General features: G+C 35.9%; 2 protein-coding genes, 2 long non-coding RNA genes and 1 pseudogene across 8 annotated transcripts in view; 1 reads left to right on the top strand and 4 right to left on the bottom strand.

The window, feature by feature from the left end:
• Positions 1–3162: 3162 nt before the first annotated feature.
• NTS (neurotensin) lies at positions 3163–14386 on the bottom strand. Its single transcript, NM_001313874.1, has 4 exons — positions 14177–14386; positions 11864–11925; positions 5737–5961; positions 3163–3503 (listed from the first exon to the last, which is right to left on the bottom strand). Exons 1-4 carry the CDS (start codon positions 14247–14249, stop codon positions 3351–3353), a joined length of 513 nt encoding a protein of 170 aa, NP_001300803.1. The 5' UTR covers positions 14250–14386; the 3' UTR covers positions 3163–3350.
• A 19138-nt stretch (positions 14387–33524) lies between these two features.
• Positions 33525–35318, bottom strand: LOC100685439 (annotated as a pseudogene).
• Positions 35319–45889: 10571 nt separating this feature from the next.
• On the top strand, positions 45890–73507 carry RASSF9 (Ras association domain family member 9). 5 transcript variants are annotated; one of them, XM_038558587.1, is made up of 3 exons: positions 46235–46332; positions 47215–47349; positions 68742–73507. In XM_038558587.1, exon 3 carries the CDS (start codon positions 68758–68760, stop codon positions 70000–70002), a length of 1245 nt encoding a protein of 414 aa, XP_038414515.1. In that variant the 5' UTR covers positions 46235–46332; positions 47215–47349; positions 68742–68757; the 3' UTR covers positions 70003–73507. The 5 variants fall into 5 exon arrangements, with proteins under 5 accessions (XP_038414513.1, XP_038414514.1, XP_038414515.1 ...); XM_038558585.1 differs by lacking the exons at positions 46235–46332; positions 47215–47349 and adding an exon at positions 45890–45990; XM_038558586.1 differs by lacking the exon at positions 47215–47349 and having other exon boundaries at positions 46196–46332.
• Positions 73508–127072: 53565 nt separating this feature from the next.
• Positions 127073–131029, bottom strand: LOC111090020. Its single transcript, XR_005369938.1, has 2 exons — positions 130084–131029; positions 127073–128432 (listed from the first exon to the last, which is right to left on the bottom strand). It is a non-coding gene; the product is annotated as an uncharacterized LOC111090020 (long non-coding RNA).
• A 6360-nt stretch (positions 131030–137389) lies between these two features.
• Positions 137390–144179, bottom strand: part of LOC119877033 — a 15911-nt gene continuing 9121 nt past the window's right edge. The window contains exons 4-5 of the long non-coding RNA XR_005370439.1: positions 143495–143612; positions 137390–138814 (exon numbers count right to left, since the gene is read on the bottom strand). This is a non-coding gene — a long non-coding RNA (uncharacterized LOC119877033). The remainder of the gene's footprint in view (positions 138815–143494; positions 143613–144179) is intronic.

The raw sequence follows: 144179 nt of genomic DNA, 5'->3' as shown, positions 1-144179 counted from the left end.
AGACTATAAACTAGTAAATAAATAAATGACTGTAGGATTCCAAGTTATGCTATGTGCTGTGCCAATGTCCTCCAGCCAGAGACCACTGGAAATACACTCATGAAGTTGGGTTTACTGATACGGGGGATCTCATTCTTTGGGAAATCATGTGGCCTCTCAATAGGGGATTTAAGTCGGGGCCTTTTACAGGACTTGGGCTTGTGTTAGGTGCTTTGGGTAATATTCCAGAAGTGTGGTTTTTGGTTTTGCTCTGTTTTAGGTGTTTTCAGAACATGAGGAAAATTCAGGAAAAAAAAAAAAAAAAAAAAGAGGGCAGTTCTGTTTGAGTATTATAATAGTTTGTATCCAGGAAGTGGATGAACAGAGAAGAATTAAAGAAATAGTTGGTTAAGAAGCAGTGGTCACCCAAATTATGTGGGAAAGGAAGATGGACGTTGATCACTTTTATGGTTTACAGTGTTCTTGTTTTTGTTTTACTCAGATGTGATTTGCTCAGAATGAGCTTGTTGTTTGTCTTTTGCCATCACAGTTCGAGTGCTCCCATCTAAAGGCTTAGTTCAAAGAAATTATTTATGTGTAACAGGAGAAACCCGTGGCCTAGGTGCACCAGGCCGACTCCCAGCTAGTGACTGTCAGTCACTGTTTTGTTTTGTTTTTCTTTTTCAAATATTAAAAAAAAAATAGAGCAAATTAAATGGAGACATTGACTCACAACTGAAGGTTATTTAAGACAGTATGCTAAGAAAAGGTCTCATTGTACATATCACAGGTGCAGAGATCTGGATGATTTGAAGAAATAAACCAGGAGAAGGCCTGCAGAAGACCATAACAATGAAAATAATGGTTGAGGTGTTGTATCAACCAGGTTAAAAAATACAGTGCTTTAAGCACTGTAGAATGCATTTCTCTTTCAAGTAATAGTCTGGTTGGCCCAGGATGGTGAGGCAGGTTTTTTCCATGAAGTTGTTTAAGAATTAAACTCTATCAATCTATGCCATTCTCAAGAAAATGATATTCTTTGTGTGGTCAAAAGAAATTCATATTTAAGACACACAAAAAAATGAGGAAAAAGTCAAAGTTTAGGAAATGAGGTTTCTGTTTAAGTTATAAAAGACCCAAATGTTGCACACATCTTTTTTCCCATTTGAAATCTCATTGGCTCCAACTTAACCATTCCTACCTACATGTAGTCACTAAATGGGTGTTTTAATATAAGGCTCATATAAGGTAGAGGGTCAGGATGTTGAGGGTAACAAGGGAGTGATTCTAGTTTTGGCCCATAGAGTCTTAGCCAAGTAAAAAGCAAAGTGGGGGTCTTAGTAGAAGGTGATGAATGAAGGAGGTTGAGACAATGGATTAGTTGGTATGACAGTGTTGTTATATGAATTGGAAAGAAAAGATGGTATGTAGAGAGTAGAGTGCTTATAGTTGAGATTTTGGAGACTTATAGTTGAATTTAATTGGTGGTAAAAAGTTCTGTGGTATGGCCATGAAGTGATTGCTGATTAAATAGATTAAATGTTTATTACTGGAAGTAAAGATGTCAGGAGCTGAAATGGGAGATTATTGGATGGCTCTTGCACATGGCATAGAAGTCCTCAAGGATATTGAATGAAGCAATTAGGAGATCAGTAGTTGCTCAAAACAGATGTAATTATGAAAGTGTGCTATGCTCTGTAGTTTTTGAAAGAGGAAGAAGAAAATGGTATGAAAGTGGCTAGAGAACAGTTAAATATAGTGTGTTATGAATATGTTCAGACTCCATTCTAAGCATTTTACGTGTATGAGACCATTTTATCCCCCTTCAAATCCTGTTATTATCCACATTTTGTAGTTGAGGGAAGAGAAGTTAAATAAGTTGTCCGGGGTTACTAGTGAATAGTGGAACTGAATCTCTTAATCGCTAGGAAAATAGTTTTTGTCTTAGGATCAGGGCCTTGGGCACTTTCTTTTTTTTTTTTAAAGATTTATTTATTTATTTCAGAGAGAGCAAGTGGGAGGGGAAGAGGGAGAGAGAGAATCTTAAGCAGACTCCTGGCTTAGCATAGAGCCCAATGTGGGGCTCACATTGTGGGGCTCAACCTCAGCACCCTAAGATCATGACCTGAGCTGAAATCAAGAGTCAGCCACCTAAGTGACTGTACCATGCAGCGCCCCCCCCCCCACTCCACCCCTTGGGCACTTTTTTTTTTTCCCTTGGGCACTTCTTAATATTGAAGCTGATACGAGGGTGAAGGACAACTAACTGGGTGGTGGTCTTGAGAAGTCATGGTATTACCAGAAAAATTCAGAGACTATTATGCTGCTGCTCTATCCTACTGATTGGAGTTTCAAAAACACTTGGAGTTTTGAAGACTCCTTTAATTCCACATCTTCAATCCTCATATTTTCTTTCATAAATTACTATGAACTAGGTTGCAGCCCTGTGAGGAGAGGTCTTCCTGGACCCCTCTAAGGGTGAGAATCTAAAAAGCCACTGCTAATGGTGGATTGTATAGAGTGTCAGGGCTTATGGGACCCTAACTAAGTATGGTCTTAAAGGAAATTTATGAGGAATTATTTCAAGAATTCCTTCTGCCTCAGAAATGTTCTTCTACTTGGAAAAATATGAGGCACACAAATTCCTCAGTGAAATTAAAAATAAAGCTATCATTTACTGGATCAAAGCATGAGGGAAAAAGTCAGTAAATGGTAACTCTTCTAATGAAAGTAAATTTGGGGAGAAACATGATTCCAGCAGCTTGCTACTTTTTATTAGTCATTAAGTTTATTTAACAGAAAGACTAATTTAGCTGAAGATCATTCACTAAGATAGGCATAATTAACAGTAGTTTATTAATCATTCTTTTAAGATGATCCTATCTTACCACTATTACCTTCCCCATATCTCAGAGGTTTATGTGAGTCTTGGAAAAGAACATGTTGTTCTCTCAACTTAAAAAAAAATCAAATGATAAGAGAAGTACTATAACTTTGTTTCGGGTCAATGACATATATGCTAGACTTTGCTGTAGGACTCGTTGTAATCCCTTATAATTTGGTTTAAAATGTCAAACATTTTGAGTGTTTAAACAACCCATTAAGTGCTCTGCAAAATTACAAGACATTCTATATGTGACTTAATTAATACCTACTCCAATGACACGCAACACATTGTCATGCTCAAGATCTAGGTTTATTTTAAAACATTTAGTCCAATTAATACTAATGCAGAAAAATCACATCCAATAAACCACAACTGTAGAAGAGACATAATAATTGTTTTCTGTCACATTACCACACAAATATAATTTGATATTTAATTAAAGGATGATAAATCACAATCACATGTAAATGAAATCGTTATCCTCTCAGTAGTAGTAAGAACCTCTCTTGAGTATGTAGGGTCTTCTGGGTTTATTCTCATATAGCTGCCGTTTCAGAATATAAGGGATTTTTCTCTTTATAACCTCTTCCTTTTCATTTTTGTCATTTCCAGCATCAAGAACATCTTCCTGGATTAACTGCAAGATAGGCACAATAGGAATCAAACGTACATGCATGACGTCTTTCAGAGTATTTTTCTACATTTTACATTTTACCTCTTTTGCTATTCAGACTGTAAGACACAGGTGGATAAGATACATGAGGTTTAAAGCAATTAAATGTTTTGTGCAAGGACAGATGACTATCAGCTGACTGAGATAGGATATGGTTTTTCCCAATTCTCTGTTCAAGGCCATGTACTAACACCTCCAACTGAAGTAACACACCTAGTTGTGTTACGAAGATTTTTCAGGCTTTAATTTATGACAGAGGAACTAAATTGCATTAAAATATATTATAAATCAACAACAAATAAAGAGTTTTTAATTTAGTAAGCCAAGTTTAGCCTCAAAAGGCAACAGGATTTTATATTTTATATTCTCTTAATTACCAACTTGACTTGAAAGCCATTCTGAAGATCCATTTCTTAATCAAAGGGAGAGAAATGCCTGCTCTGCCTAACTTAGTTGTGACAGAAATTCACGCATGTGAAAGCTCTGCTTAAATAGTAAAGATCTCTTCAGGTTGTGGCGCCTAATAATTAGAAACAAGTTCAGATTCCATAACTTAAGGGAGTTCATCTCCATGTAGAATCTTCCCTACTATCTCATTGAATATGCCACATTCTAAAATTAATTCTGAACCCTTTTTTCTGGTACAGGTGTGATTCAAAAATTTCAGCTAACGGAAAATGTTTAAGAACTTGTCCCAGAATGTTGCACATAATTTATGTGAAATTTTAAAACAAATGTTCAAAATAAGAATTGTCTTTGTGTTTGTGATTGTCCTCTAATCTTTGGGGTCATAAGAAATACTAAGAGGAGACTAAAATTTTAATTATAATGCTTATGGACTGAGTTGTATCACCAAGTACTTTATCTCAACCCATAACATCCAATTTCAGAGAAGAAAAAACAGGTACTGGCAGACAATCTAGTTTCTAAATCTTATGTTTCTCTGTGAACATAGTCTATAATTATTCATATTATGTTCTGAATGATATTATCACTTTATTTTAAATTACTCAGTAAAACATTTAAAATAGTGAAAGTTCTAATTGTATGTGCACCTGATTTGTATGTATAATAATTTATTGAGGTTTTTTCTTTTCAATTCCTGGATAAATAGCACACAATTGACATTTCCCTATGTTAAAATTAGGATTTTTTAAGTTTTATTGACTTAAACAATGTTTTAGAGACTAAACTATTTAGCTGGAACTGGAATTAGGGATTAGTAGTCCATCAAGTAAAATTTAAACTAGTTTTGTTTTTTGGTTTTTTTTTTTTTTTTTTTTTTTTTTTTGGTTTTTCATCTAGAAAACATCTTCTTGTTTACAAGTTAAAATAAACACTAGAAGTTCTAGTTTGCATTTCTTCTTTTCCTCAGGGTGTCTCTGTGATAGTCCTCTACAGCGATTGCTATATTAGCAGGAAAGGCACCCTCAAATTTGCCATGTTGGTGTAAACCCAAAATACAAATCATTAAGCAGATTTCTCTTAGAGGTTAATATGAGAGAAATGGTTCCCTTGTTGGAAAAAATTTTAATTTTTTTTTCTTTAAAGCATTTTCATTTCTCTTTTCCTCCTTCAAGCAAACAATTGTTCCAAAATCAAAGGCAGTAAATCACTAGTATAGTATTTAATACAACTGTTTCATCCTATTTTAGTGTAGTTCTTTCTGTATAATGGATTTTGGCTGCGTTGGCTGTGGTGGACCTAGTTTAGATGCTAAGGATGCCTGAAATCTATGTATTCAATTGAAATAGGAATACATATATATGGATTTTTCCAGTTTTATTTGCCTGATATATTCAAATACAAGTAGAACCTTTCATTTTGTGTTTGTTTATAGACACACATGACTTGGTGTTTCTAAGAAAATATTTTGAGCTCTTAAATTTTATAGGCATGTGACCACTAAAAATTGCCTAAGTATGCCATCCATTTAAGCACAATAAAAGCATGTGGATCAAATCTGCCTTAAGATATATCCCCCTTTTAAGATTGAAGAAAAAATATTTTGCTAAACTCCAAATATTTGAAGGACACTTTGAAGATCTGAAGGAATGTTAACCTAAACACATGGTTTATTCTTCTTTAATATCTGTAACTCTTCCTGTTATGATAATGATCAGGGCAGAAAAAATCAGGACAAATGAAAGCTAACTAGTATAACGAGAATTACATTCATATTTTGTTTTTGCTTTACCTCCCATTGTTGAAAGGCCCTGCTGTGACAGATTTTTTGGAGCTGGTATATTGTCAACATTGCTTCCAAGCTAAAGCCATCCAAGGCAGTGGGAAATTTCCTTCTTGTAATAAGCTCCTCTTCACGAAACTCTCCTGTTTCCTCGGCTTGGCTGTTCAGGTTATTGACAAAACTGCAAACATTTAGCAGGGTCATTTTCCAAGAAGAAACACTTGCTTTACTGATCTGAAATATAGAAAAAAATTAGGTACTTAAAATAAAAAAATAGCTAATTAAAACTTGTATTCTATGAAATAAGAAATTAATTTCCATTATGCTAAGCCATTAAAGCCATTATATTTTAGAATCTTTTACTCTAGCTTCATATTTACACTGCTATTAATTTAGTAACCTTACATCACAAAATTTATTAGTACCAATTCCTCTTATATTCAATTTTTTAATGTAATACAATTATAAACATGCACACAAGCACACATACATGAGCAAAGCAAAAAATATAGAAATAATTGTGAGTATAAATATGTAAACATATATGCATATATCACAGATGAAAATATTAAAAATACTATTCTCTTTACTACACTTCAGTTTGGTGTCTAATGGAGCATGGACTGCGATGATACTAACAGATTTGGACAATTACAGTAGTGTGAGATCACTAATCTATTCCACACATCAATAGTTCTCATAGGCAGCATCACAGCTGATCAATTTATTTATTTGTAAATTATAATATTTTCTAGAGTTACCATTTTTTCTAATTATATCTTGTCTGAAACCAGTATTACCATCAATAACTTTCCTATGTGCCAATAATAATCAGTGAGGAAACATAAAGACTTAGGAGAACCTAAATGCAAAATAATAAAAATTTCAAATGGCATATAGGAAAGCATGCATTTTTCCTAAACACACACACACACACACACACACACACACACACAAATGTGAATGACCACACAACCACGATGAGAGGATTCAATAATGGCAATATCACATGTCCATTGTCTCTGAATTACCTCCCCCCCATAATGCAATTGAAAATCAAAATTCCAATTGGAAAAAAAAAAAATCCAATTTGGAAAACCTGGGGATACCGGACTTTGGAGTTGGGGATTTGGCAAAATAATTAATTTGTAAGCATGAAAGTGTGAGAATAACAAGATTTAGAAAAATAAAAAGGCAATGAGGAGGAACTTATTCTACCAGATACTGAAGTGTACTTTAAAGGCTCAGCAAAAGGCAACAACAGAATAGAAAATAATATCCCCAAATTGGTCCAAGTACAAATGAATGAGCAGCGTATAACAGAGTTCACATTTGAAATCCTTGAGACAATTGGCTATCAGGAAATCTGGACTTACATCTAGTTATAACTTTCTTGATCTACTGTAGTTTACTGTAGTTACAAATGAGTAAAAGTAGAATAGTGTCTAAATATATAAAGTTTGTTTTATAAACCTAGAAAGGTATTATTAAGCAAATATCTAAACCACAATCCATAAAGAAAAGGATGATTTTAAATTAAATGTGTAGAACATCTCTGGAAAATGACCAGCCTTAATGTAAAAGCTGCCACAAAATGTTAATATCCTTAATACAGGTAAAGATCTTCAAAAAGAAACTGCTGAATGCACCAATTAAAAAAAAAACTAAAAATTTTAAACTGTGTTTAAGTAAAATGAGTAAACAAGTCACAGAATCCCTTATCAAAGAAGAAATATATGGAAAGATGTTCAACTTGACCACCAACACCTCCTCGGAAGACTTTCAAAAGGACAGGGACACTCATTTGGTGTAGTTCTAGGGACATGGGGATGGGGCTACTTCCTCTTCTAAATATTTGTCAGTCTGGGTGTAGAATGTTGTAACTTTTTGAAGGATATCTTGTGTTAAAATGGAAAGTGTACACACCCTTTGATTAAGATTTTACCCTAAGAACATGCAAATATATGAGTACAAAGATATTGACTTGAATATGATATATAATAACATAACATAGGATGGTTTTAGCCAGTTTAGAAATCCTTTCAGCCATACCCTGTGAATTCAATTATCCAGCCATTGCTTAAGCTCTTCTGTTATGGAAAACTTAGAGACATGCTCCACTGTTTGGCAGCAACACCTTATATCATACCAGTTAATGGCATACTATAATTTTACATTTAGAAAGTTCTTTGTAGATCATCTAATTGAATGTTTTCTAAAGTGTACTCCTTGGAACACTAGTTCTGCACTCATTGTTTCTCAAAGAGTTCTCCTGTCAAGTACAATGGAAAACTTAAATTTAAAGAAATTGTAAAGATTTCTTGAACTTAGGTATCCTCAGAACTTTTTTACTTGCACATATTTATTGTAACTTTTAATTTTTTTAAATTTATTATTCTTGAGTAATCTCTACACCCAAAGTGGGGCTTGAACTCACAACCTCGAGATCAAGAGTTACATGCTCTACCAACTGAGCTAGCCAGGTGCCCCCATTGTAACTTTTTAATGGTGCCAATATAGTGTCAAATATTCCCCAAACTAATATGACCACAGAATGCTTTATTTGTAAAGTATCTGTCAGGATTTGTGTTATCTGGTTACTTTTTTGGATGAGGAAACTGAATTAATCATCCTGTTTCTTTCTGCCAGTTAAAGTAGTCACTACATGACTCAATAGTACAATTATTTAAGGTCACATTGGTCCCTGTCATACCTAGGAAGCCCAGCAGAGAAAACTGTACTGACTACAGGATGTCTAAGTTAGATATCTTGTATTTGAGAATATTTTGTATAAGGTTTCAACTATTTCATTCAGAAAAAATGGCAAAGGCTCTCTTTCTTTAAATCAGGCTCCTTTGAGCCCCCTTCTTAACTAGGTCCCAACCTCAGGCTCTGTCCTTGGTCTCCTTAGTTGAGTTTTAGCAAGAATTGTGCTGGGTGCATTTACTGCAGATGCCTCATGCTTGGTATCTGATCACCCCAGATAACTGATCAAATACCAGATACTTTATCAAATTTCTGTCTTTAATATCAGAATCCTGTTGTGTCTTCTAGCAAGAATCCTTCTAGCCTTGATGTTTCCTCTTCTTCCAGCCACTGAGCCGTACTCGGCCTCTTGGCTATAAATGCACTTGCCCTGATTGTGTTTGGAGTTGAGCTAATCTCTGCAAAATCTCCATTTCAGTAGTTCCTCTTGAATAAATCTTCCTTTAGCTAGGGACATGAATAATTTTTCTTTAACAATAAACATTCTTACTTATCAAATTATTTTATTAAAAATGTTTATAATAGACCTAAGCCTATAGATAAGAAATTCAGACTATTATCTCTTCTTGTTTTCAAGATAAGGAAAATAAGGGTATTTATGGTTCTTACTTACCGTTACTTGATTTAGCTTTTTAATAAGATTCTGGTCGAATTTTGTTACCTTAATTAACCCATGTGGGCAACACTCACTCCCTGTAATACCCTGAACTCAGATGAGTCCTGCAAATTGTGAATTCAAATATTTCACTGAACTGAAAATAATTAAAGTCATTTGTGGGGGAGTTCTGAAGTTTTATAATTGAATACAAAATGTGAGGATTAGTAATGATCCTAGATTAGTAATGATCCTAGATTAGTTAGTTCCAAAATATTAAACTCTTACTGCATACAAGGCATTAAGTTTGATCATAGAAAATTACAACATTGTAACAGCTTTCTGAGATCCTGAAAAAAGGCCTTCTATGCCAAGTTCTCTTTCTTAATAGAACAATATGAAAACTAGCACTGGTAATAAAGAGAATTACATTGTAAGAAAAATTTATCTTCTACTTTTCAAGCTTTGGACTCTCTCTTGACTGTTAAGTAAATTTTCACACTAGTATTTCAATGTCTAAAGAGCTTTATTCTAAAACTGAAATTGCTCAAATATTTTACCTTTAAAGTGGAAAGAAGAAACCTGAAGTTTTCTGAAGCTTTTAATAATGGTGTTCTACCAATATCAAATACTATTCTCTTACATTTTTAAATGTAGTAGTTTAGCTAAAATGATCATAAGTTTGGAGTTTTCATTTGCATAGAACTCTACACCCACCAGAAATCAATTAAGCCAAAGAAAAATAAACAATAGTAGTTTTGAAAAAAATAAGGAGTGAGCTGAGTTTTTTGTTCCCATCCAAGCAGCAAAATTGAAAGAATTATGCTTCTGGGTGCCTTCTCCTTATAGACTGTATTTTACTTTCCTCAGTTAAAAGGAGGCAATGGGATTCAATTTTTTCCCATGATCTGTTTTAGAGTTTTTTCCAAGACTAAATAAAAGAGAAAAATGTTATTGTACGTGTATTTTTATGTATTTAAGAGAAAAACCAAACCACTCCATAAACTGGAATTGTTTTTCCCTTGCAACTCTAGGGAAGAAATCATAGCTCTACTTCCACATTTTCACAAAGTAGCTAGCACTCCCCCAACTGTACTACATTTGAGGGATTATTTAGGATTTTTACGTGTCAATGTAAACTTAGAATTACAGAGGTAAAATCTCTACTGAGAAGCTAAGTCATTCCAATCTGCCCCATTTTTAAACACAAACTATTGGCTTTACTTGTTTTCCTATTTTTGAGTTGAAGTAATTGTAAGTGTTGCTATTCAGACAGAATATGAAACAAAAGATCAATTATCTTAAGGTCATTATTTGTTATTGAGTTTTAATGACTACACTAAATTTGATCTCTCCTGGTGGAAAGCCTACCAAACAATGAAAGAATTTGGTTTTAATCTATTCAACTTCAGTAGATCTGGGCAATGGTGAAAATATAAGCACTTAAATTTTCCCCAAATGTCTTTTTTTTTTTTTAATTTTTATTTATTTATGATAGTCACAGAGAGAGAGAGAGAGAGAGAGAGGCAGGCAGAGGGAGAAGCAGGCTCCATGCACCGGGAGCCCGACGTGGGATTCGATCCCGGGTCTCCAGGATCGCGCCCTGGGCCAAAGGCAGGCGCCAAACCGCTGCACCACCCAGGGATCCCTCCCCAAATGTCTTTTAAGGATCATTGTAGACAACATATCTTTGTTAGCTTTCAAATAATAATGCCCCACACTCTCAAGTACATCCAAAAATGGGTATTTCTCCTTCAAAACCACTATTATATATAATTCTACAAGTATAATAGGGATCATTGTACCTGGGATATGCTCATCCAATTAAGGAAGAGAAACCTGAGGTAGCAGGAATGAGTTGGAGTATTGCTTCAAAAATTAGGATTTTTGAGCACTTACCTTCTTATCATAACATCTGTTGAATCCTCTGCCTTGGTACCCCAGTGCTATAGTAGTGATTATACCAGGAGTCTGCCTCAACTCAAATTTGATTTTTCTTTTTTTTTTTATTTTTTTTTTTATTTATTTTTTTTTTTATTTTTTTCAAATTTGATTTTTCCTTGAGAAACGTCTTTTGGTTGGAAATTCTGTTCTCTGTTTCTGCATTTAGATACACACTGATTGACTTGCTCTGGGTAAATCAATACTGTGTAGTAGCATGGTAATCAAGTATCTTCTAATTGTTTTATTTCTAGGTACAGGTTGGGATCTAGGAACCTTGTTTTCAAGACCGCAAGAGAGGAATAACAGAGTCGGATATGCAAAGTTTCACTTGATTCAGTAAAAACCATATGCAGTGTAGATGACACTCCTGTTATAGGGAGAATGTAAATCTAGTCATAGATTTAATGTAAATGACTAGGAGATTTTTAATTTAGAACTCCATTTTACTCTTCCCAATATAAGAAAAAAGGCTAAAATGTCACTTCGTTTTCCTGCATGTATTTAACAGAAGGCATACCTTCTGCTGCACACATTGTGATAGGAGTGGAAACAGGATTCCTTTAAATACATTGTCATCTCCACATAAATAATATGCGACTACCTAATTAAAGTTGCAATATACTGATGGATAGTCACTATAATTTCTTTTCCTTTCGCATCAACACCCTTAACTCCTTTGAACTCAAGGAAAAGTTTCCTGAAAAAAGGAAATGCTTGTTGATGAACTTTTTAGTCTTAATGGGAAGTTATTAACTGTAGGAAAAGGACATCATGTTCATAATGAGAACTTATATGCTTTTCAATTCTTGGTTAAAGAAAAGAAAAAGTTACCTTTGATGTATGCATATTGGTCAATAAATCTGCTTCTAATGCTTTCATTTCCTCTTCTGAATCTGAGTAAAATCAAAACCACATGTTTACTATATAATCATATATCAAATAATTATATTGTAACCTACAGATTTTAGATTAATCTCAAAAAAATTAGTCTTAGAGGCTTATTGTTTTTCTATGCATTTATTATCCTTAAAATAATATTCAGAAAAAATAATTATGGTTTTATTTCGGGCTAACAGGCAGCTAGAATAATAAAAGCACTTCTAAGAAAATAAACACATGATTATATGTCAAAAGAGTTATTGATGTATTGGAGTTGTTTAATCTCTGAATCTCAGTATTTTTCTTTAAAAAACTGATTGTATCATATACTAAAGATTTCATCAAAAATGCTGGTTAATTTTTACCAGCAATAGTTTACATATATAGAATATATGCATATTGATATTTTAAAAACAACATAATGAAAGATGTGTACATGATGCTTTTTCAAGACAAAACCAAAGGGATTGTTTACTGATAATTTTAGAATAAGAAAGATACTGAGATTTAGTCAACTTGAGATGTTATTTTACAAAACACACTTTGAAAGATTTGTTTTTTTACTTTAAATGAATAACTTAAAGTTATGTGTACTTAGCTATTTTATCACAGGCTATTAAGCAGATTGGGTAAGCCAAAGTGGAATTGTCCATCAATACATGTGTACTTGTGTTGAAAATGGACCTCCGACTTTTATTAGGACATCCTTTCCAATTTCCCCTAGTCAATATATTGCAGAGAAGAAAACTTTAGAAAAATACTACTAGTAATAGGAATAAAGTTATAGAAGACCATAATTACATGACTTAATTCATACTCACTGGTCTGTCATAAAACAAAGCAGATGTTAAAATGACCATCTTCCTTGAAGTACAGACTCTTTTTTTTTTTTTTGAAGTACAGACTCTTAATAAAAAGAAGTGTCACACTTAGAGAAACCATTTGTTAAATTGTGTCCAGACCTAAATTACACCAGAGGTCTTTTTCTCCTATTTGCTCAAAGCCCAGTCTGTTTCTCAAGAGAATGACAAATTCCTTTAGCCATTTAGGAACACTGTATACCAAAATCCCTACAGATTTTGACTTATCAGAGCAAGAAGCTTCAAGAGTTAGTAAACACAGTGTTTAATCAATAACCCAATTTTTTTCATATGCTCTAAATATACCCTTAACCTCATGTAATAGATAAAATCATAACTGTAGAAAATTTGGTATTTATACCATTAAAAGTTTTGTGAACCTAGAAGCTCAAGATCTTTTTTCTCATGATCAAAAGAAAAAAAAAATTTGCTAACATTCATATCTTCTGCCAGATTTAGTTTCGAAATTTAAATAAGATCATAGCAGGAGTTTGGATTAAACATTTCAATGTCATATATATAAAATAAAAAGTATAAAACAGGTGAAATGATTTTTGCTGCATTTATCCCCTATTTTTTTTCCACTTTGATCTGATATTGCAATATTATAACATTTCGTGTTACTCTTTTAAATTCAAGTCTTATTTTCAAGGTGAGCTATTGATAGATCTTTAGCAATACATGGCTTCTTGGGTATCACATGCAAAACATTGATATAAACATGCCAATTTTCCAATTACATTTTGTATCAACTTAACATGAAAAAAACTAAATTAATAGTATGCTTATCTGTCATATAGAAGGACTATACAAAATGTATTGTCTAACAGTACTTGGAATATTTTTATATTTTTAGGAATAATTTTCTATAAATAACGGTTCATTCATTCACTCATTAAACATCAGTTTTCACTTCATTTGTATCTTAACATACACACACAGTTAAGAAAAAAATAATCTGGGAGAGGGAGAAGCCTCTGCTTCCTAAGAGAATGAGTGAGGATGAGAAAAAGCATTTTGAAAGGAATGGGTTTTAACTGTGAGCTTGCACTTTGACAGGCACTGCATCTGTACTTCTCATCAGATTTTGACCAGCCTAATTTAAGTTCTACACATTTTTGTTTCTACTCTGGTGGTTACCTTCCAAGAGGAGGGCATGAAGTGTGTCATTGAAATCTCTTTGATTACTTTGCAGATTTAAAAGGGAAATTGAAATCTCTCAGTTCTTGTAATCATAATGACAGAGAAAGAATATACTCAGTTTGTATCATTGAGAAAGCAAATCCTGAATAAAGGAGAAACTCTTTTCCCTGGATGCATTAACATAAGTAGCAATACAGTGAAAAAAAAAAAAAAAACCAAAAAGAAATCACTCCAGGGAATTGTGAAATGCAGCTAAGCTTACCTGAGCACAGACTCCAGGAGCTGAAAGCCAGAAGTATCATGCACACCAGCTGGATTTTCATTCCTGCCATCATCTCCTTGAGCCTTCTAGCAAGCCAAGTCCATAAACGTCACAGACAGGCTGAAGGGGGCTTTCTCTAGCGTTTCCTCTTGCCTTCAGCTGACTTGGAAAGTGAACTCTGAGAGATGCTTTGGCCATTCCCTATATATACATGCAGAACGATGATGTCATGATAGCACAGGGATTATCTTTTCAGGATGTGCCCTCCTCTCCTCTCTCCACTTCCTCCTCCCCTTTTCCTTTGTCCCCCCACACTCCTCCCCCACTTCCAGTGAAAGTGACATCTACCCTAATTGCCACTGTTGCTCTGGATTTCTGACGCATGGGAGTCATTCAAAAGCAATTCCATATAGAGCATACTGGAAAAAAAAAAAACCTTACAGTACCTCTCTTTCCCCATTTCCTCTCATTTCTGACTCCAAGAAGTTGTCATTTTGATTTTGTGAAGCGTGAGAACTGTTATTTCTAATATAAGCAAAGTCTCCGAGATGAATGTATGAAATCAGTGATTCTTAAGCTTTGGGAGTCTTAAAGAGTTGGGGTTCTTTTCTGATAACCCACACTTGGGAGCAAATGTTTTCTGGTTTAGGGGCTAATATAGGTCTTATATAATGAATGCTAGAAGAAGGAAGAAAGTGAAAGATAATCAGAGAATCAGGTATGATATAGAGATTAAGTGGAAAACAAAAGAAAGAAAGAAAAAAACAATTAAAAAATGAAAGACCAGTAGTTCTAAGGAACAGGACATTATTTCCTAACAAATTGGAAAGTTTTTATTTTAAGTAACTGAGAGAATGATTGAATTATGTATGCTGACTTTGGTTAGATGTCTTAGAAAAACAATGTCATGTTTATGAAATCCAACTAACAACTATTTGTGTTAATAGGTGGAAATCCGTATCATTATATATTACCGATGTTTTCTGATACACTACTCTTTTCCCTCTGCATTGCTCTGCTCCTTTTGGATTCATTGATGCTATAACCTATTCTTTTTATAATCTCCTTCTTACTGGTTTTTACCATTACATCAATTTTTTTCCCCTGTTAGAGTCATAAAAATGAAATTGTACTTTTGGAAAGGAAACAGTCCTAAACAATCACCATCCACTAAAGTCAGATTTCTAAGACTGTGTCTCCACATCGTATTTTATAAATGACAATGATGCTCATTTCATCTCTGGGTCCTCAGAAAAAAAAAATTGCTCAAAATGTCTTTTGGAGTGAAGCTTTCTTCTTGCATGAAGTATTTCAGGATACATGGAATGATCTGAAAAGGGGATGCAGTTAGGAATGTGAATATTTGAAGGTAACATTGTCTGAGACTTATTTAAATCTGTATTATTTTCTCTAGAGAATTGATTTATATTTTATGGTATATTCAATGAGATTAACTTCTCTATTTTTACCTTAAACGTAAGAAAAGAGCTTAATTCCAGACATTGAATAATTATTTAAAATAGCAAGGAATCATTTGTATAACTTGATGTTCAGGGATCTAACAAAGGATGGCATTCTTCTTTTAGTTTGTTTTGCGAATTTAATGTACAACGCAATATTGAACATGACCCACTTGAAAGTCTTATGCCAAAGGTCATTAATTGACAAAGAAATGCGAAACTATATACTGCTAAGCAGTTGCTTTCCTACCACAAGAGGGCGCAACAGAGGCTTAAAGAGCTTTTTATTTTCACCTAATTAGATTTCTGAGGATTATATTTACTTTCTTCTCACTCTTTGTGATAGAATTCTCTTAAAGCTACTTTGATGAAAAAAAAAATAGAGGAACTTTATATGCTTTGTGTGATATTTAAATTAGTTGCTTTATCTGCTTTTGGATTGCAAATACAAAGAATAATCTTTAAAAACGTGTGATAGCAGCCTGCTAGTAAAAAGGAAATGTGATTCCTATTCTCCTCAAGCGATTAATAAATAAAGCTCAAGAAAATGTTGAGAAAATATCACTTGCATATTAGCTGTCAATCTGAGAATTGTTTAAAATATATAGTAAATCTGAAAGAGTTGGAGGAAAATATGTTAACTAATGTCAAATGATCTAAAATCAAATAGATGCTAGACACTATTTTTCTTCTAGGGAGAAAAAAATGTGAAAATTTTTGTGGTAAGATTATGAATATAGATAAACTTTTTCTGATCTTCAATTGGTATTTTAAAAATCTGTTATCCCTTGGATGCCTGGGTGGCTCAGTGGTTGAGCATCTGCCTTTGACTCAGGTAGTGATCCCAGGGTCCTGGGATCGAGTCCTGCATCAGGCTCCATGCATGGAGCCTGCTTCTCCCTCTGCCGGTGTCTCTGCCTCTCTCTCTCTCTCTCTGTGTCTCTCAGGAATAAATAAATAAAATCTTTAAAAAAAAAGAAGTATTCTAGGAAGTACCCAAATGATGCCTTTAAAGCAGGATTTGAGGTACTTTCCTATGGAGATTGGTAAACCATTTTTACTTTAAAGGCTTTGCCTAAAATCCTGCTAGCATTTAGTTAGCCCCTACAATAACGAATACAGAGTTTGACTACCATCCTTTGAAAATCTTCATGTGTTGGTCTTCTAATCTGAGGTCACCATGGCTAACTCCAAATAGGTTTATCTCTTTATCTGTCTAAATAGGTTTATTCCGGGGACCTATAGATGGCAACGTCCCTACCTACATAGATTTCAGAGCTTGTACTGTGAATTAAGTCAGACCCTTATTAGTTATTGCCTTGAGATAATCAACAGAAACGCCTGAAAGATTGGCATTTGGAGAGAGTCGTCTGTAGACCTAGTTTGGAGATGAGAAAGCTCAGCAACAACTTGAGCTCTTCCATTCCAGGTGATTTCTTCCTGTACCTTTGGAGGCTTCATCATCTCCATTAACAGCTTCCCGGTCTCTCCAGCCTTTTCATACTTTAATATGAATTTTAATTTTAATACCTAAAACTTTCCCTTTGGTGTTTCCAACCCCATGGAATCTGCCCTCCATCTTCCTGTAGACCTCCTTTTCTCTTATTTCTGACATTATCTCTCATTTTGTAAAGACTGTAGAAGTAAACCTTTCCAAGTTTGAATTCTGAACGAGTTTTAGCTACTTCTACTCATCCCAGAGTCTGCTAACTGCTCATCTATTTGTGGAGAACTGTGAAGGAGAGCAGAATTTGTCACCCCAAATTATGCCTGCCTCTTTGGCATATTGATTCTCTTGAAATGTTTTATTTATTTGTTTGTTTGTTTGTTTATTCATTCATGAGAGACACAGAGAGAAAGGCATTCATCTAAACAGACACGACATAGGCAGAGGGAGAAGCAGAGGGAGGCTGATGAGAGATTCCATCCCAAAACGCCGGGATCACGACCTGAGTCAAAGGCTGATGCTCAACCACTAAGCCACCCAGTTGTCCCCAAAATGGTTATTTTCAAGAAACAGTAGATACGGGAGCTCTGAAAACCATGTAGGAGTTACCTTTTCGTCAGAGATATTGATGTTAATAAGGAGAATCTCCATTTGTAAGGCTGTCTCCCTCTCTGTACCAGGAAGAATAACTAAATCTCTAGAAACTCTAAACCAGTGGGGAAGGTCTTAGATCTGCACAGCACCCTTCCACTTGTTTATGGTGCTTTTCTTTGGCCCCCTCAACCCACCTCAACAGCTTCTTTTGTCTTTAACTGGACATGTCATTTAAGGTGGAGGGTTGGGCCATTTGGGGAGTTATCTCCTATGGATATCTCCCATGTATACAGGCTGTAGGCATGTTATTAAGCTTCAGTTTGTTTTTCTCCTGTTAATCTGTCTTTTATTACTGGGTTTCTCAGCCAAGAATCCAGAAGTCTATGGGGAAAATTATTTGTCCTCCTCTACTACTGTGAACTTCTAGAAGGAAAGGACTCTTACTCATCATTATATTCTTGCAACGTTTACAATCTATTAGTATTCAATACCCTTCTACTAAATCGAACTAAAATACTAATTATTTTTAAATTCTCACATAGTTTTCCATGCTTCCATATGTAACACTCCTTTCAGCCACAATGTTTTCAATTGTTTTGAAATCATTTCTTTCTTTTGCAATCTTTCAATTATTTACAACTCCTTTGTTATCAATAGTCATCACTAGTCTTAATATTTGATGTGAGTCTTTACCTAAGTCAGTTTTCTCTGCCTTTTTCTCTAGTCATTCTTTTCTTCCCTGACTGGGAAAGTCAACTTTTGAAAATTATTTATGAAGAACATCCTAGGATCATGTGCATTCATCAGTTGAGTGCTTAGGATAAGTTATGGGTTTAGTCCATTCCTCTAAATGAGTCTCTGGTCTGGAACTGTAACTCTGATTCATCTGAACAAACAATGATGTCAATCTCTTTGTAAACTTGATTGATTTTTCCATTCAATTAAAGTCCATTTTCTAAACATACAGATAGTTATGTGCATGCACACACCCACACCCACATATACTATCTTACACTTGAAATGCATATAACCCAGACATTGGAGACTTTAGGTAAATGTAAACCAAATGCCCCATTTCTTGATCTATGTGTAACCATGCCTTGCCCATAATCTCTGTAAATTCCCAGCTCATTTCCCTTTGGCTCTTCCTGTATCTACTCTTGAATCTTAAAAGTAATTAACTTGGAAGAATTGATGATGGACTTTTGCGGTCAAAGCATATTTTGCAACTTAAACTCCAATTATAACACAAGCTTTGCCTGGAACCCACGTGTTAATGAGCTGCCATATTTAACTAAGGATGCCGCACATTGCAGTTACTGCTGATCTCACTTATAATCTTGTTTCTCATCTCATATAGTCTTGTTTCTCATATCTCATATCAAATCTTGTTTCTTATATCAAAATATTGAGATGCTCACAAAAATCACCTCTCACTCCTAACTCTGGGAAACGAACAAGGGGTGGTAGAAAGGGAGGTGGGCGGGGGGGGAGTGACAGGGTGATGGGCACTGTGGGGGGCACTTGATGGGATGAGCACTGGGTGTTATTCTATATGTTGGCAAATTGAACACCAATAAAAAATAAATAAATAAATAAATCACCTCTCGCTACATGTAATACTCAAGTAAGGAGTTGTCCTTACAAGTTCCCTTTTAGAGTAAGAGCAAGATGAAAGCATTACAGAAAAAAAAAGTCCTTCCTCTTTTATTTTACTTACTTTTACAAATTAGAATGTAATTCTAAAGAATAGGATGGATTTTTATTGAAAGAAAAATTTTACCTCTTTTTTTTTAAGGTTGAAAGTCTAAGTTTAATGTTTTTTAGTGTTACAAAGTCTAAGAACATTTCTGTAGCACCTGTAACACCCAAATCAGAACAGATGCACTTGAGCTACCGTTTGCTAGGAGCAGATTTAGTAAAACACTTTTTCTTTCTTTATCTTAGGAAGATATTAGATGTTGAATTAGGAACATAATGATTTATGTTATTAGTATTCCTTGGTCTTCTTTGTCTCAATTTAGATTATTTCCCTGGTGGCCTGATAAGTCTCATTGCTTTAAACTCTATTACCTAATAACTTCCCAAATTGTATCTTTGACTACCCAGATCGTATAACCAGTCACATCCTCAGCAGCTCTACCTGGAGAATCATTAGGAAAACTCAACTCTCCAAAACAAAACTTTTGATTCCTCCAAACACCTTTCTAAAGCTATCCTTCTCTTTTAGCGTTCTCCATTTCAGTTACCGGGACCATTGTTCACTAAATTGCATTGATCAAAAACTGGAAGAGATTTATAATTTTTTCTTACTCCCTACCATTTCCAAGATAGCAAAACACCCCAAGGTGTAGGTCTGCCACCAATATGTATTCCAAATCCAAGTGCTTTTCCTTACTCCATTATCATATCCAGGTAGTTTGTAGTCTAAGCCATTACTGCTCCTCCGAGCTACAGCAAGAGCCACTCAAATAGTGTCTCTACTGACAGTCTTGATCTATTTCAATGTAACCACCACACAGTAGCCAGAAAAGTTTTGTTTTTAATGCAAACGCATTCTTGTCACCCTCTGCTTAAAACTTCCTGTCTGGATCCTACTAAACTTTGAATCAATTTCTGTCTGTGGCTTATATCTTCTGGAGTGGGACACTGTCTCCGTCTCTACAGTCATACCGTACCTACCATTCTTCCCTTCTGTCTTGTATCTCAAGCACACTGGCCTTCTGGCTCTTGCTCAAAAGGCCAATCTTTTTCCTCAAAGATTTTCTTTAAAAAAAAAAAAAAAGATTTTATTTATTTATTCATGAGAGACACAGAGAGGCAGGGACACAGGCAGAGGGAGAAGTAGGCTCCCTGTGGGGAGCCTGACGCGGAACTTGATCCCAGGACCACGGAATCATGCCCTGAGCCACAGGCAGATGTTAAAGACAGTTGCTCAAGCCACCCAGGCCCCCCTCCTCAAAGATTGTCAATGAACATTGTAATTAGATTATTATTTAGCAAGTGCTCATTTCTGCTTCCTCCCAGAGTGGGTGGAACGTACTTTCCCACTCTCTGACCACGACTTCAGCCATGAGGCTTGCTCAGTTAAGGGGATGTTAGCAGACATTAGGAAAACAAAGACTTGATGTTTGCAGCCTGGGGCTTGCCTCCTTGCTCCTCTGCCACTGCCACAAGAACTTTTCCTGGATGGTCCCCAAATGAGGAGAAATATGAGTCAAAGCCAAACTAGCTGTCTTGCAAGCCTGCAGTGTGAAGCAGAGCTTCCTGACATATGAACAGGATTAAATAGTTTCTTTGAAGTAACAGAGCTGTAGGGTAGTTTGTAATGCAGCATTTTTGTGGGGTTAGTTGACTGATACAACTATTCATTTCAAAACTCATCCCACTGCTATCCCATTCAATCTTACAGTCTTTTTTTGTCCTTTAATATTTTGTCTTCTGAAAGTAAAAGCAATAATCATTTTTTTGTGTCGGTTATTTCTTTTGCTCTCAGAACACAAATTAATGCTTCCCCCTAATGGTAACTCAGTAAATATTGTTAATAGGATGAATTAATAAACTAATGAAATTCTAAGCACCCCTACCTGATGGGTTTAGGGTAGCTATCTCTCCCTTCCCTCTCACAAGGACATTCTCATTCTCCAATCTGTGAAGAGCGAAATCCAGGAAGCAAATTGCTAGCCAAATGGTATGAGAGAATTTCTTTCTTGAAGGGAGCCTTGAATACTATTTTTAATTGCAATTGACATTTTGCAAATTACCATTTTTTTAAAAAAGCAAGAGTACGGTAGTCCTAAAGGCACACATTGGTGTTTCCAACTTGGTAAGCCAATTCGCTCAGAAAAAGTAAGGAGGGCCGGTAGGTAGAGGCAGAGAACTAAAGTGAATAAGACAGCATTCTGGGTCAAGAACCAGCCAGCATAAGCAATACCACAGGCCTCAGAGTAAACTCGAGATGAAACCTGAAATTCATTCCTTGAGAACCTAGTCGATGACCCGTTGAGGCATGGTGCCAGGTTAACTTGATTTCATGTAACACAGCACACTGTGAAGGAGGGGCCGATATTATTTCCATTGCAAAGCTTAAGACACAAAGCCAGTAGAGAGTTTAAATAAGCATGAGAGGGGGATCCTTGGGTGGCTTAGCGGTTTAGCACATGCCTTCGGCCCAGGTCGTGATCCTGGAGTCCCGGGATCGAGTCCCACATCAGGGTCCCTGCATGGAGCCTGCTTCTCCCTCTGCCTCTCTCTCTCTTTCATTAATAAATAAATAAATCTTTAAAAAAATAATAATTAAAAATAAATAAGCGTGAGGGGACTTATTAAGGCTGGGTGAGACTAAATGCTTTCTATTACAATAGCTCATCGTTCTAGTATCAACACTGGATCCAAGCACAAGGTAAAGAATATCTTGTATTAACATGCTGTAGAAAATATATACCAAGAAAATACAATTTAACATTTTTTAAGTAGAAGTACATTTAGTAAAAAGTCAGATTGGATTGGATTTTTGAATTGATCGCAATTCATCAGTTTAACCTTGCCTTTCTTCCTTTCCAGGCTTAAGTGTGTATTGATTCATACCCACTAAATAAGAAACTTTTTTTATGTATCTTTCTTTTTATCAGAGAGACTACCCAGAGGCTCTGCAGGCACTGAATTGTTTTAACTAGGGTGGAGGATTAGAAAGTCTGAACAAAGAATGAGGAGGAAAGGGAGGTCACTTAGAGTCCAAGGGGGAGTCAAAGTGAGTAGAAGCCTTGAAAGAAGAACATTTCCCACTTTGTACTCTAGGTGGAGGCACTAGTACGTATAGAATGAAAATACCAGAAAAGCCCTCAGGGTACCGGACCATATTTTTAATGCTCTGCTAATTCCTTAAATCAAAGAATGTTGGAACTGAAAGGGGCTGTATGGAGCAACTAGTCTTGAACTTTAATTTTACAGGGAAGGAAACATGGACCTAGATACGCTAAGTGGGTTATAAATTTCCTCCACCTCCAATCCTTTATCACGTTGGTCATGACTGCTCAGTCTAACCTCACTTCTTAGCCTAAGAGAAAGGTTATTCTCTCAACATCAATCAAACTATTTTGAGAAATTAATTTATCCTCTAGGAGTTTCTCTAGTATCAGTACAGCATTTTCACAAGTTGGGAAGCATCGAAGGGTATTAGTCACTATAAAATGGGCTTTCTTTTTGGACAGACCTCTCCTTTTGTCCTTTCCTGTTACTTAATATCTTGCTTTTGGCATTATTCACTTCCATTGCTATCTTTCAGTACACACAAATCTGTTAGTTTCTAAATCATAGATTCTTTCTTGCTGTGATCTTTTGGCTCCTCCTCTATGTTATAATATCACCTTTTTTCTATACCCTCTCTGGCCTTGAAATCAGATAACCATGATTATCTGGTCATAAATCAGGGATCTACACTCAATTGCCTACAGGGAGCAGGAAGATGATTATGTCCTAGTTAAGCCCTTATTTAAGAGAATCATCGGCTCGCAACTGAGCTTAGATTATTTTTCTTCGTGTGGAAATAGAGACCCAAGATGGCAGATCTTTCCATTTTTTAGCATTTCCCAAAAATTCAGATTTTTATGGAAATGTTACAATTGTTAAATGTGAATATTCAGTTTAAATTTCCTTTTCACAACCGTATGGGCCAAGGTGGACCACTTAAGCATGAATATTACTCTGAGCTGAAGGCAATTGAGACTCTAAGGCCTCAAGAGAAACTTCCGCACCTCCCTTAACTATCGAAAAGAATCTAAATTGGAGGTCTTTCCCAGAACAAGAGTTTATTAGCAGAAATAAATTTTATCTGAGTGCCCCATCTGCATGGCAGGACAACCGTCTAATTACTACACATCTGGTCTCCTTCTTATTGCCCTGAGAATTGCATTCTTTTCCTCTCATGTCCCAGACCCACACCCCTTCTCCTTAGTTCAGAATAATGTATATATCTCATTTTGCCTGTTTTGGAGTTTCTATGGATTCCCTGTATGCACGCTATTAAAGTTGATTTTCTCTTGTTAATCTGCCTCATGACAATACGATTCTTACCCCAACTAGATGGACCCTTAGAAGGAAACAAGAAATTTTGTTTCAATCAAATTGAAGTATCTATGTCCTGAATTGAGCCTCAAGATGCACCATTTTGTTAGTCCCTGGTTTAAGTATTATTCCAATCATTGTTGAGTTGTGGCTTTAAATTTTAACTGTCTGAGCCAATTTCAACATCATGTGGATTATATTTTTTCCTATGTGGCACGCATAGATCACAAAGTGTGTATGCACGAAGTGGATGCCAAGCACTCAGTAGCATGAGCTTGTGCTTCCGATTGTTCTCTTTCTACTTGATGTTGACACAGCTCAATCTTTTTGGATCATTCTAGTATCTATTTACAAGATCTTAAATTAGACTCCATCTCAGAAATTCTATGCAAACTTTTTTCTTCTTCATTCTCTCCAAAGACTCCTTGCTTTCCAATTTGGAGATCTTTTAATGGTAGTGCAATATATAACTTTTGTCCCTCTGTGGCTTGTTTTTCAACTGAGGCATAATGCATATATAGTGAAAGATAGAGATCCTAAGTGTAAAGATTGATGAATTTTGACAAATGTTTGAATTTGTGCAATTCAAAACCCATTAAAGGTGAAGATCATCTTTCACACCTGAAAATTTTCTCATGCACATTCCCAGTGAATTGCTCTGACATCACAGGCAAACACTTAATTTTGCTTATTCTCAATCTTCATATAAATACAATCATTGTGTACTTTTTTGTGAGCATCTACTATTGCTCAGTATAACGTTTTTTTTTTTTTTTTCAGTATAACGTTTTTAAGACTAAAGTTATTTGCACATATGAGTAGTTTGTGCCGCTATTGCGATTGGTCTGTTGCAGGCATATTATTATAATTTGTGTATACATTCTCCTATGAAGTGCATATTGTCTTTCTCCAGTTTAGAGTTTGAATAAAGCTCTTGTAAATACTAACATTTAAGTATTTTTCTGGACATATATTTTCACTGCTCTTGTATAAAATATTTGGAATGGATGTTCTGAGTTATAGAGTAGATGTGTGCTCAACTTAAAAAGAAATGGCCAGTTTCCTATGTGGTTGTTAAAATCCCACTAATACTATTCTTGCAAATGTTTGGTGTGGCCATTCTTTTGAATTTTAGTCATTATATTGGGTATAAAGTGGCATCTGATTTTAATTTGCTTTTCCTTCATGACTAATGATGTCGAGCTCTTTCATGTGTAAACATTCTTATATTTTTCTTTGGGAAGTGTTTTTTTCAGGTCTTTATTTGTTGTTTAATTGGATTGCTTATCTTTTTATCACTACATTATACAGTTTTCTGAGTAGGTATATGTATTGCCAATACTTTTTCCCGGTTTCTAAGTTGGTTATTTTTGTAGGAATGTCTTTCGATAAGAAGTGTTTAAGTTTAATGAAATCTAATCTATCCCTTTTATTCTTTCTGGTTAGTGCTCTTAATATCCTAAGAAATCTTTGCCTATCACAATGTCATGAAATGTTTCTCTATGTTTGCTTTTAGAAGCTTTATAATTTTAGCTTTTTTTTAAATTGGAGTTCAATTTGCCAACATATAGCATAACACCCAGTGCTCATCCGTCAAGTGCCCCCTCAGTGCCCATCACCGAGTCTCCCCAACCCCCTGCCCACTTCCCCTTCCACTACCCTTTGTTCATTTCCCAGAGTTAGGAGTCTCTCATGTTCTGTCTCCCTCACTGATATTTTCACTCATTTCACCTGCACCCCGATGTTTCTAGCAGCAATGTCCACAATAGCCAAACTATGGAAGGAGCCTCGGTGTCCATCGAAAGATGAATGGATAAAGAAGCTGTGGTCTATGTATACAATGGAATATTACTCAGCCATTAGAAGCGACAATTACCCCCCATTTGCTTCAACGTGGATGGAACTGGAGGGTATTATGCTGAGTGAAATAAGTCAATCGGAGAAGGACAAACACTATATGGTCTCATTCATTTGGGGAATATAAAAAATAATTTTAGCTTTTAAATTTAGTTCTATAAAACATGTCTATTTTTGCTAAATGCTTTAGAGATCACCATTGAAATTTCCCTTTTAACATTCAATTGCTTCAGTATCATTTGTTGGATAGATGTTTGTTTTCCCATTGACATTTTTTGGCACCTCCTTTAAACAACTGTTGATCAGATGTAGATGGATCTATTATCTTTCATTGATCTCTTTGTCTTTATGTAAATGTCACACTCTATTGATTACTGTGGCTTTATAGTAGCTCTGAAATTAGCAAGCAGAAATTTCTCAACTTTATCTTCTTCCAAATCGTTTTTGCTACTTTAGGTTTTGTGTATTTCCCATCAATTTTAAAATTGGGCTCTTTGTTTATATTTTAAAATCTTGTTTTGATTCGATTTAACACGAATCTAGAGACCAAGTTAAGGATAAGAGATACATTTGAATAATTGGGTCTTTGGGTTTTTTAAAATATTTTTTTTATTTATTCATGAGAGACAGGCAGAGACACAGGCAGAGAGAGAAGCAGGCTCCATGCAGGGAGCCCAATGGGGGACTCCATCCCTGGGCTCCAAGGACCATGGCCTGGGCTGTAGGCAGGCGCTCAACCGCTGAGCCATGGGGCGTCCCTGAATAATTGGGTCTTCTTAAACTTAAGTTCCCTCAGTAATGTTTTTGTGGTTTTCAGACTAGTGCTATGTTTTGTTTAATTTTATTTTCTAATTGTTTATTGTTAGCATATAGACACCAGGTAGATATTTGCATTTTATCATTGTGTCCTTCAACCTTACTAAATTTGCTTATTAGATCTACTAGCTTTTTTTGTATATTCCTTTGGTTTTTCTACTTAAACAATCATATTATCTACCAATAAAGACATCTGTGTTTCCTCTAAACTTTAAGTCATTTGCTTGTGTTGTTTTTCCCTAATTGAATTTGCTAGAATCTCTAAAACAATATTGAATAAAAGTGGCAAGAGCAGAAATCCTTACCGTATTCCTGATATTAAGTGAGAGGAGTTCAATATTTCACAATTAGGTTTTGTGCTAACTATATGTTTCTCCTTCTTTTTTCTAGTTTGGTGAGAGTTTTTTTTTTATCATTAATGAGTGTTTAATTTTAATTCAAATACTTTTTCACATGTTAAGATGTCATATGGATTTTGTTCATTCTATTAATGTAATGTACTTGTACTGATTTTTTAAAATAATAAACCCACGTTTTGATACTGGGATAAACTTCATTATGTCTCCTCATTATACTTTTATATACTGTTGGATATAATTTCCTTGTACTTTGTTAAGGATTTTTCCAAATCTTTTCATGAGGGATAGTGGTCCATAGTTTTGTTTTGTTTTGTTTTGTTTTGTTTTCTTGGAATATATTTGACTAATTTTAGTATCAGGGTTTTTCTGGCCTTACAAAATGAGGTGGGGAGTGATCTTTCCTTTTCCATATTCTGATAAATTTGTCTAAGATTGGTATTATTGTTTTATCATTGGTTAGAATCTGTAAGCAAAAACGCCCTGACCTGGTGGGGAAAGTTCACATTTTTATTTTTAAAACAAATCTAGCCTTATTCATATGTCCTATTTATTTTATCAAATCTATCTTTTACCCAAAACTAATCATGGGGGTAACAGAAGGGTCATCTAGTGCTTATTTTAAGTCCTGTCATGTGGGTCTACAAGATGTTGAGGGGGGTACCATAAATTATTTAAGACATGGATAATCAACAGTTTTAATAAATATAAATATTAAGACTAATACATCTCAATGATGGTCTTCCATCACGATAATGCCAGGAAACAGTCTACTAATTCTGCCAATATGATCACAACATTAATTTAAGATGTTGCCTTGATACGTATCTTTCTGTTTTTAAATGCATATATAGAATCCAACTGGATTATCCTTGTTCTAATGATTAGTATTTTTCAATGGATTTTACTATATTATCTAAGTAATCAAACTTATTCATAATCATTTGTTCATAGTATTTCTTTATTATCTCTTACTGTCTGGAGGATCTATAGCAACATTCCCTTTTTCATTGCTGATATCGTTTGTGTTTTTTTTCTCCTTTTTTTTGGATCGATTTTGTTAGAGATTTTTTAGTTTTATTTATCTTTTCAAAAGACCAACTTTTGGATATATTAATTTTTTCCATCGTTCTTTATTTTACTGATTTTTGGTCTTATTATTATTTCCTTTTGGTTTGAATTATTCCTTTTCTTTTTTTTTAATGTTAGGCTTAGAATATTGATTTCAAATGTTTATAATATAAACATTTAAATCTATAAATTTCCATCAAATCATGACTTTCACTATTTTCCACTAATTCTGATAAATAGTATTCTCACATCACTCACTAAAAATATTTTCTAATTTTCTTGTGAACTTTAATTTGATCTACAGAGCCCTGAATCCCACCCACAGAGTTTCTGATTCAGTAGATAGGGTTGGAGTCAGAGAATTAGCATTTCCAACAAGTTCTCACATGATGCTGATACTGCTGCTTTGTGGACCAAAACTTGAGACACCACTGCTTTCAGGTTCTTAGTCTTAAGGTGTGGCCTTCCTGAGGTTTCTTCATTCTAGTAGTTTAAAAATCAAATTTCTCCCCAAACCTGGCTACTTCTAGCATCTCTGTTCTTTTCTCATCCTCCCAGCATTTCTTCTATGCTAGGCCTGTGGAGTCAAGCTTTGTACCCCTGCTTTGTGCTTAGCCAAAGTCGGAAATATGCAGCCCTCTGAGGCTCCTTTTCTATGCAAGTCTCTCATTCCTGCTACCTTGTGTCACAGAATATCAGCAGCCTCAGCAATTCCCAGATGGAACCCTGGTCTCTTTGTCCAGTGAGGCTTGGGGCCCCCTTCTTCCTGGTTCTCCACTTTGGGAAGTGCTGAGCCAGAAAACCAGGGTGAACAGGGTGAACGTGGGACTCAGCTTACCAGTTACCTTTCTTTCAGGAATTACAATCATATGCTTTGCTTTTCCAGAGCCTACAAAGAGTTGTTTCACATATTTGATCCTATTTGGTTGATTTTTTTATGCCAGGGCAGCAAATCTGATATCCATTCCTCTGCCATGGCCAGAACTAGTAGTATATATACATATACATCACTATTGCAACTCTTAATCCTCAACTAAGTGAAAAATATTTCGTGAAAGAGCTAGTTGCTTTTCCTCTCTCCTGTTCTCATTTTCCACTCTCCAATGCCTGCTCCAGTTATAAAACACAGCAAAATATTTAATATTTAGGACTCAATTAAATGGGACCATCAATGACTCAGAAATAACTCCCTAAATAACACATTGATTGAAACAAGATAAATGTCAGCAAACAACCTGATATAAAGAATCTATTTTTCAAGTATTCACTCATTTTTAGTTAATTAATTCAATTTATATTTATTGACCACTTACTTTTTGTCAAGCCCTGAGCTAAAGATTGGAGACTTAAACAGTGAATAAACAATTCTTTTTTACTATTTGCAAAGAGAAAAATATGAAACAAAAATCTCATGGTGAAAAAAAGAAGACTAACTGCCAAGAATTCTCTTTGGTTGGCATCTATCTTGATGAATGCCCCATGGTTTAAGATCCAGAGAACTGGATCATGTATTAGTTGTAGATATAATCAAATTCTAGGCAACTAATTTGTGATAATTGAACTCACCAGAGAATAAAGTACTTTAATCAGAATAGCAATTTCTTAAATTATACTACGATCTCTAACTACGGTGTCTGCTCTCACACCCTCAGGCCAAGACATTCTTTCATTGCACACAAGTCTATTATAATCAAGAATTGCTTTATGAGAAAGAAATCAGCACAAAGGCCATTCAGTGATAAGAATGGTTTTGGGCACCAGGTTCTGGTAATCTAATATTTCATCCTCACAGGAATAATAGCTAATATTTATTGAGTCATTACTTTTTCACAGCATTTTGAGGTGGCACATACCATTATAAATCCCTGTTTTACAAATAGAGACACTGAGGCAAAGAGAGTTTGAGTAACTAATACGTCGTAGTGGGATTTGAACATACGGAGTCTGGCTCAAGAGCTCAAATTCTCAACCCCTCAATTATAGGGGTTGAGATATAGTGCAGAGTCTATATCAAGTTCTGATACATTGATTCTTGGAAGGGGCAGTACTTGTACCGAAATTGTTTGGCAAGTCACTTCTTTCTCTCTACTTTCCTGTTTCAGTAGCTGGCTAACATCTCTTGACTAAGACATTGTGTCTTTAGGTATGATAATGAATTCAACTATGTTTCAGTGAAGTTTGTCAGATGGCCTTGAATAACTCTCCTTAATCCATTATTGTTAATTAGTAGTGAGATCTCAACCAGGAACACTCTTTTTAGTGTCTGCATTCAGAAATACCATATTTGGCTTTAGCATCTTTTAAATTGTAATCTATTGCCATGCATTTAATATGGTAAGGTGTTACATTAAAAAAAATTCATTGGATCTTCTTTCCTACTTCGTTGAGGATAAATTGACCATATAGCTGTGGATTCATTTCTGGGTTTTCAGTTCTGTTCTATTGATCTATGTGTCTGTTTGTGTGCCAGTATCATACTGTTTTGATTACTATAGCTTGTAATATAACTTGAAGTCCAGAATTGTGATGTCTCTAGCTTTGCATAGACATTTTTCCAAAGAAGATGCACAGACAGCAACAGACACACGAAAAGATGCTCAACAGTACTCATCATCAGGGAGATACAAATCAAAACTATAATGAAAAATCATCTCACGACCGTCAGAATGGCTCAAATTTACAAAACAAGAACAGGTGTTGGTGAGGATGCAGGGAAGAGGGACCCGTTGCACTGTTGGTGGGAATGCAAACGGGTGCAGCCACAGTGGGAAACAGTATGGAGGTTCTTCAAAAAGTTAAAAATAGAACTACAGAACTACCCTACAATCCAGGAACTGCACTACTAGGCATTTACTCAAAGAATACAAAAATACTAATTCAAAGGGATACATGCTCCCTGATGTTTATAGCAGCACTATCTACAATTCAGAAATTATGGGAACAGTTAAAGTGTCCATCCACTGATGAATGGATAAAGAAGAGGTGGTATATACATATAATTATATATAATATAGTATAATATATATAATATATAATATAATATAATGAAATATTAGTTATATAAAAGAATGAATTGTTGCCATTTACAATGACATTGATAGAGTTAGCATTATGCTAAGCAAAATAAGTCAGAAAAAGACAAATACTATATACTTTCACTCACATGTGGAACTTAAGAAACAAAACAAATGAGCAAAAGGGAAAAAAGGAGAGAGGGAGGCAAACCAAGAAACAGACTCTTGACAATAGAGAACAAACTGACAGCTACCAGAGGTGGGGAGGGATGGGTGAAATAGGTGATGGGAATTAAGGAGGGCACTTGCTGTGATGAGCACTGGGTGTCATGTGGGAGTGTTGAATCACTGTATTTTACACCTGAAACTAATATTACACTGTATGTTAACTAACTGGAATTTAAATAAAAGCTTTTTAAATGTTCAGATTTTCATGGGTTCTCTTGAAAAAAATCAGAAAACGTAGCAATAATGGACCCACATTCCACATAGTGGCAATCTGCTAGTGCTATCCAGGCCACTATATTCATTAGCATCGCCTACCTAACAACCTCCAGCATTTTCATTAGCAATCCTTGATAGTCAGTTTAATTGGAAGGAAAGCAAATTACTGCTATCATTTCATCAAATTGTATAGATGTCTAACTTATTATTTTTAATATTCATAAAGTTGTCTGTAATTGGAGTGTCTCATTTAAACATTTTAGTATTAAGTTACATTCACATGACAATCTGTAAGATCTAAACCACTAGATCGGGGTAGCAATAGAGTCACATTTTTGTATTTTTCCCATCAATCACTTGAGTAAATGTCCTATATTCATTAGGAAATCTAGCATCATTCTCTCTCCTTCACTTCCCTCCTCTTTATAAAAACAGAGCAGTTCTGCTAACAGAATACTGGGAAGGGAGTTTTGAAAATGTGAACAGTTTACTTGCACCTCTAGCTTTTTAGCTGTCCCCGTTTCTCTTGCTCTCACAGGATTTCAGGCTCAAAGAGTGGATCCCCAAAGTGAGATCTGCGCCCACTGCAAACAAGCTCAGATCCCTGAAAGTGCAGAAGAGTCAACTTTGAGAGTCCTACATTTCTTCCTAACCTACACTAACAAAGTTAGCAAGAATTTGAAAAGCTATGGCAGCTTTGCACTTTTCAGAATGAGCATTCCCTTTCCCTCACAAGGCTACATACGGGGGTTTCTGTGGTACCCTAGTGAGAAGGATACAACCTGCAAACTTCCTTACAGTTGGACTTGAATCACCCTCAGCAACTCTGCTATCCTTCAGTTAGAATGGCACTTTTATTCATTGAGAAGGAATGTAACACTGAACTTCAAAGAGAAAGTGTGGACTGAGACCCCTGAACTTCCTGGAAGGTTTCCAGATCCAGGTGCAAACCTACCCACCTCTTCTCCCAAAACACAAAGTGGTACACAAGAGGTAGTTGGTTTTTTGTTTGTTTGTTTGTTTTGTTTTTTCTCCCCTCAAAGGGCAAAAGGTACTGTGATGTTCTTCCTCAGAGAAAACTAGTCCAAGTTTATATGTTTTATGTTATTGTTATATTAGTCTAGTTGGACTGCATAACGAAATATCACAGGCTGGGTGGCTCAAGCAACAGAACTTCATTACTCTGAGCTCTGGAGGCCAGAAGTCCATACTCGATATTCTGGCAAATTCAGTTCTAGCCCTATTTGATTAGGGCCCCTCTCTAATGACTTCATTTAACCTCATTTAGATAATTCCCTAACCGCCCTATGTTTAAATAAAGTCAAATTAAGGAATAGAGCTTCAACATATTAATTTGGGGGGCACAATTCAATTCATAACAATTGCTGTTAGTGCTTTGATACATATGAAGCTAATTTGTTCTCCATATCATAAGGAAATATGGCTGGCAGTATGATGAATTAAACTTACATTCACACAATATTTAATAAGTTTTAAAAATAAAGCATTTCCAAATCTAATTAATAAAACATTTATTAAGTATCAGTTAAGAATGAATTTCCAAAGGCCATGTAAGTAATAATTCTAAACCGTTATTGTTGTAAGTGTGTATAAAATAGCAGTACTAGTACCTACTTCCCAGAGTTACTATTTCTCCTCAACTATCCTTAGTAGATTTAATTGCTTCCCTCTCACATCACCACTGTACTTTCTGCGTAGCCCATTTCAAGCAATGATATTTTATATTATAATTGTTTTTTCTAGTCTAATCAAACTATTTGAAAGCCAGAACTGTGCCTTCTCATCTTTAAATAGTAGGCTTTATATCAGTACCTGGCAATACTCTAGGTATCTATTGAATATTTATTGTATCAAATAACAAATTAGTTATTTGATATTTGATATTTGATATTTCAAGTCAATGTGTTTTTTTAAACATGAGCAGTATATGGTAAGAAATAATGATTAGCAAACTTAAAACTATGTTTGTATCTTTTTAACACTAATAAACTATTTTTAATCTGTTATTACATAACATTCTCTTCAAATTACCAAAAATCTATATTAATCTCTGACATGATGCATTTCAAAGGGGAAAACCAGATACAAGATCTTTATTTTGGGTATTAATAATATTCAAAGTAAACACCAGGGTCTTAGGCCAACAAATGATTATTCTTAATAAAACTTTTATTCCACTTACATGAGCTTAATACATGTATCTTTAACAATTATTCTTGGATTGTTCATGAAAATCTCATAAGGCATTAAACAAAGCTAGCCATCATCTCAAGTTATTTCCCTGTTAACTATTTTTACAGCACATGCATGTTAGGCAAGTATCAAACAAAAAAAAATCACAAAATCGAAAAAACAAACCAAAACAAACCAAACCAAAACAAAACAAAAAACCCTAAAAAAAAAAAAAAGTTAAATACACGGGATTTTTGTTTTGCTGCTCTGCTTGATATACATAAAGTAATGGATATCAAACAATTCATTTTTACTGCATCTTTACTTGTACATTTGTTCTTAGGTTGCCTAAAACATTTAAATACAAATAAAAGGTGTGTAGCAAAAATAATGAAATCAAACAGCAGGCAACTGTACAAATAATGGAATGTGAACTGTTTCTGCCCTTATCCAGGGTAAATTGGGTCACTACCAAAGGAACACTTCTGCAACTGTAGTCAAAGGTGTGCACATTGAGAATGAGTATTCCACAGATACTCATGGTTCACATGTAATATCTACGGGATACCCATTTCCACTACAGCCTTGTAAGCACTCCAGACCTTAAAGTACCCACAATAACTACACCTGTATCTGGAACCAATTATCCCTTTTATTCCCCACCAGGACAAACCAATACGTAGGCAGTTTTCTTTGCTTAGACATGGAAGCAGTTTTAACACTGGCGCTTGTGAAGCCACAATGTACCAAAAGTACCATACCAAACATTTATAACTAGTATAAAAATTCCACATCCCCATATTGGCCGCCTCAAGATGAAAATGGATAACTCCGTAAATGTTAACTGGCTCTACTCCCGTAATATTCAACATAAAAACCACATGGGGAAGTATAGAAATTCAAATAGAAGTAACATACACCTGTCATAAATCATAAACAAAAAACTATTTGTGGGACAGCATGAATGACAAATGGTCTACTGTGTAAATTTTAGAATGAAGCAGACAAAAGTTGGAAGGCCGGTTAATTTTCCCCTCCTTCTCCTGCTTCAGCTTTGTCTCCTTGAGTGTCCGATGTCCACAATGTCAAGTTGTCTCTCAGTAATTGCATTATCAGCGTGCTGTCTTCGTATGACTCTTTACTTAATGTATCAAGCTCAGCAATGGCTTCACCAAAAGCTGTCTTTGCAAGAGAGCAGGCTTTCTCCGGTGAGTTCAGAATTTTGTAATAGAGCACAGAGAAGTTAAAGGCCAGACCTCATCTGATAGGATGTGTTGGTTGCATGTCCTCTCTGCTGATTTCAAAAGCTTCTTGGTATGCTTGTTGTGACTGATCCACAATCCCTTTCCTGTCATCACCAGCAGCAACTTCGGCCAAGTAACGGTAGTAGTCTCCTTTCTTTTTTTTTTTTTTTTTTTTTCCCTTTCGTTTTCAAATAGAAGACTTTGCTCTCTGCTTGTGAAGCATTGGGGATCAAAAACTTTTCCAAAAGGGACATCATTGCAGAGATCTCTTAGATCGGTCTCAATGTTCTCTCTGGATTCTTGAGCCATCTGCTGTTTTTCCTCAGCACCTTCTGTCTTTTGCTCAATTCTTGAGACGACCCTCCAAGATGACCTAGGGGCTCCTACAACATTTTTATAAGCAACTGAGAGAAGATTCCTCTCCTCATTGGGTAATCCAGCTCCTTGCTCAGTTACAGACTTCATGCAGGCTGCTATGTCATCATATCGCTCAGCCTGCTCGGCCAGTTTGGCCTTCTGCACCAGCTCATTTTTATCCATGATTGGATGTTCTGTGTCCGGAGTGGGTGGCAGTGGACAGGGGCCACAAATGATTATTCTTTGTAACATTTTTTAAATGCTCTGAATTGAAGAATATTCAAATTATTTCCCTCTGTACAAATGCTTACTCATCTTTAATATTTACTTTTTTAAAAAAGATTTTATTTATTTATTCATGAGAGACATAGAGGGAGAAGCAGGCTGCATTCAGGGAGCCTGATACGGGACTCGATCCCGGGTCTCCAGGATCACACCCTGGGCTGAAGGCAGATGCTTAACGCTGAGCCACCCAGGCATCCCATCTTCAATATTTACTGATAATATCTATAATCTAGTCAGACCTAAAGACTGACCACCAACTTTAATTCCTTACAAGTAATAATTTTAGCAATTTCATGTGTAAGTAGTCAAAAAGGTCGGAAAAGAAAATGTGATCCTAATTCTGTGTAGGAACAATCCATTCCAGAATAATAATTTCAACCTGAATCATACATACTCAAAGTGGCAGGAGCTGCAGGGAATCGAGCTAACATTTATTGGCCACGTATTATGTGCTTGGATGGTTTATGTTACCCGTTGTCATTTTCATAACAATCCTATTAGGTGTGGATTCTATCCATTTGAGGTTAGTTAGGAAAATGAAGTTCAGAGAGCTTAAATAACTCAATGCCCCAATGTCACCCAACCAGTAAATAACAGAGGCCAACTTCGAATTCACATAGGTTTGATTCCAGAACTCATAATCTAAGTCAGTGGAAATGATATTATATGGCAGCAGTTCTTTCTCTTTGGAACATTTGGGTTTTTCTTAAGGGAAGGGAGTATTAACTAGGAGTTTTCGTTACCAAGTTCTGAGCACCTACTGTTATATTTTAAAATTTACATCAATCATGAAATAGGACATATCCAATAGCCTTTGCCTTTACTCAGCCTCTCTCCCTTGGAAGTCTGTACCACGATCCTGAAGTGTTTTATCCCCACTTAGCTCATACACAGAAAATGTCTTTTGTTTTGGTCATCTTATTGGTAGCAATATATTGTAAAACTATTTACCAAATGTCGAATTGTGCATCATTTAATTGTCCTCAACTCCATATCCTTCTGTACTTCCTTCTGTGGCAACAGGGTTGGAAGCCTGCAAAACTATATTTTAGAGACACTTTGCCAAGCTAGAGGTGTTATGTGCCAACCTTTCTGAAATTCCAACATTGAGAAATATTAGCAGAGGTTTAAAAAGCAGGAGGAGCCCAGAGACTTGCAAATCCTGGCCCAGCCCTGTTGGAGAACCCACTTCGGGGCTTTTGAAAGGAGCTGCCCTGCAGTTCTTGGGTCACCTGGGTGCCTTGTCAGTTAAGCCTCCAACGCTTGATTTCAGCTCAGGTCATGACCTCAGGGTCATGAGCTCAAGCCCCATGTTAGGCTCTGCACTGAGCATGGAGCCTGCTTAAGATTCTCTGTCTCTCCTTTGTCCCTAACCTGCACCCTCCTACCCTGGGCCCCCTCTCAAGTAGTGTGAGTGCTCTCTCTAAAAAAAAAAAAAAAAAAAAGAAGAAGAAGAAGAAGAAGAAGAAGAAGAAGAAGAAGAAGAAGAAGAAGAAGAAGAAGAAGAAGAAGAAGAAGAAGAAAGGAACAGCCCTCCTTCTAACAGGCGTGGAAGGTCACAGAAGTTTCTCCAGCAGCTAAGAAGCCATTGCTGGCTCTTGGGTTCCAGCACAAATATGGCAGCAGTTTCCTGATATTCTGCTTCCTATTCTTTCCTTTTTTTAAATTTTATTTTTGACTATCATAAATAAATAAAAATTAAAAAAAAATAAAATAAAATAAATTTTATTTTATTTTTATTGGTGTTCAATTTGCCAACATATAGCATAACACCCAGTGCTCATCCCATCATAGTGCCCCCCTTAGTGCAGTCACCCAGTCACCCCCACCCCCCGCCCACCTTGCTTTCTGCCACCCCCTGTTCGTTTCCCAGAGTTAGGAGTCTCTCATGGTCTGTCTCCCTCACTGATATTTCCCACTCATTTTCTCTCCTTTCCCCTTTATTCCCTTTCACTATTTTTTATATTCTCCAAATGAATGAGACCATATAATGTTTTTCTCCGACTGACTTATTTCACTCAGCATAATACCCTCCAGGTCCATCCACGTCGAAGCAAATGGTGGGTATTTGTCGTTTCTAATGGCTGAGGAATATTCCATTGTATACATAGACCACAGCTTCTTTATCCATTCATCTTTCGATTCTCCATTCTTTCCAACATCTTCATAACCAGTTCTCTGCATCAAACTTTGCTTGGCTTGAACTACCTAAAGTGTTACTTAATGTCCTAATTAGAAACATATGATATTACCTTTTCTTTCCCGGTCTATCCCATATTTGCTAAAGGAGAGTTATGAATTTTAAAATCATTAGTCTTTGACACATTAAATTGAAAGACTAAATTTCTAGTACACACATCATAGGTCTTCATAAGAATTACTTTTTTTTTTAATTGTACTAGTGCTTCATCAGTTCATGAAAATTCTTGTCACTGGATCAAAAATATTTTCTTTCTTTATAAAACTGTGAAACAGAGGACATTTAGGCCTGTGAAATTTGAACCCACGTTATTTAAATACTTGCAGATAAACTGAGCATATACAGCTATATTACTTTAAAAGAATCCTGCATCTGGAGAATTGTCTTTCAAGTGTACTACTGTGTGAAGTGTGACGTTTCAAAATTATTTTCTCCTGCACTCAGAATCTTCTTAGCAGAAAAATGAGTCCTGGCATGGATGAAGTCTAAGGTCTGTTTTCATCTCTTGATTTTTATTTGTTCTATTTTATTTGTTAATTGCAAAGCTGTATCTGAGTTATTAATGTGGCCCACAAGTTCTCTTCTTGGTTCTCCTCTATGCTAACACAAGTGCGTAAGCAAGTGTATTTATCTCTGAGTCTCACGTTCTTCATTTACACGACAAGAGATTTGAAATTGATGGTGTCTATGTTTCTTGCCTTCTCTAAAATCATCTTTGATGCCAGTTTAACTGTTCTTTGTTTTGAGCACTAGTTCAATTGGTTTATCACATGGCTCAAAACTTGGTTTCCTTATTCATAAAATTGAAATAATAGGTTCCTTTTTACTGACCATATTATAATCAAATGAGGTATCAAACATAAAAGTGATTTGTGCAGAGCACTAGAACATAATATTATGATTCTATTATTTAGTATAGCAGGTGAATGTGTATCTGAGGGTGTTTATACATTGACACGCACCCATCTAATTTTATTAAAGTATCTGTGTTTCACAACACTTTCTTTGAAGTTGAGCAGCTTCTAGTAGCAGCCACCCTTCTATGGGTTTGTCACTTTATCTCATTAGAGTTAATAAAAGCTGAGGCTACTAAGTGAAGAAATTTGGCCTTTTATTTAGGACACAGGTATCTGGCCAACACCCAACTAGTCAGCTATTCAAATACTGTTTGTTTAATTAAAAGCTTAGAGCCGCCTATTGAAGCTGGGTGACTAATTAGACACCCTATTATATACCAAAGTTACAAGTGCCGTTCTAAGCTTTTCTGGAGAACCCTAGAGTTGGAATGGAATCTCTGCTTCTGGGCTTTTCCTAAACTGTACAAGATAGTTATTTCTTCCATGCTCAAAACCTTTTACATAGGTTATTTCACAACCCATGACATCCGTTATTTAAAAGATTTAAAAGATTCTGTGAGGGATCCCTGGGTGGCGCAGCGGTTTGGCGCCTGCCTTTGGCCCAGGGCGCGATCCTGGAGACCCAGGATCGAATCCCACATCGGGCTCTCGGTGCATGGAGCCTGCTTCTCCCTCTGCCTGTGTCTCTGCCTCTCTCTCTCTCTCTGTGTGTGACTATCATAAATAAATAAAAATTAAAAAAAAAAAAATAAATAAAAGATTCTGTGAGAGGTCACATCCATTCCAACTTTTAGACATGGTTTCTATTACCATGAACTAACTTAGGACAGGAAAGAATTTCAGAAAACAGATATTGGAGTAATAATAATTATATTAATAATAGTGGCCTTGGAGTTTAGTTTAACTACTTATTCTCTATGACCTTTGGAGGTTTTTCTACCTTCTGCTATCAACAGCTCTGTACTACTGAGTAGTACCCTTTTGCCATGTCTTAATTGTCTGAAGATCCTCATTTCACTTCTGATTTTACTCTTCAGGCCAATTTTAATTATTTCTCTGTCTTCAGTTGTCCAAACAAAATAGGCTCTGTATCTTACTATTTTTCTATTAGTTGAGAATGGGGTTTTGAGTAAATCAGATAACTGATTACAACAAGCCATATAGTATGTTATTTCCTCACAGATGATCAAATAAGTGGTGATAAATTAGCTCAGACTCAAGTGTCTGTGCATAGTACAAGATCTAGAATCTCAGCTGTGGTGAGGTTTTAATGCAGGCCCTGGGTAAAACTGGAAAACTCTTACTAGTACAGGTGTGTGTGATAATTATACCAGCAAGGCAAAATAATCATTAAAATGTGAAGAGTAAATTTCTGATAATAAGAATACAACACATTGCCACAAAACAATATTTTCAAAAAAAAAAAACCCTTTTAAAGTTACATCTAATGGAATATGAAAGTACATTATTATCATTTTTTTTTAAATTTTGGAGATCAAAAAACTGAGGCTTAGGTTAGGTAATTTATCTGAGAGCTTTACCAGAAAATGGGAGAGCTATGATATGGATCCCTATTTATGTAGCTTCAAAACTCATTATTTTAATCCTTATATCTATCATCTTTTTAATGAAGTCATATGGGCTAAAGCTAAAAGAGAAGTTCATAGAATAACAAAAAGCCTCGAATGTAGTTATGAGAAGTAAAGTGAGGGCAGTGGAGACAGACAGGGGGTATTAGAAAAAGGGAGTCAAGAGGTACAAACTTCCAGTTACAAGATGAGTAAGTTCTGGGGACAGGAAGTACAGCATGATGACTCTAGTCAACATGGTTCTAAGAAATACATATGAGTTTTTAAGGGAGTAGCTCCTAAGGGCTCTCATCACAAGGAAAAATATTCATTTTCCTTTTTTTGTTTTCTCTTTTCATTGTGTCTATATGAGATGATGAATGGCAAGTAAAGTTATTAAGGTAATTATTTCACAATATCTGTGGTAAGTGAAATCCTTATGCTGTCCACCTTAAACTTGCACAATGATGCATGGCAATTATATCTCGATACAACTGGGGGAAAATTCAATTAAAAAAACACCCCCCTTTTTTTTTTAAGTGAGTACATATCTTTTATTATTTTATTTTTTATTTTTTTAAAGACTTTATTTATTCATGAGACACACACAGAGAGACAGAGAGAGAGAGAGAGAGAGAGAGAGAGAGGCAGAGACACAGGCAGAGGGAGAAGCAGGCTCCATGCAGGGAGCCCGATGTGGGACTCGATCCCAGGACTCCAGGATCAAGCCATGGGCTGAAGGCGGCGCTAAACCGCTGAGCCACCCGGGCTGCCCAGTAAATATCTTTTAATAAATTATTAAACAGTATACAAAATAAAGCTTCCCTCAGAATTATAGATACATGAAATTTGAAATAGGTAAGAATAAATAAAAACAAAATGGGAGAAGGAGGAAATTTATTTCAAATTAGGATGTGGATTACTTGGGAACATTGTAAATATTATTTTTCAACGTGTTTATTTTAAATCAAATTTAGACATTCAATAGTTTAAAAATAAGGGATTCAACCTTTTTAGTTTCTCAGGATGAGTCTCGGTGAGACCGGCTTGATTTTTAAGACCCTGTGATTTTAGATGGAAAATTTTCTACAAAGAAGGATCCAATGGCCAACATACTAATAATGGTGATTCTAGGGGCTGTCCTCAAAAATGCTCAGTCCTTTCAGCAGACATTCACTTTTTAACCATAACTCATACCTCTGAGCAAATGCATTTTATTCACTGAAATTTGGCATTTGATAAAATGTACAGATCTTCCTGAATGTGCCAATGGCTGTGGCTTAGGTAGCTCTGTCTCCAACTCTTAAGTCCATCAGTTTATAAAAAGAGATGTGAAGGGGACAAGTCTGACTCTTTTTTTTAAAGTTGGGGTTCGATTTGCCAATATGTAGCATAACACCAAGTGCTCATCCAGTCAAGTGCCCCCCATCAGTGTCCATCACTCAGTCACCCCCACCCCCCGCCCACCTCCCCTTCCACTACCTCCCCTTCCACTACCCCTTGTTCATTTCCCAAAGTTAGGAGTCTCATGGTCTGTCTCCCTCACTGATATTTCCCACTCATTTTCTCTCCTTTCCCCTTTATTCCCTTTCACTATTTTTTATATTCCCCAAATGAATGAGACCATATAATGTTTGTCCTTCTCCAATTGACTTATTTCACTAAGCATAATACCCTCCAGGTCCATCCACGTTGAAGCAGATGGTGGGTATTTGTCGTTTCTAATGGCTGAGTATATCCCATTGTATACATAAAACACATCTTCTTTATCCACTCATCTTTCGATGGACACCGAGGCTCCTTCCACAGTTTGGCTACTGTGGCCATTGCTGCTATCAACATTGGGGTGCAGGTGTCACTGCATCTGTATCTTTGGGGTAAATCCCCAGCAGTGCAATTGCTGGGTCGTAGGGCAGGTCTATTTTTCACTCTTTGAGGAACCTCCACACAGTTTTCCAGGGTGGTTGCACCAGTTCACATTCCTACCAAAAACCTTTCTTATACAAAGAGAGGCTGGAGGGATCCCTAGGTGGCGCAGCGGGTTAGCGCCTGCCTTTGGCCCAGGGCGCGATCCTGGAGACCCAGGATCGAATCCCACGTCGGGCTCCCGGTGCATGGAGCCTGCTTCTCCCTCTGCCTATGTCTCTGCCTCTCTCTCTCTCTCTCTCTGTGACTATCATAAATAAAAAAAAAATAAAAAGACAGAGGCTGGATCCATGAATAAACTAGAACAAGAATTGATACACTTATTTGTTTCTTTTCTGTTTCAAAACAGGAGTTTCCATCTGCAGATATGCTCTCACCCTGTTTAGCTATTGATATCAACTCCACCACAGATTACATAATCCCCCTTTGATTGGAGATTATTCATTCATTCTTTCATTAAGCACAATGCACCATCTTCCATGTTGATTTTTCATACCTTAATCTAAATGTGTAAGGAAATAGACATCTATTTATTTTGGCTGAGCTTCATATTCATAGATGAGTGAGAGGACATTTTAACTATTCTCTACCATCAAAAATCATTTTTACACATTATATCTTTTTTTTTTTTTTTTTTTTTATCTGAGAGAAAGAGAGCCCAGAAGCAGGGAGAGAGGCAGAGGGAGAGAAGCAGTCTCCCCACAGAGCAGGGAGCCCAACTCAGTTAATCCTAGGACCTCGGGATCATGACCTGAGCCAAAGGCAGATGCTTAACCAACCGAGCCACCCAGGCGGCTCTATACATTATATCTTTTAAGAAAGGTAGAGATTGTATAGATAAGTACCCATCTGTCTTCTATGGGTAGAAGACTTCCTACTAGTTCAGAAAAAAACTGATGCAAGCTCAGTGTTATTAAAAGTATAATTTTCAAAAAACTGAAATGTATGAATCTCATAGAAATACATGGTGGGCAAGTGTCAAAGATTTAACTTTTTAATGAGGGTTCTAGTAGAACAGCAAAGCTGGTCCAAAGGTAGATAGGAAAGACTGCTATATATAGTTAGTGAACTAAAGAAAGAATGTTGAAATAAAAATGGGTTGAGTATAAAAGTAGTTGATATCCTACAGGGCAATAAAACCCTAACCTTTTGTGTGCTCTTTCTACCAGACAAAATCATTTGTAATACTTTCTGAACAAAATTTACAATTTACCTTTTTTTAAAAAAATAATTTAACATCTGATTTCAGAGTTTGGGCCGAATCAACAGTAAATGGTGTGTTAAAATATGCATCATTCCAGAGAATTGGGTAATCTTTGGGAGGATCTACTAGACAATGCTCCAGTATATCATTGAAAAGACAATGCATTCATTAGTTTGCCTTACTTTCAAGTTGAGGTAATTTTTCATACCATTTTTTTTTGTATATCTTTTTATTGGAGTTTGACTTGCCAACATAGAGTATAACACCCAGTGCTCATCCCATCAAGTGCCCCCCTCAGTGCCCGTCACCTTTTCATACCATTCTTTACCCTGTACAAGAAATAGTACTTTGTCTAATACTATGTGTCAACACCTTGTATGCAATATTTTATTTAGTTCCCATGAATATCAATAAGCATAGGCTTTATTTGAAACTCTGATTATTTCCTTGGAAAATAATTTTACAAAAAAAAAACTTGGATAGAGCAGTTTTGCTATTTTGAAGATTACTGATATTTAGAGCCAAATTAATTTCTACAAGGGATATCTACACTACTCATGTAGAGAAGTCTACTCAGACAATCATACTGATGGAGTTGGGTATCATCATTTTAAAAATCATGCAATTTGGTAGATGCAAAATAAAACCTCATTTCAATTCACCTATATAACATCTGGTTAGTTAGAAAGTTCCTATTTTAAAACATGGTTTTATTATTTTCTTTTAAAATTGCTTTTTGCTTATTTTTCTTTTTAGATACTAGTGCCCATGTTTTCTATTCCTTTCAGCTTTTAATATCTAAGAGACATTAACTCTGTGTTTTATTCTTACACATCAAAGCGTTTGTCTTGAATAATATCAATAGAATATTTTATGTGAGGAATAATAACATCCTAAATGAGATTCATCTGTGCTAACTTGAAACTCAACGTAAGATTATGCTAATAAAGATGTAACGCTGTTTCCTCTTGTTCCATTAAAGCTCTTAATGAAAAATGTTTTATATGAAAACTATATATACACTTAATAGGGTGGAGAACCGAAACTACAGGGAACAGGGATATTTGTAAATGCAAAATTCTTTGTAAATTGACTGCAATCATTATATTAATAAGTAAAGAGTATGGCTTTAGGGATTATATTTTCAGCAATTTAGAGTAACTGGAAAATCTCTCATAATAGTTTAAATCATTGTTTTTGTGACATGCTGGTAATATAAACTGAAAACTGAAACCAAAGTATACCCAAGATTATTTATGTTGTATGTAATGTGTATGTTAAATATATACACACACACATATATATATATAACAAGAATATATCATCACTGCTTTTGGTATTTTAAAGGTTTTCTCTGGTAACACTACTATAGATCCATTTAAAAGATGGGTATATTTTCTTAAATTAAAAAAAGGTCATTGAATTAAGGGCATTGTCTAGTGTAATGTTTTCTAATTTCTAACACCTTGGGATTTGAATATATTTATGAACTCATAAACAATACATCACAAATTTAAAATAAGATAAGGTCATGTTAAGTCCATCTATGTCTGTATACATGTAGAAATGCACACATATAGAATGTGGAGAACTAGGGAGCCATTATGGTGGTAAATATTGGGAAAAATGATTTTTTAGAGCTCCATAGAACCTTGCCTACATCAATGCACATGGAGATCATCGACACCTTTAGGACCACTTTCTTGTTCGCTGTTGCTGGGGTGAGAGAAAGTCTCCTGACCTCGGTGGAGGTGCAGGGTCCGCCAGCCTGAGCGTGGGTGCGCGGGAACCCACAGGCCGCAGATTTCCTCCGCGGGGCCCGGGGCTGGGGGGGGGGGGGGGTGGGGGGGGAAGGGGGGAGGGGGCGGTGAGGGGGGTGAGGGGGGTGAGGAGGCCGGGACAAATCCTAGACAAAAAACGTGCTCCTCGGAAAATTCTGCGCCTCCCCCCACCCCGGACCCGGGCCGCTGCTCCCCCCCGCCGCTCCCCCACCCCCTTCCCCCCTCCGCCCCCCTTCCCCCTCCCCCCGCAGGGGTGCGCGGGTCGTGGGTCGGAGCCCGCGTGGGGCCGGGGGCGCCCGCTGTCGCCCCCCGACCTTCCCCGCGCGCTTCGCCTTCGCCCGGGCCCCGGGCGCGTCCTCCCCACTGGACGGGGGTGCGGGGGGGCGGGGGGCAAACGGGAGCAAACGGTCGGCGCGTCCTCCCGCAGACGGGGCGGGCGCCTCGGGGGTCGGGCCCCAGGCCCTGCCGGGACCTCCCGCCCCCGCCGCCCCCTCCACTTCCGGACACCAACTTGGGGAGGGCGGGGGCGGGGGGGGGCGGGGCGACCCCGGGGCTCCGCGTTCCACGGGACCTGGAGTGGCGGCTCCGGCTTCCCCCCGGGCCTCGGCCCCGCCCCGCCCGTCTCTCCTCGGCCGCGACCCGCTCGTTCCGCCCGAGCCGCGGGCTGGGAGGGGGGGTGGCTCCGGCCCACCCGGGTCCGGGGCTCGGTTCCCGGGACGGACGGGGGCGCTCGGCGGGGGTCGGGGCGTCCGCTGGTGGCCCCGGAACCCGGCAGGGGCCCCGCCCCCCCGCCCTTCCCGCTCCCGGACGCCGCCCGGAGGTCGAGGCTGGGCGGCCGCCCGAGGCGCCGGGGCACCGCGATCGGGACCCCGCCCCCGCCCCGCCCCCCGCCCCGCCGGCCCGGCCCGCGAGCCTCCTGCCGCTGCCGCTGCTGCTGCGCTGGGCGCCCGCCCGTCCGGGAGCCCCGGCCCCGCCGCCCGCGCAGCCCCCGCAGCCCCCGGCGCGACCTCGGCCCCGCGGCGCCGGCCCCATGGCTCCCTTCGGGCGGAGCCTGCTGCGGACCCGGCACCGGAGCAGGTGAGGCGCGGCGGGCCCGGGAGGCCGCCCCTCGGGGGAGGGCGCTGGCCCCGGGGGCGGGGGGGTCGGCGCCGGGGGAAGCGCGGTGGCGGCCGCGGGGCCCGGGGCCGGGCAGGCCGGGAACGTGCCCGGAGGAGGTCGGGGACCGGGCGCGGGAGGCTCCCGGCAGCTGCCCCCCCCCCCCCCCCCGGGCGTTTTCCTGCGATTTAACTTTGATTCCTTTTGCTGCTTCAGGCCTGCAGTGCGCGTGGTGGAAATGTGCTAAATACGGGTTTTTCGCTCTTTCTCCCTCTCTCTGTTGCTGTGTCTCCCTCACACAACACACAGAGTTTTCTTGAGCCGGTAGGTGTGTCTCAGTCCCATTAAATATTTTAGTAACACCCCAGTGTTACTTTTTTTTTTTTTTTTTTGTGCTAAAACCATGTGAGGATCATTTCGGACACGGGTTTTGGTCTTTTAATATATTTATTTGGGGAATAAGGGCTTTTCCATAACTCTCCTCTCCATCATGCTTGTTAGTACTTGTCAAAATTTACTCAGGGTAGATTTCAAAGCATCCAATTACACGGTAGGAAGTGACACAATTATTTCAGAGTGTCTGCAAGATAATTTGTGGTGATACAACCTAAAAGTCCATCTTTACATTTGGTGCGCAGACGGCTGCTTGAAAAATTCTGTTTTTAACTCATTCCAGATGCATTCATGATTCAGTTGATTGTTTGCTTAAGAAGCCAGAACAATAATGAGTACCATGAAACTCCCTAAACCAGTTCTATTTGCTAATAATTTGGTAACGGATCACAAATATGGCATTTCTTGTACCTAGTGAGACTACGCTAAAATAAAGGATTCTGGCTGGATATTCTTTAAAAACATGTTAATGATGGTGGTTGAAAATAAGTGTGTATTTTAGTCGGGTCAGGGCATTAAAACTATCCCAAAAGTCTTTCCTTGCCAACAGAAGACACTTACTACCTCTTTTTTTTAAAGAAATTTTTTTTGAGACTTACTACTTCCTAAATGATTGTTCAGTAGCATTATTTTTGAAATATGTTGGTTTAAATGCCATCAAAAAATATTAAAATTACTGGGGGCAAAGTTCGTGGTCTTACAAAACAGATGATGTTTCTGGCATGCTGATCCTCCTAAGCGTACTCTTACATCTTATAGTTCAGGGCTGCTTCATGTATGTGTGTTTTTGTTTTTGATTATTATTAATTCTAGAATTCTGTAACTGGTATGCCAAGAACTTTGTGGTGCGCCCCTGTGAGTTTCCCTCAGGGAGGTGCATGTCTACTTCGGTTATTTCAATTTTGCCATTGTGCCATCTACCCACAAAACTGGCTTTCATCCAGGGAGGTGAGTATACAGTTTTTAATATGAGAGCTTCTATGCAAAATTTTAAAATAATGGAGAGAACAATAAAAAATGAGGAGTTCAACAGTATTTCAAGTTTCTCTGAGAAAATGGAATGGTGCTCCCGGCGGTGATGCTTTATTAAGAACGTGTTTTGATAAAAGCGGTAATAGTGAGGTTATGTAGAAGTTGCTCTGATCCTTGAGTGCTTCCCTTTACAAATTTGTATTTTTCCACCCTTAAGAAAAATGTAAGCCACAGCAGCGGTCAGAGAGATAAAAATATGGGTATCTCAAACTAAGTGGTACAGAAGCCGCATGGTGTATTGAGATAGAATTAATGTGTATTTTTTTTTTCAGTGTCCAGTATTTGCTATACAGGAGGTATTTTTATTTTGTTCTATTTTTGCACCTTCTCAAAGGTGAAACTGTAGATAAAACTTAGTGACATGATTACATCTATCTATTTTGTTTGCTGGGTTCCATAATTATTTGAATAATCTTATTTGGACATATAAAAACTATCTTTCCTTAAATGACAGGTGATTCATCCTTTGATTGTAAATGCAATTGACGATAAGACATTTATCTGATAACAGCTAAGGCATTCCTCAAATATATAGTTTAAAACTCCTTGTAGAATGTAAAGGAAGAATTTGAGAAACGCATTTGTCTATCTTGCGATGTATAATTTACACAAGTAAAGGAGCTACTTGAACATCATTGCATCTTTGTCAGCAAGGGAAAAAAATGCAGATTACTAAAAGGAATAGTAGGAATTTGAGATCATAAAATTTTGACAAAGTTTATTTATTGAACTTCTCTGCATCTATTCTCTTTCCGTCTTTTCAAAGTCTGAGGCATGAAATCTAGAAAATACGGCTTTAGAGAGAGCAGTGCCCTCTCTAGTCACCATTGTGTTTCTATGCCTAGGACGGTGCCTGGCATATTATGGACCTGTGATGCAGTTATTTATATGATGTTGTAAATTAAATTATAAAACATAGTTGCTATTTTATTCTCTACTCAGTGTCTGAGCTCAGCTGGTATTGTATACAAATGAATACTTCTTAAAGGATTGGTTGACATTTGATATAATCCAAAACCCAAGGAAATAAACAATTTTATGGATTTGGACGCCGAGTTAATCCTATTCCACTAGATAATCTTTTTCTAAAATTTAAGAAGCATATAAATAAAAAACTGGGAAACAGTCTTTAGGAAATTTGAGAATAATGCATAGCCGTGAATGATTGTATTTTGGCACACAAAACTGGTATGCTTTTCATTTCTAACTTTCATGTAAATAAAAGAAATGGGGCCAATCTAGGATCCTTTATGTTTATAATCAGAATTAATCTTTTAAAATTTTCTAATTGTAATAACAGTGCCACAGAGGCTTCATCAGAAGGAAGAATTAAGTTTTGCGGTTAGGGTAAAAGTTGTGGGCAAGATGGATGTTTTCTCTGAAATTAGAAATATGGTGTTTTGTGAATTCTGCAGAATGGAGAATTGTTGTGTACTATTTTGTCTAACCTCAAATAATACTTAAAATGTCCCTGAAATTGGATTGAGAAATGTCTGATATTTGAGTACGTACATCTTTTTAGTTCCCAGGAGTTTCTGAAAGAGATTTTCCCTAATGATACTTGGTAACTTAAGTAGTTATTAGTTGGCAGCAGATAGCCCATTAGGAACAATGACTGGAATGCTCTATCTCTGGCAAAACTACACCGAGGGCAGTGAAGGCCGTGAAATTGAGCTCTAGGTTAAATCTTGAATTGTTACCCCAACTGTAAGCCAACTTAAAAATCCACTACATAAGATGTTGTATTATGTACTGTATTAATTCATGAAACATGTCAAGGCGATAAAGGTTCTTAAGTGGACTTTTTGAAAAAAGAATGTTTAAAAGTTTGTAGCTGGTTAACAGTTTTATTTATAGAACAACTTTATTACCCAGACTGCATAACTTAGAAAGTTTGGATGTTATTTGATTGGCATGTAGTTCCAGGAGATCTGATGATAGCTCTAAAAATTCCCTAAAAATGGGGCTGTCTTCTTTTAATTTTAGTTCTGAAAATAGAATCAAGTTGGGTAGTGGCATGTATTTACCTCCTCCAGAAGTATGTAGGTTCCAGTCTTTGATAGTTAATCTTTGTCTCTAGCAAATTGGCTTTCTAAAATGAGGAAATATGTTATCTGTACTATGTGTATGTGGAAAAGAAAAATTCAAAATGCTTCTGTGCTCTAATGTTCTTTAATGTATACTTGCCTCGGAATTTTTAAAGACATCTTTTTGGCAAAACACGTACAACACGTACTAGCTTTTTAAAAAGCTAGACTGTGATTCCATTTCTGTGTAACCTGTTGTAATTCTGCTCCTTCTAGAGAAAGTTTGCGTATTTGTTGATTATCATTTAAGAAAAATTACTAAGGTGAATGGTCACCCAAGGGCAAAGTAATTACTTCATGTAAATGGAATAGAATCGTGGGTATGTGTTGAGCACTGGAGGCGAAATGCAAGGTATTTCAAGAATAAGAATGACCAGTGAGTATTAAATATGCCAACAAACAAGGGAAGTTATCCTCAAAGGTTTCTATCTGCAGGTTAGAGTGGCCTCTGTTTTGATAAAGTGACATAAGATATCTATAAAACATTCTCATGAGTATACTCAGTGAGAGCAGGGACCTTACCCGTCTTGTTCCTTTTTAGATAAGCAGTGAATAGCTTCTCAAATATTTGTTGATTGAATAAATGAATTCAACATATACTCTTCAAATATAGCTGGTCCCCATACAGTACATGGGTCAGGGTACATCGGTACATTTATGTTGACTGGATGCATAGGTAACTGGAATGAATCCATAAGTTCAAAGTGGACCTCCCATTATTCCTGCTCTTAGGCGCAGCTCCTCCTTCCTATCAAGGGCCATATCTGATAAATAGACTTTACTGGGCTTTTGATAGAAAACAAACCAAAAGAGCAGGATAGCTCATCTTCTCAAGAGATGCTCTTCCTTCCTTTCCTGTTCCAAGCATGTATATCAGTGAGGTTTGGCAGGTGGTGGTGAATGGCTACTATAGATGCCACCACTAAGTGTGGAACATCTTCTTTTGAGATAAGAGGGAAATATGATTAGCAAATATTTGTTTTCTTACATGATACGAGGATCTGTTCTCTTTGTATAAGATAATTATACTTCATGAGACAAAGGGATATTCTAGAAATAGGCAGAAAAATATCTTGGCTAAGAATTCCAGCAGACATTAGGTTATATCTCAGATATACCATTACTAATCATGTGCCCTTGGGCAAATATTTAATCTTTTTAATACAACCACAACAATAATAATAGCATACAAGGGAAAATCCAAGTTTGGCAGTTAGAGGAGGGTTGCTTTTTAATACACAATTATGAATAAAAGTATTACTAAGGTGATTTTGGAAAAGACAACTGTACAAATGAGGCAGTCCTTCTGTTTAAGCTTCATTAGCTTCAGGGTAAGTCCACCTCTGCTAATACTTCTTAGAGCACTATGTGCTCTGAGTGATTTACACAATACATAAAATAATGTTGTGAAGAAGGTACTATTATTATTTTGCCTGTTTTACATTTGAAGCCATTAAGACTGAGCAGTGCAATAATTAGTAAGTGGCAGAGGTAGGATTCAAATCTGTGCCTTTAACCATTATTGCATATGGCCTATTTAGGACTTAGTTTTCTCATCTCTAAAACAGAGTTAATCCTAAACCATTAGTATGAGATTAAAGCTAGTTATATTTAAAGGACAGCACAATATTAGAATAGTAATACAAGCTCAATAAATATTCACTCTTTGTTTAGGCCTATAGGATTGAAATGCTATGAAGTATATTTAAGTTTTTAATATTTAGACATGGTATATTTTGGTCTTTGAAATGTCAGCAGAACTTCTCTATCCCCACTGATCATTTTTCCTCCTTAGATTTAAAGAGGTATATTATAAATTACTGAATATGGTTAGAATGAGTCTATCAGTGTTACATAAAACTATCTTTTGATCTTGACATAATATTTGAATTCTAAATTTTTTTTTTTAATTTTTATTTATTTATGATAGTCACACACACACACACAGAGAGAGAGAGGCAGAGACACAGGCAGAGGGAGAAGCAGGCTCCATGCACCGGGAGCCCGACGTGGGATTCGATCCCGGATCTCCAGGATCGCGCCCTGGGCCAAAGGCAGGCGCCGAACCGCTGCGCCACCCAGGGATCCCAATATTTGAATTCTGATAGCTTTTAGGCTTAATCCTCACACCTCTTTTGAGCCAAATTTTTAGACCATTAACGATTTGGCAATGTGTAGCACGCCATAGTTTAAGGGATGTTTCCTTATGTGTCCTTGAGGAGTTTTTATAAAAAGAAAGGATACATAATTTAATTTTTTTAGTCTTAGATTTATCTAATAAAATGAGAGATTGAATTCGATTTTTATTTTTTTAATTGTTTTAAAGATTTTATTTATTTATTTATTTGAGAGAGAGAATGAGCGAAGAATGCACATGCGAGAGAGAGCACTAGTTGGGGAGGGAGAGGAGAAGCAGACTCTAAATGGGGGGGGGGGGGGGGGGGCTGGAACCCGAACCATGACCTGAGCCAAAGGTAGATGCTTAACAGACTAAGCCACCCAGACACCCCTGAATTAGATTTTTAAAGTCCCTTTAATTTCTAAGGTTCTATAATTCTAAAATACCCACTGCAGAATAGAGTTTAATTCTCTTGTCTTGCTTGTTTACCTTTTCAAGATAACTTATGAAAGAGAATTAAAAGATGTGGACGCCTGGTGGCTCAGTGGTTGAGCCTCGGCCTTCAGCTCAGGCTGTGATCCCAGGGAGCCTGCTTCTCTCACTGCCTGTGTCTCTGCCTCCCTCTCTCTATGTCTCTCATAAATAAATAAATCTTTTTTGTTTTTTTTAAAGAAAGAAAATAGAATTAAAAGATAGATTTTTTTTTATGTGTAATTTTATTTTACCCAAAACATGATGCCTTGCCACATAACTCCTACCATGAAAGGTAGTATTATGGCAAAAATCAAATGTTTATTTCCAACTTGATTAGTTTATAAATTATAATATCTAGGAATTATTGAGAGTTTGCTGTTTGCTATGCAGAATTTTAAGCTTAATAACACAAGTATAAGAATATTAGGAGTAGCTGTCTTTTTATTTCAGTTCTTCAGGCCTCGTGGACTCTCTATTTGGTATTGTACCAGACATGCAAAGACACAACCTCATTCCTAAGAGATTAAACTAATTGAGAGAACAGCAGTGTAGTTAAATATCTCAAGCATGAACTTTCTTCCAAATCACTCTTCCATGGGAAACTATCTTTGACAGGATAGGTAAAATCACAATCTTTATGAAGCAATTAAGAAGACGAGAGTATACTCTCTTGCAGTTGTAGAAGGCTGTTCCTTTGTACAGTAGGTGCTCAATAAATGTTTTTGATTGCCTCTAAGAAGAAGTCTATGAAAGAGGAGTACATGGAGGTAAAGGAAAATAAAAGGAGCATCATCGTAATTAGATAGCATTTATTAAACTCCCACAGTGAGGGGACAGGCTTGGACAAGAGTAGGGAACACAATACGATGCATAAAAATATGTAGGAGGGGGCTGAATCACACGGTGGTAAGTCTGACTAAGATACAGGATAATCAAGAGATAAGGATCAAGAAGCAGGTGGAAATGGGGTCAGTTTGGCAAGATTCCATAATCTCAGCTGGGTTGGTTTAAAAAAAAAAGAATTTACAATTGAGGAAGTATACAGAAAAATTTTAAAGATCTGTGTATATAGCAGTATTAGACTTACAGTCAAATAGTGGCTGATGTTCCTTCTAATAATCATATTAATATTTTAAAGATTTTATTTATTTATTCACAAGACAGAGAGAGAGGCAGAGGGAGAAGCAGGCTCCCCTCGGAGAGCCTGATGGGGGACTTGATTCCAGGACCCCAGGATCATGCCCTGAGCCAAAGGCAGACACTGAACCACTGAGCCACCCAGGCGTCCCCTAATAATAATATTAAATTGGTCAGTTTACATCAGTTTGTAAAATGGGGTTATTCTATTTTGTGGACATTTTTAACTTTATTAATGCAGATAGTGGTCCAACTTTAGCTAAAGTTTTTATGCTCACTGATTATGGTACACGATGGCTGAGGCTTCATGACGGACTGCACAGTGTAGGCTTGTTCTCAACCAATGACTAGGATGTTTTTTAGCCACCTCGGATACCTTCGGCTACTCTAATGCTCCTCATTCACTCTGATGGTTTTCAATCCCTTTGGAATTCCCTAAAGTGATGGTCCAACTGAGGGTACTTATGATCCAGGGACAAAGCATTAGTCTGGGGAGACCATAGTCTTTCATAGGAGATAGAGCTCGAGGATACCTATTTTTCGATCTGCAGCTAAGGAGCTTACATTTGCCTGGAAGCCATGAGGGATGCTCTTGAAAAACCGTGGGTGTTTCCATGGGGTAGACATATAATAACTGCAATCTCCTATGAAGAAAAGAGTTGTACACAATTAGGAAAAGTACTTGTGAGGCTATTGTGGACCTGAGATGCCATCTTTTTTTAATAGTGCCAAGAATTAGGCATTTTTTAGCAGAAGATTTTAAACTATTAGCCTTGGTTTCTTGACCATCTGTTCTCCTACTCTGATAATGAAAGCCAAGGAATTTCTTCCTAGAACTATTAATGATAGGCATGAAACTTAGGCTATGTTACTTTTTAAAAAACTGTTGATCATCTTTAGTGGTTCTACCTTTAATTAGGAGAACTTGATGTGATCACAGTCTCCAGGATTAAGTGAAATGACAACTTGTGCTATATAATACTTTCCACAGTCCGAGCATACTGCTGTTTTATCTGCCTTAGCTTCTAAAAACAAACCATTCATCAACTATCCCGCTTTGTCAGATTTGGCATCTACTTATATTTATTTGCCTGTGCTGACTCAAGATGATGGTTATTTGATGATTTTTTAAAAAATTCAGAAATATTAGATGAACCACATATTTGGAGGAGGATGAAAGATTAAAAATGAATCAGATATAGGCTATATCTGAGATATACAGACATACATAAATAATTAAAATATAAGGCAGGCATTTTAAGGTATCAATAGAATTCATGCATTCAACAATAAAATTTATTTACCTTGTAATATGTGCTAGATGTTTTAGGTGCTGGGGATAAAATAGCGGGAGAGATAGTTGAGATCTCTGCTCTCACTGAACTGATGGTGATGGGGTGGATAGGCAAACAACAGACAATAAATGAACAAGACATGTCAGATGGTGATTGTTGTTAAAAGTCATTATGGAAGCAGAATTTATAGGAATTCAAAACTGAGTGGATGGGGCAACAGAAAATATCGGGATGAGAAAAAAAGAATCAATAATAACTATAATTTTGAGTCTCAACTGGGAACATGATTGTATCATCACAAAGAACAGAAAAAATGGCACAGGTGATTTTGGGGAGGGAACATCAGGGTGAAGAGTGAAAAATGCAAGGTGTAATTTGTATGTTCCCAAATATTCCACCTCCAAACACCTGGTGTTTGGACACATTGCACCTGAGATAGGACTGTGAAAGCAGCCTTTCATCCAGCCTACTCTCATACCTCTGACGTCCATATGGGACTGATTAATATGGATTGTACTGCACCTGGAACAGGGCTTTAAAGGCAAAAGACTGGTTTCCTAGTCAGGGCCTTCGAGCTGACTAATCCTGTGCTAAATCCACTCAATCTCCGTGAAGCATTTAGCATCCATCCTTTTAGTGATCCTTTAATCATTACCTGTGGTCTAAGTTACTTCCAAGATGGCCATCACTTCCAAGATGGTCCAAGAGATTGTAAATTTCTTCTGTTTAGAGACTACAGGATCCCTATAATCCCTTGGAGAGTCATACATAGAATGATGTGGATATGGGAGTTTAAATAATGTCATAGTATTTAGATAATGTATTCTCGATTTTTGGTGCAGGTAAATCATCTAGGTCAGCGGTCAGCAAACATTTTGTGAAAAGGCCAAATAATTAATATTTTAGGTTTCTTGGACCATGATATCACTACCTCAACTACTAAACTCTGTCAATGTAGTATTGGAACAGTTGCAGACAATCCATAATTAAAAGAGCATGACTGTATTCCAATAAAACTTTACTTACAAAAATAGGTGGTGGGACAGTTGTAACTACCAGGCCCTAGTTGACTGGCAAATTCTCATTGCTTACTTCCCCCAAACGTACTTCCACCTCCATGCTGCAAAACATCAAACAAACATTTAGCATCTACTATGTTAGGCACTTAGGCTTTGTAGATGAAAGATTCAGTCCAGGACCCAACTGACAAACTAGAGAAAGAGAAAAGTAGAAAATGCTGTTACTGAATGCATCAAGAAAGGGCACCCATTTCCATCTGGGGTGGAGGCAAGGGGGTTATTCAGAGAAGGAAAGGGAATTTCCCTAACAGAAGGGACATTTGAAGAAGAGCGTGAGCCAAATGGAGAAGAGAGAGAAAGGGTAATTCAGGCAAGGAAATAGGTTACAAGAAAAGCCCGGAGTGAAAACAAAACATGAAATCTAAAGTGATAGATGACAATCCTCAGAGGGTTATCAGTAAATTAGGGATAGCTAGTTATCTACATATTAATGTGCATATTGACAAGTGCTTGCCTATGATTTGGGGGCATCCGGTCATGGAAGCAATCCTAGGAGTAGGCAGGAGAGAGAGGGAGAGGCAAAGACAGGAGAGGGGGGAGACAGATTTAAAAAGGACTTAGAGACCATTTAAAGACTTTAATAGGGACGCCTGGGTGGCTCAGCGTTTGAGCATCTGCCTTCAGCTCAGGTCATGATCCCAGGGTCCTGGGATCAAGTCCCACGTTGGGCTTCCCACAGGGAGCCTGCTTCTCCCTCTCCCTGTGTCTCTGCCTCTTTCTCTAGGTCTCTCATGAATAAAAAAATAAAATCTTAAAAAAAAAAAGACTTTGATCAAGGAAGATATAGAGGGAGATTTGTAGTTTTAAAGGAGCAGACTGGCAATATTCTGGAGCACAGATGTGAAGTGAGCAGAAGTTTATAATGAGACCGTATGTAATAGCTTACTGCAGTAATCTGTTGTGAAACAGAGTTGTCTGAATCATAATAATCGTGGTAGACATAAAGGCGCATATTTAAGACATTTGGGGGAATGAATAAAGCAGACTTACTGACTGGTTGTTAGAGGGGAATGAGACAAAAAGGAACCTGGGAAGACCATGGTTTTCAAGGTTGAGAGAAAGGATGGGTGGACCGCAATCACATTCTAGAAGGCAGATGGAAGAGTTTGGAATCTGAGAGAAGAGGATGATGAATTAGTTTTGATCCATCAAATTTGAGGTTCCTGTGGATTATACCATGTAAAGATGAAGTAAACAGGCAAAAAAGGAAGTTGGGAATGCAGGTCCGGAGCTCAAGGACAAAATATTTAGATTTGAGAATATCAGCATACAATTGACTGATAAAGTTGTTGACAACATTAGAGTCACCCACTAAAATGAGTTTAGTGAGACAAGAAATGAGTCACAGGAACCAAGGGGATGCCATTTGTATAGTTATTATTACTTATTGCATAATAAAACTTCCTAAAGTTAGTGGCTGAAAACAACACCTTGTTATTTGTCTTGATTCTTTTTAGATTTTTGTTATTTTAAAATATTTTATTTATTTACTTACATATTACTTGTTTATTTTGATTCTGTGGGTAAACTGGGGGAGGTTTTTCTTCTGGTTTCACCTGGGCTCTCTCAATGAAGGCCTCGGGTTGGCCGAGGTCTAGGTTCAGATGGGACAACTGAGAAGGCTGGGTCTCTCTCTCCATATGGTCTTTCATCTCAGGCTTTTTCATCAAGCAGCTGTACCAGGACGGCATTCCAGGAGGAAGAAAGCAGAAGCTGCAAGACTTCTTGAGGCCTGGACTCCAGAAATTGCATACATGGTTCTTACCACATGCTACTGGCCATGGCAAGTCCCAAGGTCTATTCAGGGAGGAGGAAATAGATTCCACCTCTTGATGGAAGACTCTGTGGCCACCCTGCATGACACCTACATTTATTGAATGTGCAGAGGAAGCAGAGCCTGGGCGGGATCTGTGAAGGAGAAGCTAGAAAGGTAAAGCAAGAAGCTTCGAGGGTGAAATCCAGGAGTCAAGACGTGGATTGCTTCAAGAATGGGAAGGAAAGATCACAATACATAATGTTGCAAAGAGGTCAAGTTGAATCAGTTCCAGGGTGCTGGGTTTGGCAGTTAGGAGATCTCTGACAAGCCTAAGAAGAAACGTGTCTGTTGAGGGTGGGTGCGGTGGAAATCACTTTATGGTCACTTTATGGTCACTTTGTGGTGGGCTCTTGTAACTGAAAAGTGGAGAATTAATGAAAGTGACTGTGGATTGCTATTTGAGTTTGTGAAGGAAAGAGTTGGTGCAAATGTGTGGCCAAAATGATAGTAGTTACAATGTGACAGGAAAGTGGGAAGGACCAGGGGAAAAGGTAGAGGATGAAAGGAGTTTAAAAGGGGATACATTTTAGGGCAAAGTTCTAGAGAAGGTGGAGGCAGTGAGATTCAGAGCATATGAAAAAGTTTAAAGTTTGGGGAAAGCAAATGGATATATGATGCTTTTGACCTGGATGACCACTGTGTTTCTCTTATCAGTGATACTTTTAAGTATCTGCTTTTTTAAACAAAATGACATGACAAGCCCCAGTATATTCCTGCTTCTACAAGGTAGACATCTTTTTGTTGCTCTGCAGGTAATTTATTTGTGACTAATGCAAAGAGCTGATTATTTCAGATGAAGCTTCCATTTGGAAGTCACATATTATTATAGAGTATGTTCAGAAAGTGAAAATCAGGGATAAAGGAGCTCATCTTGTGTTTTTAGCTATCCTACTGGATAATGTAAATTCTTACATATTTTTAGTGCCATTCAAATGCCAACAGATTTCAGAATCCATTTAGGGAGGGAAGAGTAGGTGGCTGCAGGCAGGTACAAGCTAAAAAGTCACCATCATTAGGAAATATCTTCCACTAAGTAGGCAAAACCTATTATGGATTTAGCTGCCCACAGGAAAACCCATGCTAATAGTTGGCATAACTACAACTGTCATTAAACTAAATATTCAGGCTAGGGAACTTTCCTTTAATAAGTATATGTATGGTTTGTTATAAAATATTTCTCTCAAAAGTACAAATAAACAAGGAAACTTGAGGTATTTGCCAGGCACAGGTGACACTGGGAATTGAGCCTAAGAATCTCCAATGAGATTAGATATTTGCTCAGCATTTCATCTGGTAAATACTACGTGTTAAATATTTACATTTTTTATTAAATCAATTTCCGGAATCTGAACTAGGAGCTTAATTTACTTAACCCCCAGTTGTCTCCAATACACATTCTTTACACATTCCTTTCCCTTTTCTCTGTTTATGGGATTTATATATTACAGCTTACCCTGCAATTATGTTACGTGGAGGGTTTTTCTTACCCTGCATGTCTGGCTTACTTCCTAGGAGATTAAATTGGCATTAGTAGAACATAAAATTTGTGATTTCCGTGTGTGTGTGTGTGTGTGTGTAAATCCTTAACCTCTTTGCCTCAGTTTCCTAATCTGTAAAATGGGTTTAACAGTAGGACCCATCTGGCAGGGTTGTGATAAAAATGAACTGAGTTAATGTATATAAAACATTTAGAACAATGCCTGGCACATACTAAGCATTCAAGAAAGTGAGCTACTATCCAATGTACCCTTCATGCACACCCCTTTTCTCCTTAGTCACGTCACTATTTTTTGAGTACCTGTCCTTCTACTATCAGGTCCACACATAATCATGTGAAATCACAATTTGAAGGGGTCTTCTTTACAGTCAAGATCTAAAGTATTTTTATTTGTTTATTTATTTATTTTTACATAAACTCTACTCCCAATTTGGGGCTCAAACTCATGACATCATCAGGATCAAGAGTCGCGTGCTATACCTACTGAGCCAGCCAAGTACCCTTCTAGACAAGATCTCAATTGGCATATTGCCCCAAGTTAAATCTCTTGAACCTCTTTTATTTAATCAGACTTTCTTCAAAGAGTTACAGGACTGGATAATGAACTGAAGACATTGAGGCCAATTACTATGCCTTTATTATTATTTATTAAATATGACTTAAGTTTTATGATTGTTTTTTAGTTTTTGGAATTTTATACTATATCGGTTCAGAGTCTGTCTCATGATTTTCAATAATGTTGAAAAAATGTTGGTCTTGAATTTTTAGAATCTAAGTGCAGCTTTTCTCCTTCTGAGCTACATGACAAATTCCTGAACATAAGGATCATCGTATCTTCTCTATCATTTTATCCTCAGCATTTATTCACATTGGCTAAAACTACAGTTTCATTAACAACTATTGAAACAAGTTATAAAACTCATAAGACCGTGATTCAGAATGGACAAGTTGTTTGGAAGATAACTAACTTGGGATGGATTCAATTACTTTTGCATAGAACTTAAAAAAAAAATACATTTAAGCTTTTATCCTTACCCAATTTTGTCTTTAGATTTCTGTTTGTGTTTGGGTCATTCCTTTTATTACAAAGTTGCCCATTCATATACAAAATATAAATTTTTCTTTTTTTTTTTTTAATTTATGATAGTCACACAGAGAGAGAGAGAGAGAGGCAGAGACATAGGCAGAGGAAGAAGCAGGCTCCATGCACCAGGAGCCCGACGTGGGATTCAATCCTGGGTCTCCAGGATTGCACCCTGGGCCAAAGGCAGGCGCCAAACCGCTGCGCCACCCAGGGATCCCAAATTTTTCTCTTATATAATATTGATGAAGCTAAGTAATTTATTAACTAATTATAGTTGTACTGTGATAATTTTGATTATTGGGAAAAGATGCTATTAAATTTGGAAGTATGTGGTATTTTTGTTTGAAAATAGCATGTGATTTAAATGTTCAGCATCCAGACTAATTATTTATGGCATCCTCAACATTTTAAATTTTATGATTGGCATGAATTTGGGCTTGTAAACTCAAAATTAGTTCATAACCTTTGGTATGGAACTTAATTTGGCAGACTTGCTTTTTATCATCATCCATCTTTATTCTTCAATGAATTATGTGCTTTTATTCAAAGAAATGTGAATTTTTACAGGGTATTGTCAGGTTTGAGCCTGAGATAAATGTGCTGAGTTCAAATTTCTCTTCTTAATATTGTCTTGTAGCTCCCATTTCCATTCATCATTTCTGAAGCTTGCATTGTTGGGTTATTCTATCTCCCAGTATTATTTACTGATATGTTTTTAATATGAGTGCCACATCTAGTGAGCTATACATTGAAGGGTCTATTTGATTGGATGTCATACAGTGTGAGAGTCATACCTCTCTCTAGGGTAAGATGTTTTGAGAAAGAACTGCCTAAGAATGGTTTTCATAATTTCATAGCCATCCATCTTTTCTATAAAAAATACATTATGAGGCACTAAACCTGCTTTCTGCTGGATCAGAATCTGTGCAAGAACTAAGTTTTTTTCTCTGTTTTGCTATCTTGGATTTCATTAATCAGGATACAGGACACAAAAATGAATTGCATATGTATTCATGTTCATATGTTCCTCACTATAGCATTGAATTGCACAGTGATATCAGGATAAAATTAACTTCTATCTTTTGAGGAGTATAAATGTTTTGGGGTTTAATAAATAACTTGAAGGGAATAGGTTGTATTATGAATGAAGAAAATACACAGGAGACAGTTCTCATTTCCTTATGGAATGAGAAGTTTGAAAAGCATTTATTTACTTTCACCCTCATAGAAAAAAACATATTATGACAATATCTTTGCTTGACCAAAGGTTGGTAAAATGTAGAACATTCACAACCCTTGCTTTGTATTCGGCAATCAGCACAAAGCCCCAGATTTGTAAATATAATGTCATCTGCCATTTCATTTGAGCAATAGTGACTTCTGGACAGTATTAAAATTCAGGGTGTCTTCTAAATAACCCAAGCGAGACAGTGTTTTGTTCAGTGTAGTTTTATCCCTAGGGTAGTTTTAAAGGCTATTTCTGACTTATCTAGACATTTTACGTGCCTACAAGGCCCCCTGCCTTGCCTGGGCACTAGAGATATTTTCTCTCATTTCCCACGGTTGTTTCTGGGAATTTCCCTTTCTTTTCTTTTTTTTTTTTTTTTTTTTATTTTGAGAGAGAGCAGGAGCAGGGGGAGAGGCAGAGGCAGAAGGAGAGGGAGAAGCAGACTCCCAGTGAGCAGGGAGCAAGGCTTGATCCCGGGACCCTGAGATCATGACCCCAGTGGAAGGCAGTTGGGTTAACCAACTGAGCCACCTGGGGGAGCCTGGGCTCAGTGGGTTGGGAGCTTCCCTTTTATCCTGTAAAGACTAAGGTATTGTTGGGCCAGCTCCTGGGGGGCTTGGTCAGTTAAGTGGCTACTTTTCGGCTCAGGTCATGACCTCCAGGTCCTGGGATTGAGCCCTACATCATCTCATCAGGCTCCCTGCGCAACAGGGAGTCTTCCTCTCCCTTTCCCCCTCCCCCCACCTGCTCATGTTCTCTCTCTCTCTCTCAAATAAATAAAATCTTAAAAAAAAGAAAAAGCTAAGATATTGTCTTGACCTCCTCTTCTCTCAAACTCTGGGTCCGTTCCTATTTCTGGTCTTTGTCCCTTCTGTCAGGGCAGAAGAGATTGCAAAGTAGTAAGAGAGCAACACAAAAGCCCCTTCTACAGACTCCCATCTCCCAGCACACCGCTGACACTGTGCTGGCCTCTTGACCATTTCCTTCATGTCATAGGTATTCAACTACTATTTCTTAATGAAGAACAAAGATTTACTAGTCCTGAATGGAAATTAAAGATTTACTAGTCCTAAACTAAAATTAACCCTATTCTGAATGTTTGTGTTTCTATTGGATCTAAATGCAGATATCAATATTCCTTAGGACCGGTTCTGAGATTAACAGAGGGAAATCCAGTTGGGCAGGATTAATAATAACAAACATAAAACAGGCTGTGGGGTGAAAGGAGAAAAGAATGTTGCGTTTGTATTCCATTAAGGAGAATGCCAACTTTCATCATTTATTTTAGAGTACTTAAGATGGGAAATGTCTCCTTTGTTTATTATTTCTGTTTTCATAAATTTTAGTATTAGATTTTCCAAGAAGATGCAAAAAAAAAAAGGGGGGGTGGTAAAAGGTGAAGCTTTGTAGTAGTAAATCTGGAACACAATTTTTCCATTGCACCACTATTAACATTTGTGGCTGGATAAGCTTTTACTGCTAGACAACTATTCTGTGCATTGTGGGATGATTATGTTCCCAGACTCAACACACTAGATGGTAGTAGCACCCCTGGGCTCTAACATAAAAATCAAAAATGTCTCCATGTATTGTTAATATCTCCTGGGGTGGGGGGGCCAAAATCACCCCTGATAGAGAACCATTGGTTTAGAAGGAAGGAATCTCCAGTTTAAAAAATAGGTAATAGGAATAAGAAGGAAACAGAATAGTGTTTGAGCATTGGACCAAGACTGAGATACGCCCCCAAAGCTCCACAGTTCTTCATCTTTCATACGGATGGATCCTTCCGTCAGAATGTTCAGGCACAGGTACCAGCAATAGCTGGGAACTGAAAAAGTTCTAACTATTGATTTCTAAGCATGGAATATGGTTCCCAAGAGATATAAGCAATTAAAACATTTCACTGAGTCACTCCTATACATAGCAGCTAGCTTGTGCCAGTATCAGACTTTCTGGGCTGACCTCCGAAATAGTTGTAATAGAGGTTCTATGGAAAATTTATTTGCATGTTCAAATATTTTCCATAAATATCTATAGACTGCATTCTAGTGATCATATACTGGGTTTTAAAAGCATATCTTGTAATGTAATTCTTAATTAGTGAATTATCATTTTAATGATTCTTATTGGTTTGAAAAGTAGGCCTCCATATGAAACATTTGTCCTAATAAGTTTTATATGTCAACTTTCAATTAAACTTTAATGTTAATATACACTAGGGATAAATGTTGCTCTTTGATTTTTTCCCTGTACCCCAACTTCAGCGTCCTTTTCCTCTGGACAACTGAATAAAGATGGCCACAGTTTATCCATTTATCTTCATTTTTCTCTGCTTTCACACAGAGTCTTTTCTCAGGAAATATGTATTTCCCGAGATCTTCAAATTGTCACTGTAATATCGTAGTAAGTATTTTATCTTAACTCCAGATTTAGATAGTTAATTTATCCTCTGATGCTTTGTGCATAATTACTCAGTGGAAGTGTGTTGAAGAAATATTTGGGTGTATTAACATTGCATTTGTAATTACAAGCCAACTCAGTTCTGTGTCATTGTTTTTGTGGTATTAAAATTAATTATCAATGGAGAAATATTTTCAATTTCATAATTGACAATAGAGTGAAGGCAAGAAATCCAATATTTAATTTTTATTATTTCAGAGTGAATATGGAAAAGTACCCGTAAGTGAAGTTAATACATGTTGTTTAAGAGTTTTATTTAGCATATAAATCTTATTTTTCTGATGATATTCCAAAAAAGGTAAACAGTGAATTATGAAATAGTTGAAATATATATATATATACACACACACATATATGTATATATGTATTAGTGTATTGAACCTCATTAGTACAATTTTAATCAAAATCAGAGGGTTATAAATCAGAGAAAGAATAAAATCATTCTTGGCTTATCTGTGATCCAAAGATTCTATTAATGATGCTTTAAAATGTCTCTTATTGACCAAACAGTTATGTTACACTGGAAGTACACATGCAAAAAAACTGATGAGTTGAAACAGGTGAAAAAATATAGTGAGGCAGGTTGGAAAATATTTGTAAAATAATATTGTTAACTACCATAGCAAGGTCAATAAGATTGCTGAATGGGCATACTAAAAACACTCCTCCCCTCTCTGCTTTAATAACAGTAATTTTGTTATTAGTGTTAATAACCTATATTTACCCAGTAAATTTTTCACAGTTCTCAAAGGTCTCTTACTCATTCTGTTATTTAATATTTGCAGCAACCTTATGAAAAATGCGAGTCAGATATTGCAGTATTACAGTGAAGGGTACAGAGGATTGGAAAATGAATGGATAGAAACTTCATCAGAGGCCATATTGTAAAATAAATACAGTTTTCAAAGTTAGAGGTCTGTTTAAAAAGTAGATTTTAAACATGATGAATCTTTTACTAGGTATGGAAGATTTATTATGGAAATTCATTGGTCATTACTTTTAAACATATTCAATCTAAGGGCAGAACTTTTGAAAATTATCTGGTTTGAATGATGGTTGTAAAAATCCCTCAAAATATTTAGAGATAAATGACTCAAGAAAATATAAAGATGTTTAAGGTAGACTTAAAAAAATGGAACAAGTGAGACTGTGAGGTTGCTATTAAGGCACTAATTTGCCTATACATAATGTGGAAATAATAGTATCTTTAGGTGTGCTTAATGACTATTAGGGTTACATTATCCACATGGGCTGAAAAGTAGCAGATATCTATGGGAGGCCACAATACACAAGCACTTAATCTTCCAAAACAAAAAAGGTCCCAACTGGGATAGGGGTATGGAAGTATTGGGGAATTGTCACCTACATCATCATTATTATTCGACGAAGGGTACCAAAGGATTCCCTGATCTCTGCCTCTCAGTCTGCTTCGCCACTATAGTGTAGGGCTGAAGAAGTTACAGGTCATGTGTCATCCTTTCTTACAGACCCAGAGCTCATGTTTCCAGAAAATGGAACAGGGCATAGGGATGACTCTTAAGAAAACAACAGTAAGGTCTGAATATATATTATGTGATCTGTCAGCTAATGCCGGTGCCCAGGCCTGTCAGTAGTTTTTTAGTATTGCATCAGAGTAAGAACAAGATTAACAAGGAAAAGGCACAGAAGAAGATAACACATTCTTGCACACTTTTCTCCATGACTGGCCATTGGGAAAAGTCTTCCCTTGACCAATGGAGTATTCTAATGGGACATTAGAGTTCCATTCCTGTCAAAGGCAAATTTATAAAATAATGTTCCTAGTAAAAAAGTAGTGTATTTTATGATTTTTTTCTCCAACTTAATCCACATATCTAAATGATCAAACTAGGGATGCCTGGCTGGCTCAGTCAATAGAGCACGTGACTCTTGATCTTGGGGATGTAAGTTCCAGCCTCATATTGGGTTTAAACATTTTTTTATTTTTTATTTATTTATGATAGTCACACACAGTGAGAGAGAGAGGCAGAGACACAGGCAGAGGGAGAAGCAGGCTCCATGCACCGGGAGCCCGACGTGGGATTCGATCCTGGGTCTCCAGGATTGCGCCCTGGGCCAAAGGCAGGTGCCCAACCACTGCGCCACCCAGGGATCCCCTCGTATTGGGTTTAGAGATTACTTAAAAAATTTTTTAAAAAGAGAATCATCAAACTAATAAACTTGTTTTTACATTGCACTCTGGAGCCTACTTTCTTGCTTGGGTTTGAATCCTCAATGCACCTCGAACTGTGCAAGTCATTAAAAACCCCTGTGCTTTAGTTTCTTTATCTGTAAAATGGTGATAATATTATTACCTACCTTATTATCCTACCTTGTGAGGATTAAATGACTTGAGACTTGATATACGCAAGAGCTTAGAACAGTTTATTAAATGTTTTATGGCCGATGGTTATAATCTTTAGTGTTATTTATTTTTAGTAGGATATTTTTTTAGTTTAACCATGAATACTAAAAAAATAGTATAAAATAAAGATGTCCTATGTTCTTAGTTTTAATGTAATAGCTATTGGCATTATCTTATAAGCTTGACAATTACAACAGTTACTCCATTTTGTTATTTTTACCATTATTTATGCAAATTACATATTGAAATACTTGTAATTTTTAAAAATATTTTATTTTTATTTATTCATGAGAGACACAGAGAGAGGCAGAGACACAGGCAGAGGGAGAAGCAGGCTCCATGCAGGGATCCCGATGTGGGACTCGATCTCGGGACTCCAGGATCACACCCTGGGCTGAAGGCAGGCGCTAAACTGCCGAGCCACCCAGGGATCCCCAAAATAGTTGTAATTTAATATAAAGTAAGTGCATGGCGCATGGTTTACTTCTTTTCAAATTATGCAATTTGAAAGGTAAACTTCCAACACCTGCATAAAGTAAAAAAAAAAAAAAAAAAGTTAATTTTGAGTATCTCGTATGCATGATCCAAACAGATGAAAGTAATGATTAATTTAGAAGTAATTTGTGCTGTAGAGCCATAACACAAACAGTAGTTACTTTAAGTGCTTATTTATTTTTGCTTAGAATGTATTTGTGTGCTATTCCTCTACTAATTAAAATATGAAATAATTCTATTGTTCTAAATTCTATTCTACCCACTTGTTGCTGCTTAGAATTATTGAATGATGAGTTGTAAATATTATCAAATATCACATTATTCAATGCTGGCTCATTAAATATTAAATATTTTATAAGAGAATAATTACAGCCCCGTATGACTTTTTGAATAATTATTTATAAAATTTTGGTAGAGTTGGATATTTAAATTTGGAGGGTATCCTTTTTTATTTGGTGTCATTGATTTGTTCTTTCACTGTTAGTAGTCACTCTATGACCTCAGGAAAGTCAATAACCAAGGTGTAATAATTGGGCATTTAAAATAAAGATAATCCTGCAGGATTAGTCACTATTGGTACTAAAACATAAACACTATAAATTCTAAGTGTTAAAACATTCTAGAAGCCAGGGAAAATTTCTTTCATATAATACTTCAAGAATCATATGCTTTGAGGGTGCTACATAAATAAAGTAACTTTCACAGCAAGCCAATTACTATTTGAAAATCTTGTCTCCACAAATCATATTGGATTATAATTCAGTATATGTCATTTCTTACCATTCTTTTAAGGAGATATTATGAAAGACAGGGTCAATTTGATTTACGCTCATGATGGAAATACAATCATAAAAATTCTCTACAGGGAATAGCCTAGAAACCACTGAACTTTCTTCTTTTACTACCTCTGTGGTTTTTTCTTTTCTTCAGAAAGCTGATTTTTCCCTGCCCCTCTGTGCTACAAAGGAGATTACAATCAAGTCTTTACTTGTATATACGTCCCACCTCTGACCACTTCCTAATACCTCTGCTGCTAAAACCCTAGTCCAGGCAATTCTCTCTTTTTTAGATCTCTGCACAAGGCTTTCAACTAAGCTTTCCTGCCTCTGCTTTTGCCCTCCCCCCCCCCCTTTTTACACCCATGCCATTAAACAAGCCAGATATACCTAAAGCATAAATTTGATCATAAATCTCCTTTGCATAAACCTTTCTCATGGCTTCTCCGTAAAACTGGAACAAAATCCAAATGCCTTATCCTGGGATATGCATTTCTGCTAGATCTCATCACCTTTCATTCGACCGTTCCTCCAGCAACAATCCCCACCTCCACTACCCTCAAGTCTCCCAACTACATTCTCATTCTTTCTGTCTTTAGAACACATGCCTCATGACCCTTGCACTTCTGTTCACTTTTAGAATTCTTCCCTCAGATCTTTGATTGCCTCCTCAAAATTTATGCCCCTATTCAAAGGTCATCTTCTTAGAGAAGTCTCTCCTAAATACTCCGAATAAAATAGACTTCTCTTTCTTCCAAGTCTTTCTCTGTCTCTTTACCCTGTTTAATTTTGTTTAGTATTTACCACTACCTGCTATTACAATAATCATCTGTGTTGTCTTCTCCTTTGTGTACTGCTGTGTCTTTAGTATTGTCAGACATGTCTGGCATATGGTTGGCATATAATAAACATCTGTTGAACGAAAGTATGGCTGTTTTCAATAATGGGCTGTTTTTTAGCTCTATGACTCTACTATCATCCCAGCATTCCTACCTATGCTTCCATCGTCTTTCTCTGGTCCTAAGGCTCCAGGCAAAATGGTCGTATTTTATCTCTTTTTATTCATCTCCACTTTGATTATTGTCTTAACTCTAGCCATTCTGATCGTAGTTATATTGTGGCTGACTTCTGTAGATAAAATAGCCTCAGTTGTCTTTGATGACAGTTTGCTCTTTCCAGAGCCCACCAGGGAATAAAAGGAATTAAGATATTTTCCAATTTTTTTCTTGCAGTAAAACTTCTGATTCATATGTAGTCTCAAGCTCAAGATACAGCTCTCATTAAGGATAAAATCTGGAAAGAGTATTAAAGTTAAATCATGTTTCTGAGCTTACACAGGTGATGACAGAAATATAATGTACTTTGTTTTTCTTTTAGATCTCCCACTAAAGGCATGGATTCAGAGGAGAAGGAAATTGTGGTTTGGGTTTGCCAAGAAGAGAAGATCGTCTGTGGGTTAACTAAACGCACCACCTCTGCTGATGTCATCCAGGCTTTGCTTGAGGAACATGAGACTACATTTGGAGAGAAACGATTTCTGCTGGGGAAGCCCAGTGATTACTGCATCATAGAAAAGTGGAGAGGCTCAGAACGGGTTCTTCCTCCACTCACTAGGATCCTGAAGCTTTGGAAAGCTTGGGGAGATGAGCAGCCCAATATGCAATTTGTTTTGGTTAAAGCAGATGCTTTTCTTCCGGTTCCATTGTGGCGGACAGCTGAAGCCAAATTAGTGCAAAACACAGAAAAAGTGTGGGAACTCAGTCCAGCAAATTACATGAAGACATTACCACCAGATAAACAAAAAAGAATAGTCAGAAAAACGTTCCGGAAACTGGCTAAAATTAAGCAGGACACCGTTTCCCATGATCGAGATAGTATGGAGACATTAGTTCATCTGATCATTTCCCAGGACCATACTATTCATCAGCAAGTCAAGAGAATGAAAGAGCTGGATCTGGAAATTGAAAAGTGTGAAGCTAAGTTCCACCTTGATAGGGTAGAAAATGATGGAGAAAATTATGTCCAGGATGCATATTTAATGCCCAGTTTCAGTGAAGTTGCGCAAAAGCTGGACTTGCATTCTGATGAAAACCAGATTTTGGAGGACCTGACTGAAAATGACGGAATCGTACACCTGGAGGAAAGATTAGCATATTACCGAATGCTCATTGAGAAGCTCTCTGCTGAAATAGAAAAAGAGGTAAAAAGTGTTTGCACAGAGATAAATGAGGACGCAGAAGGGGCAGCTGCAGGTGAGCTTGAAAGCTCCAATTTAGAGAATGTCAAGTGTGATTTGGAGAAAAGCATGAAAGCTGGTTTGAAAATCCACTCTCACTTGAGTGGCATCCAGAAGGAGATTAAATACACTGACTCATTGCTTCAGATGAAAGCAAAAGAGTATGAATTCCTGGCCAAGGAGTTTAATTCACTTCATATTAGCAACAAAGATGGATACCAGCTAAAGGAAAACAGAGGGAAGGAATCTGAGGTCCCCAACAGCAGTGGGGAGGTTCCCTCCTTGACTCAAAGAGTATTTAACTTGTATACAAATGACACGGACTCAGACACTGGTATCAGCTCTAACCATAGTCAGGACTCAGAAACAACTGGAGGAGACATGGTGCTATTGTCAACATAATTTGACTGGCTTGTCTCTGATCTACCTTAATGTTCATGTTTGTTTAATAGGAAACTTTATTTTAGATGTCACATTCTGAGAACGATGTAAATCATGTTAAGTATTCAGTAGCTAATACAAACGAGAAAATTTATTTTTGATTTAAGAGTTCTAAAGTGACCTAATTATTACAAGTTCAGGCGGTGAGCTGTTTATTAGGAATGCAGCACAAATAGCTTGCAGGTGTAGAACAGAAATAATTTGATGGGAATTATAATCTCTTACAGTTTCTTTGAGAAATGATTTATGCAAACAGAACCAGTTCTTAATATTGCAGTCAATATATTGGAACTATTCACGTGAACAAGTAAAATCAAAAATGCGCTGTAACATATTTTTTCAAAGCTGTATTATTGGAATTTTTAAGTCTGTAAAGTACATGACAGCTATTCTGTTGTAACTGTATGAATTCAAGTCTTGGTTCTTCCTGTTGATACTTAGAATGCACTTCATCTCTGTCACTTTCTGAACCCCTCTACCTGTTTTAAGATGACGAGAAGTGGGAAGGGCTGCCCATGGGACATGTATATAGATCTAGCAGTGGATTGGATGGGGGTTACAGAGGAGAAAGAACCATGTTGTTAAGAACTAAGTCTGGGCTTTCTCTGACAAAGCAAAAATCTTCTGATCGAACAAATAGTGGGAGCAGGTTCGTTTTTTGAGTGAGGTGTGATGTGGGTTACAGAGAAAATCACAGGGTCGCAGTCCTGTTTATTTACACCCTGTCTACAAAAGTCCAAGAGAGGCAACTTGTGGTCCTTTGTGTGGGTAAAACAGAGTTCTGTATACTCTTAAGTATTAGCATTTTGTCTCTGAACCTACAGAGGGGAACTCACATGGACAGAAACCTTTTATTCTGTTACACTGGAATTCAGATTGTCTCTGTAGATCTTCAGCTAAGGTGCAAAAAAAAAAAAAAAAAAAAAAAAAGATTAGCTTTAGCTCTAACCCCACTCCTCCCCCAAGGATGCTAGTAAATATCCAACAAACTGAACGGATAATATAGGATAATTTAGATCCTACCTTGAGTGACACTCATTAGAGTGCCAAACTAGGCTTGGTTTTACCTGGTGTTTAGTTAGGAAGTTTTCCTCCCTCTCTCCCTTCTCTGCTTCTTGCCAGTAAACACATGATGTCATCATATTGTAAACAGTTAGTTTTATTGTACTGTTAAATAAATATCACTGTGGTTTATTTTTTCTTTAAGACACTTTTCCTGTATGTCAGTGTCCATGCAAGTAAGAATATTATTTTACTTAAGTTTTCATATGTGGATATGGTGAAGATTTGTTTTTCTCATTCCTTTTTATTCCCATTCTTACTGTAGTGCATGTTTTAACTGAGTTTCCTATTTTTTCATTTCTCCATCCCCCAGACTTTTCACCAGTCTTTGGGAAGATATTTAGAATGTTTAGGATTTCACTTTTGGAGAGCATCTATCTGTGTTATTATTTCTCACACCTAAGATAATGCTAAGGCTTCGGTTGAAATTGGCTAGTAGAGAATGTAGGAATTTCAGGGAAAACATATTGATTAAAAAGTAATAATGTTAACATTACTAATTTAAAAAAAGAAGGGAATTGAATAGTCATCTGAGAAAGGGAAGTTTATTTGCCAAATATCTCATTAAATCATTCAACAATAGGGCAAGTTATTGATAAAGTCATTGTTCACTTCTGGGGATTAAATTCCTAAGATTGTCATTAGTGATAAACCAATTGCAATGTTGAAAGCAATCTCTTTGGATTACTCTGGTGAGAAAATAATGAAAAGAACATTACTTATATGCTATAAAATTTGATTACTTATCTGAATTCAGAAGAGGTTCTGATAAGAGATCAGACTGGACAGATAATTTCATTTTAGAATCTTTGAATTAACTTCTGCTTTTATATAGTTAAGTACAGTGATACATTCTAAGGACCACTCCTATATTTTTACAATATGTTATATTATAAGCTCTTGTCAGAAAGCAGAACCATTGATTTTTAAATTCACTTTAGAATTTCTATTTGTTTTTTAGTTACACAAATGTATTTGTGCTTTTGATTCATGAGAATATTAAATCTTCAGTTACCATGCTGAATCTTTAATTTAGAGTAATATATTAGTACAGATATAAGGCAACTACAATTGCCCTCATCTCTGGATACTGAGCTATTCTTTATTAAATTGAGAATTTGAATTATAAATATAGAACTTGACCTAAGCTTTAATGTTTAGTTTTAATTATGTATAGAATCTTTAAAGTGTTTATAAATTTTTGAGTAACCTAACAGGTTAACTATGAAATTGCTATATGCAGCTAGAAGTAGCAAACCAAAGCTGACTATTCTTCCTTCTTGTAACATCTTATATTTTCATGGACTGTACTGTGTTCATTCTCCCCCTCGTAATGCCTTTTTTCCCCTCCATCCACCATACATGGAAACCTACCCATTTTGCTTTTTTAACATGTTATGTCTTCTACGAAACACTTATTCCATTTAATCAGTTGTAATATCTTATCTCTGAGCCTACAACTATTTTAGGTGTACTTTTCATAGAGGAGCACTTATATTACTGCTTAGTTTATATTTATTTATGCACTTACCTAATTTCCCTTGCCCAATGTATTTTTTACTGTTTTATTACTTTGTTTTCTGTCTTATTAACTGTAATCCCTCCAATCAACCTCTTTACCTCTTTGCCCTTCAATTTTTGAATTGAAATGGTAAATTTTAGAAGGCCGCAGCCATTTAAAAAAATCATTTCTATGTGTGATAAATGATGCTCATGAGTTTTATATGTAAATATGCATTTTAGCAGACTTAAAAGAGTAACAGTAATTCTACTTATGAATTCTTTAGGGGAGGCACTAAATCTTTGTGGTATGAAAAAAATTTTAAATTGGTAAATTTTTTATTTTAAAGTCAAGGTTACTGATTTAAGGCAATGCAAATATTACCTTTTAAAGGGCTCTCAATGGTTAAATTATGGTATTTTCCTTTGCATTGTATGCATGTAGGAAAAAATATATTATCCTGCATAATATATTGAATTGAATGGAGTTGAATTTTAAGTAGTAGACACAAACTTTCAAACAATGTCCTAAATGAAATAATCTATTTTATTTTCTCTAACTCAAAAAAATAAATGTCCTCTCAGTGTATTGAACCTATTCTAATCTATTAAATTTTTATTTTTATATTATTTAAACATTGTACGTGACAAAATATACTTCTGTGGCTGCATTTTATAGTTTTTCAAAATAGGATTGTTGTTTTATTTAGAATGTATTTTTCTAGTTGACAAAAGCAATATCTTTTAATCCAGAAATAGATTTTTAAAAAATATTTAGGCTATTTCTTCTCATACTACCTGACTGGTTTAATAAACCTGATGTAACAAATATAAAATATATATCATTTCTTCAAGTGTAACTAATCCAGAATAATAAAAGAAATAGTTGTATCCTTTCATGTGATATTGCTTGTCTTTCTGGGTGTGTTATTTGACTATATTAAAAATAAATTTTATATTAGAATTATATAATTGTTGAGCTAACTTAAACAAATTAAGATCAGGTATTATTTCATGAGAATATATAGCAAATAAGACCTAATAAAACTTTTTATTAGGTTTCATACATATCTGTTTCAATTTGTCATGAAAACATGTCCTTACTTCTATACTAAATGACTGTTTTTATGAGCTGGTATCTTCCTTTCCAGAATGAAATCCATTTCAGTGTAATAATATTCAAATGTACATCTTCAAGTGTAATAATATTCAAGTGTAAATTTTCCCTGCTATTATTTAGTTGGTCACTACCCTTATTTCTCAAAATAGTCCTGTAATTTTGACTGTCTTTAATAATTGAATCACTTGAAAATTAAGAAAACTCATTTGGTCTTTCTATAAATAACCAGGAAATGACTCTACTAAAAGATTGTATATAATGTCCAGTGGCAACACATAGGAATAAGTTAACCCTATTTTCTTAGCCATAGATTATCTCTAGAACAACTCATAAATAACACTTAACAATGGACATTTCGGAGGATACCTGGGAACTTAGGCCATGGAGTAGAAGGAAGACTTATTTTTCATGCTGTACATTTTTTAGTAATTTGAATTATAGTAATAATGATTTGAATATGAGTTTGTTTTACTTGTGACAATTTTTACATTAACCTGTAAATGTAATGTATACAGGATCCTATATTATTCATATAGAGAGTCCTTTTTCTGTTTGACAGCAGCAGGGAATCCTATTATATCAATTATCATAATTTATTTCACCATTTCCCAATGCGCATTTAGGTGCTTTCCAATCATATACTGTTATAAAAAGTGTTATCCAATCAATAACATTACTGTGAGGGTGTATTTCTAGATTAGAAATGCTGTGTCAAAGGATGAGAAATGGATTTTTAAATTTTAATAAGCTTTACTAATTATACTTTATGGAAATTGATCATTTATGACCTGAGTTGAAAATATAGCCCCCCCACCCCCAGTGAGTGCTGTTTGTCTCTTTATTGGTTATTTTATTTTATTTTTAAAATATTTTATTTATTTATTCATGAGAGACACAGAGCAGGAGAGAGAGGCAGAGACACAGGCAGAGGGAGAAGCAGGCTCCATTCAGGGAGCCTGATCTGGGACTCAATCCCCGGCCCCCAGGATCAGGCCCTGGGCTGAAGGCGGCACTAAACCACTGAGCCACCCGGGCTGCCCTTTATTGGTTATTTTAATGCAAAAATTGTTAAGGATATTTTTGAATTTAAAGTTAAGGATTTTTCTCATTAACAACTCATGAGGGCAGCCCGGGTGGCTCAGTGGTTTAGCTCCTGCCTTTGGCCCAGGGCCTGATCCTGGAGTCCTAGGATCGAGTCCCACGTCAGGCTCCCTGCATGGAGCCTGCTTCTCCCTCTGCCTGTGTCTCTGCCTCTCTCTCTCTCTCTGTGTCTCTCATGAATAAATAAAATCTTAAAAAAAAAACAAAAAAAAAAAACCTCTCATGAGCTGTTTTTTTCTTTGTTGTTCTTGAAAAGGCCTTCCCACTGCATGATAACTCATTTTAAAAGTACATTTCTTCCATGCATTCTTTGTACTACATATTTTTTAGTTTTACTTTTAAACATTTGAACTGTCTGGAATTTATTTTGTTACAATATGCAAAAGTGTACAATATTTTTTCTTTTTTGCAAAAGTAAACAATATTTTTTCTTTTTTGATACATACCAGTTATCCCACATCACTTACTGAAGAATGTTGTTCCACTTTTTAAAAGTCACCTTTTTTTGGGAAGCAAATTCTGGTATATAGTTGAGATCTATTTCTGGACTTTCCGTACCATACCATTAATTTGGCAGTGTATTTTACCCCTGAAGAACACGTTCTCCGACCAAAAATAATATCAAAGAAAATCTGAATATGAAAGAAGTCTAATATTTCTCCTGATTTGTGTAGGACAAAGACTATGAAGTATATATACTTAGTAATATTTGTAATGACCATGACCATAAGATAGCACTAATCAAATTATCAGTTTTCGAAACCACTGTCTCGTTACAAGTATTCTGTAGTTTTTGCTGCAATGAAATCAAAGTTCAAAAGAAATCTTGGTGGCGGGAAGCATATTTCCCTTCAGTATTGTTTGATCCTTATCTATAGAGATGGTTAATAATAGGTTAAAAAACTATTCTGAGATAAGAAAATGTTGCTTACAAAAGTTACTACTTCAGACTCCAGACAATGGGCAGAAAGAAAAGCAAAAAGATAGACTGATTAAAGAACAGTTACTAAATTTATCCATAACGACTGATTTCTTTTTTTTTTTTTTTCATAACGACTGATTTCTATGGGGGTTCCTGGTATTTAGTTCTTATGCTTTTTGGCATTATTAGGACTCATGCTGGTACCAGGCTCCAGCCCCACCATTCAAATTACTGAAGAATTTCCCACTTTGAAGATAAAATAAATAAGATGGCTTTACGTGATAGCCACCGAGATTTACTCCTGGTGATTGCTGTAACACACTGGAAAGTAATTTGGAAAAATTGGTATCTATTGACAGTCTTCAATTATTAACAGCTTTGAATCAGTATTCCTATCATTCATAATAAATGGAAGAAATGTGAAAACGGCATTTAGGTATTCATCTAGCTTTATTTATAAAAGCAAAGTAAAAGCACGATACTGAATTTAGTTAAGTTCTGAGGTATTATTTGGGTGAGAAAGTTGTAAATATTGATGGTCATGAGGCCATACCAAGTGAAATCCAGTTTAAAAGAGAGGAATTAAAAATATATACAGAACAATGATGTTTAAAAAAAACACGCACCCCAAAAAGCAAATACAAATGAAAATGGACATGCATAGTTTTTGCTGATAGTTTTGAATTCAAGTGATAATTTGGGGCTTGGTATATTTCTTTTCATTATATTTTAAAATATAGATTATTTAGACTTTTAACTCTAGAGAACAAACTGATGATTGCCAGAGAGAAGGGGTGATGGGTGGAGAATGGGTGAAATAGGTGAAGGGGATTAAAAATACACTTCTCATGATGAGCACTGAGTAATGTATAGAATTGTTGAATCACTAAATTGCACAACTGAAACTAATATAACTCTGTATATTAAGTATACTGGAGTTAAAAATTTTTAAATGCACAACTTTTATAATTTGAATACATTAAAAACATTTCTTGTATATAATATCCCTGACTTTTTTCTTTTTCTATCTCTTTAGAGCCTTTTACAAACATCAGAGAGTGATAAGACAAGATCAACTAATTGGAGACTAGAAGCCTGAATCCTGTAAACAAACCATCTGAATCCCAGAATGTCTGATTCTTAACTATAAAAAAACATTGTCTTTAAAGAAAAGTTAAAAAATCAAATTAGATAACTCTTATAGTTCTCAGCTTAGTTAAATTATGTGAGGTAACACATTCAATGTATTTGGTAAATGCGTAACAAATACTGGATATTTGCTTATTGTTCCTGGCTCTATTCTCTTTATTTTTAAAGCCAACACAACGTTAAATTGAAATAGCCTTTGGACGCCTGGGTGGCTCAGCAATTGAGCCTCTGCCTTTGGCTCAGGGCGTGACCCCGGAGTACCTGGGACTGAGTCCCACATCAGGCTTCCTGCATGGAGCCTGCTTCTCCCTCTGCCTGTGTCTCTGCCTCTCATGAATAAATAAATAAATAAAATCTTTAGAAAAATAATAAATTAAAATAGCCCACTGACAAAAGAGGGGGTTAAAACTCAGAACTCTTGTCTCTCTGGACACTTTCACTTTTATATCATTTATTTCCAAATTAGTTAGGGTGGGACTGCATGGCCGTTAGTATGGGCCTGAATAGACAAAAAAGTCACATTTATGTTAGCTAACCAGTATATGGCCAGGAAAAAGAGAACACCATTTGTGTTTCCAGAACAGAAAAACTATGTTGGAAATAGAGGTGGAGAGGAAAGTAACTTGTTTTATTTTTATAGTGCCCCAGTGTCTAACAGAGATTAGCACCTAGTATTTGCCAAAAAAAAAAAGAAAAAAAAAGCTAATAAAATCAGATGTGTAACTAAAGGGCTAGCACAGTTTTTGGAACATGAGTTGTTCTATTTTTATTTTAAGTAGTGAAAGGACAGTGAAACTTCTATCCTTGAGAAAAAAATGCGTACATATGTAATAGATTTGAATCTACATTATGTAGATTCTATTATAGAATTATGTAGAATCTATTATAGATTCTAAATGAACATACCTCTTTCCCTTCCTGCAAATTAATTCTTTCCTTATTATAATTTAAGTATCTTGGAAGGTACATATCATAAGTGTCTATCATTCAGCCCAAATACACTGGCACTCATTCAAATACATACTCAAAGTTAGGTTTTTTCATTACAATTCCTATTTTTTAAAGGTTGTGTTTGGCTTTTTCCCCCCTCTAAGTAGCATTGATCATACCTCAGACAAGAGAGTAGGAAAAGTCTTACATCTTTTTAGAACTCAAACTAAGATTTTAAAATGCTTCTCAGCATTACCTTCTATATATGTGAAATTCTCATGAGTCACTCTCCTCTAATTACATGCAGGTATTTGATACAGAGACTTTAAAGATTTTTCTGCTTTTCAAGTATAGATCATTGACCGAAAAACTAAATTATCTGAAGGGCAAAGAGCCCCCAAATGGAAAATGATCTGGTAGGTTGTATCAGAACCCAGCCACACTATCTGCTCCCAAGTTCATCTTCCAATAAAATGGACAAATGTCAGCTAAAAGTAGGACAGACTAGAGAGGAAAATGCCCTTGGGTTGGATATTTAAGTTTGAGGTCATCCTGAGCCATGAGTTGTTCTGTGGCAATTCCCAAACCTGTCTCCACAACACAATCACAAAGAGTGTTTATTTAAAATATAGATTCCTGAACTTCACCCTGGAGAATTTGATTGAGGAAGTCTGGAATACGGCCCCACCTTTTGTGTTTTTAAAAAACTATTCAAAGGGTTCTAAAGCAATGCCATTCGAGTGTGGTTTATTAATTCTAGGATTGCTGGTGAGTAACTAAAGACTTTTCACTGCTAAAATGAAAGGATGTGAAGAGCAAGCATTCTCAAGATGACCAAGGGAAGTCATGGGCTTTGAAAAGACGTAAAAGGTTGTAGGGTCCCAAGCCAAAGGCAGTCTGAGAATAGAAACTTATTAAAAGCTCCAGAGACTGTGGGTGCCCAAGGACAGAGGGTTATTGTTTCATTCTAGATAAGGTACTTAGAAATGCTAAATGAAATTAGGCTATTGTGGGGATTGCTGTCATACGAGTACTACAGCTATTTTTGCTGTGTCTTATATTCTTTTCCTCAAATTTGCCCAGAAGAGGGCTTGAATATTAAGAATAATAAACTGTCCAAAAGTGACGTTTTCTTAGCTCAAATGTGATTTCTCCTCCAAGATAACTAAGATAGTTCTCATTCAAGAAGCCATGTAGATTCAGTTCAAATTTGGGTTCCAGCCTTTGCTACCTGTATGATTTTAGTCAAACTATTCAACCATTCTGTGCCTGAATTTCCTCAACTAGAAAAGTGAGATAATTGGAATGTTTTAAGGAGGAGATGTAGCATGAAAAACACCTACCATTGCACCAAGCACAGAGTAAGCTTTTATTATGATGACAACTATTACTACTACAATATTTTCTTGATTTTATACCTTTTAAATATGTTAGTGATAATAAAAGGAGCATGCAGTTTTCTATATACATCAAAATGACTAAAATGCTCATCAGTTTGAAGAGCAGGTTATACCGTAGTTTTTGCTATCAGTTTTGGGGGATTATTTACAGAGTATCTATTTGTTCACCTTATTGTCACTTCAGTTGGTCTTTTTTTTTTTTTTTTTAAAGATTTATTTATTCATGATAGACAGAGAGAGAGAGAGAGGCAGAGACACAGGCAGAGGGAGAAGCAGGCTCTATGCTGGGAGCCCGACGCGGGACTCGATCCTGGGACTCCAGGATTGTGTCCTGGGCCAAAGGCAGGTGCCAAACCACTGAGCCACCCAGGGATCCCCTTCAGTTGGGTCTTTATGCAATTTGCACCACATTGTAAAACTTCACTTAATATATTTTGCGACAATCCAGCAGCATTGAAATGAAAAAAAAAAGTGCATGGAAAAAAATAGAAAATATAATACAGGTTTTACAAGCAATGCATGCAGTTTTTCTTGGAGGGCGACCACTTAACTTGAGGCAACAATCAAAAGTTTTATATGCTTCAAGTCATCAAGATAAAGTTACACTATATTTGGTCATTGAAACATATTAGGAATGGATTGCCTATTTACAAAACAGACAATTGCAATTAAAGGTGACAAAAATTGCCAAGTATCTCAAAAGAGAGCACAGAATTTTGAAAGTTAAGAGATGCTAATATGAGTAACTTATGTGTCTCAGGCACCAAATGATAATTTGTCAAAAACATCTGATTGATTTTCAGGAAAAATTAATTACCAGCAATATTTAATTTAATTATGTTAAGAAATCAAGTTAAAGCAGAAGGTACAGATTGTTAAGAGATCACATTCATAAATATTCATTATGAAAATTAGAAGTTTATATATATATGAACAGGTTATAATCGCCAAGGCTCAAAAGTGATCTAGAGCAACCTAGGGACGTTTCATGGGAAGATTTAGACCTCAACTCCTGTTATAACAGAAGAAGACAGTGACAGAACTGTTGGCTAAAAATGCTATAGCATGGAGAATTTCTCTTATTTCTCAAAAAATTATTGAGCAAATATGCATTATTGTAAGTATAGTACATTTTATTTTATAATGAACGTTTTATAGCAGATAACATCAAGAATGACATAATCAAGATCCCAGTTTCCAAAAGGTGCATCTTCCTCTAATTTTATTTCACTTTAGTGGAGCTAGAGAGAGCATTTGTGACAGAACTTGGGCTTCTAAGGAATTACACAATAGCTGTGATACAATCAGAGATCTGACCTTTATCTGATGTCACAATTTTAAAGATTGTTTTAGCAGTCAATATGTTGGAGATACAAGGGATAAAAAACATGGGGAAAAGTTACATGACTGTTATATTATAAACTCAATATCAATCACAATGAGAATAAAGAATTACCAAATTACTATAAAAGACAAAGTTATCTACTTATTTTGAACTTGAAATATTATAAACTTGTCATATAGATATAGATAAATAGGCAACTATTCTGTAGATAATGGAATTGGAGTATGTGGTAAGAGTTAAAGCCTTGACGCAGTCATGGGTCATTCCAAGTAGACTTTTACAGCATTTTATGTGGGTCTTTGTCACCATGGAAACTCACTTGAAACTGGCTCTGGAAGCCTCTGAAAGCCTCTGTCTCCACCTTATAGTACTTATTATCACCATTACCTGAGATCATGGGTGGTCACAACTTCATGCTTTACCACACTATCTCAAAATCATAGTTCAGGCCCATGCTTAGTGTTCATCATTCCTTGTAAATACAGATTAAATGAGCCTTGAAGAGTGTATGCTTTCTGCACGCTAACTGAGTAATGAGTTTTTATGCATTATGCCAGGGGAATTTTCTAGAATGATAGAACAAGAACACACACGTCGGAGACAGGAAAAAAAAAAAAAAAAACGGTTATAGTTTTCCCAGGCAATCAGTGCTTAATTGTCAAACATGTGAATCACCCTGGCTGCTGCTTTCTCCTCCGTTTGCCTGCATTTTGAAGGAGGTACCAGGGAACTAACTTCTCTAAAACTGTTACCAGATATCTGTTATCCAAATTGAAATCCTTAAGTTCTCCTTGGACTCCCCAATCTATGCAATCCTCAGATGCAATGTTTCCAAATCCTATTGCTTTTTGACGCTCACATAATTCTCAAAAATCCCATCTTTCTTTATCATGGTTTTAAGGTAGATGGTGACTGAAACAAACTGAAGAGTTCATGTACTCCAAATGTTTCCTCTCATAAAAGAGTAAACAGAGTCCCAGACAACCAAAGTTTTATAGTTAATGGTGGAATTATGACTGAGATTCAGGCCTTTGAATTCACAAGTGCCCTTTTCTGCCACAAATGCCTCTAGGAAAGTGAATTCCTCACGGTCTTTGCATTGATATAGCACTTGGTGTTTCAATTCTAATTTTCTAAGAATATTTACCTTACTGTCATTTTCTTTGGAGAAAACAAAACAAAACAAAAAACAAACCGAGAATGGAGAGAAAAGTATCATGGAGACCTGGAAGAGCTAGAGCCTAGGACCAACTCCTGCAGTTCACACCACATATCCATAGGAGCAACAATGGTCCGGGACACCATCTTCCTTACTTTTTCCATCCTTAGTCACTAAAAAAATGCCTAGAGTTGATAAGCATTTAATGAACATTGGTTGAGTTCAATTCACCTCAGTCACTGGCAACTAGCTGCACAACTAGAAGGTGTGTGTGTGTCTACCCAAATATCTCAAAAAAGCAGTTTATATTTTTCTGTGTATCTACTACAGGAAAATCAACAGCACTTTCCAAAGAAGCTGAAGAGGGACTGTTTCTGAATTGGGCAATCTTTATAGAAACATTTTTAAAAATGTATTTTATTTACTTATTCATGAGAGACATACAAGAGAGAGGCAGAGACACAGGCAGAGGGAGAAGCAGGCTGATCCCAGGACCCCAGGATCATGACCAGAGCCAAAGACAGACACTCAACCATTGAGCCACCAGGTGACCCCAGAAGCATTAATCTATATTTAGCATTTTTTAAAAAATTTTTTTTCATTTATTTATGATAGTCACACACAGAGAGAGAGAGAGAGGCGCAGAGACATAGGCAGAGGGAGAAGCAGGCTCCATGCACCGGGAGCCTGACGTGGGATTCGATCCCAGGTCTCCAGGATCGCGCCCTGGGCCAAAGGCAGGGTCTAAACCGCTGCGCCACCCAGGGATCCCTATATTTAGCATTATTTTAAAATGCTTCATTGTTGTTTGTTGCCTTATTGCAGTTGATACATTTTATAGAACACCCACCAAAAATGTCTCACATTCAACTATAGCTGCCTTAGTTAAGAGTTTGCATCACCAGTCTCTGCAGTGAAGTGTATTTATTTATTTCACACTTGTGAAGCTCCACCAAGTACATCCTCTCATTTATTCATTTACCAAACAAATGTTTGCTGCTAGGGGCTCTGCATTTTGTCAGGCCTTTTGCCCACAAGAAGTGAATGACACAGGGACACTGCAGAAGTTAACTGTGAAGCTTCCCTCCACAGCTAGAGTCTCTGTGAGGAGCAAGCCTGCCTGCTTCTCCCACCCTGCTCTTTCTGCCCCTCCCAAGGGAGGGGAGAGTTTACTCAAGGTGACGAATTTCCAAAGCGATTTGTTGATACAGACTCTCCCAGTAACCCATTATCATAGATAATTGAGAGTTTACTGCACTCTGATTATAATAAAGACATCTCCAGGCTTAGTCTGAAACTAAATGCCGACAGTCCTAGGGATGGGTGAAGAAGCCAAACCTGGATGGGCCTCCACTTCAAGGGAGCATGTTCAGCAAGAGATGCAGGAGAGGAAGAGTAGTCATATCATGTGTAATGTGTGATATGTAAACAAAAACTAGGACTAATCAGAAGAAATTTTAAGAAAAAATCAAATATTAGAAATCTTTGGGAAGAAACACATCTATACAATATTTGTACTATATACAATGATCTCATTTTATGTTTAGTAGTTCTTTGACATTTTTCAAAGCCTTCAGATCTCTGTATATGATATCATCCTACCATCATAACTCACATGGAAGACAGTGAAAAGAGAATTTACCTACATTTTAAAGATATGAAAACTAGGGTACATTGGAGTATTTCCCTCCCAGCATTACCATGTGGTCAATGTTGTAGGAAGAAAAATCAAACCAGTTTTCTGACTCTCATATCAGTATCTTGTCTTAGACTGTATACATATTTTGCTTTTCAAAAAAAGATTTTAATCCATCCTTCCTTCTGCCTTTCCATCTTATTTTCCTTTCTTTGCTTTCTTTTCTTTCTTTTCCCTTTCTTTCTATCATCCTTCCTTTTTTGTGTTTTTTAAAAATATGAAAAGTTAGGTTTTTATTTTTAATCTATCATATTAGGAGCTCCCATGAGATCCTTCACCATTCAAACTTGCAAGATTTTGATTTGTACTTCAACAGAAGATTTCATAATTTCTTTAGAAAAATCTACTCAACAAATATTTGATGATCCTAACAATAAATATAATACATGTTAAGTACTATGAGGGATACAAAAGAAGTATGATTCAAGACAGGGGTGCAGTTTCCTAAGCACTTACTGAAGAAGCAAGATGCATAACCATAAAAGAGTTGAATGATTATTATAATAGAAAGAAACATGTCAGAAATTTAAAGAAGGTTTATATAGGAGGGAAAATCAGTTAGGAAAGAAAGCTAACATTTTGAAGATCTATATTTAGCTAGGGACTTTGCAATCATTATCTCATATTTCAATTTCACAACTCTGAGAGATATCATCTCAACCATATAGATAAAAACAATCAAACAAAAGACTGAGGCCAAAAAAGAATAAACAAATTTCCCATGATAATATGTCAGATTTGAAACTAAATCCATGAGTCAAAAATCTTATTTTGGATCCTGAAGGACTTGGAAAGTTACAACTGGAGATAAAACATAAGCAAAGTACTATAGATTAACGAGTGAGCAAGAGATCTGAAGAATCTAGTCTGGCTAAAGGAAATGTACTTGGAAAAAGAGATAAAAAATAATGCATTTGTTTATAATTGGTTTTTTGAAAAAAATATTTGATTTATGGGGCACCTGGGTGGCTCAGTGGTTGAGTGTCTACCTTCAGCTCAGGGCATGATCCCAGGGTCCTGGGATCAAGTCCCTTATCAGGCTCCCCACAGGGAGCCTGCTTCTCCCTCTTCCTATGTCTCTGCTTCTCTGTGTCTCTCATGAATAAATAAATAAAATCTTAAAAAAAAAGCTTTTATTTATTTGAGAGAGAGAGTGCAACGTGTACACGCATGCACACAAAGGTGGGGCAGGGGCAGAGAGAGAGAGGGAGAAGCTGACTCTTCACTGGGCCGGGAGCCTGAAATGGGGTTCATTCCTAGCACTTCAAGATCATGATCTGAGATAAAGGCAGATGCTTCGCTACTGAGCTACCCAGGAGCCCCTATATTTGATTTGAATAGGCAATAAACTGGGAATAACATGATCAAAAAATTGAGACTATTATTGAGACTATTGTGCATAAATGTTATTGCAAAAATCTAGGCCAGAGTCAACGAGGCACTTAAGAGTGGCTGCTGTTGGGAATATAGAAGAAAAGATATTAGAGATGCTCAGCAATATTATCTATAGTAAAGGATATGAAAATTTGCGTTATGGTGGAGAAAGGAGACAGAAAATATATAAAATTATAAATCAATCTGGACTTAGTGCAACCAAAAAGAGATAAAAGATTTAAGATTCTGATTTGCTGATTTTAAGTCTGAAAAATTCATTGCTCTACTAAGAGAAAATAGAGCAATGGCCTTAAGCCTAGGCTGTTCATTATAATGACTTTAAGAGTTCCAATTGGTTATATTGATAAATTCAAGGTGGAGGAAAGAGGGAAAGGTACATTGAATTCTGGACTGTGAGGTTTAGTGACAGGGAATTTGTTCAATTAAGAAAAGAAATAAGAGAAGTAAGGACAGAAGAGGTAATAAAAGAAATATTTCAGAGTTGAGATTAAGCAGTAGAAATTGATATTGAAATACTTTGAGGGCAGCCTGGTGGCTCAGCGGTTTAGCGCTGCCTTAAGCCCAGGGCATGAATCTGGGGACCCAGGATACAGTCCCACATCAGGCTCCCTGCATGGAGCCTGCTTCTCCCTCTGCCTGTGTCTCTGTCTCTCTCTCCCTGTGTCTCTCATGAATAAACAAATAAAATCTTAAAAAAAAAAAAAAAAAAAAACAAACTTTAAGAAATACTTTGAGAACTAAAGAGTAAATGTGCCTGAACTTAAAGAGTTCAGTGTCATATGAGGCTATCATGTTAGAAAATTTGCATAAGGCTAACAATGTAACATAGACCGCTGAACAGGAGCTACAAAGGGAAACGTGCCATGTATTCAAAAAGAATAGTTTTTGGTATTTTTATACAAGCATATTTGTCAGGAAATGTTCACTGAAATATTAGCTAGATCTTTTAAATCTAAGAAGTGAAGGAGTTCCTTTGCTAAAAGTTTTGGGAACTATTGCATTCTACTTCACTTTACTAGATACTTGCAATGTCCATCAGCATATTAAAAGATCTAGAATGTCTGTGTTAAGAACAAAAGGAATACACAATAAGAAACAATGACAACAAATAACCTCCTTTACTTAAGATACCTATGTCCAAACTCATTTGGTTACTAAACTCTTTTTTTCTGTTACACCTAGAAAGATCCACCAAAAAAGTATTTTATGAAGCATTTTAGAAAACATGGCTTATTGGGTTCACTGGGTGGCGCAGCGGTTTAGCACCTGCCTTTGGCCCAGGGTGCGATCCTGGAGACCCGGGATCGAATCCCATGTCGGGCTCCCGGTGCATGGAGCCTGCTTCTCCCTCTGCCTATGTCTCTGCCTCTCTCTCTCTCTCTCTCTCTCTCTCTCTCTCTCTGTGTGACTATCATAAATAAATAAAAATTTAAAGAAAAAAAAAATAAAACATGGCTTATCTAATCCAAATTAAATTGTAGTTATTTTCTCCTATTCATTGAAAGGTAATTAAATTCTCCTAGAATCTTTTATTTTTTTCAATTTTACTGTATTTTTTAAGTAGTCAGTGGATTTCTATTTTGCCTTGACCTCATAGACAAAGCTTTGTTTCCATTACATTTAATTTTACCTGAGTTGAAGCACACATTTGTATACTAGCATCAAAGGAATATACAAATACTCATATTTCTAAGATAATGAGTTATTAATAGGTTAGTGTTTGCCTCAAAATGTTCACAGATGCAGAGAAAAAGAGAATAGATACTACAGTAACAAGAATATACTAGCAGGTCCATCAAGCTATGTTTTTTTTCTATTTAACTATACACAGAAGCACACAAAATAAGTCATGCATGTGCCTATATTGATTTGTGTAAATACAGGGGGGAAAAATAGAAGGACATACATCAGAGTAGTTCAGGGTGTTCAGTAGTAACAGGGTGTTCTATATAGAAATTGGTTTTAAGTTTTTTATTTGACTCAATTATATATTCTAGGTTTTCTACAGTGAGAATATGCTATATCTGCAATAAAAAAATAAAATAAATCAAGTTGGTCAATCTCTTCCACTGATCATAAGAGAAGTTTAGCCCTGGCTTTAAAAGGCTAATTCATGTTCTCATAGAAAATAGACAGATAATTGAGCACAAATATGAGCCTGTGTCAGCTGCAGGTCCACACCTGGGTCAAGAGGCAATCTAATTGGTATTATATATACTATTATGTTGTCTGAAGTCTAGACATATGCTGAAAAGTATGATTATAATTAGGTTTGGAAAAGATGAAATCTTCTCATGCAAACATGTTCATTGTGTTGTGGGTTTCTTTTAAGATTTTTTTTTTTTTTAATTCATGAGCGACACAGAGACAGAGGCAGAGGAAGAAGCAGGCTCCATGCGGGGAACCTGATGTGGGACTTGATTCCTTGTCTCCAGAAATACGCCCTTGGCTGAAGGCACGCGCTAAACCGCTGAGCCACCCAGGGATCCCCTTAAATGTGTTTTTAAAACAATGTAGGAGGGGTGCCTGGTGGCCCAGGTGCTTAAGTGTCTGACTTGATTTTGGCTCAGGTCATGGTATCAGGGTCGTGAGATTGGGATCCACTGGGTGTGCAGCATGCTTAGGATTCTCTCGCTCTCCCTCTCCCCCTGCCCACCTCCACCTCTCTCCCTCTGTAAACAACAATGTGGAAAGTGGTAAGCAAATATTCTTTTCAAGTGAACAATAACCCAGATGTAGGTTAACATTTCTTAAAAGAATAATTGGAAATCAAGTATCCTGCTAGGTTCAGCTATAAAAAAAATTACTGCTATTAAGCCATTTTTCACTTAAGAGATTTGCAATTTCACTGCTCAAACCAACACTTGAACATGCATGAAATCAGAAAGTTAATCATTTACCATTAGAATATATCTGCTGAGTGGAGGGCTAGTTCCTGCGAAGAAAATAACATGAAGAAGGAAAATAAGTGTTTTTGCTCTTCAGGACTGAAAAGTCATTCTGTTGCTTTCTCTCTCCTATTTTCTTGTATTTTATGGTAAGGACTTCCAAGGACAAATAATTAATAGTTTGACTTGCATTATATTGAAGACACATAATTAAGCTCCAGGGTATAGTTATACATGGAGACATATCACTAAGTCATGGAGGAAAGAAATATAGTAGTTTTCTTTCAGGAATCCAGTGAGATGAAGGGTATTCCTTCAGGTTACAGCAAACCTTTAATTACATAGATGCAACTCACCGGTAGGAGAAAGGGGCAAGTAATTGCTTTCTTTCTAGCATGAGCCGATCCTAAAATCATGACTGTCTGTTTTCATTCCTCACCTGTTGAAAACTGAGTATATCTTACTTGATCCCATAAGCTCTTTTTCGTCAAGATATTGACCACCCACTGCTTTCATGGAGCTTTAGAGACAGAAATTTTAGGGTAATGATGCTAATTTGGTGACCTCTAAATTCCATTAGTTTTAGTTCCAGCCAATTCTTTTTCTCTAAGAAAAAACTCCTTTTGAGTTTCTTATTTTTACAAGTGACCTACTATTGTGTGGTAATCCAAAGGTGCTACCGTGGCTTTGTTGAAGTAGGACAGTAACCCCTAAAGCCTTGGAGGTCTTTGGTATTGTTTTTGTTGTTGTTCTTTGGGATATAAGGTCTTAATTACATAAAGTAAAAGAAAAAAAAGTTAATATATCACTCTGAGGGGAAAAAAATCCAGTAAATTAAAGGAAAACAAGGGTGAGTCAGAAAGAAAAGAAAAAAAAAAACAGTAGTCATAAAATTGAGAGATTGTGTAGGCAAAGACTAATCTCAATGATGTGCCAAAACCAAAAACAGAATAAACAATCAAAAAGGCTCTAGAAGAGATAAGAAATGGAAAGTCCCACAGATAAGCAATTTCTTTTAGAAGCAATAAAATAGACTGTGTGGGAAACCAATTGAACACAATAAATAATTCAAAGCAATATTTAACCTTTACATGTAATAGGTGATGGAATAATTTATCTAACATTTCCTATTTTTCTAAAAAAAGAAAAAAACTTTTCAAGAAGTTTTGATTAGTCTTAGCTCTGGGTGATGATGCCTTTGAGGGTTAAGAAAAATTTATTTTGGAAGAAACTATACTTCACTAATGATAAATTGCTGAATGAATAAATGAATGAATGTGTTCAGGAAAACACCAGAAAAAATTTATTTTTCAAGTTCTATGCACAAATAAATTCATGCAAAATTACTTCATTTGATTAGTTATTGATTGCAGCATAACAAAGTATCTCAAAGCTTAGCAGCCTAAAAACAATACCGATTTATTATTTCACAGCCTCGGTGAGCAGCAGCCTGGGGAGCTAGGTCCTCCTCTCTTTCAGAAGCTCTCACAAAGCTGTAATCAACGTGATCTCTGCTGAAGGCTCAAATTGGAAAGGAAGCACTTTGAATCACTTGGTAACTTGGAAGAAATACAAATATATGTCATATTTACTTTAAAGTTACACATCTAACTCCAAGGTAGTCTTTGTCAAAATCATTTAAAATAAAAACAACAAACTTTGAAATGGAAATGATTGAAGTAATGACAATAATTAGGAAGTTATATTCTTAAATGCTCCATTAAAAATTACAGATGCTGCTCTTCTTTTCATTCATTCTTTCATCCAGTATATATTTTTGAGTCCTCATTTGTTTCTGAGGATATGGCAGTGAACAAAACAATGTCCCTGCCCTCATGAAGCTTATATTGTAGTAAATGGAGATGGAAAATAAACATTCAAAATATTAGCTGGCGATACTTGCCACGAGACAGTAAAGCATGTTACAGGAATGTGGCTAATATAAATGATGGTTAATCAGGGTCTCTATGAACAGGTGACATTTGTGCAGAAGGAAGCAAATAAGCAAGGTGTATAAATAATTGGGTGTAGAGCACTTCGGAGAGAAGAGACAGTACATACCCTGAATTGTAGGCATATGTGATGTGTTCCCAGAAGAGCCAAGAAGAGAAGAGTGGGTGGGGTGGAAGCATGGTGAAGGGTATTCAGTAACTGGGAATCTGAGAGGTAACTGTTAGGTTGTGCAGCCATGAAAGGTCACCATACAGGCTACAGTTTCTCTAAGTAAGTTGAGAAGACATAGGAAGGACAAAATCTAAGCTATGTTTTAATAGGATCCCAATGATACCATATGTTGAACAGAAAGCTGGAAGTGGGGTATACAGGGCAGTAAAACACAGTGACTAGGTAAGAATCCACGGAAATAATTCAAGTGAGAAATGGTGATTGACATAGGGATAGCCGTCAAGGTAATGAGGACTAGTCAAATGGGATATTCTTAGATGTTATGGTGAACTTTTTATTGAAAAACTAGAGGAGAGGGTACCTGGGTGGCTCGGTGGTTGAGTGTTTGCCTTCAGCTCAGGCAGACAGGGCGTGATCTTGGGGTCCTGGGATTGGATCCTGCATTGGACCCCCTGCGGGGAGCCTGCTTCTCCCTCTGCCTAAATCTCTGCTTCTCTGTGTCTCTCATGAATAAATAAATAAAATATTAAAAAAAAATTAGACGTGGTTCAGAGGTTAAACAAGGAGGGATTTTTTTGTTGTTGTCACTACAGTTTTTTGCAGATATTAAATTCAATAGATGAAATTAATGCCCAATTGTACTGAGGGAATTTTCATAAAAATAGGTTAAATTAGATGCTTTTTACTCAAAAATATTTTTTATTCAAAAAAACCCCCTGAATGTTGCCTTTTTTATTTCACACTCTTTATATGATTTAGAATTTGTTATAACTTTAAAATATTTACACATATTTTTGGAATATTTCCTTTCTCACGAAGTACTCTGAGAAGTATTCAGAGAAAGTGGTGTAAATCTGATTCACATTTATGTTCACTATTTCTAATAAAGGAAAAAAAATCTTTAAAAAGTCTCAGTGGATGATGCTCACAGTATACAATTATGGTAAATGTCAAAAGCTTAAGAATCAATTCTGTATCCTGGAATGTCATATTGACAGACTCACTCTCTTTTTTACTATTGATTTATTCTCTGTTGGACAAACACAAATATATAAAAGAGAAAGATATCTATTTTTTACAGTGTTAAATTTATAGAATTTTAATTCCAGGGATTTATTGTTAAAAGCAGAAACAATAAATATGAATAATGGGCAATCCCTGGTGGCCCAGCAGTTTAGAGCCTGCCATTGGCTCAGGGCATGATCCTGGAGACCCCAGATCGAGTCCCACGTCAGGCTCCCTGCATGGAGCCTGCTTCTCCCTCTGCCTGTGTCTCTGCCTCTCTCTCTCTCTCTCTGTGTCTCTCATGAATAAATAAATAAACAAAATCTTAAAAAAATATATGAACAATGGAACTTATACATAAATGGAAGCAATGACACTAATAAGATAATGAAGTAATTCTATGTAATTTAATTTATCTAATTTAATTTATTATTACTTTTGCTTGGATATTCCTTTTTTACTATTTTTGTTGTTGTTGCTAAGAAGGATGCCACAAACCAACTGTGTGATCTTGGTAAAATTTCATCATTTGGATACCTATACCATTCATCTGCAAAATGACAATATTGGGTTTTATGCACTGCGGTCAAACATAATTTATAATTTTATTATGAGAAAAAAGCTAAAAATATATTATTTTAAAGTTTATAATTGCATATTTGTTTAAATTTGCTTTATTTTAAAAGCTTGCTAGGACATCTATTAATGCATTTATTCAATTATTATATATTACTGTGTTAATATTTTGCAGAATCAGACATGAGGCACCATCGTCTCTCCTTCCCACCCCCCAACAAAACCCAATTTTCAGTCTTATTTGGGTAATAAAATAAATACAAGAGAAAATGAAAGTACTCTGATGGATGTGATCCAAAGGAGTCACTGTTATTCATTAGGGCTCTGTGGTTGTGAGTGACAGAAATGCAAGTAATTTACTTGTATGAAAAAAAAGTAGATATGTTGGAAAGACAAAAGAGAAGCTCTCACAACGGAAGGGAGATCTAGAGTAACACTGGTATCTCTGGGAACCTCAGTGTTTAGAGAGGAATTCAACTCTGACAATACTATCTTTCTACTTGCCTTTCCTCTCTACTTGGTATCATTCTTTACCCTACAGACAAACTTTTTGTGATGGAGACTATGGGTACTGTCTGACTTAAATTCACATGTTTCCTGTCCTATGTGTCAGGAAAAATAGAGTTTTCTTGTTAGTACAGTAAGAAAAATATCGGAAAGGGACTCTGATTGGACAGGCTAAATCCATCCTAGACCAATAACCATTGTCAGTGCAGTGGGGATATTGTGACTGGCCAACTCGGGGCCATCTGGCTTTCTAGCTCTTGTGAGAGGTAAAGAAAGGGATCTGAGCAGGAAACAACAACAATAAAACAATAACTTTTCCAGTGGCTAATGCGGAATATGCAAATTCAGAGGAAGAAATATTTGACTCTTAGGGAATGAAGAGGAAGAAGAAAAGGAGATGGAAACATGAGGGCATGTTAGCACTTCCAGAGTTCAGGAAGCTGGACGCGGCACAGTGAAGAAGGCAGAGTGCTAGTGGAGGAGAGTAAGAAATAGGGTTGGAAATGTGGATTGGGGTACATTATATAATGCTTTTATATTTCAATGTAAAGTTTTAGAATTCATTGCTTTTGACAGAAGATAATTGAGAAAGGAGGCCAGGGGACAATTCACACAAAGCTGGTGAGAGCTTGAGGTGATGTAGAGATTGTGGAAAGAAAGGTGTAAGGAAGAGATGAAGTCTGAAGTATAATAATCGGGCTTTTTGCAAAGAGGTAGGGGCAAGAGAAAAAGTAAAGTCTAGAATAAATCCCTGGCTTGCCATTCATGCTGAGAGGATAATACCATTGATGTTGAGAGATAGAACATCAAAGGAGCTAACGTAATTGACTTAGGAAAACATGTTTTTGATGACTTCAGAATATGAAATTTTCTTAGGCATTTACATTATAAATCTTGTCCTGTGGTTTCAGCTTGGAAAGCATGGTAGTTTCCAGTACTAATTTCTTCGGTTTTTCTATAGTTCACATATTTCACTATTTTTTAAGTGTATCCTTGATTGGTTTGATATAATAGGATTTCAAATGGAAATATTTCAATCTTTGAATTTTACTAATCAAAACCTAAGGATGGGGAAAGGGTATACAATGGTATCAGAAGACTTACTAGTTGATTTTAACATGGGGTTAACTTGTGTGATTTAAGACCAATTAATCATTTTTAAATTGAGTAATTTTATCTGTAGAATGATAATTGAAATTACCTTGAAAATTTAAATATATTTGGAGTACAGCTGATCCTTAAATAGCATGGGTTTGGACTGCACAGGTCCATTTACACATGATTCTTTTTTTAATATAAATATAGCACAGTATTGTAAATGTATTTTCTCTTACAATTTTCTTGATAACATTTTCCTTTTTTTAAAGCTTTTTTTGTAAGGATACAGTCTATAGTACACAGAACAAATACAATATGTGTTTATTGACTGTTTATGTTATCACTAGGACTTCTGAGCAACAGTAGGCTACTAGTAGTTTAGTTTTAGGTGGAGTCAAAGGTCAGTATGTGGATTTTCAAAGGCATGGGGCAGTGGTGGTGGACGGAGGGGTCAGAACTCCTAATCCCTGCATTGGTCAAGAGTCAAGTGTATTTGCTTGGAGCAGAGAATTGATAATATAAAACAAAACTACATTGAAAGTGGCCTCATACAATACTCTAAAAATAGGTGGGGAGGAGGAAAAAGAACAAGAAAATAAGAGTCTGGTCCTCAATCACTGTCTCCTTGCATGCTCCTAGAAGGTTGGATTTAGATGAGAATCACTACACTTACTAAGTCTATTTCCTTGAGATTCTCAAAGTAACCATTAGTCACCCACATTTGTTTTCTCTCTGCTTCCGGCTTATGCCTTAAGCTTTATGTAAAAGCTTTCTTCCATTGAAAGATGCTCTGGACACCTGGACTAGGGATAAAAAATAGTATGACCACACAGTTCATAATATGAACCAGGTACTGTTTTAGAGTGGTTTTTGTTGTTGTTGTTGTTTTTTAAAGATTTTATTTATTTGAGAGAGCACAAGCAGGAGGAGGGATGGAGGGAGAGTGAGAAGCAGACTCCCCGCTGAGCAGCAGGGAGTTAGATGGCTTGATCCCAGGACCCTAAGATCATGGCCTGAGTGCAAGTCAGATGCCTAAGGGACTGAGCCACACTTGTGCCCCTGCTTTAGAGTGTTTTGCATATACACAACTATTGGCCATTTCAGTAATGCTATGACGTAGGTTTTTATTTCATTTGTCTCAAGTCCTAAAGGCAGGGAGTGATAGAGTCAGTGTTTGAATCCAGGTAGCTGTCCCTAGAATCTGTGTGGCTAACTGATGTGGAATTCTGCTTCTGGACAGGCAAGAGTTCAATGCCACTGGGTTTCTGCAGGACACGAAAGGCTGGGGTATCCAGTGGCTTTGATACATTTAAATCTTTTATTTTTGGATGAAGCAATTAAGGTTACTCACCTACTACATTTATTTCTAGGAGGCTCTCAGCCAGAAGAGAAGAATATTTAAATTTACTCTTACAGGGAACTGACTCTTTGGTTCCAAGCTTACTAATTAAGATAATTTTTACTGTACATTTGAGATTTTTTTTTAAGATTTTATTTATTTATTCATAGAGACAGAGAGAGAGAGAGAGAGAGAGAGGCAGAGACACAGGCAGAGGGAGAAGCAGGCCCCCATGTAGGGAGCCTGATGTGAGACTCAATCCTGGGTCTCCAGGATCACACCCTGGACCCGAGGCAGTGCTAAACCGCTGCACCACCACCGGGGCTGCCCTTACTGTACATTTAAAAATTTGATCCAATGACTGACAGTTGTGTCTGAGTATACCTTAATTATTAGAATTAGAGAAATAGCTTCCTGTGCATTATAGGCATGATGGCACTGTGTATTACCTTAAGATTTGTCTAAAATACAGTTTTAAAGCACATATTGACAATGAATTATTAACAAGGTGAAACATGTAGGCTTCTCAGATTAGTCCAATGTTGTGGGAAAACTGAGGTAACTGATATATTTTAATTTTTTTGTTATTCTCATAACAGAGAGATTCTCAGTTGTGGTGACTGCACTTATTATTTATACAAACACTGTTTTCAAAACCAGTCTGACCCAAAGATAGGTGGGTCTAATGAACACACTGGGCATAGATAGGTATCTCTTGGTTTCTTTGCTTTTCCTTCCATGTTGTTTTGTGGTGATGACTGAGAACCTTCAAATGTCAGTTAAACCTGTTTTGTCACCATGTTAATACACTGAAATATCTAACAAACTGCTTTTTTTTTTAAAGGTTTTATTTATTTATTCATGAGGGACACAGAGAGGCAGAGACACGGGCAGAGAAAGAAGCAGGCTCCATGCAGGAAGTCTGACAAGGGCTCGATCCCAGGTTTCCAGGATCATGCCATGGGCATGCCACGGAAGGCAGATGCCCAACCACTGAGCCACCCAGGCATCCCTAACAAACTGCTTTAGATAACAATTTAATTAAAATGTATCCCAACAGTAATTTCAAATTAAGTTGATATGCTGAATTATTATCTGTTTATTATCTTGATACTAATACACAAGAAAGCCCACTATAAACCTGTTCAGCTTATTGTATGATGGACAGTACGATAGTGATGTATTATGAGAAAATGAATTTCCAAAATGAAGGTTATTCAGCTCCCACACATTTTCAGGGTCCCTCTTATATTGTTTCCACTAAACAGAATTATTGATATTATTTTCCAACTAATATATTTTAAAGGAAATGGAGATTTCAGATGATTAGCATTACATTAGGATACTACTTCACCCTTTTAACTATCATACTGCATTATGTATTATGACATTCATATATTAAGCAAGTTCTACACACCTATTATAATACAATTGGAGGTTATATTAGAACACACATCAAAGTTAAAGGGATATATTTAATTTTTTTAAGTGACAAAGAATAAAAGGATTTTTATTTTTTTTAGTTTGGTTTGGGTAGATTTGGTTTACGTTTCGGATTTTCATTAGGTAAATTACAAATAACTTATTTTTAAAAAGGAATTCTAAAAGCTAGATCTTCTTGCTAATACATAAGGTGACGTATTAATAGAGTTCTACTCAGATGCCATCTAGACAATGTCACCTAAACACAAGTGAGCCGGGAGGAGTCCATTCCCCCCTAAGCTAGAATAGAATTGTAAGGGACCTTGAAAGGCTAGTGACTTTCCATTGTGGCATTTGCATGTCCTTGTTGTCCAGGCTGTTTCCTCTCACCCTACTTCTCATGACCTTCGCCCCTCATCTTCCTCCTCACCATGCTTGAATTATTTGAATTGACCAACAAACAATGCTAACCTGCAGGAAAGTTTCTCCCTCTTTCAGAACTGATTTTGATCAACTATTCTCCAAATTAGCTCAATTTCATATAGCCCCTTACCAAACGCTCTGTCAAATTCCTCCTTCCTTCCTCAGGACAGAACCATCTTCCTGAGCATTCTGGTTTCTATCATTGTCAGAGGCCAACGGTATTTTGATTTTCTTCCACAAAAGGAACAGAAAATTGAGCGATGTGTTCACCGAACAGGGTTGGTATAAGAACCAGTATGACTTTGTTTCTTTTGATACAAGTTAGGAAATTAACCAAGAACAAGGCAGTCTTATAGTGAAATGGAATCACTGTCTCTAACTCTTCAAAAGGTAATTTATACATATTCATTGAAATGATTTTAGTGTATGTGCTGCTGAAATGAGCACTATTCATTGAAATGAATGTTAACATTTGGATTTTTATCTGTTTTGGGGCATGGTTGCTCTCAGAAGGCAGGCTAATGATCATACAGAAATTAAAATAACTAAAAGAAAGAACAAAAGAGAAAAAAAGAAAGAAAGAAATCAACCACAATTGGACCTGTTTAATAGATTTAAAAGATTTAAATACATTCAAGATTTTAAAACAAAGAAAAGAAAAATATGAATTTTGGTCTCAAACTCTGAAAGAGAATCTTTATTCACCTTGAATACTACCCAAACATCTCTAAATCTCAGGTTTCTCATTTGGAATAATTATGATTACAATTAATTGGACTAAATGTAGAAAACTATGTCCACTACAGTTTTGTGAATTAGGCCTCTCAAATACAAGTGAAAATATCCTACTTAAACTGCCTTTAGCAAATGCGATGATGACTGTGAAGAAACACTTTGCAACACTTTGCATGTTATCTATGCTCAGCTATTCCTGTGTGAATAGGAGAAAACTTTTAAAATTCTGCTTACTTTTGTGGGGAAGCTAAAATGTACCAGAAATCAAATCTGCCTATTTTGCTATTATATAGGATATGGAACACTTGTTGATTTGGTCTGCTCTTAAACCTCCCTCTTTGGGGAATATTTAAATTTCCAGTTCTTAAGGTAATGGTGAGGCTGTCAATCCTATCACCTACACCACTCCTGGATATATGAGGAGTCTGATCCGGGACCTCATTCAGATCTTCAGACTGGACTGACTTTTGTCCTATTGATGGTGTTTGTTTTCAAAGGTAGGCACATCATTTAAAGTGCTGAGATGTTTTGTCCTTGCAAGTGGGGCTAAAAGTTGCTCTCTTGCTTCTGAATTCCCAGTGCAGGAAGTATATGTTAGCTAAGTGTTGGCAGAGTCCATTTTCCCCACCAAATGGAGGAAGAGAATATGGTTAAAACACAGAGAGAACAGCGCAGGTAAGAAGAGTTCTAGGAATAATGTATGTGAGTCCTAGGCTCACATTTATTCCTCTCATCTCCATACCTGTCCTGCTTAGTTAATGTGAAATCCACCTTTTTTAGATTTCTCTACTTCAAGTTAATATTTGATACATATGAGATTAGGTAGACTGAATTCTCTAGTATAGTTTAGTAGTTCAGTACATCATTATTTAGTACACTTGATAATATTAATAATATCAATACTAATAAGAAAAATGTCTTTTGGGGTGCCTGGGTGGCTCAGTCGGTTAAATGTCTACCTTTGGCTCAGGTCATGATCTCATGACCTGGGATGGAGCCCTGCACCCAACTCTCTCCTTACTGGGCAGTCTGCTTCTCCCTTTCCCTCTCCCCCCACCACTCGTTCCCTCTCTGTCTCTCTCTGTCTCTCTCTCTGTGTTCCTTTCAAATGAATAAATAAAATCTTTAAAAAAATGTCTTTTATGGTATGTATAGGTGAAAGTGGGTGAAAACTGACATAAATTGAAATGGATTTACATAAAAACTAGAATCAAATAAGATCAATTAATGGGTATGTATACATAGTTAATAGATTCCTATGGCTGCCTTGCCTATTCATAAAATATCTACTTTCATCTTTCTGTTATTGTTAAATTACTAATATTATAATTAATTCATTTGGACATCCTAAGGAGAATAACCTTTAATAATCAATAGCATTGTATTATTTAGGAAGGGATGGGGTGACTGCATTTTTTACAATGTCTCTTTGGTATATCTGTCTTCCCAAAATTCATCCCCTTTTTGACACCTTTTTCCCAAGTATGTTACACAGTGTGTGCCATACTTATTCCGACTGACTTACAAAATACAAACTTTTAACCAGAGTATATATATTGTATGTCCTTTATCAATAAATAACCTATGGGATTGTTATCTTTGGAGCACTAATTTAGTAGTTCATCCTATTTCACTATGCAATTTGCCTTGAGGATTCCATGGAGCGGACACAAACAAAAGGAATTACAAAATTATTTCTTCACTATTAGTATACAGTGTTGATTTGTGGATCGCTGACTCTATGCATCAGTCAAGGGCATCTTGCAAAACCAGATTGCGTGGAGGCTGCCTAACAATGCAGCTTGTCTTTGTAGGGTTTTATAGGGCATCATTCTGTAGTGTTCTTTGAGGGCTGACTCAGTTCTGACTTTCTACTTTCTTAAAAGCAAATCAATATTTTCCACTGTGATGATCTCAGCAACCTATGATCTGTATCTTACAGAACATAGTAAATGATTTATAAGACTCACTTTGTTCTAGAACTATTCCACAACAGTCTTTTCTATGGCTCATCCCATCCTTCAAAAAAACGCCTAGCTTCTTTATTTGGAGAAGGATGAGTATAACCATTTTAGTGTAACCACGAACTTTTTAGTACAAGCTAGTTATTACACTGAAAACAATTTAAATGTTTTTTATTTTATTAAAGAGGGATTCTTTTTTTTAAATTTTTTTTAAATTTTTTTTTTTTTTTTATTTATGATAGTCACAGAGAGAGAGAGAGAGGCAGAGACACAGGCAGAGGGAGAAGCAGGCTCCATGCACCGGGAGCCCGACGTGGGATTCGATCCCGGGTCTCCAGGATCATGCCCTGGGCCAAAGGCAGGCGCCAAACCGCTGCGCCACCCAGGGATCACTAAAGAGGGATTCTATTTCAGATCTTCACATTCCAATTCACATCTTCTTTTGTTTCCCTCGTTTGTTATTAAATTTTGAATGAAATTAAAAACAAGGCAGGCCCAAATTTTGATTGATTTCACTGTCTTCCCCTTTTCTTCCTCTCCACCTTCCTTCCTTTTCTTCTTCCTTTTTCTTCCCTCTTTTCCTTCCTTCCTTCCTTCCTTCCTTCCTTCCTTCCTTCCTTCCTTCCTTCCTTCCTGTTTCTCCCTTCAATGTACCCTCTTAGCTACGTGAAACAAGACTCAAACTCTAAGGGTTGAAGGTGAGGAAAGATGGGTAATTTTATAGGCAGTGATGTTCTAGTAAAAACAAAGCAAAACAAAAGCCTAATTTGTACCATTTGCTGATTTCTGTGGCATAAAACATACCTACCGAGGCTAATTTCGAACTACCAACTTGCTGTTCACTAAACACGGAACTGGAGATAGACACAATCGCCTTAACTAGCTGCCATGAGCCTTCTCCTGCATATCACTAAATATAAGCAAGTAGGGAGGAACTGGTCAGTAATTTATTAATTTCTAAGCTCCTTGTTTTCCTTCAAAGTAGATTACATTCTATTCAGTGAAAGGCCACAAAACAATTTCTAAAAGCAGTACCAAAATCTAAGGAGATAGACATAAAAGGAGTCTTACCGCACCAGCAATTCTGAGAAATCGATGCTTATATAGTCTCAAACTTGAAAAATTCTCAAAATATTGCCATCTTCAAATATAAGTCTAAAAATTACCTTAAGTAATAGATATAGAGTGTATTCCCAAAATCATATAACAGTTTCTAGGCTGATTGTAACTTAGAAAAATAATTGTTAAGTTCACTTAATCATTATTGTTATTTTTTAGAAATGGCAAGGTTTGGAACCGCAAGAGTCAGATAGTCTCATATGTAAAAACAGAGAAAGAGAAAAGATAGAATATATTAGGAGAAAGCGAAAGAATCCATTTATGGGAAGTGGAAGCATAAAGTTTAAATAAAGTAAAACATCAATGGTCTTTGAACTCCGCTAATGATAATGGAGAAGATCTTCAACGGACGTTACCAGAGTTTACCAGTATTTCTCAAAAAATAGTCCATGAACTGCCTATATCAGAATGAACTGTGATGATAGTTTAAAAGTTTAAAATAGAAAACTCTAGACCCTGCTCTACCCTACTGAAAAAGAATCTCTCCTTTTGAGAACTTGACCTCTATATCTTTAGTAAACTTTCTAGATGAATCAAGCATTCTGAATTTTGAAAACCTCTGCAATCATTATAATGTGTTGTAGCTCATTTTTAATCAAGAAGCAATACGATGGCAGTATATTATTTTCTTACTAAGAGAGCCCTGCTTTTATTTGGTTAAAACACACAGTTAAAAATAATTTCACTTGGGGTTGCTGTGTTCCAGCCAAAGTTATAAGTAAAGGTCCCTCGGTAGGACAGAATGAACTGCCTTTTGCTCTTCTTTCTGTCTGAAATGTGGTCAAGTTCCCCGGAAGAGGAGTGTTATCCAAAAATACATGCTAAGGATGGCAGCTCAGGAAGCCAGGATGTGTCTTGGTCTTTGATGATTTTCCTTAAGCAGTTGCACCGAACTTCAATTGCCTACTTTCTGACTCTTGTTACTTGAAAAAAAATAAAAATAAAAAAAATAAATCTTATTTGCTTTAGCCACTGTGGATAAGTCTGATAAACAAAATCCTAATTGATACAGGAACTACTGTAATACCAAACAACAGAGGCAATCACAGCAAAGGATTGGATTTGGTGAAAAGTAAAAAAAACAAACAAACATAAAAACATAAAATAACACTTAGTATCAATGTATGTATGCAGAATAAAAGTGTCTAGATAGTCCAATTTTGTTCATTTAATTCTTTAGAAGTTAGCCTATTTCTGTTTATTTTATTTTCACTATCTTCTTCATAGAATTTATATTCCAGAGTGCCTGAAAATGATATTCTTAAAAAACGAAGAGAAAAATCTAAGTACACAAAAGGAAACCAACTTTCTAAAGGGAGATTTTAAAAGGCTGTGAAAAAAAATAATAGTCACAAATTACGTAGCTGATAAAGAATTAATTGTAGCAAAATGTGGCAGGAGAAAATGTCAGCTTTTTGGTATAATCTCTTGAAGTAGTAATAGTCTATGTAACTTAATTTGTCAGAGACTGTTGAATACAATGCTACATACGGAAACTAAAAAAATAATCAGTGTGAAATACTGGGTTGCAATCCAATAAATTTATTCTTCAAAAATCTCTGGAAAATGTTTTTTGTATATAAAATATATATTCTCTTTAGTTTTCCTGATACAACTTCAAATAAGCACAACTGCTGAGAGGGTAGGTGAAGGAACTCAAAGAAATAGATATGATAAATACTACCAACATGGTGGCATGGACCCACCCAAAACTTTAGTTGGGAAAAGACTTATATCCGCAAAAAGATTAAATGGTGTATCAAAGATTCAGAACAAAAAAAACCATTATGATAGGACAGGAAGTGGACCTAGCATTTTTTTTTCAGATGAGAGGACATTTTGCAGATGTAAATATAAATCACCTAACTATATACCTTGGAAATTTGGAAAGAGAGGAAATCCCCAGACCAATCCTCCTCTGAGAAAGGTCCTCAGTTTTCTGTTTATATCTCCACTTCTTCTACTATCAAGTTGAGGAAAAATGATCAATTTCTTTAGATTTTATGCTCAGAAGGTAGTGATAAAGGAAAGGGAAAAAATCCCATCTACCATCAGAATGAAAAAACTGAAGATGAACAATTCTCTTGCTCATATTAATCTGTTCTTTGGGATACTTTAGTGCCTTATGAGGGTAGCAAGATTTAGCCTCCTGTCCTCAAAATCTTAACTGCCTTGGTTTGTTCTTAATTCTACTATGGATAAAGGAAGTACTCTACTCTAGAACACTGCCAGAAAGGGAGGAATCTTTGTTCTATCACATACAGTTGCTCTATTAAAAGAAGAAGAAGAAGAAGAAGAAGAAGAAGAAGAAGAAGAAGAAGAAGAAGAAGAAGAAGAAGAAGAAGAAGAAGAAGAAGAAGAAGAAGAAGAAAGGAAGAAAAGAAAGAAAAAATTATTTACAAGAGGGATGTGGAAAAATAATAGAGCTTTCTCATTTCTCCTTTTGGAGGAAGAGAGAGACTACACACCTTAAGTGTTGTGTTAGGGGAGAATGCTTTATGTTGAATCCTCTTGATTCCACATGGAGGGACTTCTCTGGACAGTCCTCTTGTCTTTCAATCCTACCCAGAGAAGAAGAGGGGCTAATCCAATTGGAGAACCTAAAAAGAGCTGAGCTTGGGGCTCCACTGATCTTTAGGTCTGCCTGCCTGGCCTGCTCTTTGCCTTTTGAGGAGGCCTGTTTTTGAGTGGGTAAGCCTCAAAAACCCACTTTAAACCCACTACAACTGTCAGCTGAGTGGGTAAGCTGCTTTCCACTCTCCTACAACTTCACTGTATTTGCCTCTGCTTTAAAGAGCTATACACTCCAGATTCTTGATGTATTACTCGCTTGATGGTTCCAGCAGTCCATCAGAACTTCTGTGAATTGTTTCTCCTATATTTGTGTATAGAAAACTTGAGTCTCAGACTCTATTCTCAAATTACAAGTCACGTTTATATACTACTTTTAAAAAAAAATTCACAGATTAACCCAGTTTTGTGCCCTCCTTTGGGTTCATACCTAGTAATCTGGCCTTAAAATAACTGATCCCTAGTCTTATAGTCTAAGACTAACCTAAGCCTCCGTCTCCCTTCCTTCTTAACTTCCTCTCTCTGTCCTTTTTCCCAATGGACTTCATTTAATCTAACAGCTTCAAATTACTAGGTCTTAGCACATCCATTTCATCACTCTGTTGCTACACCTATATATATTTCCTACCACTTATTTGTCATTAGACCTGAAAGTAATACAGACACCTGGAGCTTAGTAAGACAAGTCCACTCATTATTTTCACCTGTAAACCTATATTATTCCTCTATCACTTTCTTCCAACTCATTTACTTTTGCCCCTTCCCAGTCGCTAAACATAAAGGGACTTAGGCTACCAAGGCTGAAAACCATAATCATTCTTGACACATCATTTTGCTCTTATCCCTAATTCCATGTTCTTGGCCCAGGATCTTATCAAATATACAATTAAATGAAAACACTTTTCTCTTAATACCAATTTATAAAGCATATTGTCACTGAAGGATGCCAAGGTAGATCTCAACCAAGTATTGATATTGGTCCTAGATTTATATGAAAAAGAAATATGAGATGACTTTAAATTGTTAATCTAGTTTTTTGAGAAACAGTATGTGAAATCATAAAAAAAATGCTTCAGGATTGTTAAGTACTGTGCCTTGAAGGTGCATGGAGAGCAAAATGGTTAAAGAGTAGAAAGTGGTCAGAGAGGATAGTTGATACTTAATACTTGGAAATAAAGTCAGGGAGTTCTGTGAAGAACCTGTTTAGTGAAATTTTCGGAACAAAGGTTACTTCTAAAGATCCAATACATTTTTTCCTTTGATAAAAATGGCCATCTGTGCTCTCATTTCTGAGGCATACAGAGGTGCTTACATTTTTTTCAGGTGAAAAATGAGTTGTTTATGCTTTGCCTTCTTTTATAAACTTTGCATATGATTTAATATGCTCTTACTCCATAACATTTGTAATTTTTATTTATTATATATTTTATTTTTAAATTGTGCTTTATTTTTAGTTAAGATACGGTTTAATATTAGTTGAAATTTAGTAACCTTTCATAGATTTCTGCCAAATGTAGTTTTTATTTTTCTTATAAAACAGTCACTTTTCACTAAGAGTACAATAATGGGGCAGCTCGGGTGGCTCAGCAGTTCAGTGCTGCCTTCAGCCCAGGGCGTGATTCTGGAGACCTGGGATCAAGTCCCACATCATGGAGCCTGCTTCTCCCTCTGCCTGTGTCTCTGCCCTCCCCTGCCCTCACTGTCTCTCATGAACAAATAAATAAAATCTTAAAAAAAAAAAAGGAGTACAATAATGACGGCACAAAGTATCTAATACAAAGTGACTTTGCAAAGTACTGTACTTTCAAAAAACCATCCTGTTCAAAAGGGTACAACAAAAGTTTAATTTCACAGTAATTCTCATAAAGTTTTGGCTGGAACTTGAAAGTTTATTAGAAATAATCATGTATCTTATTTGAAACATAAAGTGGCTAATATGAAAAATGTATAATGTTGGGGATTAAATAAATGTGGCAGAGACACAAAGGCAGCTATAAGAGGGCAGTTCAGCAACATGTGGAAACAAAGCAATGATGAAATGAGGAGTGGGTCTTAATGACAAAGGAAATACAGGGCAGGGTAAAGTATCAAGGAATAACGCATCTTCCAATTCTTTGAACACATACAAGGGGTATAAAGGTCCTACTACGATACAATTTTTATTTTACTAATAGTATAACTTAAACAGAGGCCATAGAACGTTGCTTCATTTTTGCCTAAAATAGCTTATAAATTAAGCATGAATAAGCTAACAAAGGAAAACAAAAGTGGAGAGGACAGGAAAATTTTAAAATTTAAACTTGAAGAAGCAATATAATGAAATAGAAATGACAGTGATTTAGGATAAGCAACTTACATGAGATTCTAATCAAGTCAAAGAAATTAACATCCTATTCTACATGACTGATGGAATGATGTGTTAAAGGTCACAAATAATGTTGAAGATTCCTTACATATTGCTATTTAAAATTATAACTGTAGAATGAGTACTGTGTCCAAGTGTTTCTTTATTGTTAGAATATTAAAAAGTCTGCAGTGTTCTTTTTTAAAGTTCAAACAACAAATGGAAAGTAGAGAGATAGCATATTACAAAGCCGTATGAAAACTAATGATCAACTTTTGACTGCATGAATATAATAACAACAATAAAAAAAGGGTTTTTCTCCCCTCTTCCTCTAAAACATAAGGAAATAAAAGATGTATAAACAATGACATAATCAGGTAAGCCCATTCTTTTATGTGAGGACATAAATACACCAGACTTGTATTAGGAGAAGTGGAGTAAAATTTCATCACTGCAAATAAGTGAATGATCTTAACCAAATAATACTTCTTAATTATTGCTCATTCCTTGAAATTCCTAGTGTACTCTAAGTATATAGTGAATCGAAATTCCAATCTCTAAGCAAAGAGGAAGGATAACACTCTACTATTCCTCTCCTTAATTAGCTGAAACAGGAGAAGCATATAATCACAGTTAGTGCATCTACGTTATATGTTATAACCTAGAAAATATATTTTACACATATCCAGCATGCACGTTTGAAAAGCTTTACAAAGTCAGGATCCATGTCTTAGTCACATTTGTATAATCAGCATCTAGCACAGCACCTAATACAAATGGTGGGACACCTGGGTGCCTCAGCGGTTGAGTACCTGTCTTTGGCTTGGGTCGTGATCCTGGGTCCAGGGAATCGAGTCCCACATCGGGGTCCCTGTGAGGAGCCTGCTTCTCTTCTCCCTCTGTCCCTCCCTCTTCTCCCTCTGTGTCCATGCCTCTCTCTCTGTGTGTGTCTCTCATGAATAAATAAATATTAAAATAAATAAATACATAAATAAACAAAGAAACAAACAATGGTAGAAGCAATGAATTTTGGAATATAGATGAGGATTGGTGGGGTGAGGTCCAGAGCTGATGACCAAGAAAGAATTCTTGAGACCTCTTTGGTGCAAAATGATGGTTTTATTAAAGCAGGGGACAGGACCTGTGGGCAGGAGGAGCTGCTGCCCTGGGCCTGTGACAGGTGACTGATTATATACCTGGGAGTTGGGAGGGGTATGAGAGTAGCGTACTAAGGAACTTTTTTTTTTTTTTTTTTTTCTAAGGAACTTTGGAAGCAAGGTTTCCAGGCCCTTGAGGGGGCTAGCTGTTGTTGGGACTTTTATACCGTCTCATAAAACTTGAGTCATGAGACCCTTCAGATGTGTATCGGTGGGCCATGTGCTTGGGGGTGATTGCCAATATATATCTTCAGAGTGTAGGGATAAAGGAAATTTCTAAAGGAATTTTTGTATGTTAAAGTAGACTTACAGGATCCTGGAGGTCGGGCTAAGATTGCCTTTTGTCCTTAGCAAAGTATGAACATTGAGGCAGTTGAATTCGTAGAGGACTGTCACTCTCCTTGCTTCAAGGACTTGTCAATGTGCTGCCCTGGGCTCATGCTTTGCCCTCAGCTAGCCCTCTGTTCCCTCATCAGAAGGAATGAATACGTCAAAATGATTTCTAAGATTCTCCCTCCGGTTTTATTTCCCTTATTCTCTGATTAACATTTTTCCACCAATTTCACTTCTGAATCCTATCCTTCTGTCTTAAATGAGAAATACTATATTTTATACTTCAATGTGACTAAAGACGAAAGAAAAAGTTGAAAATTCAAAGAAGATACTTTGGTGCCATCATAAGTGGAAATACTAAATATTGGCAAAAAGTGTCTTACTGGTTATTTTTGTACAATAGAAGTTTTAGTAAATAAAAATATAAAATTTTCAATAATGATTTTTGTCCTTTTAAAAACTTTCCAAGAGTAAAAAAAGCATTAGCACTTTTAAAAAATTTAATTTTCTAATCTGTAATTAAGATGCTTTTACTAAATCATTCTTAGTCCTAATTATCTGTTGAAAGACTTATGATACACCTCAGAGAATTATCAAACATAAAAAACATTCTAAATTAGTAAAGGTGGATATAGTAAGAGCTGTAACTTTCTGAGATGATACATAACATTTTTGGATTTTATATTAATTTTGCAAAGGATGAAAGCATCAGTTTAAATCAGTCAAACACATCAGACAGCCTCATTATCATAACACATGTAATACTGATGAATGATAGCTCTCATATTATCTTGGTAATGAGAAAGTGATTCATTTTTATTAAGAAAGTAATTTATGTAATTTAGCAATTTAGAACTTTAAGTGCTCTTCAAAAAAAACCAATAAGACAAAATTAATTTTCATTCACCACAAGACAAATGTACTATACTAATTTGATGAATTGAAACACTTCTAAAAGATACTTCATAATACAATTGTCTTTTTCAAATTGGCACTTTGTGAATACTTAAGAAAGAAATATAATTTATTTATTCATTATGTGTTACTACCATTTTCTGAAACTATTTTCAAGAAAATGAGAAATGGAGCATATCCCATGCTTATGAATTTCTTAATATCCAGGAATATAAAATAATTCTATCTAACCATTAAGAAAGAGATTACAAACCAATACTTGTTTTTAATTCTTACAGAATTTATTACTGGATAAATTTATTATTGAATGAAAAACCAAAAGATTTTTTCCTATTATGCCTTTTATATATACAATGATTACTTTTATTGGCTCATGATTTATGTGAAAAAATTAAAGAGAAGTTGAGATTTTATTTTTATTAAAGACTTTACTTATTTATTCATGAAAGACACAGAGACAGAGGCAGAGACACAGGCAGAGGGAGAAGCAGGCTCCATGCAGGGAGCCCGACATGGGACTCGATCCCGGGTCCCCAGAATCAGGCCCTGGGCTGAAGGCAGTGCTAAACCGCTGAGCTACCTGGGCTGCCCTATACTCCATTTTTAAATGACTAATCCCCTCTGGGAAATCTTAATTCTCTTAAATATATGATATATATTCCTATTTTCTTCCTAATTTTCTTATTGCTCCTGTGTTTTCCTCTCACTATCTGAAGTTTTATATTATTCAAAGTCTTGTTATGCCAATCTTAGTCTTTTTCTAAAATTTTAATATTTGTGAACTCAGAATTTCAGTATGCTCTGGAGATGATTTTCAAATATATAGTTTCAGTCCTGGGCTAGGGCTAAGGTTGTGAGATAATTAAGGTAGCTTAATATATATATATATAGATAGGGATACAGAGGTATATGAATTTATGAAACACATGGATATATATTGACATGTATATAAGCATGTGTGTAAATACACATATATAATATGTTGCATTATTATATTAATATATAGTATTTGTGTGTATATGTATTTAAATTTTTATACCAATGACCTATATGTGCCCTGTTAGAATTGTTGTATAGCCTCTAGCTACTTTTTAAAAAAATTACTTTTATTTCTGAGGGAGATAACATACTTTTTAAAAAAAATTAGCATCTTTATTGAGGAATAATCTACATGTAGTAAATGGCACATACTTAAAGTGTACATTTGATAAGATCTGACACATGTATACACCCTGGAAACCATCAGCAGCCAAGATAATGCTCATACTCCTATCTCTACCAAACTTTTTGTGTTCCATTGTCATCCCTCCATCCTGCCTCTGCCCCTAGCATCTCCTCACCCCATCATCAGACAACCAACCGATCTACTTTCTGTTCCTGTTGATTAATTTATGTTGTCTAGAATTTTATACAAATGAAATAAAAATGAAACTATAAAATATGTACTCTTTTTGGTCTAGCTTCTTTCAATTAGCATAAGTATTTTGGAATTTGATAATATTTTTTTGGTGTCAATAGTTTTTATTTCGCTAAGTAGTGTTCATTGTATGAAGACAGCACAGTGTAGTGATTGCTTCACTTGCTGAAGGACATTTGGTACTTTCTAGGTTTTGACTTTTACAGATAAAGGTGCTCTGAGCGCTTGTGTATAGGTTTTGTATAGACATATGCTTTCCTCTGGGTATGGTTAGATGCATATTTAACTTCTTAAGAGCTTCCACTTTACACATAGTATAATAATCTTAAAATAGTATACTTTTTTCTCCACCTCCTGGGCTTTGTCTATTTTTTCACATGTGTTATTAAAAACCGACAGACACTGTTAGTGAAAGTCAAGCAGCTGAGTTTAAAAATTACTTTATTGATTTGACCACAGGCATAACATAGAACTCTGGCTAAATTTATTTCTGTTGAATTCGCTATGGCTGTACTCATCAAACTGATTCATGTAAGAGTTACAACTCAAAAGAAGTTTGTAGGTGTGTGTGTGTGTGTGTGTGTGTGTGTGTGGTGAGCCTCTCTAAAAACCCTACAGAAACAACTGTTGTACTTCGATCACATCGTTTTGGTTACATTTGATCAACAATGGTCATTGATAAGATTGAATTGCTTGGAATTGGAATTGCTTTTAATTTTATTGGTTCTGTTTATTTTTCTAAACCATTAAGTGCACCTGGCACTGTGTCATAGCTTCAGTTAAAGTGAACTTAGAAGGCACTCAAAGATTGTTTAGCAACTCATGAATCTCCTTTTTTTCATAATTAAAACAGGACAAAAGGCCTTTGATAAATCAAACACTTATTACCAGGCAATGGTTCTCAAGATCCCCAAAGCAATCTCCTCTACATCAGACCCTGTGATGTGAGGTTTTAACATGTGTTAAATGGAGATGCAGCCTCTATACACTAGACAAAGAGTGTCCAAAGGTTTTATCGCTCTAGTGAGGGTCAAAGGTTTGACTACTTTGTAGTTTTGTTAGTGGGTGCTTTAAAGGAAGGAAGGCAGGAATTATCATCAAGAGAATGTTCAATAGTGTTCTGGGATGACAGTGTAATACTATGACCATCTGCTGATTGGGCAGCCCTCGACATATCCAGCTTCGTAGGGGGAAGTAAATAAAACCTTCCAAGAATACAGTCAAAAGTCAGAAACAAAATTTAAAAAGCAGATTTGAAATGATCATGTAGCCCTAAGAAATGATAGTAGTACAAAATATGGCTGAACAGAAAAATCAAAAGCTTTCTGCAAGGAAAAAAAAAACAGCTACAGTAATAAAAATAACAGGTCACAGAGGGCTTGGTCAACATGAAATCATGCAGAAGAGGAAAAAAAAAGATGGCATAATAATGCATTTCAAGAGTAGGACTGAGGAAGTTGGCAGCAAGTGCAAGTTATAGAATAAATGGATACTGATGACACTGCAAAGGGAATCTATAAGACTTTATAATTTACCTAAGGAAACTATAGCTTAAAAAAATATACTGGATAAACACATAGACTTCCCAGGTTAAATAATTATTTCCACTGAGATACAATCAAATAGCCTAAGTATCATTATATGTATAATTAGTCCTGTTTTAACTTATTTGTAAATTTAGTTACTTTTTTTTCAGACACTGGTCTCATATTCTTAAAAAATCTGTTTTAGAAACAAAGATCCTTTTATAGAAGAGCAACTTTTGAATTCAAGTGAGACCATCCTCATTAATTTGTATTGGGGTGAATTTCCTCGTACCCCACTATTGGCCCCATGAGAGCTCACATACACAGCACAACTTTCACAAAGACAAGTACTAGTATGGATGTGCAAATATAAATGGGGACACCTCGCATTTTTCAAAGTACTTTCCAAACATTTTCCCCTACGCTTTTCATATTGTAGTCATGACAGTTAGTACTTTAGCTACTTTATTTGATAGCAATACATTATAAATCAAAATTAATCAAGTTTTAAGTAGTTCTAAAGCTCTCTTACTCAGTAACTCAGTGTACCACATCGATGGCCCTTGATTAATTTAATTGCACACTATGTAACTTTCTTAAAACTATAATTTTAAGACATTCACAAAATAGAAAAAAAATTCAAGTGCAAAGACAAATTTTAAAAGAGAAATAGTTCAAGAAACTATAACACTATACTACACAATATTCTACAGATTCTATAACTCAAAGAAGGCATTTGTGTGGATGAGATAGAACAGAATCTGAAATGTTCTAGTAAATTTTACCTATTCCAACATATTTGAGAAAAAGTAGATTAAAATATCTACCTGTGAACTTGAATAGGTATTACTTTAACAATAAGTAAACAGAGAGCTCTGTAACAAATAGTTGGTATAAAATGTGCTGCATACATAATGTAATAGAATTTTAAAACACACCGCACCAAGTTTTTTTTTTTTTTCTTATGAGAGGAAGGGACTGACTGAGAGAGAGAGAGAGAGAATCTTAAGCAGGTTCCATGCCCCCAGTGTTGAGACCTAATGAGGGCTCCATCTTCTAACCCTGACTTGAACTGAAATCAAGAATTGGACGCTTAACTGACGCCACCCAGGTGCCCCCAAACTGTGTCTTTTATTTCAAGTATGGGTATTTTATAAAGGATACTTATAAAATATTAAGAATTAGATGTTTCTCTGGATTGTCTTTTATTATAGATATTGGTGCTTCCTTTTGCAGTTCATAGGATATTTCAAATTAAATATTTAAATTATAGAAGTGATACATGTAAAACATTATAATAGGACATATGAATAAATATGAATAATTTAAAAATAAATAATTCCATTACTCAGAAAATTCCAATGGTTAAAAAAATTAGAAAAAAATTCCAACAGTTTAAGGAGCTCTATGCCAAGAACCAGGGATCAAAATCAAATATATTTCTTATCATGCCACAGTTATTAACAATTATATTTTATTTCAGTAATTTTCTTAAGTCTTTGGGGCTTGATTTGATTAAAAAACTCAAATGTAATAAACAGCATTTAAAAAATTTTTAATACAATTTTGTATTTTGTAGTATAAAACCATTAGTATGACTGGAGATCAAATAAAGGAAATGTGATCTTAATGAAATTTCCTGCAGGAACGAGAATCTTCCAAGTGGCAAAAGCTACCGGGGTCTCTTTTAATTATTTCAGATTTTTTTTGTTACATCTGTGTTGTACTCAAATGCTACTTCTTAAACGTTGGGTTCTACTTCTTGGATTTCTTTTTTATTTGCCTTGGCATGGCCTTGAGCCATATTTTCATACAGTTCGCTTTGGTAGTAAATTGTGTATGCATATTTCAGAAAATGTTTACTTTTTCTTCACATTTTATTGATAATTCAAATGTGTATAAAATTCTAGGATTACTTGGGGTTTTTTTCCTTCAAAGCTGCGACCTTATCTTTCAAATATATACAGTTATTGAGTTATTAGTATTTTTCCCCAAAGGCAATCTGATTTTCATTCATTTATTCATTCACTCTGCAAACATTTACTGAGTTTCTACCTCATATTAGGAATTTTTACAGATGCTGAGGAATCACCAGTGACCAAACCATAAAAAATTTCTACCTGGAAAGTTCTGTTAAAAATACTGACTGAGTCCTGTGGAGACTAACTGAATCATAATGTCTGAGGAGTCCAGCCTGAGAATCACTACTTTGTGAAGGCTCCTTATCTGACCTCATTGTGCCACAATGATTGAAAACTACAGCCAGGAGATTGAGGCACATTGCTCTATCATCTCTATCTCTAAATAGCTTTTCTGTTTGCATGGCAATAAGGAAAAGAAGGACAAGTGTCTAAAATGGAGTTCCTTAATGAACATTTATAATGATTGGTGTTGCTGCAATTGGGATTTGTTAATACTGAACTTGGAACTTATCTGAGACTCCCTTATGGGACATTCCCTGCTTATTCATGGATGTCTTCAACTGCAGATGCCTCTGTTCTTTTTTTTTTTTTTATGTCTCTGTTCTGATATAAGATTTTATCTAATTCCATTAGAAATTTTTTTTTTGGAATTTTTCAAAATTTTTGTTTTGTTAATGGTACACTTTCTGTTCTCTAGTATTATAATGGCTTTGAACTTTGTTGAGTGGAACTTTCCCATTGATTATTCTGCAGCAACTAGGTTACTCTTTTAACCTGTTCAATAAATATTTGGTGAATAAAGTTAATAAGTAATCCTTGAGAGTTAAAAGAAAATTTTGAAATATGTAGAATTTTAATCAAAGCTCCTCAAAATAAATCTTCCATGCTATCCTCTCGCCTTTTAAGAGATTTATATGAGACATATCCTTCTCTAAAAAGTAACTTATACTCAGGAGGAGAGTACCAAAAGTTATCTAACCTTCCTAGGGTCTTTATTATTAAAAAAATTCTCTGGGAATGCTTAAGAACTGTTAGAGCAGCCAAATCCCTGTGTATCCTGAGATTTAGCATGAAATGGGAAAAGGATTCTGTTTCATTAAGTCATAGTAATATTTTATTGCATCTAAGGAGTTTAAATGCTTCCTCCTTTGCCCTGTCTTCTGAATGTGCATTTCCACCGTCTGAAATTTTCCACATTCATAGCAAAAATTATGTTCATCCTCTTCATTTGACTTTAAAATAATAGAGATTCAAATGGTCTGTCAGCCTGCCTGATCTGCTCATTATTCCTACTAGCTGCCTTTCAATTTGCTATGCTCATTCAAAACTTGAATCTGTTTTTCATCCATTTCAATGTTAATATGCACTCTTGTGGCTCCTACTTTGAAGTCAATGGGAAAATCTTTGTGTGAAAGACATGCCTTTGGGGGATAAAATAATTCAAGTTCTTTCTCGACTGAACATAGAAAAATTGGGCACAGCTCAGAAATTTGAAATATAGTCAGCCCTTTCTCTCTTTGATAAAGACAAAAAAAATCCTTCAAGTATACTTTTTAACAATTTTAGTGCTGTGAAGATGGTGAGGATGCCTTAGTGCTATATTTAAAAATGAAAATTGACATTATTTTGCTATACAAAATGTTAATTTGAAACCATTATCTGTCTCCTAGGTAAGATTAAGAGTTTACTTTTTTCATCATTTTCTCCTTCAATTATCATCATTAGTATTTTGGTTAAGTAGTTAGACACACTTTCAACAGGAAATATTAATAGGAGAAAGTAGACACTGTTTTATTCTGCTGATGATCTAATTTCCTACAATTATCAGAAATACTAAGCTATCACTGCAGCAAGCTTAGGCTTAATTTACTCAATGACTAAGAGAAATGAGTTATTTGTATCACTAAAATGAAAATCAGAGACAAAAGAGATAGAAGACATAAATGCAATTCATTTGTAATACTAACGTTAATTATCAGTTAACCTTACGCTATGTAGCATTATTCCTTTGAGGTTGATTGGAATAAAAATCACTTTTATATCTATCATTAATGTTAGCATATTATTATTTTCATACCAGCTCAGGACACTCCCTCTGCAAATAGGTATAAGTGAGAAAGAAATCTGGAATATTTAATGCTGAAAGAGTCCTAACTGAAAAGGAAATCTGCTCTGTCTGCTAAGTGCTAACACTCCTTCAAACATTTTTAGTATGCCAAGCACACCATCTGTGCTCAATTACTTGTTATTTTGTAATGTCAACATCTGCTTATAAGAAAATATATGCTTGCATATATTAAAGATTTGCTTTCCATACAAGAATGTGAAAGTTATTTGTGTCAATCCACACATAATTCATTCTTCATTCTTCTTTTTGTTCTCTCCTGAACAATGCAAGCTAAAATATTAGAACATCAGAAAAGAAAAAGACATATACAAATCTAACACACATAAAGCAAGGATACAAGGCATTGAATATATGTAGTCTTTATGCATTTCACTATATATAGACTTACATTTTATGTAAGTAGTCTGATAATGTCAGAGATAATTGAATACAAAATTATATTTGCACTCAGTTATATTTGTAATTCAATCAAATTACTTATTTGAAAGATAGAGATTGGATCACATTATATTTTTTCTATTAAAAAGCCTCTGCTTCTCTTTTCTGTCAAAGAAATGCTGAATCTCACTGTAGGTACCAAAACAAGTATTACCTCAACTAAGAATAATTCCCCAACTTTACTCACATATGTTAATCCTGCTCCTACTATGCACACACTATGTGGTTACATTTTTCTTCATTTTATTGGAAACTATTTAAAAAAAAAATTGTCCATAGAAATGCATACAGTTGAGAAATCACATAAAATGAAGACTTCTAGGGATCCCTGGGTGGCGCAGCAGTTTAGCGCCTGCCTTTGGCCGGGGGCGTGATCCTGGAGACTCAGGATCAAGTCCCACGTCGGGCTCCCGGTGCATGGAGCCTGCTTCTCCCTCTGCCTGTGTCTCTGCCTCTCTCTCTCTCTCTGTGTGACTATCATAAATAAATAAAAATTAAAAAAAAAACGAAGACTTCTAATGAAAACTAAGACTACACTCTTCAATTCTCACTCAACCTCGACCTCCCAACGGCAATTATTTTCAAATATTTCACTTATTTTTTTCAGGTATTTTAAAACAATATTTTTTGAAAATAATATTCTTAAAGTTTTATTTCCTAATCTATCAAATTTCGATACCATCTATTCATTTCCTGTTACATAGCAAGTAATGATTTAGCCCTCTATGATGTAGCTGCATCATAAGCATATATTAAATTAATAAACAGTGCTTATTTATTATGATATATGAATGTGACTTATGGGGCACCTGGGTGGCTCAGTCGGTTAAGCCTCTGCGTTCAGCTCAAGTCATGATCCTAGGGTTCTGAGGAGCCTGCTTCTCCCTCTGTCTCTGCCCCCCTTACTGCTCGTGCTCACTCTCTTGCTCTCTCTCAAATAAATAAAATCTTTTAAAAAATTAAAAAAAAATAAATGTGACTTATTATCCATCCAAGCATTGTATTGTATTTATTTTTATTTTCATATAAAATAGTTTTGATTTAATAGTTTTTGACATTTTGGCTAAATAGTTTTTCCTGGTATTAATAATTGCATTTTTCATTTGTTTACTTTTCTATATACCTACAGCTATTTTTTTCTAAATACCCAAAAGATCTGTCAAAGCATGGGAATAATGATCTAAAATGATCTTTTATATAAATAATATATAATTGCACTTTACCATTTTTCATGTTGCTCTTTCTGAATGATTACCTACTATGATTGATCTTTAGCTGTTATCCTGGAGCTTTTCTGCTTGCTCTCCTGCAGCAAGGGAGCAATGGATCTGGATGGATCACCTATTTTCCAGAAACTTCATATTATTCCTTCTGGGTTACTCCTTGTTTTGTTAAATATCCTATTTCAATACCTTCCTAACTGCTTAAGTGTTTAAAAAATAGGAGTACTCTCTCATATCAGAAAGAATGTCAAAGACCTGGAAATGATTACTGGGTGTCCTTTTAGTGGAGTTCTGGACATTATCTAGCAAACCCTTCTGGGATTTTTGATCTATAGGAGTATGTTCCTTTGATAATCTTCCCTTGACTAAACTGTTCTATAATTGTGTAGGGGTATAAACCAAGTGTACAAACTTCATAGTATTCAAATGATTGTCTCTGTAGTAATGCAAAAGAGATGCATCAATCTAGCAGGTGGAGATAAAATTGATTTTGCCTTGGAGAAAAGATGATCTCAAACATCACTTCATATTTCTATAGTTATTAATATTTTTCATAATTGCATATTAATTTTAGCATTTCTATTCAATATATATTCAAATTCTCCTTTGAACTGATTTTAACATCAATTAATGAGTGAAGGGCAGCCCCGGTGGCCCAGAGGTTTAGCGCCACCTTCGGCCCACGGCGTGATCCTGGAGTCCTGGGATCAAGTCCCACATTGGGCTCCCTGCATGCAGCTTGCTTTTCCCTCAGCCTGTGTCTTTGCCTCTCCCTCTCTCTCTCTCTGTGAGTCCGTCATGAATAAATAAATAAAAAATCTTTTAAAAAAATTGAGTGAAATAAAATCTTTGACTTATTTCATAAGTTCATAATAGTCATATTTTGTCTTAAAATAATTAACACATTTTAAAATGTCTTTGGTATAGATTCCTACTAAATTGATAGCTAAATTGGGTAGAGAACTTTAGGTTGCAAATCATTTTCTGTCACAATTTTGAGGGCATCATTTCATCATTTCACTGATTTCTAGCAGATCAGAAACCTTATATCTTTCCCATTCATGCAACCTAGTATATCACTTTTTAAAAAATCCTCTTTCTCTCTCTGAAGCTCTTAGAGTCTTCTCTTTTTCCACAGGATAAGATTTCAGAAATTGCTGAGTATTCAGTAGTTCTTTTTAGCCTAGAAATTCAGGTTTTTCTGGACAATGTTCCTTTGTTTCTTTGAGATAGCATGCGGTAATGGTTTTCTGTGTGAGCATTAACATTAGACTTATTTTAAAAATTTTTCTGTAATCTTATTATTAATTTACAAGAATTCTTTCTTTTAATCTGACTTTCCCTTTTCATGGCATAACCCTTTTATGATAAGAAATATACTGTGTATAGTTATGACTAGGATAGTAATTGGACAAAAAAGAACAGGTACAAAGACTCAGCATCAAAAGAGTTTGCAATTTGCGTAACATGTAAAAATGTTCATTTTTGACCAGAGCATTTGGGAAAAGAAGTGGTGAGAAATGGGGATGGAGAGAAAAGATATGGCCAGTAATTTAATGAGCTCTGCTACTATTATCTATGGTTTTTTAGTAGACTTACCCTCTCCTGTATTTTGTTTCTTTAACATAAACAAATTTCTCCTTATAGTTGGTTTTCCATTCTTAATTTCAATATGAAACATTTTTCTCTGGCTTCTCCAAACTCAGATTCATTCCTGGCATACTTATCCTTCTCTTCAAGATAATGTTTTTCTATTTGAAAACAAACTTTCACACTCCCTGCCCCCACCAACCCAACCTATTTTCTGACATTTCCTGAGTGCTTTAGGAATTTATATCAATTTTGTACACCACTAATGGTGTGGGCAGGCAAACTACTTAAATCCCTGGATTTATTTTAAACATTTGCGAAATAAGGATAGTAATTCTTACAAATGGTAGGTGGTATTATACGAAATGATGGGCGTTGCATTAACACATGATCAAAATCACCATAGATTCTACACACTGTACATCAAAAGATGGGGATAATCAATTGGATTACATCAACTCTAAACATCACAAACATAAACATCACTTTAATGGAAAAAGAGTCTGGAAAGAAATTCCATTTTGAAACAGATTTAGAAAATTATGGTTCTATTAGTATGGGGTGCTCAAACTACTTAAGTCATTTCTGTCCCTTGAAATATCTATATCAAGGGCAGGAGCCCAACCTGTAAGGGCTGTCAAAGTCCTTAGAAATTATCCCGCCTCACCTCTTCTTTTTTGTTACAGTTAAATTCTATACCATGCAATTTAGCAACTAATTATATATTGTTTGCATTTTTCTCTAGGTATAATTATATGTCAATCTCATCTGTTCGATTCTTTAAAGTCAAGAATGTAACTTTTATTTTTCTATCTATCCCTCAAAGTGCTTTGCAGACAATTAGCACAGTCAGTTAAAACAGTATTTACTAATTAGTAGGTGATATTCATCTGAAATCAATAAAAATAATATATTATCCTTCTGTCTTTAATAGCAGGTGAAAGTTTATTCTGGTTTCTACAGTATACAGCTGTGGAACAGTTTTGCTGGTAAAGGAAGATCAACTTGACTTTATGATGAGAAACAGATGCAAGTCATTCAGTTCAAAGGAACATCCTCTCCTGTCTTCTTGGAATAGAATGGGTAAAAGGTGAATATTGTCCCCTTCAAGGCAAGAATGGTGGTAGCCATGACTCAACACCAGCTGTTTAGTTGGGTCCAGTAGAGAGATTTTTTTTTTTAATTTTTATTTATTTACGATAGTCACACACACACAGAGAGAGAGAGAGAGGCAGAGACATAGGCAGAGGGAGAAGCAGGCTCCATGCACCGGGAGCCCGACATGGGGTTCGATCCCAGGTCTCCAGGATCGCGCCCTGGGCCAAAGGCAGGCGCTAAACCGCTGCCCCACCCAGGGATCCCGAGAGATGGTTTTATAAGCATGATTTGCAACAGAGTCAGCATGAGATCCACCAAGGAGCCTTGAGGGGAAAAAGTAAAAGAACTGTTCTAAGTATTCCACATCCTGAGAAACCCTCAGAAAAATACTGACAATCATTTAGGGAAAATGAAAAATTTCTGAAATAAAACTAAACAAGTCCAATGAGATTATTACATGGAAACTAAAATTGTGTATGTATCGATATCTACCTCTGTTAACTAGAGTAATTAATAGATGTAAAATTTTGCATTCTAATGTTTTCCTCTATTAATATAGCATGTTTCTTAAAAACTGTCTTTAAGCATGATTTCTAAGACTGTATAATGCTCCACTGAGTGGACACTTCATAATTTATTTAATCATTTACCTGTTCTTGGGTATTTAATCTTAAATTACCACTAACCTTTTTTTTGGAGGGGGCTAAAAATAAACTACAACTAGATCAGTGATTATGTTATTAGGTAAAAATGTATGTGAAGTTTTGGGGTTCATAATACATATATCAAATGGTTTTCTCAAAAAACTCAATTATCTCAACTATCTTTCCTTAACTATAATGTGTTTCCCTGTAAGTTCACTAATACTTAGAGTTAAATATGGAAGCATTTTTACCCACTTGAGAAGTTTAAAATAAACTTTTATCTTAATAAAAAGACTGGATGGGATTCTGGCATTATTTTTCCTTGAGGAAAGTTTTAAATTGCCCATGGGTGGGAAGAAAGGGGCACATATATCTTTGAATGGTTAAATGGGCAGAGGGTAGCAAAGACTGCATCCACTAATTGCTATTCTTTTCTTCTGTTGCAACAAGTACATTATCCGTTGTGCACATTCTGCCTAAAGACCATATTTCTTAGACTTTCTTTCAGCTGGATTCAACCATGTGTTTATTTTTGAGTCAATGGGATATGAGCAGAAAAGGTATGTGTAAGTACCCTCATCACTTTTCCTCCTTGTCCATGATTGAAATGTAGATGTGAAGGAAGTGACTAGAATAGCCCTTTTGGAATGTTAGAGAGGAACTGCCTGTTCAGGATGGCAGGATATTAGCCCAGAAAGAAGCCATTAGAATCCTGATGAATGTGGAGGTGCCAATGAGACCTGGATTGCCTGTTCAATTTTTTACCTAAAATAAGAAATCAATCTGTATCTTATTTAAACCTCTGAGAATCTGTATTTTTCTATTACAGCAGTAGCCAGATAGCTTAAGTAGAAAAAAGGGGAAAAACTAGAGACGGGAGGCTTGGTGAGCCCTGGAATATGATGATTCTTGGTCTGTGTGACTATTCTTAATCTGGTAATATTTTAAAAATAATTTATGATTTACTATCTATTAGGACAAATAATCCTCATTATTTTTCATTTTCAAAATGTTCTTGGATATTTTGCCCTTTACTCTTCCAAATGAGCTTCAGAATCATTCTTAGAATGTTCAGGCTGCTGTAACAGAATACCATAGCCTGGGTAAGTAATAAATAACAGAAGTTTATTTCTGACAGTTTTGAGGTAGAAAGACCAAGATTAAGGCACTGGCAAATTTCATATCTGGTAAAGGCTTGCTTCCAGGTTCACAGAGGACTATCTTTTCTCTGTGTCTTCATATAGTGGAAGGGGAAAGGGAGCTTTCTGGGGTCTCTTTTACAAAAGCAGTAATCCCAATCATGATGCCTCCACTTTCATGACTTAATCATCTCACCAAGGCCCCATCTCTTAATACTACTGCAAGGAGTTAGGATTTCAACATAGGATTTTTTTTCTTTTTTTGGTAGGGGGCATAAACATTCAGTCCATTGTCAAATCATTTGCCAAATTTGCTTTGTATTTAATTAAAGTGTGATTTATGTAGAGTTGACATCAGCTTTTAAATATTGTCTTCCTAACAGGAAACAGCACATATAATTTGTTCATGTTTTGTTGCATATATATTAGCAATGTCTGAAGTTGACTACTCTTTAGTTGTGAAAGTTATTTTTGAACTATTTTCTAAATGTTTTCTGGGGTATAGATGAAGAGTACTCAATTTGTGTATATTTATTTTTTGTCCAACCTCCACTTGAAATCATTATGAATACAAAATTTTCAGTTAACTGTTCTAAACAGTCTAAAGAATATTTTGATTGCAAATATTGATATCCTTTTATTCCTAGTTTTTAAGGGTTGCTTTGGTCTTTTTGGTTTCTTTGATCAGTTTTGTTTTTACAATCAGAAATGGATCTTAAATTTGATCAAATAATTTTCAGGTTTATTAAAAGGCTCATTTTAAAATGTGGCCTGTTGACATTTTAGGACATTTCTAAATGTAATAATAAAGTTAGACTGAAATAAAAATTACTGAATGCATGAGAAAATGATGGTATTATTAAGATAAAATAAGTCATTTATAAAATAAGAACTAATGTGACAGAAATTCTGACTTTGGTTTAATTTTGTAATCTTTGACATGGTGGTGAGATATGTGGTGCAAATATCTAGTCGTGATGTTAAACTTTAAAAAAAATCCACATATATATAGCAATAAGAAAAGTCTGGAATTCCAGATGGATATAGTTACTGGAGACAATATATTAAGAGTCATTTATATCGAAATGATGACTGAAACAGAGAAGAGAATATGATTACTACAGATAGAAGAGGGAAGAGAAGGGTAGATGATCAAAGATACAGCCTTAATCAAGACCTGCACTGACAATGCTAGATGTGATAGGAGGTTTGGAGAATGACTGGACAATCAGCATTGAACAGCATCGAGGAAGTTTAGAGGAAAGTATTTCAGAGTCTGGAAGAGCATTTTAAAATGTTAAAAACAGGACTTTTTGTTATTAAAGCTAAACCAAAAATCATGGTAATGTTCTACTTTTATCCAGGCCAGGGGAAAAAACTCCCTAATAAGTAGACTCATAGGGACTATGAGGTTTAAAATTAAACTTTTTTATTGTGGCACCTGGGTGTTTCATTTGGTTAAGCATCTGCCTTCAGCTCAGGTCATGATCCTCAGGTCCTGGGTTTGAGTCCTGCATTGGGCTCCCTGCTCAGCAGGGAGACTGCTTCTTCCTCTGCCTCTATGTGTGCCTCTCTTTTCTCTCTCTCTCTAATAATCAATAAAATCTTTTTTTTTTAAATCAAACTGTTTTTTATTATTCATTCAGCAAGAATGATGTTTATCATCTGTGTGTGCATGCACATCTGTCAATTACAACTACATACAGTAATTTTATTTTACATTAGTAGATTTTTCCATAGTATTAATTTACAAACTGTACAATTACACTATATTAAAGGAAATTTATGTATGGAGTTAACAAATCTCCTTTAATTTAAAATATTTCAAAGTATCACATTATTTGTTCTTCATGGAAAGCTAACATTATCCTACTGATAATTGAAGCTTCATAGTGTTAGATCATGAAATGCAAGTATTAGTTTAAAATATTTGTGTTGGTATTTTTCATAAACTCTTATCAAATTGGTGAAAGAGACCAATGAAAGCAAAAGTGTGTGAAAGGTGTTGGGTTGAATTTAACTTTTGTAGAAGGATCTGAAATTTTAATTAAATTGTTAGAAGTAGATTTGGGGAGGTATGAAAGAAGGGGCAAGTTCTGGTCATATATTCAAATCTGATCAGCTATGTTAGTACAAATGAAGTTAGAAATTAACGTGAGAGAGGAAACACAGGACAGCTCCACCTACTGCAATAAATAAATAAATAAATAAATAAATAAATAAATAAATAAATAAGTTTGCCAGTAGCAGCTGTGTTATTATAGAAAGACTTCTAGTTCAAAGACTGATTTTGAAACATTTCTTCCAACATGACAAGGCTTTATTCTACTTCATAATTTCACTAAAATTATATAGCTGTCACAAAGTCATGGTCTGTGAACTGTAGTAATATGTGTTAGGGGTACATTGTCATCTTCTTGCCATTAGCAATCATTATGGCTGCTATTTTTCACAAGTAACATTCATTTATTTAAGACTTTTAAAATTCATAGGGCTGTCTGATAAGACTTTTATGAAACCAAGAATTCCAGTGCCTGAGGTTTTGATCTTATGATCCATCTTAAAGCATTAACTACTATACATAAACACACAACATGTATATGTGTATATATATTTACATATGTGCATGTATATATACATACACATATATATGTGTATGCATATGTATATGTATATATATTTGCTAAGTGTTTAGCTTTGACGAAAAATTCTCTAAGTTCTAGATAATATGTATGTCTATTCTAACTATCTACTGGATATTTGGGCCTGGAATTTCTACTTAATCCTCAAACTCAGCTTGTTCAAAATGGAACACCTTATCATTTCTAGCTAATCTTTACCCCCATAATTTCTTTTTTTTATTTTTTTAAAACTTTTTATTTATTTATGATAGTCACACACACAGAGAGAGAGAGAGAGAGAGAGAGGCAGAGACACAGGCAGAGGGAGAAGCAGGCTCCATGCACCGGGAGCCCGACGTGTGATTCGATCCCGGGTCTCCAGGATCGCACCCTGGGCCAAAGGCAGGCGCTAAACCGCTGCACCACCCAGGGATCCCCTACCCCCATAATTTCTAATCTAGTAAGTCACAAATATCCTATGAACCTTCCATTACTTCAGATGCCGCCATCTTGTTCTTCATTAGTATCCAAATAGATTTAGATCCAGATGATCTCTTCTTCACTGCCATGTCATTATTCTTTTTAGATTCTGGAATATTCTCTGAATGGCTCTTCCTGTTCCCATCCTTTCCAGGCCACCTGAGTCAGACAAGGCCACCAAAAGTTGGCTAATATTTAAGACTGGTGAGAATAGGAACTTGGATAGGCTTAAGTTGTACTGACCAGTAAAAGCTAAGATACAACCAAATGGATACCACTCCCACTGCCTAACTCATTTCCTATTAAGGCAGAAACTGATTTCAGAGGCCAAGGCATGAAGAGAAGTAAAACAGTTTGAAAGCTAGGATTGATTAGTACTTGGGATATATAATAAAAGCATAAAACAACACGCATAATTGAGTATAATTCCAGAAAGTGTGAAGTGTGAATCAGGAGTTCTCCTTAATTACATGAGGAACTATAACAAAGAAGGTGACTGCATGTTCTGTACCCTTACAAATAGGTCTAAGGAAATGCATGACAAGAGCAAGAGGTCCAAGAAAAAACATATGTTGATAATGATCTTTACAGGATATAACAAATAAAAACTGTTGAGCTGAAATATACATACATTTTAATATAAGCCCTTTTCCTTTTGTCTCTCTCTAAGCACTACTTTCAAATTTTTATAGTAAAAGCTAGAAGTTGTGACCCTAAAACATAGATTATTCCATTTAATTCAAAGCAATTCTATAATAAATGTAGTATTTATATGTTAGAAGTTATACAACTGGGGTCCAAGATCACATAAACTGTAAGTGATGGATAAGTTTGGGTATGAGTATGTCTCAGCTATGGTGACTTTGCTCTTCAGAGAACATTTGGCGCATCTAGAGATACTTTTGGTTGTTACAATTGGGAAAGGGGAGTCTGCTACTGACATCTAGTGGGTAGAGAACAAAGATGTTACTAAATATGCTACAATGCACCAGACAGTCTTCCACAATTATCCCACCCATACTGATTAGTGTTGAGGTTGAGAAGCCCTGGAATGGCTGTATGTTGTCCTGTTACTACGATGAGAACTATAAAGGAACAGAGAGTGCTGTGTGCCTTATAACTTGGGAGGTGTATAGAAAAAATAGGAAAAGAAAATATGTTGCCGACTTTGTAAAAATAAGATGAAAATGAAGTTCAATAAGTTTGCTTATGCTTTATCTGTGATATATGTTTTGTTATATAAATGAAGAGGTCAAACAATCATCTAAAAAATTTCTACCTTCGCAAGATAACAAATGTGATTTCAATTATTTTAGAAAGAACATTTACAAAAACAATGGGATTTGAGTTGGTATTTTGCTTTGGGAAGTGTTAAGTACCATATAGGTACTATCCATTAAGACATATCACCTATTTTCTGGAAGCTCAGTGAAAAAATTGACGCACGTCATTTAATATAAACATTTAAAAAGACAACTATAGCAGAGTATTTGTTTCCATATAGTCACAGACTGTTTTCATTTTTAGTATCATGAAATTTAAATCTTTTCCTTATTCAGCCTAAATCATCTCCTGAGTCACTGCTATGAATATGCACAACATCAGGTGACTTCTGCTCACAGTTTTTGTGCATGATCTTGAAGTTATTTGCAACCCAAAAAACTATCATCTTACAGCACATCAAAAAATTCTAGGGTCTCCTGGCTCACCCATATGACTCTTGATCTCTGGGTTGTGAGTACAAGCCCCGTGCTGGGTATAGAGATTATCTAAATAAATAAAAACTTTATTTTTTGAAAATTTAAATTCAATTAATTAACATATAATGTATTATTGGTTTTAGAGGCAGACGTCAGTGATTCATCAGTCTAATACCCAGTGGTCATTACATCTTGCGCCCTCCCTAATGTTCATAACCCAGTTACCTCATCCTCTCACGTCCCCCACCTCCAGCAACCCTCAGTTTCCTATGATTGAGTCTTTTAAGGTTTGTCTCCCTCTCTGATTTTGTCTTTATTTTTTCCTCTCTTCCCCTATGATCCTCTGTCTTGTTTCTTAAATTCCACATATGGGTGTGACCATATAATTTTCTTTCTCTGATTGACTTATTTTGCTTGGCATAACATTCTATAGTTTCATCCACATTGTTGCAAATGTCAGGATTTCATTCTTTTTGATTGCTGAGTAGTAGTAGTGTGTGTGTGTGTATGTGCCCACATCTTTATCCATCCATCTGTTGATGGATATCTGGGCTCTTTGCATAGTTTGGCTATTGTGGACATTGCTGCTATAAACATTGGGGTGCAGGTGCCCTTTCGGATCACTACATTTGTATCCTTGGGGTAAAAACCCATAGTGCAAATGCTGGTCGCAGGGTAGCTCTATTTTCAACATTTTGAGGAGCCTCCATACTATTTTCTAGAGTAGCTGTACCAGCTTGCATTCCTACCAAAAGTGTAAGAAGGTCCCCTTTTCTCTGTATCCTCGCAAACATCTGATGTTTCCTGACTTGTTAATTTTAGCTATTCTGACTGGTGTTGAGGTTGTATTTCATTTTGTGGTTTTGATTTGTATTTCTCTGATGATGAGTGTTGTTGAGCATTTTTCATGTGTCAGTTGACCATTTGTCTTTGGAGAAATGTTTGTTCATGTCATAAAAACTTTTTAAAAAGTTCCAGAATGTTATGTGTGTTTCTTCTTTCATAACCTCTTTCCCCTTTTTATTTTATTTCAATGTTGGAAGTTAACCCGTTTCTTTTAAAAATCATCTGGAAGCTTTCTATAGACATTTCTTCAATGCCTAAGTGATAGATATTTGTGACACATCAATGAATCTTCAGTCTTTTCACCGTTTGTAAATTCTCTGGTGGTCTGAAGGGGCTTGACTAGTTCTATCCCTAAACCAATTTGCTGGGCTTGAGTATAGGTCTTTAGTGTTGTCCTCTTCCAATTCATTTATAGACACACACACACACAGAATGACTATCACTATTGACTTCTTAGATAGATAGATAGGCAGGTGTCATATTCTGATTGCATTTTTTAAAATATTTAAAAATTAAAATAGTGGATCTAGAAATTGAACAAATAAGTTTCCTTATCTTTTCATTATATTAGAATAATTTTTTAAAAATTTTTAATTTTTTTTGTTTTTTAATTTTTTGTTTTTTTTAAAAACAAAATTTGTTGTTTGGAATAATTAATTACATATTCTTCAAAATAAACTGCAGCCTTAAATCAGATATAATTTATATTCAGCATTAAAATTATTCCAAAATAATATGCATTTCCACTGTAAGCGAAGCACACATCTTTAAAAATAAACCATCAAAAGTTATACAATCTTCAAATTATGTAAATAACTAATTGATAACATTTAGATAACAAAATTTATTAAAGTAATTCTGGCTCAGAATTAATTTTGGAAAAAAAAGAATTAATTTGGGAATATTAAAATTAGTCTCAGAAACATGTTAACAAATTGACACAAGATTTGCACACTTCTAAAATGTAATCTGACAAACATTTTTTCCAAATTTTTCTTATCAGCTTTTTTTTTTTTGCTGAACTGCAAGATTGCTTTTCTTGGTTGCCATTAGTAACTGTGACAGTTATTATAGCATCAACCTGATAATTATGTATTTTTAAGAGATACTGGCAAATGCAAGAGTGACTAATTATTTAAAGTCATTTAAATTATACCTTTATAAGGTTATTAGCAGCCATGCTTTTGATATATATTTTTTGTCATATTTAGCATATAAAAGACATGTAAAGCTATTAAATGAGTCATAAAATCTATATATAACATGCCTTGAGATAAACGTATGTATATATACCTAGGGATATATAAATAATTGGATGATTTTAGTGTTATATAGTCCTAAACTATACTGTCAGTACAGTTGATCTTGCAAAAACACAATCTCTCATTCTAGGCCAAATTAATTTTGAAAAATAGATTAATATAAATATCTCAAAAGAAAAAGTTTCTGCCTTATCTGTTTTATAAACATAAGTTAAACTTTAACTTTTTTTAATTTAAACTTTATCTTAAGTCAAATTGTCACCACAAACCTTCAATAATCACAATTTATCATCTTGCCTTATTTTACTGCTTTTTTGTAGTTCCTTATAGGCAGGACATACAGAGATGAGAATTGTTTGAGGACAGAAAATGTAATATAGTTAGGAAATACCTTCTGCACTATTGAAAAAGCACTTTACAACATGAGAAATTTGATGACTAACAATCTAAATTATCTTTAACCCATCCATGTACTTCCAATAAACTAAGCACTCTTTGTATCAGACCCATCGAATAAGTGTGGCCTGGAGGAAAATGGTCTGTTTATTTGTGTGGTAAACAAGATGATGGTTCTAATGAGCTATGTCTATCATCTTTCATCATTAATTATAAGGAAGAAGACTAAATTACCTGAAAATTATTTCTCCCTTGTTAGATGAGGCTGATGATAAGTTGTGTGGGGATGCCTCTACCTGGACCATGATAAGGATGAACTGGCCTCAGGTAGATTTGTATGTCAGGTGTCTTTCAGATATGAGAAATGGAATGCCAGCTAGACAATCTATATGTTTGTCCAAGACTTAGACCATTTAGGGTAACTTTTAAAGATATGTAATCATTTCTGGCTGGCAGTATATTAAATCTTATCCAAAATTATCCTCTCTCCTCACTCCTACTCTCAGGGACTCAGCAATGTGACTTATTTTATCCAACAGAATTTTACCAGAAGTGATACAAGCAAAGCTTTGAAAATTGTTTCATTGATGTCCCTCTCACAACAAGAGGATGCTCAGCAAGCCAACTACTGCAGAAGAAAGAAGATTAGGGTAGCCTCCAGCCTGTGGGAAAATAAAACATTGTTTAAATCATTCAGTTTGGGGTGGTTTGTTCAATACTGTTTCATGCATGTACATGTGTGTGTATGTGTATGTATGACCATACTAAACTGACACAGTGTTGGAAGTGATTTGAGAACTTATAAAACAAAAAAAATATGAGAGAGATATACAGGATAATTTATATGTCAATGACCATAAAAATATTAAATATATTTGACTTCTGATGCTGTGGGTAAAGGAACATGGTAGGAGGGCTAAATATGCTTGAAGGGAGAAAGCAATAACTAATCAATGAGAACAGAGTTCTGAGTAATGCAGGACAATCTTAGAGATAATACTAAATTTGAAAACTATATATTTTTTACATTTAACAGTAAACTATAATGTCACTTCAACATTACCAGAGATGTTTGTAACAGTTATAACTGCAAGAGCAATCTTTTTGGATGTGTTTATATGGAGTGCCCTATGATAAAATAGAAAGAACTTGTATTTGGAATGAAATAGAAAAATTAAAGTTGAAGCTTCCCAATTATCTACCTATGTATTTTTCTGAATATCAGTATTCTCATTCATAAAATAATAATTCCTTAATATATTCATTGTCAAGATTAGTCAGATATGCATAGGATCTTTCTCAATAAATAGTAGATATTGCTGTTATTATCCCTGAGACTATACTTTGCCCATAGAGAATCTTCAGTGAAAGGCAGTGATATTATAATTTTTGTTGTTAGGAAAGAAATGACTATAGCAATCACAATGCTGCAGATGTAAATTGCATATTTGAGTTTGAATGAAAGAATGATGCAGAAGTCAAACTGAATGATAACAAGACTTTTCCACAGTAGTGTACTTGCTCTGATGACAAACAAAAGCAAGCATAGTATAAAAAGAAGGAAAAACTGTTTTATTTGAAAACAATCCAGACTTACCACGGGGGCATAAGACAAGATCAATAAAGCAGCAAGATAATAAATAAAATTATCAGCCTCTCATTTTATACAAGTCTGGACTGTTGAGGGAAGTAGGAATGATAGAACTATAGTTTCATAATGCTCACATAGTAATTGTATTATATATAATAGCTATTAATCAAGTTGTATATGGTTCACATTCACATGTGGACCAGACCTTATTTAAAATTATGTTATTATGAAAACTGCTGAATTAGAAGACCTTCTCATTTATATGCACAGACATTTAATATGGACAATACACCAATTACAGCTGCCATTCATGAGGTACTCATTATGAACTAGGAACTAAGTTAAGAGCTTTACATAGATTATTTAGTTTATTTCTTATAAACTCTACGTTTTACAAAGGGGAAAAATGAGGTTGCCAAATAGTAAGTAATTTGTTTAATGTCATAGAACTATTAAGTAGGGGAGGCAGGATTTGAATTTAGTATGTTTCTAAAGTCTGTGCTCTCAAGGATCAGCATTTGCAGTGTTTACCCAAGAGATGAGGTTTGTACATGAACAATGCCTATTCCGTTCTTTATCCTTGATCCTCCTGGATTTTGTTATCATAAAAATTCATCTAAACAGCTACAAATAAGGATAATGCATGTATGTACAAAGAAAGTTGAACAGGTAACAAATCTCTTATAACAATGTACTTGGACAATTATGAACTCCCACTGTACCTTTCAGTAGCATCCAGGTGCCATTTATCATCTGCTCTTTCTTGGAGCATGTTGCCTTCTTTTTTTATTACACTTTTCATTTAAAAAATTTCTTTAATGTATGTTCTCTCTTTCACTGGGGTCAATTTCCTCTGATTATCAAGATATATTCCTCTCTTTCAGACTTTTCCACAGGCCTGATAATGTTTCGCAAATATATTAATGATGACGGCTTAAGGTCTCTAAGATGGGCTATATCAAAATTTTTACAGATTACTATACAGTTCCTTAGGGAGATAAAAACTGAACTTGCTGGAATTTCTTTGTGCTAAGATGGGACAATTAGTCTATTCATATAATGAAAGCACTGGCAAAAGCTGTCAAAGTCAACTGTCTTAGAGCTCTGGAAGCTAACCAAAAGCTTGCAGCAATCTAAGGACATTTATTCAAGATAAATAGCTAAATCTAGGTAAGTACAACAAATCATTTGGTGTTTGTAACTTGTCCTATTTCCATTCCCCTTTCCCTAGATCTCTAGTAGCCTTAGAAACCACAGCTGCACAATCATGGTGAACACAAGCAACCTCTCATCCATTTTAGAGCAAAGAATAGGATTGGAGTTCCTCCAAAGCTTCAGTTCTAGAAAATTGTCACTATTGACCTGTTTGCAGTTCCCTGGAAAATTGCATTCATAGGCCATATCTCCATTTGACTTAATTCAGGCCTCACCCAGGATGAACAACTTTTCCTTTGGGCATTTAGAAAAAACAATTAGTGATAATTCTTTAACACTGTAGCTTCCTGTGGCAGCAATAAAAGTTGGAGCAAACAAGTTGACCAGCAAACTTAAAAGGAAAAGCTGATAGATGAGATACCCGTAACAGATTCTGAAAAGTGCAAAATATATTTCTGGGAATCTAGATTTTAAGACAAAAATTATTACTAAAAATTGCTAACCAAAGATCCCCAAAATATATGAAACTAAAATTTATGGAATTAAAAAGATATATAGAAAATTTAAAAATAATAACTTGAATTTTCAATATCCCACTTTCTTTTTTTTTTTTTTTTTTTTTTTTTTTTTTTTTTTTTTTTAATTTTTTTTTTTATTGGTGTTCAATTTACTAACATACAGAATAACACCCAGTGCCCGTCACCCATTCACTCCCACCCCCCGCCCTCCTCCCCTTCTACCACCCCTAGTTCGTTTCCCAGAGTTAGCAGTCTTTATGTTCTGTCTCCCTTTCTGATATTTCCCACACATTTCTTCTCCCTTCCCTTATTTTCCCTTTCACTATTATTTATATTCCCCAAATGAATGAGAACATATAATGTTTGTCCTTCTCTGACTGACTTACTTCACTCAGCATAATACCCTCCAGTTCCATCCACGTTGAAGCAAATGGTGGGTATTTGTCATTTCTAATAGCTGAGTAATATTCCATTGTATACATAAACCACATCTTCTTTATCCATTCATCTTTCGTTGGACACCGAGGCTCCTTCCACAGTTTGGCTATCGTGGCCATTGCTGCTAGAAACATCGGGGTGCAGGTGTCCCAGCGTTTCATTGCATTTGTATCTTTGGGGTAAATCCCCAACAGTGCAATTGCTGGGTCGTAGGGCAGGTATATTTTTAACTGTTTGAGGAACCTCCACACAGTTTTCCACAGTGGCTGCACCAGTTCACATTCCCACCAACAGTGTAGGAGGGTTCCCTTTTCTCCACATCCTCTCCAACATTTGTTGTTTCCTGCCTTGTTAATTTTTCCCATTCTCACTGGTGTGAGGTGGTATCTCATTGTGGTTTTGATTTGTATTTCCCTGATGGCAAGTGATGCAGAGCATTTTCTCATGTGCATGTTGGCCATGTCTATGTCTTCTTCTGTGAGATTTCTGTTCATGTCTTTTGCCCATTTCATGATTGGATTGTTTGTTTCTTTGGTGTTGAGTTTAAAAAGTTCTTTATAGATCTTGGAAACTAGCCCTTTATCTGATATGTCATTTGCAAATATCTTCTCCCATTCTGTAGGTTGTCTTTGAGTTTTGTTGACTGTATCCTTTGCTGTGCAAAAGCTTCTTATCTTGATGAAGTCCCAATAGTTCATTTTTGCTTTTGTTTCTTTTGCCTTCGTGGATGTATCTTGCAAGAAGTTACTATGGCCGAGTTCAAAAAGGGTGTTGCCTGTGTTCTTCTCTAGGATTTTGATGGAATCTTGTCTCACATTTAGATCTTTCATCCATTTTGAGTTTATCTTTGTGTATGGTGAAAGAGAGTGGTCTAGTTTCATTCTTCTGCATGTGGATGTCCAATTTTCCCAGCACCATTTATTGAAGAGACTGTCTTTCTTCCAATGGATAGTCTTTCCTCCTTTATCGAATATTAGTTGCCCATAAAGTTCAGGGTCCACTTCTGGATTCTCTATTCTGTTCCACTGATCTATGCGTCTGTTTTTGTGCCAGTACCACACTGTCTTGATGACCACAGCTTTGTAGTACAACCTGAAATCTGGCATTGTGATGCCCCCAGATATGGTTTTCTTTTTTAAAATTCCCCTGGCTATTCGGGGTCTTTTCTGATTCCACACAAATCTTAAAATAATTTGTTCTAACTCTCTGAAGAAAGTCCATGGTATTTTGATAGGGATTGCATTAAACGTGTATATTGCCCTGGGTAACATTGACATTTTCACAATATTAATTCTGCCAATCCATGAGCATGGAATATTTTTCCATCTCTTTGTGTCTTCCTCAATTTCTTTCAGAAGTGTTCTATAGTTTTGAGGGTATAGATCCTTTACATCTTTGGTTAGGTTTATTCCTAGGTATCTTATGCTTTTGGGTGCAATTGTAAATGGGATTGACTCCTTAATTTCTCTTTCTTCAGTCTCATTGTTAGTGTATAGAAATGCCACTGACTTCTGGGCATTGATTTTGTATCCTGCCACGCTACCGAATTGCTGTATGAGTTCTAGCAATCTTGGGGTGGAGACTTTTGGGTTTTCTATGTAGAGTATCATGTCATCGGCGAAGAGGGAGAGTTTGACTTCTTCTTTGCCAATTTGAATGCCTTTAATGTCTTTTTGTTGTCTGATTGCTGAGGCTAGGACTTCCAGTACTATGTTGAATAGCAGTGGTGAGAGTGGACATCCCTGTCTTGTTCCTGATCTTAGGGGAAAGGCTCCCAGTGCTTCCCCATTGAGAATGATATTTGCTGTGGGCTTTTCATAGATGGCTTTTAAGATGTCGAGGAATGTTCCCTCTATCCCTACACTCTGAAGAGTTTTGATCAGGAATGGATGCTGTATTTTGTCAAATGCTTTCTCTGCATCCAATGAGAGGATCATATGGTTCTTGGTTTTTCTCTTGCTGATATGATGAATCACATTGATTGTTTTACGGGTGTTGAACCAGCCTTGTGTCCCAGGGATAAATCCTACTTGGTCATGGTGAATAATTTTCTTAATGTACTGTTGGATCCTATTGGCCAGTATCTTGTTGAGAATTTTTGCATCCATGTTCATCAGGGATATTGGTCTGTAATTCTCCTTTTTGGCGGGGTCTTTGTCTGGCTTTGGAATTAAGGTGATGCTGGCTTCATAGAACGAATTTGGAAGTACTCCATCTCTTTCTATCTTTCCAAACAGCTTTAGGAGAATAGGTATGATTTCTTCTTTAAACGTTTGATAAAATTCTCCTGGGAAGCCATCTGGCCCTGGACTCTTGTGTCTTGGGAGGTTTTTGATGACTGCTTCAATTTCCTCCCTGGTTATTGGCCTGTTCAGGTTTTCTATTTCTTCCTGTTCCAGTTTTGGTAGTTTGTGGCTTTCCAGGAATGCGTCCATTTCTTCTAGATTGCCTAATTTATTGGCGTATAGCTGTTCATAATATGTTTTTAAAATCGTTTGTATTTCCTTGGTGTTGGTAGTGATCTCTCCTTTCTCATTCATGATTTTATTAATTTGAGTCTTCTCTCTCTTCTTTTTAATAAGGCTGGCTAATGGTTTATCTATCTTATTAATTCTTTCAAAGAACCAACTCCTGGTTCTGTTGATCTGTTCCACAGTTCTTCTGGTCTCGATTTCGTTGAGTTCTGCTCGAATCTTTATTAGCTCCCTTCTTCTCTTGGGTGTAGGATCTATTTGCTGTTTTTTCTCTAGCTCCTTTATGTGTAAGGTTAGCTTTTGTATTTGAGTTCTTTCCAGTTTTTGAATGGATGCTTGTATTGCGATGTATTTCCCCCTTAGGACTGCTTTTGCTGCATCCCAAAGATTTTGAACGGTTGTATCTTCATTCTCATTAGTTTCCATGAATCTTTTTAATTCTTCCTTAATTTCCTGGTTGACCCTTTTATCTTTTAGCAGGATGGTCCTTAACCTCCATGTGTTTGAGGTCCTTCCAAACTTCTTGTTGTGATTTAGTTCTAATTTCAAGGCATTATGGTCCGAGAATATGCAGGGGACAATCCCAATCTTTTGGTATCGGTTCAGACCCGATTTGTGACCCAATATGTGGTCTATTCTGGAGAAAGTTCCATGTGCGCTTGAGAAGAATGTGTATTCAGTTGAGTTTGGATGTAAAGTTCTGTAGATATCTGTGAAATCCATCTGGTCCAGTGTATCATTTAAAGCTCTCGTTTCTTTGGAGATGTTTTGCTTAGAAGACCTATCGAGTATAGAAAGAGCTAGATTGAAGTCACCAAGTATAAGTGTATTATTATCTAAGTATTTCTTCACTTTGGTTAATAATTGATTTATATATTTGGCAGCTCCCACATTTGGAGCATATATATTGAGGATTGTTAAGTCCTCTTGTTGAATAGATCCTTTAAGTATGATATAGTGTCCCTCTTCATCTCTCACTACAGTCTTTGGGGTAAATTTTAGTTTATCTGATATAAGGATGGCTACCCCTGCTTTCTTTTGAGGACCATTCGAATGGTAAATGGTTCTCCAACCTTTTATTTTCAGGCTGTAGGTGTCCTTCTGTCTAAAATGAGTCTCTTGTAGACAGCAAATAGATGGGTCCTGCTTTTTTATCCAGTCTGAAACCCTGCGCCTTTTGATGGGGTCATTAAGCCCGTTCACATTCAGAGTTACTATTGAGAGATATGAGTTTAGTGTCATCATGATATCTATTCAGTCTTTGTTTTTGTGGACTGTTCCACTGAACTTCTTCTTAAAGGGGAATTTTAAGAGGCCCCCTTAAAATTTCTTGCAGAGCTGGTTTGGAGGTCACATATTCTTTTAGTTGCTGCCTGTCTTGGAAGCTCTTTATCTCTCCTTCCATTTTGAATGAGAGCCTTGCTGGATAAAGTATTCTTGGTTGCATGTTCTTTTCATTTAGGACCCTGAATATATCCTGCCAGCCCTTTCTGGCCTGCCAGGTCTCTGTGGAGAGGTCTGCTGTTACCCTAATACTCCTCCCCATAAAAGTCAGGGATTTCTTGTCTCTTGCTGCTTTAAGGATCTTCTCCTTATCTTTGGAATTTGCAAGCTTCACAATTAAATGTCGAGGTGTTGAACGGTTTTTATTGATTTTAGGGGGGGATCTCTCTATTTCCTGGATCTGAATGCCTGTTTCCCTTCCCAGATTAGGAAAGTTTTCAGCTAGAATTTGTTCAAATACATATTCTGGCCCTCTGTCCCTTTCGGCGCCCTCGGGAACCCCAATTAAACGTAGGTTTTTCTTCCTCAGGCTGTCGTTTATTTCCCTTAATCTATCTTCATGGTCTTTTAATTGTTTGTCTCTTTTTTCCTCAGTTTCCCTCTTTGCTGTCAACTTGTCTTCTAGGTCACTCACTCGTTCTTCCACCTCGTTAACCCTCGTCGTTAGGACTTCTAGTTTGGATTGCATCTCATTCAATTGGTTTTTAATTTCTAATATCCCACTTTCTGTAGTGAAAAGAATAACCAAAAAAAGATTCACAAGGAAAAATAGAACTTGAACAACATCACAAACCACTATACTGAATAGATATTTATAGAACATTCCATCCAATAAAATATACAACCTCTTTAAAATTGCATAAGGAACATTCTCCAGATTATGCAAAACAAATCTCAATTTAAAACTGTAGAAATTAAACAAAGTATATATATGGCCATAATAGAATGATGTTAGAAATCAGTAACAGAGGAAAATTTATAAAGTCACAAATATGTGGAAATTAGACTAACCCACTCTTAAATAACAAATAGGTACAAGAAGAAATCACAAGGGAAATTAGAAGATATTTTGAGATGACTTAAAATGAAAATAAAACATACACAAATATATGGAGTACAGCTAAGGCGGTGCTTAGAGAAAAAAATGTAGCTAGATACCTTTTTAAAAAGAAGATGGGGATCCTTGGGTGGCTCAGCGGTTTAGCGCCACCTTCAGCTCAGGGCGTGATCCTGGAGTCCCAGGATCGAGTCCCACCTCGGGCTCCCTGCATGGAGCGTGCCTCTCCTTCTGCCTGTGTCTCTGCCTCTCTCTGTGTGTGTGTAAATAAATAAAATGAATAAATAAATAAAATCTTAAAAAAAAAAACAGAGAAGAAGAAGATCAGTGTTATTCCTAAGAGTAAGAGCAGGGTGGCAGAGTAAACAAATCGAAGAGTGACAAATTAAGAAATGAGTTAGGTCATAGATTGTGGGATGTTGTAAGCAGTTTAAAGTTTATTCTAACTGTGATAGAAGCCGTTGAAGAGTGTAAAGCAGGCTGGAGGTGGAGGACGATAAGGCAAATGATAGGTCATGTTTGGTGGGATATGACCAATTTACATGACTTAAAAGTTACTCCAGTGACTTAGTAGATATAGGTTGAGAGTAGAAATAGAGACCAGTTGTGATGGTATTGTAGAAGCCAAAGTGAAAAATTAGAGTAATTATAGGTAAGTGGCAGAAAGACCAGTAGTCAGAACTGGCATACTTACTGATGTGTTAGATTAGGGATGTTAAGAAAGGGATAATGATTCCTAGGTTTGGGACCAGAGCGCACTGTCAAATTGAGTGAAAAAATTGAGGGGAGAGTTTTGGAAAGAACAGTAAGATGTCTAGAATTATTCCAGTAGAGGTATCAATTAGGAGGTTAATTTAGTAGTCCGAGTGACACATGATGATGGTTAAGTCCAGAATGTAGAGTGGTGTCAAAATTCTGGAAGTCACATAATCAGAGAAAGAGAAAAAATATTTTTAATGCTGACTAAGGGATCCCTGGGTGGAGCAGTGGTTTGGTGCCTGCCTTTGGCCCAGGGCGCGATCCTGGGGACCCGGGGTCGAATCCCACGTCGGGCTCCCTGCATGGAGCCTGCTTCTCCCTCTGCCTATGTCTCTGCCTCTCTCTCTCTCTCTGTGGGTGGCTATCATAAAAAAATTTTTAAAAAATGCTGACTAAATTCTTGGATAAGGAAAAATCTATTTTTGTAACTTATATTCATGAAAGTGAAGTGGACTGGAAATTGTCTCCCTAGATGGTTAAATCCCTGGGAGAAAAGCACTGTGAGTTGTTTATTTCTGTGACTTTTGTGTTCAATATAGAACACATGAAATAGTAAGTTTTAAAAAGTCATTGTTGAATAACTTAAATGAACACAAGGCTATAAATTCATATTTATTATGATTGCCAAAAGGGGATTTCTTTGCATATTTTTTATATAATTTCATGTGCAATTCAATGTAGAAAAAGTGTTTTATAATAACCTTTCAATGTTTTTCTGCATTGAAATTTAAGATAGGAAACTTACAGTCTGCAAGAAAACCAGAATATTTATATTCATCAGCCAGAAACATCATAGTTGACAGTCATATATTTTGCTTCCTCCCTTTTACTGTCTTCTAAGAGTGACTGACCCCCATAAACTCTAGAGTGCTAATAATCATGTGACTATTTCCCTTCCATGCTGTTTAGGAGATACAGTAGGAGATACAGTAGACAGAAAACTCACAGGATTCATAGTTACAATAGTTGAATAGTGTTTTCTGCTGTAATCCATGTCTAATGAATTTTAATAATAAGAATGTTAAAGTATAAAGGCAAATCTACTTGTAGGAGAGAAAAACTTTTAAAAAACTAAAATATGTATTAAGAACAAGGAAGTTCACTTGAGGTTGTAGCTTCTTCCTCTGGAAACACAACAATGTGCTTGAAAAATTCTTTTCAACGTGCTTTTCAGTACATTGTTTTGATTTGTAAATAAAAGCCAAGGAGGAAACCTCAAGTCAAATCTGATTTTCCCAGAATAATCAGATATCATTCATTGTCTGAAAAATAATACCCATGTAAAACATCTACAAAGCTGAGGCTAAAGTAACTATTATATTTGTTACTTTTTAAAGTGAATGCCTAGACAAATGTAGTAGGTTATCAAAATAGGACCTGTGAGTCTGTTAAAACCCCTGGGAAAGGAAAAACTTGGAACAAATTGGTATTTTTTTTAATCTCAGGATTTCTGTAATAGAGACAAACATTCTGATTTTTTTTTTAAGATGTATAACACCAAGCTGAATATGCACTCTGAGCTCATGCAGTCAAATTTTAACTGGATTCTTTGTGTCCCTCAGATGGGGTAACAGCTCACATTTACTATTTACTATGTTGTAAATAGCTAGGCAGCTCTGCATCTTGTTGCATTTCTTCTACAGATCCTTGATTGATGAATCTTATCATCCCCATTTCACAGATGTATAAATGCAGCCTGAGAGGTTAACTATCATGCACATGGTCACAGGGTGAGATGAGGCCAGAATTCCTATGCAAGTCTGTCTGCCTGATTGGAAAAAAAAAAAAAAATGCTCTTTTTGTTACTTGGCACTATCTTAAAATATTTTTAACCTTGATCGAAGGCTTATTATGTTATCTTAGCAACAATAAGAACTGAATTTTATTCTAGAATTCATTACTCTTCCCAGATCTTCAACATCCACCCCTTTACCACTCTAGGCAGATGAGCAAGGATCAATCTCACTCTAGGCTCAGACGGAGATCAAATCCTTCTCTCAACTTCCCTCTACATCATCTCAAATTACCTGACATCTCCCAGCAATCCCTCTTTCTTAGTTTTCTTATACCCAACTTATCTACCACTCACGTGTGAGGGCTGTCCCTGAAGTCAGAATGACATCTCTGTCCCTAAGACCAACATCCCATATCATTTGTCATGTTGCTTACATTTGAATTCTTCCAGAAGAAGATCCTGAGACAAATTTGGATTTAAGGACACAAAAAAGGTTCATTTTGTAGAAGATTGCAGGAAATGCTACTAGGAAAGTGATGAAAGAGAAGACAGGAAATAAAATGTTCTTATCATGCAAGGGTCTCCTGAGAATAAGTTCAAGTTAATGATGCCAGGAAAGTGCCACAGCCAGTTTAGAAGATGTACCTCAGTTATCTTGCTCAAGGTGCAAGGGAGCAGAGTACTTGCACACTAAGGTCACAGTCATTGGTTGAGGGCTACTGGGGTTGGCAGGAAATTCTCTGATAAGATTGGCCTGTCATGTGAGCAAGCAGGTTTAAGTTCTCAGGCAATGTCATGCAGGTTCTGGGAGCTGGAATTTGGGCAGCCATATGCTACTCTGGTTAACGTGAGGGGATACGGGTACACATTCACTTTATCATATTATTTAAAAATATTTATTGTGTTTGCAACCAATGATTTTCTTTACATAAAAACCTTTTGTGTCCCTTCCTACTTTTCTAGTCATTCCTTTATTTTTGTATCTATATTCTTTTTTTTATTCCTACCACTTTATATAAACACTTAAATATTAACCACTTAAATATTTCCTAAGAATCTGTTCATGATTCCTCTCATTTCGACTCCTACCTGTGGCAATCTCATGGTTCTATTATATCCGTGCAGATGATTCTCACATTCATAACTCAAATCCAATCTTGTTTCCCCTGTCCAATGTTCAATATTACACTTTAAACCATCACCTAGAGCTCACCTCCTTCATTTAGCACCTGAGGATATCCAAAACTGACTTTGTAATATTCCTTAGAAATACTTCATATTTTAAAAACTACTCATATCTTCTTTCAAGTCAAATTGTTGAAAAATTCTTAATCATCTTTGACACATCTATTTTTCTTTCCCCAATATTCAGTTAGACTATTCTGCCAATTCTCTCTCTATAATATCTCTTCTCCAGTTCTTCCTCTTCAACTTCCAACAACTACTTCCATTCACAAGGATTTCATTATTCTTGACTTGGTCTACTTTAATAGCCTCCAAGTTCTTTCTTCTTTCTTTCTTTCTTTCTTTCGGTGCTGTATGTGTCTGTTCTTTCGTTCTTTATTTTGCTTTCTTTCTTTTCTTTCTTTCTGTCTTTCTTCTTCTTTCTTTCTTCTTTCTTTCTTTCTTTCTCCTTTCTTTTCTTTCTTTCTTCTTCTTCTTTCTTTCTTTCTTTCTTTCTTTTTTTTCTTTCTTTTGATTTTATTTATTTATTCATGAGAGACACAGAGGGAGAGAGAGACAGAAAACACAGGCAGAGGGAAAAACAGGCTTCCCAGGAGCCCAATGTGGGACTCAATCCCAGATACCAGGATCACATCCTGAGCCGAAGGCAGAGGCTCAACCACTGAGCCCCCAGGCATCCCAGATTCTTCTTTAAAAAACAAAAACAAAACAAACAAAACCTAAAAAACTTCCTTGTCAGCTATTGCTAAATTGTCTTTTTTTGAAGATTTATTTTATTTTAGAAAGAGAGAGCATGAGTGAGGGGAGGAACAGAGAGAGAGAACCTAAAAAAAAAAAAAAAAAAAAAAAACCCACTGGGCATAGAGCCTAATCCAGGGCTTGATCCCATGACCCTAAGATCATGACTTGAGCTGAAATCAAGAGTCAGATGCATAATGGACTGAGCCACCCAGGCACCCTAGGTGCCCATGCTAGGGTTTTCTTACAGTACAGTTCTGATCATGTCATTTACCACTCAAAACTCCAAGAGACTATCTATTCTTGTAGACTCTTGCTCTAATGGAAATAGCATAAGCTTTAAGTCAAACAAAACTAGTCTAAATTCCTATCCCACTACTTACCAACTTTGTGTCTTTGATCAAACTACCATATATTGTAGGCTTTAAGTTCCTCATGTATAATCCAAGCATAATAATACTGTTAATGATGATGGCATATTAAATATGGTCATTTATGACCCAGCCTGTAAACCACCCAGCACTATGTCAGGCACGCTACAGGCACTTGGTAAACTTTAATTAGTTTACTGACAATCTAACAATTCAGTTACATTTTTTTCTCTTGTTTTTCAAGATTCATTAACCTGGCATCAAAAGCCCTTTAGGATTTATAGGATAGAATATAAAAATTGCTGTACAAGTTAAAAACAAATGGATTCAAAAATATATAGATGTTTATTTTTCTAATTATGGGAAGGGCTTAGTAGACATATAAACAAATGGAGGAACAAGACCACCTAATGAATGGTTTGGAGTACATATAATTTTTTAAAAAGCTCTTTATCAAAAATGTCAAGAATGATGTGAAAGATTTTAAAAATAGAGCAGTAATATATGCACTACATATAGGACTAATATATGTACTATATATAGGAAGCAAAAGCTAATGACCTTCCTGAATAAAAGGCTAGTGCAAATTAATAAGACTATACAAACACCACAATAGCAAAATTTACAAAAAACCATGAATTGGTAATTCACAATACTTATTACATATAAATACATATTATTATATATGGGCTCATGACCTGAGCCCAAGGTAGATGCTGTAACCAACTGAGCCACCCAGGCACCCCAATAATGACATATTTAAATATATGTATTTTACATATATCAGGTGGCTCAGTTGGCTAAGCATCTTCCTTAGGCTCAGGTCATGATCTCAGGGTCCTGGGATCTAGCCCTCTGTTGGGCTCGAACTTCCTGCTCAGTGGAGAGTCTGCTTCTCCTTCTCCCTCTGCCACTCCCCCTGCTCTCTCTCTCGCTCTCTCTTTCTCTCTCTCTCTCTCTCACCCCCCTAAATAAATAAATAAATAAATAAATAAATAAATAAATAAAATATTAAAAAATAAATCCATCATTCCTATTGGGGGCATTTTTGTCCTCCAAGGGACATTCAGCAATGTCAGGAGATTTTTTTGATTGTCACTATTAAGGGGTTATGCTACTAGCATCTAGTGGATAGAGACCAAGGATGCAGGTAAACATCTTGCAGTGTATAGGCAAGCCTCCTTCACCAGAGGGAATTGTTTAATTCAAATGGCAATAGTGCTGCTTTTGAGAACCCTGAGTTAAATGATAATTTAAGTGATTTTATTTTCACAGGAAAGAAACACATTTTTATTTCTTAATTCTTAGTAAATTTTTCTGAGGGAGAAAGACTCTATAGATATGAATATTGTCAGGCTTTGAAAAAGATTATTCTCTGAATAGCTAACCAGCCATTAAGAAATTTCCCACTGGAAGTTCTGACCTCTGCTATGAGTTCCAGGTTGCAAACGTTACTCTCCTCACAAATACATTTGCATTCAGTTAGAGAAATATTTCATTTGCCTCATCATCTTGCCTATGACATTATTTTATATTTATATTTCTAGAGTGATATGTAGACTTTAAAAGGAAATTGGTTTTACATCTAAGGGATCAACAGAGCAACGATTTTGTACTGAAAACGATTTGAACGCCGGAATTCTTGTCAAATATTCTTGTAAAAATTATTCTACCTGAAAATTACCTCAGTTATTTGACTGTGAGGAAAGATATAATGTAAGATGAATAAAAATACACACATACACACCTTTGTGCAATCTACACAAAGAATCAGAGTCACAGTATTAATTTAACATATCATAAACACCATTCCCCCAGATTTGGGGAAGAACTCATAAAAATGTGGAGAAATATATGTATGCATTGTTTTTTTAAAAAAGTAACCTGAGAATATAATAAAACCTTATTTTAAACCAATGGTTTTTTTAACAAACTTGCAGTGTAAAAAAATCTCCTGTTGTCTTGATTCTAAGGAATGAACACTGATTCATAGGAACAGTGCCTGTGGGCAGCAAGAAAACAGTGGGAGCAAAATCAGAAGGGAGCAAAATCAGAAGTGCAATAGTGATGCCCTTGCTTCTTTTCTCTGGTAATAGTTAACAGTTTAACAGCACTAGCTAACCCCCTTCTTTAACAGCATTAACTAACCATATGGCAAAGTGATAATCAAATGGAAAGATACCAGCAACAATAAATTCCAAGAAATTCGCAATACAATATGAACTACCTGGGGACAGGTGGATGGCTCATTTGGTTAGGCATCCGACCCTTGATCTCAGCTCCGGTCTTGATCTCAGGATCCTGAGTTCAAGCCCTGCTTTGGGCTCCATCCTGGGTGTGGAGCCTACATTAAAAAAAAAAAAAAAAAAAAAAAAAAAAAAAAAAACACACACAATAAAACAACATAAAAGTGAACTACCTGAGTTCTCTCAGGAAGAAAAGGGAAGATTTGATGATGGATCAGTTGGAGTCCCAATGGAGATGGTGTCAATTATTTGCTTCAAGTCCAGCAGAGAAGCAAAGCAACCTGAAAGATACTTGGGAAAACAGAATGTTAGAGGAAAAAGAGAAGTTTGACTACTTCAAGCCTCCTATCAAATGCCCTAGGCAGTGGTGAAGTGTAAAATTCTACTTCATCCAAAAAACATAGTTAGAAAAGGATGATAAATAGCAAAATTATATACATAGGGACAGTTTCTTATGAATGTATATGAAGTTAAGAAAGTATGTGGTGGGAGATATCAAAAAATCTTTTTGGAAGCTAAGAAAAGTAAATGCTAGTACCTGGATAGAAAGCAAATCAAATAATCACTGACTCTCTTTAAATGAAATTTCAAAAGCATCTTTTCTGAAATATAAGCTGTTAAACTGATGATTATTTTACTGACAAGCATCCAGTTTAGTTTTATGTGGACACCATGGAGTCATAGTCAAGAGAAATTTACTAAGTCTATTTCTTTTTTTTTAAAGATTTCATTTACTTATTTGAGAGAGAGAGAGAGCTAGAGAGAGAACATGAACATGGGGAAGGCCTCAAACTATACTGGCAGCTACTTTATTCCTCAATACCAGGCATCCATAGGATGGCCAGTGTCTTTTACAAA

Source organism: Canis lupus, chromosome 15 (genome assembly GCF_011100685.1).
Source record: "Canis lupus familiaris isolate Mischka breed German Shepherd chromosome 15, alternate assembly UU_Cfam_GSD_1.0, whole genome shotgun sequence".
NCBI lineage: Eukaryota > Metazoa > Chordata > Mammalia > Carnivora > Canidae > Canis > Canis lupus.
Note: the sequence above shows the minus strand (reverse complement) of the source record. Positions and strands in the feature narration are given on the sequence as shown.

Bases quoted from the DNA above. Each gene is read 5' to 3' on its own strand.
- NTS (NM_001313874.1), bottom strand. From the start codon at position 14,249: ATGATGGCAGGAATGAAAATCCAGCTGGTGTGCATGATACTTCTGGCT. The intron at 5,962-11,863 runs GTAACTTTTTCT...TCTATATTTCAG, and splicing joins CCAATATGCATACATCAAAG to ATCAGTAAAGCAAGTGTTTC. The intron at 3,504-5,736 runs GTAAAGCAAAAA...CCTATCTTGCAG, and splicing joins GGGCCTTTCAACAATGGGAG to TTAATCCAGGAAGATGTTCT.
- RASSF9 (XM_038558584.1), top strand. From the start codon at position 57,502: ATGTGCAGAGGAAGCAGAGCCTGGGCGGGATCTGTGAAGGAGAAGCTA. The intron at 57,555-68,741 runs GTAAAGCAAGAA...TTTTTCTTTTAG, and splicing joins GTGAAGGAGAAGCTAGAAAG to ATCTCCCACTAAAGGCATGG.